Source organism: Hydra vulgaris, chromosome 02 (assembly GCF_038396675.1).
Source record: "Hydra vulgaris chromosome 02, alternate assembly HydraT2T_AEP".
NCBI classification, from domain to species: domain Eukaryota; kingdom Metazoa; phylum Cnidaria; class Hydrozoa; order Anthoathecata; family Hydridae; genus Hydra; species Hydra vulgaris.
In genome coordinates, this window is record NC_088921.1 from 10,241,155 (window position 1) to 10,385,333 (window position 144,179).

At 27.5% G+C, this 144,179-nt stretch overlaps 7 protein-coding genes and 1 long non-coding RNA gene across 11 annotated transcripts; 4 read left to right on the forward strand and 4 right to left on the reverse strand.

Moving 5' to 3' along the window:
• Positions 1 to 7,454: 7,454 nt before the first annotated feature.
• Positions 7,455 to 36,185, reverse strand: LOC136075826 (G-protein-signaling modulator 2-like). The gene is given in 10 exon segments (XM_065789264.1): positions 7,455 to 7,560; positions 8,419 to 8,522; positions 12,498 to 12,549; positions 14,321 to 14,436; positions 19,829 to 19,916; positions 20,560 to 20,702; positions 30,187 to 30,584; positions 32,831 to 32,866; positions 35,953 to 36,009; positions 36,107 to 36,185. Coding segments are annotated over 9 exon segments (1,071 nt in total). The 5' UTR covers positions 35,981 to 36,009; positions 36,107 to 36,185.
• A 6,112-nt stretch (positions 36,186 to 42,297) lies between these two features.
• On the forward strand, positions 42,298 to 44,413 carry LOC136075827 (zinc finger MYM-type protein 1-like). The gene is made up of 3 exons (XM_065789265.1): positions 42,298 to 42,659; positions 42,717 to 43,275; positions 43,424 to 44,413. Exons 1-3 carry the CDS (start codon positions 42,298 to 42,300, stop codon positions 44,411 to 44,413), a joined length of 1,911 nt encoding a protein of 636 aa, XP_065645337.1.
• Positions 44,414 to 46,223: 1,810 nt separating this feature from the next.
• Positions 46,224 to 53,481, forward strand: LOC136076726 (uncharacterized). The gene is made up of 2 exons (XM_065790128.1): positions 46,224 to 46,725; positions 53,040 to 53,481. Exons 1-2 carry the CDS (start codon positions 46,246 to 46,248, stop codon positions 53,214 to 53,216), a joined length of 657 nt encoding a protein of 218 aa, XP_065646200.1. The 5' UTR covers positions 46,224 to 46,245; the 3' UTR covers positions 53,217 to 53,481.
• Positions 47,745 to 52,806, reverse strand: LOC136076724 (uncharacterized). Of its 4 annotated transcripts, XM_065790125.1 has the most exons (9): positions 51,905 to 52,806; positions 51,315 to 51,350; positions 50,921 to 50,944; positions 50,807 to 50,830; positions 50,538 to 50,564; positions 50,429 to 50,452; positions 50,067 to 50,090; positions 48,481 to 48,529; positions 47,745 to 48,230 (listed from the first exon to the last, which is right to left on the reverse strand). In XM_065790125.1, exons 1-9 carry the CDS (start codon positions 51,945 to 51,947, stop codon positions 48,140 to 48,142), a joined length of 342 nt encoding a protein of 113 aa, XP_065646197.1. In that variant the 5' UTR covers positions 51,948 to 52,806; the 3' UTR covers positions 47,745 to 48,139. The 4 variants fall into 4 exon arrangements, with proteins under 4 accessions (XP_065646197.1, XP_065646198.1, XP_065646195.1 ...); XM_065790123.1 differs by lacking the exons at positions 47,745 to 48,230; positions 48,481 to 48,529 and adding an exon at positions 49,464 to 49,798; XM_065790126.1 differs by lacking the exons at positions 50,067 to 50,090; positions 50,429 to 50,452.
• Positions 53,482 to 55,874: 2,393 nt separating the features above from the next.
• On the forward strand, positions 55,875 to 57,857 carry LOC136076725 (uncharacterized). Its single transcript, XM_065790127.1, has 3 exons — positions 55,875 to 56,094; positions 56,230 to 57,474; positions 57,752 to 57,857. Exons 1-2 carry the CDS (start codon positions 56,024 to 56,026, stop codon positions 57,431 to 57,433), a joined length of 1,275 nt encoding a protein of 424 aa, XP_065646199.1. The 5' UTR covers positions 55,875 to 56,023; the 3' UTR covers positions 57,434 to 57,474; positions 57,752 to 57,857.
• A 7,516-nt stretch (positions 57,858 to 65,373) lies between these two features.
• Positions 65,374 to 92,405, reverse strand: LOC136076727 (NACHT, LRR and PYD domains-containing protein 7-like). The gene is made up of 5 exons (XM_065790129.1): positions 92,173 to 92,405; positions 85,196 to 85,503; positions 80,672 to 80,719; positions 69,100 to 70,443; positions 65,374 to 66,112 (listed from the first exon to the last, which is right to left on the reverse strand). Exons 1-5 carry the CDS (start codon positions 92,181 to 92,183, stop codon positions 65,445 to 65,447), a joined length of 2,379 nt encoding a protein of 792 aa, XP_065646201.1. The 5' UTR covers positions 92,184 to 92,405; the 3' UTR covers positions 65,374 to 65,444.
• Positions 92,406 to 99,008: 6,603 nt separating this feature from the next.
• LOC136076379 (uncharacterized) lies at positions 99,009 to 99,282 on the reverse strand. The gene is made up of 2 exons (XR_010636218.1): positions 99,191 to 99,282; positions 99,009 to 99,113 (listed from the first exon to the last, which is right to left on the reverse strand). It is a non-coding gene; the product is annotated as an uncharacterized LOC136076379 (long non-coding RNA).
• Positions 99,283 to 125,160: 25,878 nt separating this feature from the next.
• Positions 125,161 to 127,745, forward strand: LOC136075828 (uncharacterized). Its single transcript, XM_065789266.1, has 6 exons — positions 125,161 to 125,333; positions 125,425 to 125,429; positions 125,573 to 125,794; positions 125,880 to 126,639; positions 126,760 to 127,126; positions 127,356 to 127,745. Exons 1-6 carry the CDS (start codon positions 125,161 to 125,163, stop codon positions 127,743 to 127,745), a joined length of 1,917 nt encoding a protein of 638 aa, XP_065645338.1.
• Positions 127,746 to 144,179: the final 16,434 nt, after the last annotated feature.

Below are 144,179 nucleotides of genomic sequence, written 5' to 3' on the forward strand. Positions count from 1 at the left end.
AACAGAAACAATTGTGCATGGCTTAACAATAACTCCTATTTGAACCAAACCTAAAATTTTTTATTATATGCAACCTAGATCTTTAAAAAATCAAGTTACTAATTCGAATTGTTTGTTACATTTGTGATCATATATCCTAGATATCATATGTCCTAGTCAATAATAATAGCCTTGATAAAAAATTTACCATCTTCCATCAAAATTCAATTCAAAATATAAAAATTCTCAAATATTTTGTTTTAATGTATAAAAGAAAAATTTTTTATGACCCAAAAATTTAGGAAATTTGCTTAAAATTTAATAATGACACACTAAAACAAATTGAAAAGTTTGTTAAACTAAAATGTGCACCAATGAAGAGTTTGATTTAAAAGAGATGCTTTTTAAGTTTTTGATTTTTCTCAACACTATATACAATATATACTCATATATTGTATATAAACCATATATACATACGTATATATACGTGTATATATATATATATACATATATATATATATACACATATATATATATATATATATATATATATATATATATATATATATATATATAATACATATATATATATATATATATATATATATATATATATATATATACACATATATATATATATGTATATATATATATATATATATATATATATATATATATATATATATATATATATATATATACATATATATATATATATGTAGAGTTCTATGGTCAGCTACGCAACGAGCGCAACATGTTTTTAAAAATTTAACTGACTCATTATATTATAATTTTTAATTTTTTTTTACGTTTACACTCAAATTATCCTTTTTTATTATTATTCACAAAAAAAAAAGGATAAGAAGACAATTTGAGTAAAATAGAAATAAAAGACAGCGGTCAGCTACGCAACGCGCAAAAAAGCTTGTTTTTTTAATTTAAAGTTTGAATTGTTTTTTCTCCGAATCTATAATTTATTTTTTTATAAAAACGTTTTTTTCTTCAAAAACAATTATTTCATTGAAGTTATATTTATAAAAAATTTTTAATATAATATTAATTACACGTCAAATAAAAGGTTTTAAAAAAACTATGCGGTCAGCTACGCAACAATCAGCCACGCAACATGCGAATTTTTATTATAATTCAAATTAAAACCCAAAACAAATCTAAAACTATATTTATAGCTTGTATTTAGAAACAATAAAATTTATTTATAAAGTTTATAAAGATAATTTTACATTAAAAGAAACCTGGACCCCGGGGTGGTAAAGGGGGAGGGGGCTTTAGAAGCTTCAGTACTCTCACTTTTTTAAATAATGGGGCTAGGGGGGTAGGTAATACAATTTCCTTTTAAATGTACTCTTGATATTTTTATCTGTTCACAACCTTATTATATAAACGTTTTTAACTCAAAGATGTATATAAATACATTCATTTTACTTGCATTTACTTTGGAACTTTGATCTTCAGAGCTTTAAAAGCATCAAGTATTTGGACAATAATTGAACAACTAAAATAATTTAAAAAGCAACAACTAGAAGTTCTTTAAACGTGTAAGCTGTTATTGTTGATCGAAATGTATTAGGGATAAACTGAATAAACCTTCCGAGCTTAGTTGCGCAAAAAAAGTCACCCTAAGAAAACTTGAAAAGTATGAATAATAAACTTTGCACGCATTTCTTTAATATGTGATAATAAAACTGCTATTGTTCCTTCTTTTTTAACCTTTTCTATTTTGATATACAATTTTGCTTGAGGTTTCTGCCACTGATTCCATGAAACATCTAACTCAAATTGTTCGAACTGAAGTAATAATTTATCAAACATATTACAAACAGTACATTCTTTGCAAACGGCATTGAAGCATTGTTTTGTTGGTTTTTCACAAATAAAGTTTAGAATCAAAGAGTTTCCCGTTTTAATTGTAGTGAATATATCTGAACCCCGCGAAAGTGATTCAAGAGCATAACGCATATTTTCATGTAACATGCAAACGCACACGTTATGAGGAATTGATGATACACATCGAACGTAAATTGGTCTCAACTGACAAAATTTTGACAGGCTTAATTTAATATCTGCATTGTTTAGCTTAAACTCTTCGAAAGCTTCTTTTAGCGTATATAACATGTGTCGAATTTGAACACGCACCTTTTTTTCTCCTATCACTACAGAAGTATAATCTGCTGTTCTTGGGGATATTCGACTTATTTCATTGTCGCAATAAAAATTTTGTATAACCACTAAGTCTTTTTCTCGGAGACTGTTTGTTGATTTAGGAATTGAGTAAGTTAATGGTTGAGTTTCATTGAGTAAACAACACAACAGTTTCTTTTTCTGAACAAGACTTTTGGGAAGAGAGCGATTCAATTTTTTTATATACTTTCCTTGCACATTTGCAAATGATGAGTGATTTGATTCAAGAGATAAAGATGCGTCTTTTTGCCGCAGTCGAAATTTTCTCATTCTTTCTAAACTTTTTAATCTTTCAGCTGCAATTTTTCGAAAATCTTTTTTCCATCTTTGTCTTCGAAGTCTAGCATTTTCTTTAGCTTTGAATTTTTTTTCTTCATGATTTCTACTCATGTAATTCTTTTGATTCATTGCTTTTCTATTTTTTATCTTTATAGCTGTAATAAAAAAAGTAAACATTCAAATAAATGTAAAAATTACTTGAAAACTCTATAAAAACACAATGCTCACCTTTTTTATTTTGATTGGATGCGCAAGCAACTGGTTCCTGCAGTGATTCCATATCTTTATATTGACTATAAAGTCTTTTGGAGTTTTAAATAATTTCTAATTGACTATAAATGTTTTGAAGTTCAAAATAGTTTGGGCAAAACTGTTTGTTGCATTTAAAAAAATTGACAAAATTTGCGACATTTAAATGTTTAGTTTTGGCAGTCAGCTACGCAACAGGAAGTTGAGTGGATTTTTTTTAACTATTTGATGCCAATTTTTTTTAATTATTGCAAAACCTTAATATGGCTAATTAGTTGACGTAAATAATCGACAAGGATTTAAAAAAAAAATTTAAATTGATGAAAAAAGACAACTTTTCCTTCCCAGCGGTCAGCTACGCATCATGATTGTGTAAGAAACTATTTTGCTTATATCGCGCGAAATAACTAAAAATTAAATGTTAGTGCTTTAACATATTAAACCAGCTTTGCAGCCGATCAATTTAAAACTAATTGGAAAAATTTTGGATCACTACATGATTTTAAAAAAATAATGAAAGTTAAACACTTTTTCTTAAATGAAATTATACTTTTTCCGTTTACTTTAAAATCTATAAATAGCTTGTTCAATTTTTTTTTAACATTTAAGACTATATACTTATAGTAATGAAAAAAAAAAAATTCATTATTTTTATTTTTTAAAACGAGATTTGTTTTAATAACCGCGTGGAACTCTACATATATACATATATATATATATATATATATACATATATATATATATATATATATATATATATATATATATATATATATATATATATATATGTATATATATATATATATAAATATATATATATATATATATATATACATATATATATATATATATATATATATATATATATATATATATATATATATATATATATATAAATATATATATATATATATATATATATATATATATATTTAACTTAGAATATATATATATATATAACTTAGAATAAAAATAAAATAAAAGTACTACCGCTATGTTTGATATATAATTTAATAGAGGAAGTGAAACTCTATTATAGAATACCTTAATTGTTTTTTACAGAATGTTTATTACTCATACTATACCAATTAACACAAAAAAGTTAATTGATAAGCTTGATTTTATTTTATTCATAAATTAAGATGCACAATCAAAAAAGTCTTACATCTTGTTAATTGATAGTTAATTAGAAGTTTTTTCCCCATATTTCTCATTAATGGGCCTAAATTAATTGATTTTGTCAAAAAACCTTATATAAATATGACTTACCTGGAATTAGTTAATCATTATTTAATAAATAAACAAAAGTTTATTTATTAAATAATGTTTTTTTTAATAAATAAACAAAAGTTTATTTATTAAATAATGTTTTCGCGTCTTTTTAGTGCAAAAGTTTTGCACTAAAAAAACGCGAAAAATAGGCAAAAGACATATCACTCAAGGTTAATTGTTTTTTCTGAGAAATGCGTTTGGACAATGAAGCAAAACTTTCTTCACACTGGTGGTGCCAGCGAGAAAAAAGGCCGGGTAGACCCTTGTCAACCACCAGAAAGGACGATAGTGCCCTTTTTAGAGCTGTTAGAGCTAATCCAATAATTAGTTACAAAGAATTGACCACAGAATTCAATACAACGCGAAATACATCTATTTCTCAAAGCATAGTCCGCCAAATACTTATCAAATACAAGATTGGAGTCTACTCTGCTTTAAAGAAACCTCTCCTGCGTCCATATGATAAACAAAGGAGACTAAAATGGTGTCGTGAAAGAAGGTATTGGACAATAGAACAATGGAAAAACATTATGTGGAGTGATGAGAGTAGCTTTGAGCTTATCAATCGCAAATCTAACATAACAGTCAAAAGAATGGCTCACAAAAAGTATTACACTAGGTACATGAGACTGACTGTACAAAGTGGAGGAGGCTCGATAGGAATCTGATCATGCTTCAATTACAAAGGTGTTGGTATGTGCCAAACATACACTTGAAGAATAAACTCCAGAATATATGTAGAAGTACTGGAAAACAACCTAATTCCATCAATTGATCTGCTTATGCTCAATGATAAACAATGGAAACTTTAACAAGATGGCGCTACTGCACATACTGCATACTATACAAAGGAGTGGTTCAACGATAATAATATCAAGACAATACTGTGGCCGCCATACTCACCTGATTTGAACCCCATTGAAAACATTTGGGCTTGGTGAATCGGCAAAGGTTCAAATTTCCACACTTGGCCAGCTGAAGGATGTCCTTAAGGAGACCTGGTATAGGGTCCCAGAAGCGATGTGCAAAAATCTTGTTGAGTCTATGCCTAGAAGAGTTCTTAGTTGTATTAAAGCAAAAGGCGGATACACAAAATATTGATTGGTTCATAAATTATGCCTCCTAATGTATCGTGCGTCTAAATTTATGAAAACCACATATATATATATATATATATATATATATATATATATATATATATATATATATATATATATATATATATATATATATATATATATATATATATATATATATATATATATATATATATATATATATATATATATATATATATATATATATATATATATATATGGGGTTATGGGGCTATATATATATATATATATATATATATATATATATATATATATATATATATACATATATATATATATATATATATATATATATATATATATATATATATATATATATATATATATATATATATATATATGGGGTTATGGGGCTATGGGGTTGATTAAAGACTTTTTGAAAAGGTTTTTAAGCGTAAACTTTGGAAAAACTAAAAAATTTTGCTGCAAGATATTTAGGAAATTATAAAAGAACAAAATATTGTTCAATATTTTGTTCTTTTAAATTATTAAAGAACAAAATATTGAACAATATTTTATTCTTTTATAATTTAAAAGAACGAAATATTGAAAATTTCATAAAATTTGCTTTCTTATAGGTTATAACAAAAATTTGTATAAATGTTTATGAATATGTATGTATATTTTGTAATGCAAAGATAACATAGCTACATCAATGACAAAAACAGTGATAAATCAAAAGAAGTACTAAAATACGTAATTTATTCATATGTCAACATTTTAAAATATGTATCATCTTCAGATACAATGTTATAAGAGATATTTTGTTTATGACAATCTTTATCAGAATGTCCTCATTCATACCGAAATTTGCAGAGCCAATTTGATTTGTATCTTTTGTCAAAAAAAAATTGATTAAATGATATCCACATTCAGTTAATGGAGTTTATTAAATTGACAAATTAGGAGTTCTTTCTTGAGAGTCTAGTATGTTTCAACCTTAATATTTGTTATTACCTTTTGACCCTGAATCATAAAGATTTCCCTAACCACTTTCCTCATTATTCAAAATAAGCTCCCAAGAACGACCGATCAGTTTGTGAAGAAATTGTGTTATACTAATCCAGGTAAATTTACAGGTAAATTTATTTTTGTAACAAGTGAAAATTTGTTAAATAGAAATAAATAAAAATCTGTTCAATAGTTTTTATATTGATTCACATAAAATTTTCTTTTTGAGGAAAACACTCAAAGAATTACTGAGAGTACCAGTTCAAACTTTTAAAATGTTGCATGATATTGAACAGGCAATTGTGCAATAATTAAATCCCTATATGAGTTTTTTTGCAATAGTACTCTAGCTATATAATCTATATAGCTATATGTGAGATGTTGCAATTCCTCCTTTTCCTATTGTATTAGGGTAGCTCCATTTTATACCTGTTTATTTAAATCTCATTTTATAATGAAGTGTCTGCTTGATTCAGAAATTTTATCGAAGCACTGAACAGGGACCAATCAAAAACACTAGCTTTTGCATGTACAACAGTCTTTATGAAATGGTTAAATGTACCCAGTAAAGAATGAAAAACCTATAAAAATATCAGTAATTTTTAAATGTAACAATTTTTAATATCAAGTATGTTCACATACTAAAGATATGGAATAATATGAACACTATTACAATATACCAATTTACTTGTATTGGTTTTACATCACAGGTTGAAATTGGTTTTAAGGTTTTTCTGGCCCTTGTTATATAATAGGGGCTTTTTTTATGTAAAGAACCGTCTTTTTGTTCAAATTGGTTATATATTTCATTCATAGTTATAGTGTCTTGATTGATTATAAATCCATTTTGAACTTTTTCAATATTCAAAAACTGATCTTTTGAGGATGTGCCTAGATCACAATATGATCAACTTGTTTCTCCGCGCAGCGGCCTTGTTCCTCAAGGTTCGTGTTTCGGAGTTATAGAGTTGAGAGAGGGTTATAACCACTATTAAGTAGCCTCCTCATCTGTAGTGGCCTTCTCGGCCTTGAGGAGGTGAATAACAAAAAAAAAAAAAAAAAAAAATGTGCACCCCCAACTCCTAAAAAAAGATTTGCTGCTTTCATATCTATCATATATGACTGCACTTTCGTCTTTACATTAAATTGTTTTCCCTCTATTAACTTAAGGAAACCTTTATTTTTAACTCTTTAATATCAGAATTAAAGACAGACAATGATTGAGGAGTTTTTCTTGATTTTTTTCCCATTTGAAGACTCAGCTCTTTGTGATTAAGCATTTTATGACTTTTGCAACCATATTAACAAACCTGTTTCTGTTTCAAGTGAACATGGACAAAACATTGTCAGTATGATATTGCTAGTGTTAACATTATCTTTTTAATTAAATACTTAATGACTTCCACTTCAATCAAGTCCAAACTTTATTTTCATTAGTATATTTTTAATGTTTATATCTAAAAAAATATTTTCCAATATCCTTTGCATCATCAGTTTAATAGCCTGAAATAGACTGAAGTAAACACAAGAATAAAGCTCAAGATAATTCAAAATAATTGGTGTTACTTCAGACTGCTTTCTTCTGAGATGTTTCCGACTAGGCAATATATTAAAACCAGCAGTTGAAAAAGTTTTTTTTTGATTTGTTTATTTATGATTATAGCTATTTAAAAAGTTTTTTAACAAGTTTTCCTACTTTAAAATACTCTTCAATGTGTTTAACATACTCTTCAATGTGTTTACTAGTGCCAACTTAAATAAATTATTTTTTTTGATTAAAAATTAGTTAAACAACACTAAACTTTTACTAAACTTTAGTTGTTTTATTAGATATAATATGTAAAATAAACTACAGTCTAAGAATGTTTTTACATACAATTATCACATTAGCATTATTTATATAGTGACATTTTTTCTTATATATTGCCGAAAATGATTTTTATTTATCATTTTTACCTATTACAACATATCTTTTGCAACGAATTTACGTTATTCAAACTAATATATTTCCTAAACAAATCATGCTTTTGAATTATTTTTTTTTTTTAATTAACTAGAAATTTATTTGGCTTTCAATAACTACTAACTTAAATTTATTTTGGTAACATTGATTTTTGAGCAATGTCCACTGTCTAGCCCACTGTGCCTTGGTGGGTAACATAAATAAATACATATATATATATATATATATATATATATATATATATATATATATATATATATATATATATATATATATATATATATATATATATACATATATATGTGTGTGAGTGTTTGTGAGTGTGTGTGTGTGTGTATATATATAAATATATATATATAAATATATATATATATATATGTGTGTATGTATATATACTATATAACTTACCTCTCATTTAATTCTTGTGCAAATTGCAAATGCAAAAGATGGTATTCAATTGCTAATTCTTATTTTTTCAGGAGTGTGTATGTATTTCCTAAGCTGTAACAACCCTAAAAAAAATTTTCAAATTATTTTAGACTTTTTTCCGTACTATTGAATATCTGACAAAAAGTATTACAAAAAGAATAATTGGCACTACAAAGATATCTATACTTTATATTTACATAATCTTCACTTTTTATTTAAGAAATATCTTATATTACCTTTAACCTATGTTTACCTTACCTTTAAAATCTGAAAAAATGAAACTTCAAACAATAACATTTCACATTTAATATAAAACCAACTCGGGATTTAAAAATTTACCAGTTTGCTTAATGCAATCATGGGAGCCAAGAACAGAAGTATGCAAGCTTGTCAATAAATTACATCTTTTCCAGAACTCTACAATTTTTTTAGACTTTATAGAGATTATTTTTTGACTATTTAAAAATTACTTTAAAATATTTAAACTGTCAAGGACTAAGAAAATATAAAGACTTGAACATTATCTAAACAAAAAAGTAATAATCTTAATATTTCTACTCAACGTAAACTTTAACCTTAATGACAGTAGTTTTCAACTTTACCTCAAAGCAGAAAGATTATACCCATGTTTATTCCAACATTAAACTCAACAAAATCTTTAACATCTTTAGAAATACACCACACCACAAACTTTACAAAAACTTTTACAGTTAAAATTAGCTTTCATTGCTATCAATTCGTTATTCACACAACAATCATATTTTGCGCAGGAAAAACACAAAAATAATAAATACAAAGAAATATATACAAAAGAAAAACAATATATAAATATATAAAAATTACAAGTATACTGTTACTGCATTAACAAACAGTATGCTCCTTAAAAATCCTTATATAATAGTAGAATGAGACTGGTAAAAAAAGTGAGACTGGTAAAAAAAGTGAGACTGGTAAAAAAAATGAGACTGGTAAAAAAAAGTGAGACTGGTAAAAAAAATGAGACTGGTAAAAAAACTTTCAATACTTTATTTTCAACATTCAGACTACATCAACATGCGCAACAACTTTATCAAATATTTGCCTATTTAAACTGTAAATCAAACTTTTAGCTATTTTGTTTGAAAGCTGTCTAAAGAATAATCTAAGCTAAAAAGTTGCTTGAGTCTGGTCAAAGAGGGTGAACTTATAGCTGAAAATGCCACCCAACTTATGTTACATGGAAAACAAGGTAAAAAAATTGCTTTAACTTTTAGGTCTAAGTTCTGCGAATCAAAAAAGCGCGAGAACTTTAGTAAATGCATGTAGTTTTAATTCACATAACAGAAATTTAAAATAAAAATTTGCTTTAGCTAAGCATCATCATTCAAAACTTTAAATGTAAAAATGTAACATTGAATATTCTTTTGCATATATTTTTAAACAAGTAAATTTAAAAACGAATTTTTAAAACCCAATTCTTTTATATGTTATTGAAACACAAATTGTTCAATTTTTTCTGATATAACTGTTTCATTCTATTAACATTCAGCTGTATGTGTTTGTAAAAAAATAAAACAGTTCAGGAAGATGCGGGTCTCGAAACACAGACATTCCATTTACGAAGTCAACGCATTATCCAAATATGCTAAACAAACATATAAGTATGAAAACAATCATTATATTTATTTTTAAAAATATTACTCATTTATCTATATAAAAAACAAACTTAATTAATATTAACTAAAGTAATTGACTTATTACAAAACTAAGTATTGAATATTGTTTTGTCATCAAGCAAGAGTATGTATGCAAAATTTGAAGAAAATCTATCATCAGGAGGTGACTCAAAAACTGATTGAAGATTTGATGCTCACAGTCAAACAAACAGACAGACAGACAAACAAACAAACAAACAAACAAACAGACAACGATGAGTTAATTAAAGCTTTGGTAAAAACTTAAGTTTTCTAATTTTTAATTTTAGAAAAAACTTTATCATGTTTTTGTTAACTTACATTTCATGAAAATTGCAAAAGTTCTTTCGTTATTTTCTTGAAATATGTATTTTATAAAGTATATAATTTGATCAACATTAATTTCACTATGTTAGCTTCATTTTCATGCTAAATTAATTCCAATTATGCAAATAAATTCATGGTTAAAATAAGCTTTTACATCGATACTTTTTCTATCATGCGACAATGAGAAAAACCGTAACTTTAGGAAGCATAAAAATTACTTAGATTAATTCATCAATAATCATTTGCTAAAAGTTGACAAAAAAGATAATAACATGTCTACTTTTTCATTTTCTGCCATGGAATTGCCCATATATATATATATATATATATATATATATATATATATATATATATATATATATATATATATATATATATATATATAAATATATATATACTAGCATGAGTTACCCGGCGTTGCCCGGGCCAATATTTAAACTGGCTTACCTGATATCTGTACACAAAAATGGGCCCAAAAAATGGTCCCCTCTGATCCCGGGGTCAGGGGGCCCATTTTTGGGCCCCCTTGACCCCGGGATCAGAGTTGGGGTACGGGGTCAAAACCCAGCTAAGAACCTTCTCCTCCTCGAGGACTACCCCCATGCCAAATTTCATCGAGATCGGTCGGGCGGTTTGGATTTCTATACAGAACAAACAAACAAACAAACACACACACACATTGCCCTTTATATATATAGAAGAGAAGACAAACAAACAAACACACATTGCCCTTTATATATATAGCTGGAGTTACCCGGCGTTGCCCGGGCCAATATTTAAACTGGCTTACTTGATATCTGTACACAAAAATGGGCCCAAAAATGGGCCTAAAAAATCGGCCCAATAAATGGTCCCCCCTGACCCCGGGGTCAGGGGGGCCAATTTTTGGGCCCCCTTGACCCCAGGGATCGGGGTACGGGGTCAAAACCCAGCTAAGAACCTTCTCCCCCTCGAGGACTACCCACATGCCAAATTTCATCGAGATCGGTCTGGCGGTTTGGATTTCTATAGACAACAAACAAACAAACAAACACACACACACACATTGCCTTTTGTATATATAGAAGATATATATATAGTGTTGTATAGTAATGATTACAGTAATGATTACCTTTTCCAAAGTAATGGAAAGTAATGATTACTTGGTTTGTGGCAAGTAATGGAAAATGTAATCATTACTTATTTTATAAAGTAATGACTAATGGTGATATTTAATTACCCATTACTTTTGTTTTGTCCCCAATTTTTGAAATCCTAACTCTGCTTAATATATTCCTCATGTCATCATCAATAATCTTGATTCAAAGACCATTTGGTTTACATTAACATTGTGATAGCTTAAGCTATATAAAGTATTTAAATATATTTAGTAATTAAATATTATAGCAATGACAGTTTAATTGAGTGGTTGTGATAAAGAAGATGGGTCATGGCATACTAAGAGCGTATTTGCCTCTTTTGAATTTATTTTATCTGCTATGCTTAAAGCAACAGAAAATGTTGTTTATATTATATGGCACAGCTATAGATGCTAGAATAGTATATGTATTACGTATTATAATTCATAATTGTTTTAATTCTTTTATAATTGTCTTAATTATTTTCCATTTTTTTCATTTTTTTTTCTTTCAGCGAATAGTAATGGGAAAGTAAAAATTACATGCCAAAAGTAATGGAGAAGTAATCACTACTGCACCAGTAAAAAGTAATGGAGAAAGTAATCATTAAGAAATCTAAAGTAATGGATACAACACTGTATATATATATATATATATATATATATATATATATATATATATATATATATATATATATATAATTGATTATAAATAATTTATTTATTGCTAATATTATTTTTCTTAACTCAATATAATAAATGTGTGCGCGTGTGTGTGTATATATATATATATATATATATATATATATATATATATATATATATATATATATATATATATATATATATATATATATATATATGTATACACACACACAAAAATATATAAAAACAAGAAAAATCAACAATTTAGTTTTATTACAGCAGCAATAAAAATCAACCTGGGCATGAATAGCTTAGTCTTGAAGTTCAACTGCTAATTCTCTTGTTTTTCTGGAAAAAATATTTTTTTTAGAAAATTGTTTTATTATGTTTTATAAAAAAAAAATTCACTTTATTAGAGAAAATATATTTAAAAATAAATAATACATTTGTTTTTGTTTTGAAAATATTAGAAAAAGCAAATATTAGAACTGACAGAGTCCTCTTACCTTGTAGGTATTTGATGCCCTAAAATGAAATCAAAAACCCATCTTATCTCCATTAAAAAAAAAACGTAGGTCTTTACGCAACATATATAAAGACAACATTAAAGACTCACAAAAAGATTTTCTTTTGTGGAAAAGATTGGGCATAAGAAATCAACGCGTATAAACCAGGCATTAGCAACACTCTGTGACCAGAAAAAAATAGTTGTTTCTAACAATAACTAAACGAATGGAAGACCTGCATCTGCTTGTCTCAGAAGATTGGTTTGACATAATTGTTGTCTTATAAAAAATTTTAAAGTTCAGATGCTTCAGAAAAATTATTTCTTATTTATTATATTATTATTTATTATATATAATTTTTATATTATTATATTATTATCTTAGTTAATAAATAAATCTTTTTAAATAAATTTAATTAGCTATATTATAATAACTTTCAATAAAAGCAAAATGGATACATAAAATTCACTTAAAGAAAGTTTCTATTGTTATGCATGTTTGCTCAGCAATGTCACAGCTATAACTTTATCAACTGAGAGCTGGAAGATGTAAAAAAAAAAAATCCCTGAAACCTGGATGCTGGAAAAAAAGCCTGAAGATGGAAGCTGAAAAAAAAATTAAAGCTGAAAAAAAGAAAAAAAAAAGTATGCAAGCTAGTTGCTGGAAATAAAAATCCTTGAGAGCTGGAAACTAGAAAAAAAAAGGCTTAAGAGCTGGCAGCTAGAAAAAAAATGTCTGAAAGCTGGAAGGTGGGGGGGGGGGGGGGAATAAAAACCAAAAAACAAAGAGCAGGAAAAAAAAAAAGCAGAGAGCTGGAAGCTTGAAAAAAAAATCTCTGAAAACTGGAAGCTGAAAAAAAACAATCTGATAGCTTTAAGCTAAAAAAATAAAACTTGAAGAAAAAACCCTTAAAAGATGAAAGCTGGAAAAAAAAAAGCTAAGAACAAACAAACAAAAAAACAACCTGAAAGCTGGAAGCTAGAAAAAAAAATCCCTAAAAGTTGCAAGGCAAAAAAAACAACCTTAAAACTGGAAGCTGAAAAAAAAAAATCTGGAATGTGGAAAAAAATTTTGAACCTTGGAAAAAAAAACAACCTGAAAGATTGAAGTTGGACAAAAAAAGCCTGAAAGATGGAAGCTGAAAAAAAAAGTCTGAAAGCTGGAAACTAAAAAAAATAAAAAACCTGAGAGCTGGAAACTATTTTTTTTAATTTAAAAAAATTTAAAAAAGCCTAAATTATAAGAAGTTTTATAAACATATAAAAAAAACAACCTGAAAGATGGAAGCTAAAAAGAAAAAAACCTGAAAGATGGAAGCTGAAAAAAAAGCCTGAATGCTGGAAACTAGATAAAAAAATAAAAACTTAGGCCTAAAAAAAAGCCTATAAAAAAAAAAAAAAGCCTGAAAGCTAACAAAGTAATAAACTAACTTTTTAAAAGTGTTGTGGAAAAAAAAAGTTTGCAAAATAAAAGGATCTACAGCTTTTCTTTGGTTAAAGATGATCAAATAAAGTATATATTATAAGACAAATACAAGTAAAAAACAATTGAAATGTTGAAATAAAATTTATACTGTCCTCTGAAAAGTTAAATTTTGTTTAAAATTTTCTTACTTGTAATATTCTACAGCTATTTCAAATTCTCCAAGAAAAACATGAGCATTACCAAGGTTACTAAATGCACGCCTTTCGGCAGCCTTTTCATTAAACTCTCTTGCCACTAGCAGCCTCTAGAGTATAAGTTACTAGCTTTAACACTTACAATCAGATGAGTATTAAAAAAGTATACATGCAATAAAAAACAATAAAAAATGTATATAAAAACATGAAAACAAAGAAAAAAAAATCAGATAGTTATGAAAAATCAAACATTTAAAAAATAATTAAAAAAAAAAACATTAAAGGGATTCCCAATGTCGAAACAAGTTATGTTTATTTTGTAAATAAATAATAGAAAGTAAGTTATGAGTTTTTTAAAATTACCAAAACAATTTATTTATTGAGATATTAACAAAAAACATGTTGTTTTGCCATTATTTCCACTTTTCTACTTTGTTTTATATTTATTTTCATTTAAATATATACTATTTCTTACTAAATAAATTTCTTACCAAATCTCCCCCAAAAATAAATAATAATAAGTATATTCAGTTTTAAAATTTTATTAGCAAAACTTGTTTTTAACAAATATCAGTATAACTTTTAAATTTACATACAGAGGCAATTTTAGAGGAGGGAGGGGGGGAGGGGGAGGGGGAAGAGGGTTTGGTGGATGGGGGAGAGGGGTTTATTTGACACAATTTAGTCAGGTAAATTTTAGTTTTGAGGACCTTTTTTTTCAAGGAACCAGTCTATACTTTTTAAGAATTCTACCCCTCTCCCCTAATTTTATTTGTAGAATATTTATAGTACTAATATTAGTTTTATTTTTACAATAAAATAAATATAAGTTAAACTTTTAAAGCGTTTACTTATCATGTTTTTTATTAAAAAAGTTTGGTTTGTTTTATTTTAGGTTATATATAAAAACATTCTTCTACATAAAAATTAATTGCAAAATGGCAAAATATATTATATTTTTCCATTTTGCAATATTAAAATATATATATATATATACATAAATATTATATATATATATATATATATATATATATATATATAAGCTTATATATATATATATATATATATATATATATATATATATATATATATATATATATATATATATATATATATATATATATACATATACATATATATATATACATATATATATATATATATATATATATATATATATATATATATTTATATATACATATATATATATATATATATATATATATATATATATATATATATATATATATATATATATATATATATATATATATATATATATATATATATATATATCACGACATATTATTGTTATATCACTCAAAAATAATCTTTTAACCACTTATTTGGCTAAAACTTATCTGCTCTTATTTTAGTATTTATTTAATCTTATAATATAATATTCTTTAATATATTGTTTATCCGCTGATTTTCATATTCCATTATCAAAGAACTCTTATGCTGTATTCTCTTAAATTTATTACTCAGCTTTGTTTTAATTTTCACATGCACAATTTTTGTCTTTTATTATTGTTCGGAGATTTTCTTATATCCTTCACTACATGTTAAAATCTTTACATTTTTGTAGGCGATATATATATATTTTTTTCTACTTTCATATATTATTTGATTTTTTGGTTATGAATTTAATTTGCGCGGGTTGTTTCATTTTCTTACACTTAAGATTGGTTAACAAAATTCGAATGAATTATCTATGACAGCATTAAAGTTTTTTGAAGACTCTATTGCATTTTATTTAATTTTAAAAGGGTTTTTAATATGGTATATTTGATTGTTTTTAGTTCATTGGTGCTGGCAGTACCTATGTGGTTTAAATAGTCTTAGGTGAAATTGTATTAGTATTTTTTGTTTGCACACTTTAGTTGTTTCAGTTTTGTTTCTGGCATTTTTATTTGAATTTTAATTTATTGTGCTTTTTACCGGTGGTATGGTAAGCGATTTATTTAATTATTTATATTGTGCAACAATATTATAATAATTTTAATAAAACTTTAAAATAATAATTTTAATAAAATTTTAATTTATTTAAAAAGAGTTATATAATAAGTTTTAATTCATTTTATTAAATCAAATGTTTGGTTTTTTTTTTGTTTTTTTTTAAACATCTTTGCTTCCAACAAGGCTGCAAGCAACCACTAATTAAAGTTGGAAGTTACTGGAAGAGAAAAGATGAAGATTGTAGAGCAAGATAATGATTGATGGACGACTTAAAGGATTGCAAATTGTATGAATCTGGAAAGCAAGATGAAGGAAGCGAATTCCAAAGAACTGATGTTCAAGGAAAAAAACTAGATGAATAAAAGTTTTTGGAACAGAGACAGAAAAAGGATGAGACTTAATTAAATGACAAGTAACACGAGATTGAATTTTAGCAGATGGCACTAGAGACGCTAGCTCTTTAGAGCAGTGCTTATTATAGTATTAGTAGGAAAGAGAAAGAGAAGCAACATTACGACAATGAGATAATGGTTAGAGGTTGGCTGCAAGAGCAGGTCCAACTATGTTTACAATGCGTTTTTGCACCTTGCTTAAAAGAGAAAGGGCATCATTAGAAGATCCGCCCCAGAAATGGCAACAGTATTCCAAAAAAGGCCGGATTTGAGATTTATAAATGTAGAGAATACAATCCGAAGTAAGAAAGTGTTGAGCTCAATAAAGAGATGCAACCTTAGCAGATGCTAATTTTGCAACTGATTTGATGTATGGTTTCCAAGAAAGATCGGAAGTGAGAGTTAATCCTAGGAGATAAAGCGTAGATGACTCATTGAGTACATCACCATTCATTAATATAGGAAGATCTAAATTATTGTGATAACGATTGGCTGAAAAAAATCGAGTTTTACAGTATTAAAGTTCACCAGCCACTGTAGCAGAAGTAAGATCCTTTTCAAGCTCAAATCCCCCCTCCAAGCAATCAGAGAGTGTTGGTTTATTATCACGACAAGAATAAATGGTAATATCATCAGCAAACAATGCCACCTTAGATATGAGAACATCTGGAAGATTGTTAATGTAAATTAAAAAGAGTATAGAGCCAAGGATAGAACCTTGAGAAACCCCTGAGGTTACAGAATAAGAAGAAGAGTGCTGTCCATGGAAAAACTTTTATACTACGATTGGAAAGAAAGGATTCAATAATCTTAAAGATGTTGCCAGATACACAATAAGAAGAAAGCTTATGGAGAAGACCAGCATGCTAAACTTTATCATAAGCTTTAGAAATATCAAGAGCGATAGCCTTAACCTCTCCACCTTTATCTAATGCACGATAAAACCTATTGGTTATTACTGTTAGCTAATCAGCTGTAGAACGACAAGATCGAAATCCATATTGATGGTCAGAAAGTAAGTTATTAAATTCAAGATGAGAAATTAAGTGTTTGTTTATAAAATATTCAAAAACCTTGCTTATGATAGGAAGAAGACAAATGGGACGGTAGTTAGACGGATCAGTTTGCCCTCCAGAACTTTTGAAGATAGGGATAACAAATGCTGCTTTCCAGCAGACTGGAAAACAAGACTCTGATAAGCACTTGTTGAATAGTTTTGAATGTATAGACGACAGCTCCGGAGAACACTTCTGCAAGACAATAACAGATACGTTGTCCGGGCCACAAGCTGTAGAAGAGTCTAGGTGGGAAATCACTTAAGATACAGAAGCTGGAGTGATACGAATGTCAAGCAATGGATCAACCTGTTTGTTGGCAATATCAGGTAGAACGCAACTAGAGGAATCAAGAGATAATATTGATGAAAAGTTTTTAGCAAACAATTCAGTTTTGTCTTAGGTGAGGTGACAATGTCTGAACCATACAAGAGAGGTGGAATTAAAGATTTGCCCTTATTATTAATACTATTAAAGATTCTCCAGAAGTCACGAGAGCCTAATTTTTGAAATGAGATACGAGATTTCATGACCTGAGAATGGCGGGCTTTGGCGTTAGACAAAACCATTTTACAATGGTTTCTAGCAGTAATAAACAGATGTCTGTTTTCTGGAGTATTGTTTTGCTGATAGATATCGAAGTAACGGTTTCGATTGGCAATCGCAGCAGCCAGGGATGCAGAGTCCCAAAAAGGACTCCGGATTTGAAAGTTGCAAAAAGATTACTTTATCCTAGTTTTTGGTATTCAGGAGCTCTAAAAACATAAATAAGTTTATGGACTACTAATAGGAAAAAAATTAAGACTTTTAAGGTTAGAGGAACGATAAATTTTTGAACCCGGAGTCCTTAAGTATAATAGCGGCAAGGACTCAAGGACTGCGGGCTTAAAAACAATAAGTTTCAAGTCATTAAATCAAATGAATTTATTTCTTATAGCAGATCATAAGTCAAAAATCATGTTCAGAGCTTCTGGACACTACAGACTTGGAAAAAGTAGAGATATAAAGCCGGAGTCCTTTTGGGACTCCGCATCCCTGGCAGTAGCACAGTGTAAGGAAAACCATGGAGGAGAGTGAGGCTTGACCTGGACTTGTTGAGAGGGAATAAAAGATTCCATGCCAGCCTGAATCCACGAAGTTATGTAAGAAGCACATTTGTCGACAGGAAGATTTCTACCCAAGGAAGAAAATCACGGAAAGAATTCCAGTCAGCTTTAAGGTAGTTGTAAGAGGTACAATAATAGGGGGATTCAGGTGATGAAGAAGAATGAGATATTAGTTTTAGAGAGATCAAACTGTGATCAGAAGCAACTAAGGGTAAATGTGGAGAAACTGAGCATTGACTAGGATCAGAAACAAGACATAAGTTGAGTAGAGAAGGTAAATGATTCGGGTTGTCTGGAAAGCGAGTTGGAAAGTTGACTATTTTAGTTAGGGATTGAGAAAGGCAAAAGTTGTTGACTTTAATGGCTGCAGAATCACTGACACTAGAGCCAAGCCATTCAGAGTGGTGATCATTAAAGTCACCAACAACAACTATATTAGCTGATGGATAAAGAGAGAGGGCTTGGTCAATATGATCAGAAATAACATCAAAAAGAGTGCATTCTTGAGATGAAGGAGAGCGATATAGAACAAAGAGAAAGGCAGAATAGAGTGAAGTGGTGCTAAACGAAAGCACATGAAAGAATATTCTGTGGATTCAAACCTAGTTTCACAACAAATAGGTAAGTTCTTACAAATGTAAATGCCCAGGCCAAGCATGTGACTATTGGAGTCTTTATGAATTAAAGGAAGATAACTATCAACACAAAGATCACAAGACGAGACAGCTCATATTGTTCTCACAAAGAGCAAGTAGGTCTTGTGAACTTTGCAAGAGATAAGACTCAAAAGAAGAAAAGTTACTTCGAAGACCACGAATATTAGTGAATGATAGGTTTAGATAACTTGGTGATGATGATGGTTTTTTGTGTTTTATGGTTTTTGGTACTTTATTCATTTTTAAATTTGTTGAAGAGCTTGACTCAAAGCAAAGATGGTACTCAGAACACTGTTTAATAGCCTAAGCAATTGCCTCATTACTATTAATAAACCCTAAGCCATAACAAAGGGCTCCAAATGTAGCCTCCACAATCCACATTAAAAGTACAAACAGGGACACCATCCATGCGCAACATGGCACTGTTAATATTTTGATATTTTTCAGCTGTTAATAAAATCAGCCTCTCTGAGAGCTACCACAGAGTTTGGGAAACCTGACTACCAACCGGCCTCAGAACCATAAAACTGAGTTTTAGAACTGTACCCTCATTAGGATATAATAGAATGAGTTGCCTGGTCATAAAAACAGAGACACAAGCAAAACCCATGCATTGAGTCAATAAGATCCAGCATTCAACATCCTAAACTGGAAACAATTTATTAAAAATACATCTGCGCCAGCCTAATAGATGAATAAGGGGTGCAAGGTTGATCAACAGATAAAATCTGTTTACCCCTTAATTATATAATTACCCAGGTTAGTAACTAAATGACAGTTTTAAACATTAAATGAGTCAAGGTATGTAATTACTTTTTAATTCATTTTCTTGTCCTAAAGAAAGAATGAACAAGCAAAAATAACAAAAAAATTAGTTATTTTCTACTGCATTTGAAACTGAAACGTTTTTGTTTTAAACTTTATAGTTAGGTTTCCAAAATAAATTCATATCCAAATCAATACAACCAATATGCAAGTCATGTGACCAGTAAGCCAAATAATAAACATGGTAGACAATTTACATAAAGATCCAATAAAAAAAGTTGTAAAAATAAATATTTTTACTCATAAAACTCTATAGCTCTTTCCAAAGCCTGCTGAACATCTATGGGATAACCTCCAGGATCATGATTTCTGATTCTTTCTAAATGTTTACCTTTTGCATGGTAAATGTTTCCAAAATTATACAATGCTCTACCATCACTAACCTAGAAAATTTAATTTTAGTATACAACAACATAGCAATAACAATATTTCCAAGTGTATTATATGTAATAAAGATAAATACATGTATATACTTTATTACAGATTCATAATATTTGATGAAACAAAGCATAAAATATTTAATGAAGTAAAAAATTAAATATTTAATAAAACAAGATAAAAAACAATTGATGAAAAAAGACACAATATTTAGTCCACAATAATTAGTCCACAAAAATAAACAACAATATCTTATAAAAACAGTTTTTTAAATGTTTAATTTTTGATTATCACTGGAGCAAAAAGTCAGTGTTCACTTTTTACAATAGTAACTTAAGAAAAAAACATTTCTCAAACAAAAATTTTTTTTTTTTAAGTTTAAGGAAAATTTAATCATGACACATGGTTTGTAAACAACATTTAAGAAGATTTAACTAGATATACCAAAGAAAATCTTTTAGATGTATCATGTGGGAAGTATTTTTCTGATGGCTGTGCAAAGCGACTTAAAAACTTTATCAATTTTTCTCATCACATTATAGACTTTGATTTGAATCCTGAATGACTATTTTTTTGCTACCAGCTATGGCAAATCTTGCTGTGATGGTATTTGTGCGACTGTTAAAATAGCAGTTTGTCAAGAAAGTCTAAAACAAGTAACTAATGGGCAGATTTTAGATGTTAATTATAAAATAAACAGAATTGGATGTTAATCTACTCTTTTTGTAAAGCCAAAATAGACAAGTTACTTTTAAAGGAAATTGACCAAACTCGAACACATTTAAAAGAGAAGATATTTAGATGATAGAACAGTTACTGGAACAACAATAATCATCATTTTAATCTTTTTATCTCAAACAAAATAAGTTATAGGAAAAAAAAAAGTGAATACATCAAATTATTCCAAAATAAAAAAATAATAAAGAGATTTTATTTAACATTAAAAACATGAACTATACTTCTTTTTTTTTTTTTTTTGATGAATTTTGATGGATAGGGATTGCTGAAGATGTAAGTGAACTTCATATTAAAGTCAGATTCATGCATCGGCATAAACACTTTTTTTGGCCAATGAGAAATAATAAGTTCTGGGTGCTTTGATGTTATATGTATAATTTCTGCACCCACAACAATATCAGTTCGTATATACAACACATCTGATTTAAATTTAAATAATATAAGCAAAAGGTTACAAAAAATAAATAAATAAAAAAACATTTAAAATAATGTTATTGTAACTTTATTTACATTTTATTTGGTAATTAAGTATTTGTTTTTTTTTCTGTTTTTTTTTTAAATCCTGTGGGCAAAGAAGTTGCACCTCCCTTGGTCCTCTTTATATGTTTAATAACACTATATTGAGGTTTTAATAAAAAAAATGCAAAAAAAGAATACAATGAAGTTGTGAAGCTGTTGGTTAAGCAATCCAGGAAAATCTTTATATATTTGCAGAATCTTTGTGACCTTGGTCTAAATGCTGATCTATTGAATGAAGTAAAATCGCTGGATAAATGGATTCATTTAAATTCATCATTATGATTACTTTTTGGTTCAAAGCTCTTCAAGCAATAAAATGTCAGCGTCTTAATTCTATCAGAAAACACTTTCTTAGGTGATGAGATGAAATTTATAAAGTCGCTTATCAAGAAACTCAACAGACTTGAATGAAATGAAGCACATTTGATTGCCTGCTGCTGATTAAGTTATTGTTTTCAATCAGGCTTTTTTCAAAAGCGGACAATAAAGAGAAAGATCTTTTACAATAAACCAAAAACCACTTTCACAAAAATTAAAAGAAGCAGTTGAAGGTAAATGCATTTAGTACCACTATCAACACTTTAATTCAACAAATAAGGGACAGGTTTGTTTCTATATTGTTTTTTCAAGAATAATAAACATTTTTACAATCAACATTTTTTCCACGAATTTAAGGTGACAGCCTCCATTTTAGATCTTTACAATTTACAATTAGTACAATATTTTATATTACAATTTACTTTGCAATTTACAATTTACTTTACAATTTACAAATTACTTTACAATTTACAAATTACTTTACAATTTACAAATTACTTTACAATTTACAAATTACTTTACAATTTACAAATTACTTTACAATTTACAAACTACTTTACAATTTACAACTTACAATACAATTTTAGATCTTTACAATTTACAAGTCAATAATTTTTAATAAAGTTGGATAAATGAGCTATTTCTTGAGGCTATCAAGAGTAGTGTACTTTTAGAGTCTTGTTTTTGAATTCCTCAAGCAAAAATTTATTTAGGTTCAAAATTTTAGCAAAATCTTTAAAACTTTAATTAGGATAATATATGTCAAAGTTCCTTTGTTGTCTACTCAAATAACCACAAAAATGACGAATAAGCAAAATTTCAATAATGACAACAACAACCCATGTTGTATATTTTACATATTTACATAGTATATTTTTGAGCTAAAATTTTCATAGTTATCATTTATTTAACAAAAGCAAAATTGTTTTTTTCTACCTTATAATTTCAAACCCAGTGGGGGAAGAAATTGCACTTTTCCTGGGCATTGTTCATAAGTCGATGGCCAAATATGTTGTAAAACAGTTGCCAAACAACACTATAGAGCAATTCCACAACCGTCTCACAAAAAATGAAAAAATTAAACAAAGCCAATATACATAATACTATATATCAGTAGAAAGCTCTACTTCTCCTCTTTCAGAAAATATATAGTTTGTTATAGTATGCCGCTATCATAAAAAATTATATGGGCTGAAACAGAAGGTAAAAATGGGCGTTTTTGCGATAATTTAAATCATTTTTAATTGCCAAAGTTCAATTGAACCTATAAAAAATTCAAAAACTGTCTTGTTCATTGCAATCAGGTTTTTAGCTGCACTAATCATTGCTACTTATGATAAAAAAATACTTATTTACAGACGAATTCAGAAAACCATTTATTTTAATCAAATATTATTACCACTATTGTCACGCTATGACCTGTCACGCTGTGACAATTAGGGTACCAACAGTTTTATTTCTAAGGCAACCAATAAAACTTAGGATTTCAAAATTCCAGCACAATGAGAACTCTATCTAGTACATCTAAAAAAATACTAACATGTTTAAAAAAATAATTAGCCCAAGTTATTTTTAGAATCTTTTTATGTCACGCCGTGGCATCACGGTGTGACAATTTATTAACAAAATTTAAAACAACATTTAAAACTGCTAAACTGAAACCACAATTGAGTTTTTATCAACTTTAATTGGCCAGATTATTGTGCAGTTAACTTTTTTTGACGTTTTCTACAAAAACTACGAAATATAGGTATGTTTTGAATAGGCAACATTTGCTCAGTTATCCTTGAGGCTCTCTTTTGGGATACATAGAGCCTCTCTAAAGGATAGTTGTAACTCCATAGAGCCTTGGATGTAATACGTCCATCTCCATAACTATTGTGTTGCTTTTTTTTTTTAATCTTTCAAGGGTTTAACATGCCTCTTACTCATGTTGAACGTCAAAGGAAGTATCGTGAAAGGCAGTTAGAAAAATTTGGCGAAAATGTATTTAAAGAAAAAGATTCAAAAAGGAGAAAAGAAAGACGTTTTGCTAAATCGGAGGCTCAACGAGAAAAAGAAAGGCATTGAAAGAGAAAGAGCAGACAAAAAATAGCAGAATCAAAATCCGTAGCTGTTACATCACCCTCTTATAAATCTGCAAGCACTCTTGGAAAAGCTGTTAAGAGAGTTGAATCAGCACTACCAAAATTACCCAGAAAGATGGCTAAAGTTGTACAAAAACTTTTAATAAAAATGAATGAAACCCCTAGTCCAGAAAAAATACTTAGTGAAAATGTTTTAGATGCTTTAACTGTAAAATTGGTTCTTGATTTTTACCAGCGTGATGATATATCCCGTCATGCACCCGGTAAAAGAGACACCATTGTGGTGAGATTAAAGAACAAGAAAAAAACTGCAAAAACGTCATTTGTATATGAATGTTAATGAAGCTTATGCTTATGTTTTTAAAGGTAATTATCCTGAAGAATCAGTTGGAAAATCAAAGTTTGCTAGTTTATGCCCACCACATGTGCTTTTGTCTAGTTCGATGTCAAGAAACGTTTGTTGTTGTCAATGACATCAAAATATAATTCTTATCCTTGAAGCCCTGCACAAGTTTAATTCAAACTTTCTATTGTATTCACATGAATTTCCTCTTAGCATTGTATGTGATAGTGAAAAAGACATTTGTTATAAAAGTATGTGTACAACATGAAAAGATGCTGTAAAGTTTCATAATCTATATGCTTTGAATAAAATTGACAAGAATAAATGCATTACATGGTACCAATGGGAAAAAGTTGCAGATGGTAATGGAAAAAAATATATTAAAAAGATTTAAAAAAAGGGAAGAGTTGATTATCTTTACAGCACCTTTTCAAAATCTTTACCTTCATTTCTTTGACATTATTTTATTAAACAGAAACAATCAAAGACATGGTGATCTTAAGATCCAACTTCAAAGTAATCCAGACACAGCGATCCTTCAAGTGAATTTTGCTGAAAATTTTTCAACTTTGTGGCAAGATGAAGTGCAGTCAGCACATTGGTACAAGAAGCAAGTTACTGTGTTTACTGCTGTATTTTAGTACCAAAATTCGCTCTCGACATCTGTCATAGTTTCAGATGATTTAAGTATTTTATTTTATTATATTGTATTTGTTCATAATTTATTATCTAACCATATTAAATCAAGTGTTGAAATACTACAGATTTAAACAAACGAGCCGGGTAATCAATTTAAAAATCATTTTATTGCATCAGCAATTCCCTGGTTAAAAGAACAGCATCATTTAAAATTATTCTGGAACTTTTTTACTGCTTCACATGGGAAAGGATTGGTATATGCTATTGGTGGGACCATTAAAAGAATAGCAACGCAAAAAATAATCCAGAGAAAATTTATAATTAACTCATGCCATAACTTTTCATAAAGCTGTTAAAAACGAGACTAATTTCAATGTCTATTTTGTTTCTTGGGAAGATATTATAAATACAATAAAAAAATTTAAAATTGATGAGTTATTTACAAAAGCACTTGCAATACCAGGAATATTTGCAGCAAACCTAATTAACAACAATAATGGGAAAATAGAAATGCGACCCTATTCAAGTGCCAAGTATTTAGTGAAACAACTTACGTCTTCAGATAAAATCACCAAAAACCTTTAAAACGTTGTTTATATAATATGGATGGCAATATAATATGGACGCAATTTGACACTGATATAGTATGGGCATGTTCTGAAGATTACTATGTAAGTACTATTTTTATGAAGATGTAATTATATATTTGTCTAATACCTCTCTACTAAGTTTTAAATTTATTAAAAACAGCCCATTTACCTGGTTTATAATTACCCAAATATACTTGATCACGTTGTGACGTCACATTGCGACGTTTACCACTAGTTAATTAAAGGTGCACCTGTTTGAAATTTAATTTTAAAAATGTAATTTAGCTATAAAACTTGTAAGAGTAATGTCTAAACTTTTTGTTTAATGCCAAGTTAATAATTCAGTTCATCTATATTAGCTGAATCACAGTGTTGATCTAAAAACTTAAAAAACAATGAGAAAATATTGGTCATGCTGTGACGTTTTATACTTTCTTGCATGAATGAGAGGCTAATATATCCACCCAAATTTTTTTTCTTGTTTTTTGTTTTATTATGAGTTAAAGTAAATAGCAAAAAACATTTTTAATTTCAAAAATATAAACAAAATAATATAATAAATATAAACACGTTTAAAGTATCAAGAAAAGTTCATAAAATTATCTTCCAAATGAAATTTTACATTAAGTGTACAATAAACAATTTATGTAAGTTTGACTAAAAACTATTATCCCTAATATCTCAGTGACTTTTCCAAAGCTTAACTCAAATTACTTGATTATACCTTTTTTGCAGAGATCTAAACTACCTGAATTTCCTGATCTGGCATTCTGTAGAATGACCCATTAAAACAATTTTTTTTTATACGGTTGTTATATGTTTGCTATTAAAATAGGTTTAACACTTTGTTTGATGCAGTTACATTTTTTAAAACAAAAAAAAATCTTTTAAAACAAAGACAAAAAAAGTACTGAAAGATGAGCATGAACTATGAAAACATAAGTTTATCAATCTAAACCCGAAAATTTCTACATATACATTATTATTATTTATATATTATATATTATTAGATATATATTATATATTATTTTAATATTAAAATATTAAAAGCTTAAGACAAAAAAAAAGACAGTTGTCACGCTGTGACGGTCGTGGAATTGCTCTATATCAAGGTTTTTAATTAAAAAAAAAATTTTTTTAAAACACTTTATTTACTTCGAAAAAAAATTCAAGTTTTTCAAAATTCTAAAAACCGCATTATTTTTGAGGGCTTACTATGATCAAATATAACAGAGACAACAAGCATCTATTTTTTTTTGGTAAAGATAAAGAATAATTGTAGATTCGTTTGTTTATTTTTTTTTTTTTTAAATAATAAAAATATTTACAATCAACAGTTTCCCCACAAATTTTAGGTGACAGCCTCCATTTTAGCTCCAATAAATAAACGATTTACAAGTCAATATATAATAAAATCAATAATTTTGAATAAAATTCGACAAATGAAGCAATTCTTGAAACTATCAAGAAAAGTGTTTTTGAGTACTATAAGCGTAGTGTTTTTGAATTTTTCAAACAAAAATTTATTTTGGTTCAAAATTTTAGGGAAATCTTTCACACCATTGTCAGGATAATATATATATAAGTTATTTTGTTTTCTCTTCAAATAACCACAACTAACAGTATTTATCTATATATCTCAACAACCCATGTAAATTTTATGCTAAAATTTTAGTATCTGAGATTTTGTTGAAATTTTGTGAGAAATTATTGTATCTTAATCTGAGATGCATAAGCATAAAAAAAAATTTTTTGTGAATAATTTCATATGAAACAAGGTGTCTGACAATGTTCGAAGGTGGATTTCTCTGATTTTTACCTGATTAATCCCTGATATACTACCTGTTTTTCCAGACTTAATTTAAAGTTACCTAAACACAACTTCACCAAAATTAGACTTGAATTCTTTTAGAAAAATTTTATTTCAAAAATATAAACAATAATACATGTTTAAAATATTAATTTTACATTAAGTATACAATTAACAATTTACATAAGTTTGATTAAAAGCTATTACCCCTAATTTCTCAGTGACTTTTCCAAAGCTTAACTCAAATTACTTGATTATACCTTTTTTACAGACATCTAAACTACCTGACTTTTCCCTGATTTCCTGATCTGGCACTCTGTAGAATGACCCATTAAAAAAATTTTTTTAATACGGTTTTTCTATTAAAATAGGTTTAACACTTTGTTTGATGCAGTAACAACGCATTCACAAGTAATTTTTTAAAACAACTATGAAAACTTTGAAAATCAACTATGAAAATCAACCTAAACCCGAGAATTTCTACATATATATTATTTAGCTAAGCACTATAACAATATTCTGAAGTAGGTATGAAGTAGGTAGATATGAGGGCTTCATTATATAGATAGACTTTCTATCTAGGTAGAAAAAGTATAAGAGTGTCATTATATTAACTAAGGATGGCACTACATCAATTAAGAGTTTGGGATGGGGCAACAATTGTTTTTTTTTATCATTCTACATTTTTTCCTTTAAATTTTTTTCTGAAAAAACTGGATTTAAGTCAGAAAAAAAAATTGTCACCATCTAGTCTGTTGTTTTCTAAAAATTCAATTATCTTTAAGAGATTTTTTTTTTAATTTTAAAAAAATTTTGAAGGCAATAAAAATAGATTGCTTACTGTGAATACTATATTTCAAAGTTCAAGCATTAAAGTCAACCTTTGGCAAATTAAAAATTATAATACTGATATAAAAAATTATTTTGTTGAAAAAATTTTATAAATTGATCTGTAAGGAATGCTTGGCTTATATAGGAGAAATGGAGGAAGAGAAAAACTCTGCAATAAAACAATAATTTAAAATTAAAAACAACAAAAAAAAAATTGATTAATTAAAAGTTATTTAAATTAAATTGAATTATTTGTATTTATATACATATTTACCAAATTTTAGCACCTAGCCCTGTTATCAACTTATGCATCTGAAATATGATACAATATGAGAGATAATTATGCGAATAAAATTTTATTTAAAAAAAACTTTGATAAATAATTTGAGAAAAAGAAATTAGTTTAAATAAAAATTTATAAATAATATGAAAGCAAATTTAACCATGAATTCAATAAACTGAAAAAAAAATTACAATAATTTAAATATAACGATGTAATAATTAAATAATAATTAAATGTAACGATGTATGAGTAAATGCATTTTTTTAACTTTTAATAATAATCCAAACAAAATTTTGAATATTATACATTTCTTCAAGTAATTATATTTTTATATTTAAACAATGTTTATTTTTCACAATCAAATTTTTTGTTTGAATACTTATTTCTCTGACTGTACAAGCTGTATATAATATTTGTGTGAGGCTATAAAAAAAAAATTAAAATTACAATCCATAAAAATATCAAAAATATATTAAAAATATATTTATACTAAGTAAGTAGCCGTGGCACAGTGGTTAGAGCTCTGGTTAAGAACACAGAGGTTTCAGGTTAGGCGTCAGCTCTAGCCTAATTAGCGACAGTACTATTGAAAAAATATAATATTTATAATTGCAAACAATATAAGATGAAAAAATTAAAAATATATAATAATGAATTATCACCACAATAATCTAGAATATGTATTTTTAACATAAAACAATATTTTTTGCTTTTTATGATATTAGATGCTACAAATAAAAATATATAATTTTTTATCACAGAAGCTTTTCTTACTGCGCATAATTGATTCTTTTTATAAATAATTCTAATGCATTTAATGTTACTATTTAGAACTATATGCTACTATTTGGTACCTAACATTTTGTTTTTAAAGAAACATAACAAAGTAGTTCAGCCATTACCTTCTTACTTAACTTTGGTTAGATCTGATAATCTGGTTTATTATTGTTATGATTACCATGATGAGGATAAATGACAACAATAAACATAACACAAAAAACTTTGGATAATTAGACCTTGATATTTATGATTATTGAAAATAAAAATTGAAATTAACAAAGATAGAAAAACAAATTTTCATTTATAACATTTTCATAACAAAAATACTGATATTTTATTTTAAGTAGAATTAAAAAAAGGTAGAAAACTAAAAGTTATATCAGATTTTTGTAAAAATTAAAAATAAAAATAGATAATTGTAAAAAAAGTTTTTGTACTGTTTAAATTTTAAAATTGTATAAAGTTGTTTTTTTATTGCAAGAAAATTCATTTTTAGAAATAACCCATAACAATGATGTAAACTTGAATGATGTAAAGAAAATAACACATACTTTATCTTTGAGTTCTCTTGTGGTATCTAAACGTCTTGTACAACATAAAACAGCTTCATCAAACTTTCCCTGTACTTTTAAAGTATTTCTTAAGTTTCCACTGGCTTTTGCTTCACCAACTCCGTCACCTAAAGTCCTTGCTAATGTAAGATCGTGCTTGTGATATTCAAGAGCTTTCTCATATTCTTGTAAATAAAAATATGCATTTCCTAATTGGCTGTAAACAGCACTTAATGTTTTTAGATCTTCAGTGCCAACTTTAATTGCTGCTTCAAAGTACTCAACACCATCTCTGCAGTCCCCATTTTTACAATACTGTTCACCTTGCAGAGCTAATTCAATAAATGACGCATTTGATATATCAATTGTTCTGCGTATAGCTCCATTTGATGCCATATCTTTATCAAAAAGACATAAAAAATATAAATTTTCTGAAAAGATATATTCTTTATTAAAAGTACATTTTATAAATGTTAACTATAACGTTATTTATATAATTACATGTTATATAAAGTTATTATTATATTTATAACTATATATGTATATATATATATATATATACATATATATATATAAATACACTGCATTTATTAATTATACAAATAATTTGTATTAAGTATTTATTAATACTTAATATTTTACAGTTAAAATAAATACATTTTAAGTAACAACCTCTTTAATAAAATAAATTAGGCAATAAAAATTCATAGTTAAACAAATATTTACATTCAGAATACTTTCTTAGAATTAATAAACAGAAATTTTTCTAAATTATTGATGGAATTTTTATTTATAATTAATTATTAAATAAAAAAAACCAAAAGAATGATAAAAAAAGATGTTTCAAAGCTTTTATCAAATTTCTTTTAAAATTTTTCTTTAAAAATTCAAAAAGAAGTTTTTAAAATATTTTTCTTCATGAGTAATAACTTAATTAAATATATTAACAAAGAAACCATTAACATTTAAATATAAACTTTTAAAATCATCTCTAGAATTTAGGGGAAAAAAAGAAAACAACTTCATAATAAACATATTTTTAAAATTGCTACATTTCTTACAATTGTTAATTATGATATCAAATAACAGCTTGAACACTTAGAATTTATACTAAATATTTTAAAAAAACTAAAGTATATATATATATATATATATATATATATATATATATATATATATATATATATATATATATATATATATATATATATATATATATATATGTGTGTGTATATATATATATATATATATATATATATATTTATATATATATATATTTGTATATATATATATATATATTTATATGAGCGATATTAATGAGCGATAGCCATTCCAGACAATTTTTTCAAATTCAAATAAGCATGTATAACTTATATCATTGTATAGAGCTAGACTTGACTTAAAAAATGAGGGATCATTTGGCCTTCAAAGTTAAGTGGATCCAAAGTTATTGAATTTTTTGTAGTGCAAAAATTGATGAGTTTTTGATGAAAGGTAGGGCTTAAGTATGGAAAATTTGCAGTGCAATGGCATTAAAAAAGAGGGTATTTTTGGATCATATTGATTTTTAAATAACTTTTGAACCGTTATTACATTTGACTTGAAATTTTCCATATTGATTCAACAAATATAACTTAATCATATATAAAAAAAAAATTGTCGGGATTGCCCAGAATTGTCTATTTTACAGACTGAAGGATTTAACTTATTTACTTAGTTTTAGCCATATTGACTCTTGAATAATTCTTGAACCATTATTACCTTTGACTTAAAATTTTCCATATTGATTTACCAACTATAAGAAAATAAAATACCAAACTACTTTTATTTAATTCTGTCTGGATTGTCCAAAATCGTCTATTTTACAGACTGTGGGTTTTAACTTATTTAGTTTTGGTGTCATATTGACTTTAGAATAACTTTTGAACCATTATTACATTTGACTTGAAATTTTCCATAGTGATCCAACACATATAAGAAAATAAAATACCACAAAATTTTTTTGTTAATCAGACAAGATTTACCAGAACCATCTATTTGACAGACTGAGAGTTTTCACTTATTTACTTAGTTTTTGGAAATAATATTTGGGGTTATATTATAATTACACCATACAAATATGCATAAAGGAATCATGGAATCCAAATATTACATCGTTTTGAAGTTGTTGTATAATTTACAGACCGATCAGTAAATTACTACAAAAGGGCTGCACATACCAATTTGGCATATCGACTTTGAATATATTTGATATTTTTGAACCATTATTAAATTTGACTAGAAATTTTTTATAATGATCAAATTTTTTTTTTAATCTGACGAGATTATCCAGAATCACCTATTTTACAGACTGATGGTTTTCACTTATTTACTTAGTTTTGGAAAGAAAAATTTAGGGTTATATTATAATTACACCATACAAGTATGCATAAAGAAATCATGGAATCCAAATAGTACTTCATTTTGAAATTATTGTATGATTTACAGACCAGGCAGTAAATTACTGAGTAAAGGTATTGAAATCTGTCAGAATTTTGCAGAATGACCTATTTGCAAGATAGAAGATTTTTCAATAAAGTTAAAATTTAATTTTCAATGAAAATAACTTACAGCTAATGAACTTTCTGATATTTGGTGTACTTACAACAGCAATAGGCAGGTATAACAGCAGATACTCTACCTAAAAATATAAAAAAATTATTATTGGAAACAAAAATACACAATGTGTTTAAAATATTTTTTTAACTCGTTTACAAAAATTTTATAAAGAATTAAATTTTAAAAAGGTATATATATATATATATATATATATATATATATATATATATATATATATATATATATACATATATATATATATATATATATATATATATATATATATATATATATATATATATATATATATATATATATATATATATATATATAATTTTATAAAGAATTAAATTTTAAAAAGGTATATATATATATATATATATATATATATATATATATATATATATATATGTATATATATATATATATATATATATATATATATATATATATATATATATATATATATATATGCAGGTAATTAGTATAATAACATAAAAAATTAAAATAACATAAAAAAATTATTTTATTATTAAAACTTATTTCTTGGCTTTTAGTGAATGATTAGAAATAGCAAGTGTCAGTAACGAAACAATCAAATAATCATTTTTAACAATAGACACCAGCGAGAAGGTAAGCCAAGTTGTCTATCTACACAAAACATCACAACAATAACATCACAATCACAAAACACACAGACCCTGTGACACTAAACGCTCCAAATTCACACTAGTGTCACTAAGTGATGGGTTAACTTTTAACCAAAATCAATGATCATCGTGAAAAGCTCAAAGGTTGCTCTATTTGCAGATGACATAAGAAACATATGGACTTCAATCGTCTTGTTTTAGAGCTGACTTGCTAACTGCTGCGACAGAAAGGTTCTACATAGTATTAGATAAAGGGGGCAAGGCAAATTCCACTGCTCTGGGCATCAAAAACATCTGAAGAACAACAAACAAAATAATTGAACATTTGTGACCAAACGGTATTCAAAGAAAAAATATGACCCTCCTCTTCAATAATACGAAAAAAGAGGTCCTGATGTTAGTTTATTAAAAATTCCCAGAGCTCAAGTTGAAGCATGAAAAATAATGTTGTCAATATCGTGCCTAATTGACTCATGATGGAAATTTGAACCATCAAGATTGAAAACAAATTCTTTAAGGTGATGTTTATGAAAATATGTTGCTCCACCAAGTACAAGTATAATGTTTAAGCGATGATGCAGAAATGAAACCATAAAATTTTTGGAAGACCTTTTATGCAAAAATGCATTCCATTCATCAGCTTTTCCATTCTGCTGATCACCATGTCTATAGGCTGTAAGTTTTGAAAGTTCATACAAAATATCAAAAGTGCGAGAGTTTTGCACATTTTTAAAACCACCATGAATACTACCTTCCTGCTCAACCACTTTTTTCCATTTTATGATTGCTTTTTCTGCATATATTCCTAGATTGTCGATAACGTGTAAGCCACAAAAACATGATGCATTCGAGAATTTTTTCATTTAAAGAAAGCTGATTATAGTTTTCAATAACAAAAGGTAAAATTGCTTTTCTCCAATGTTGAAATTAACTAAAAAAACTTGAATTAACTATAGTGCAATCTGTCATCAAAGATTTGAATAAAAAAATAAGTTTCCTAAGATCATCCTCATAGTTTTCCTTTTCAGGAGAAAATATTTGAGACATCAGTGAATAAATTTTTTAGCTCTCCAAAATAAGATTGTGCCTCTCCCAAGAACATATCTTCTATCCCAAAAATGTAGCTTCCAGATGATATTGTGACTTGAAAACTACCAACCTCCCTAAAATTATACTTTGTGCCATCTGTATGAAGAACATTGTTTGTACTATTCAAAATAGCCTCTCTTACTTAAGCTTTTGATAAAAGGTTCCTTTTGCTAAAAAATTCAGCAGCCAAAGATTTTTTTAGAAGAGTGCCTCATGAAATTCCAGCCGTTTTTTGTAGTACAGTTCTGATAACAGATTCAACATTATTAACAGAAACATTTTTACTTAAAAGGTTGTAATATACCAAGGGAATTTCATCATTATATCTACCTCCTTCAAAAACATCAATTACATTTTTTTCAAAAACGTTAACTCTTTCCTTCAGCTCTTCTATAATACTTTCAAAGTAATTCAAACTCCCCTTTATGATTGAATGATTCATTTCATGAGATGTTTTCAAAACAGCGTTTTAAATTTTTTCTGTTAAATACCATTCCTTTTGTCAATCTGATTGTGAGCACTTTCTAGCCAAATAAATTTCTTTTTCTAACCTTAATTTTACTTGCAACAATTGATTAATCCTACCATCCTTTCTAACGTCTCTTTTGTTGACATTTCTGACATTATATCTTGATAAGATTGCTTGATTTTTTTTTTTTAATATTTTTTTACATTTTCTATTTATTTGTCTATTTTTTAATTTAAGACAATCAATTCTTCGTTTATATTTCTTTATTCTATGGGTAAAATCATAATAAGCAGAATTATTAACCAGATATTCATGTTCTATTACCCCAATAGAAGTTAGGGTAATACAACTTTGAAAAGCAGAAACATCTGGAACAAATTCACAAGAGTTGCTAGAAGTATTGATAGAACAATTATCAGAAGGTAGCAAACAATTAAGTTCAGGAACTTCAAGACAAAAAGAAAGAACAGAGCTTAAATAAGAATTCCTTAAAATAAATGTTTGGCGCGATTTAGTTTTGCAACATAGTCTTTTGATTTTTTAAGACACTAAGCAAGCATTACTCTAGTGATAGGGTATTTACAGTAGATTGTGAAAAATACAGAGAGATTTTGCCATGTCAAATCATGTTTATCTTTTTCTTTGCAAATGCCTAAATAATGGCTATTTGTTAAGACAAAATTTGGATACTTGAGGTAAACAATGCCATCTTCAATATTTAAAAAATCCATAATATTCTTGTAGCTATCAAATGGTTCTTTCGGCAATACTCTGGAAGCTACAATTAAAAGTAAAACTAATTAAAAGTAGGTAAAAATAAAGAACAAAAGAGTAAAATTTAAATTAGAGTAAAATAAGATCAATCAAATTCGGTTTCTATAAATAAAATTTTTAAAATGCAAATTGTGTGAGCTACATTGTCTTTATTTAAAAAATTAACTAGTTTGAAAGTTGACTCACTTTTGTGACTTGTAGATGGAACCACCATTTCGATTTGACTATTGTTAACTTGTAAACCTAAAACAAAAGAATACTAAAACATAGATTATCAGAAATATATTACTTTCAGCAATTAAATTAAATATTCGAGAATAAACTTTATAAAAAAACTGACCTACCCACCAATGTTATTTGGTTTTGGAAATTAGGGTATGGTGCACTGTTGTGAACTGTGGCACAGTCTGGTTACTTGTCTAAAATGAAATTGTAGTATGACATGAACTAATTCATACATACATTGTATCAAAAAATGGAGAAGTATTTCTTAATAAGTAAAAATTGTACGAACACTTGTGAAAATTCTTACATTTTTCCATACTTGCAAACTTTCATTGAAAATTTTTTATTTTTTTGTTTTGAAAAAAATAGTTTAAGAAAAGCCAGTCTGTAATTACAATAGCTAGATTGTAGTCTTTGACCAAACTTTCTTTGATGAAAAATCTAGCAAGAATTCCTTTGAAGTAATTAAATTTTTAATTTCTATTTTATCCAAATTTTAAAAATTTCACTTTCTATTTCATTTTCAGAATAAGAATGTAAATCATTTACTAAATTTGAATAAGTGTTATTCACATGTTATTCAAAAATTTTCAAAACAATATTTTCACAAAAATTTTGATAAATATAAAAAACTTGTTATAAGAATATACACAATTTGCAAATAAAAATCCTATGCATCACATTCACAGAAAAACATAAATAAATACTCGGTCCGAAAAGCGAAAAGGCCACACCTGCCTTTTAGAAAGAAAACATTTTTTAAAAAAGCTTTTTTCCCCAATAAATCGACTCAAAAGTATTCAAATGTTAAGAACTAAAAATTTATGTATAAATTTAAAAAATGTTCCACCTTCCATTCGATTCATCATCCTTTTTTTACCATATACTGAAAGTTTCAATCAAATTGGATGCGTCCGCACACTCATGGAACATCCATAAATGATGTCAGTGTTTTTCCTCAATTTTACGATTTCTCCTCCCCCCTTTGTCAAACTGTCAATTTTTGGACAACCCTCCCGTTATATATGATGTCAGTTTTTGTGCACTCTCACCCCAAAACACAATAAAAATGCTTAAAAACCATTGATTTTTTTTCTGACTTAATTATACATTTATTTAATAGTAGATCTCATCAAATTATATTATATAATAGTCAATATCTCATTAAACAATCAATTAAGCAAATAGTATTATATATCTTTAATATAATCTTCCCATGGGATGTTGAAGTGATCATCGATTGAAACAATAGGTAGTGAATGCTCTCCGCGCTCTAAAAGGATATCGTATTCTTAAGGTACAATCAAATTCGTTGCGCCAACTTCATTTTCATCTAACCATTCATCAGTTTCCGAACTCTTCTGCAAGGCGATTACTGCTTGACGCTTGGCAGAACAGGTTGGACCCTTTTGATTAGAGGGAGTGTTAAAGCAGAAGAATGGATAGAAGCGTACTTTTTCAACATAGTTTGAGAGGCAAAGTAGATATTGCACTTTTTATCGTGTTCTTGAGGTACAATCAAATCATATCTATTTTTATCAATAGATAATCAAATCATATCTATTTTTATCAATAGATATCGTATTCTTGAGGTACAATCAAATTGAGGCAAGAGTAGGCAAAGTAGATATTGCACTTTTTACAGATTCTATCAGCTAGGCTAGGCTGAATTGATGGACAAAACGCAATAACAGGCAAAATTGGAAATCCTTTAGCAGTACGAGGAAGAATAATTTCAATGTTTGATGAGCATAAAGACGGATAATGGAAACAATTCTTTTGCTCTTTCTGAGACATCTACTGCTTTGAGTCCGTCTCTCGTTTGGTTGACAGGGACAGGTGGCGGAAGAAATCTTGCTCTAATTAGAGTAAAGTAAGAGCTTCTAATAGTCCGACAACAAGAACGATTTTCACGTTTCACAATTTGAGTAAAATATTGACTTGTACGAAGATGATCGGCAATCCAACGTTAATCTTGTAATAAAAGGCTTCTTGACTCAAGCTCTGATTTGTCTGGATCAATATACTCTTTAATGGTTGGTTTTCCGTCAATTTGTAGATCAGACCAAATATCAGCCAAAGCCTGTCCAGCAAAACTAAAGTTCTGTTTTTCTTAATTTTCATCTATTGTCCTGCCTGATTTAAAAAGATATGTTGGTTATTATAGGTTAAAAATTGTAATAATATTTTTACAAATTAACTTTTGTCAATGTAATTACCTTGAGAATCAAGATGAGTTCCGTAATGTTTGTGCAGAAGAATCACCCCAGATAATTCTTTACTTAGAGGTGCTATTCGTCGCTCAGCTCTGTTGAATGCACTGCGGCCTGGAGCGTTCGTCTTGATGAAAAGAGCGTCAAGGTTGTTCGTCAAGAAATGATGAATCCCCATTTCAATTACTTTCTAGTATCTGGGATTTTCGTTGGGTCCTCTATCGACGCTAAACACAACAAAAGGCTTAACCATATTAGTTTGAGAATCTCAGGTAATAGAGTTGAATTCTTTGATATCCAAGAGCCGCTGAAAGTCTAATCCATGAGCGAAGGCGGTCGAGGATGCATGTTTTCCTAACCGAACAGCAATGTAGGTAGGTCCAGAATAAGAAACAGCATCTGTTTTTCTGAGACCATCTTTTTTGATTGTAATTCCAGCGTATACAGATGGTATTAGTTGTGTTTGGTAGTCACGACCCAGTCGTGGTCCGGGAGAGTTACCCGGTACTCCAAATGCATCAACAACGGCGCCTGTTTTTTGGCTGCTGTTATTTCAATAGGCACTCAAGCCTTGTTGTCTTGGCTAATGAAACACACTTCATCTGGCCCTAAAATAGAACAAACTTCTTCCACATATTTTATAGTTGAACAGCAAAAGAGTCCGTCAACATGTTTTAAATGAGGTTCATTCTGAGGACTGAACAATCTAACAGGGAGGAGAGACAGTACTACCCCGAAAAAGTTTTAAGACCTTTTATTTTTTTTTTAAGTTATTTTTTCAGTCAATTTTTTCAATATTTGTTTGAAAAATTATTGGGGGGAGGGAGGAGAAATACCGCTGCTGCCTCCCCCTCCCCCGCGGTTGCTACGGGAATGTTGATCCATAAACTATGAAAATTTCTGAAAACAAGTGCTATATGATAAATAAGTGAAGAGTTTCTTTTTTACAAGCGAATTAATTAAGTAAGTAAATTAAAATTTAATTATAAGAATGTTTTAATAATACGAGACAATTTGAGACTTTATTTAGAATAATAACTCTCTCTCGTTTAACTCCGTATACTGGGAGTTAAAAGAGAGAGAAACTATACTAACTACATATAATCTCCCTTATTTCTAAGAAACATTTTCAAAAAATTGAGTTGACCGAAGCCTGTCGGTGAATATAAATTTATAACTAAATTTATATTCATCGATAAATTTCAAATTTGAAGCAATTATAATATCTAAGTCTTCGATTTTGATGAACCTGCAGAGTTTACAGCCACCTCAAATTTAGGGGGGTTCAAACTTTATATATTCGTAATTTTCGAACACTAAGAGATTATTTTTTAAAAAGAGTATGCCCAACTTACATACATTTTTGACCTTTTTTCTTTCTTTTTTTTTTTTTTAAGCATATATTTACGCTCAAGGATGTTGAAAAATAATATAGAACTACACTTTAAAACTAAAAAATAACTTTGAACTCAATCATTTTATATATATATATATAAATATATATATATATAAATATATATATATATATATATATATATATATATATATATATATATATATATATATATATATATATATATATATATATATATATATATATATATATATATATATATATATATATATATATATACGTACATATATCAAAAAATCGCCTAAGTTTGGTCACTTAAGCTTTGAACATTTATTTGTCATGCATAATTGAAAAAATTGTAATTTTTTTTCCCTGAAACTCATAGAAAATTATATTGATAATTGATATTTAGAAAAATAAACAATAAAAACTAGTATTTAATATTTAATTTAAAATGAAAACATCTACTTTGACCGAACTTTCAATACCATCTCAAGTTCGGCCGCTATATAAATAATAATAACGTATCACAAACTTAACGTCACAAAAAACGAAAACTAATTTTTAAATGTTGTTTTATTTTAAAATTATGATATAAATTCAGGTATCACCAATAACTAAGGAGGGTGTCACCCCGGGCTCAAAAAAAAAAAAGCTTTTTAAGGCAACAAAGAAAACAAGAAGGAGCACATAAAAAATGCCTTTTTAAATATAAGTAGTAATATTTTCAATTTTTATTGTAATTAGTCAACAATTTTATTACTTTGGCCGTTATCACATTTGCTACGTCACTGGTTAATAATTTTAAAAATATATTTTTCAATTAATTTAAAAGGTTTGTTTAATTAACAAAAAACACAACTTTGCTTAAAATAAGCTTTGTATGTTTATTGGAAATTCTTGTACGTATCGTTGACCATAGTAGAACAGCAAGATCCACACAACCAATCGTCACAGGATTTGCAACGTATACATATTGTCGTTGAGCTGTAATTTTATCTCCAAAAAAAATGTCAAAAAGTTGATATTTTTTGGTGATAACTCAAAGAACCGTCAGTTAATTTTGAAATTATGAACAAATTTTTTATTTAAATAGAATACTATAGTGTGTATCAATTATTAATTAAAAATGTCAAAATTTACTGGTAAATTTACAGGTAAAGGTACCGGTAAATTTTACATTCGCAACACTCATCAACATTTCACAATATTGCTGCTAATTGTCTCCTTCGTTGTTTATCCGTGAATGACCGAAGTTAGAGTATTTCAAAATTTCACAAATTATAATAAAAAAATTAGTTAATTTTCAAAAATTTACAATTTTTTTATAAATATAATTAACTTGGTGATTCTTAATAATACTAAGATTAAATTTGATCGTTTATTTTAATAATTTGCTTATTTTATATTATAACAGTATACATTTTTTCAAATTATTGTTTAGCTAAAGAATTGATTCAGCAGGTTGCATATAAACATTATACATTAATTATTTTTTTTTATAGATTCATATTGACGAACTAATTACAAATATTATTTGAGAAAAAAAGTTTTTAAAATTTGAGTTTTGCATGCTTCTTTTATATTTTTTCTTAAATGACCGAACCTTTTTACGGTTTTCATATTTTTTCTTAAATGAACCAACCTTTTTACGGTTTACACATGCTGACCGAGCGATTTTACAGTAAATATATATATATATATATATATATATATTATATATATATATATATATATATATATATATATATATATATATATATATATATATATATATATATATATATACATATATATATATATATATATATATATATATATATATATATATATAATTATATATATATATATATATATATATATATATATTTATATTTATATATATATATATATATATATATATACAGTGCCGTCTTAACGCATAGGCTAGGTAGGCTGCAGCCTAGGGCCCCCGATTTTTAGGGGCCCCCAAAATGTGTCTGGATTTTTTTTCAAATTTATATAAATAAAAAATTATATTTCTAAATTTTCTGAAGAAATCATAGTTTGGGGGCCCCTCGGGAATAATTTTTTTCTTGATAATTTTTTTTTTAATTATTTTTAGAAAAGTATCAGTTTTTCAGTTTGGGGGCCCCCTAGGGAATTTTTTTTTTCTTGATAAGCAAAAATGCATGCATGCGTCCGAAAATAAACATAAATTTTCCGATAGGAAGTGTTAAATACAAGCACTTAAAATATCCCATTAGATTGAATTAGAAATTGCTGTGATCAACTTAAAACATCTGTTTTAAAAAAAAGTCATTTAACATGTCTAATCGGACTTATCAAAGTGGTGCTGCAAAGAGGAAAAAAGCCGCTAAAGCAAAAGAAGACATTTCAAAATATCTTCCTTTGACATCATTTCTTTTGGTACAAAAGTCAAAGCCTGTTGTGTCCGAAGATGTATTTCTTTGTCCAACTTCAAATTTCGTAAGCATTGATAGTGCTTTGTTGCCAAATGAAACTCTAGAAATTCAACAGGAACTGGAACCAGAACAGGAGCCAGAACCAGAGCAATAGTCAGAACCAGCACAGGTGCCAGAACCAGTACAGGAGCCAGAACCAGCACAGGAGCCAGAATCAAATCAAATTAAAACTTATCCAAACGCAACAACAAAAACTACTCAAGAAACTGACCCAGCATTGTGGCATCAGTTATCCCAAAAAGCTCAATCATTTTGGATTTCTAATGGCCCGTCCATGTGCCAGAACAATGATGGGAGCTTCAAAAATTCGGAAAGGTTGAGTTGTGGACGAAAAAGGTTCTTATCAAAATCTTGCTTTAGACGTGAACTACACAATGGCGAATTTGTCAATCGTGAATGGCTATTATACTCACCTTCAACAGGTTCTGTTTTTTGCTTTGCTTGTACCTTATTCTCCAGCAAACACTCTAATTTTTCCACAACTGGATTTGATGACTGGAAAAATGCCTTAAAATGTATATCTGGACACGAGAATGGTTCTGAACATCACAAAAATATGCTTACTTACTCCAGTCGGCAGAGAGAAAGTGGCCAGCTTGACTCTGTATTATTAAAACAGTTACATAACGAACAATTGTACTGGCAAAATGTGCTGAAAAGAATTGTTGCAGTTGCAAAGTTCTTGTGATCAAGAGGATTGCCATTTCGTGGAAACAATGAAACCATTGGTTCAGAGCAAAATGGTAATTATTTAGGAACTCTTGAGTTACTTGGCCAGTTTGACCCATTCCTACATGAACACATGAAAAAACATGGAAATTCTGGAAAAGGTAATACTTCATACCTCTCCGCCAATATCTGTGAGGAGTTTATATGCCTAATGGGAAATAAAGTTTTGAGCGAAATAATTTCTGAATTAAAAAAAGCAAAATACTACTCAATCAGCGTTGACTCAACTCCAGACTTGTCACATGTAGATCAATTAACTTTTACAGTTCGATATGTTAAAGACTTGGCACCAGTTGAGCGTTTTTTGCAATTTGTTCCCATTCACGGGCATGGAGCTGAACATTTAGAAACAGTGGTTTTGAATTTTTTACAAGAAAATGAAATTTCAATATCTGACTGTCGTGGGCAGTCATACGATAATGCATCAAATATGGCAGGACAGTACTCAGGCCTACAAAAGAGGATTAAAGACAAAAGTGAATCAGCATTGTTTATTCCTTGTGCTGGACATTCTTTAAATCTGGTTGGCAACAGTGCAGCTGGATGTTGTTTAGAAGCAATTATATTTTTTTGACTTTGTTCAATGCCTCAACAACTTTTTTTCTGCATCAACTCATCGTTGGCAAGTGCTTCTGTCTTTTGTTGGCAAAGGCAAAAAAATTGTCAAACAGCTTTCTGGAACTCGATGGTCAGCACGTGCAGATGCTGTGACTTGTCTGCATGACAGTTATGATGAGATTAAAAAAGCACTTGAATTTTTGATCAAGGACATAAGTCAGTCAAAAGAAACTCAAAATGATGCTCAAAATCTCATCACGAAAATGAACACTTTTGAGATTGTTTTTCTGACAATTTTCTGGAATGATATTCTTTGTCATTTTAATGAAACATCGAAGATTTTACAGAAAGAAAATTTAAACCTGGATGTTGCAGTTCGGATTCTAAAGTCATTGTTGCATTTCATTAAAGATTTGAGGAGTCAATTTGAGAATTACCAGGAAAAAGCCAAAATCTTGCTTCCAAACACTGACTACAGAGATTCTTCAAAAAAAACAAAAAAAAGAAGCCGACGTATGGCCTTCTTTGATGGTGAGGCTGAAGAATTGGAATTTCAGGGAAGTTATAAATTCAAAATTGAAACATACCTTCCTGTTATTGATTCACTAACATCAAATTTAGAAAAAAGAACATCAGCGTATGAGAAGATCAATGACAATTTCGGATTTCTAGTAAACATTCAAACAATTGCCAATGTTGAACTAAAAGACCATTGTTCAAACCTAGCACAAACTTATAAGAAGGACATAAATGAAAATGAACTTTTTTTTGAGTGCCAGCAATTTAAATATTACATTTCAAAAGATGAACATTCATTTACAGAATTTTACTCAACATTAAAAAGAGACCACTTGGAATCAACTTTTCCAAATATTGAAATTTCCCTTAGAATTTTTCTGTCAATGATGGTCTCAAATTGCACTGGCGAGCGATCATTTTCAAAACTAAAACTTATAAAAAATGAACTCCGCTCAACCATGCTGCAAGAAAGATTGAACTGTTTGTCGTTAATGTCAATTGAATCAGATGTTCTTTTAACCAATGATTTTGATGATATTATTAAAGAATTTTCAAGAAAAAAATCACGTAAACGTCACATGTAAATTTTATCATTGCTTTAATAAATGTTTCCTATTTTAGTATTTGATTTAATTTTTTTACTAAGGAAAAAGGGGGCCCCCAAATTAAGTCTAGCCTAGGGCCCCCGATGGCCTTAAGACGGCCCTGATTTCATCTATACAACACCTAGAAAGTTGGTTACTGTTACTTGTTTAATTTGTATATTGTCAATAACAAGATAATGATGGTCTACTTCTTCTAGTACTAAAAGGTCTGTAACTTTTTTTGGAAGAATATAAGTTTTATTTTTTAGATCTCGTACTTAAAGATAATGTACTTATAAATGGACCTGATGAGTTTATTGCACGTGTAAATACATCAAATAAATTTTCTTCTCTTGAGCACTTGTTAGTTATGTAATTATGTTAATTCCTGGATTTTTTTAGGATCCTTCTGCTCTTGGCTAGTCGATTCTCAATCCCAAATTTCTTAACATCAAGAGGTGTATACGTTTTTTTGCTTCAGCGAACATTTGTTTATATCCCTTAATTAAGCGCCAAACCTTTAGTTCAATACGATAGGCAATATGTAGTTAGCATTCAAAAAATCGAACCCAACGATGTAATGGTGACAGGCCATGTACAAGAGCATCTTTTTTTGCATTGAATTTTTTGAGTTATTTTATATCACTCATCTCATTAGGTGTTGCTTCACAAAAAGGACAGCATTGCATAGATGACTTGTCTGTGATGAACGCCATAACTTTCCCATCTATCATACTCAAGATAAATATAAAAAACCACAAAAAAAAATTGCCACTTCGCAAATCCACTCTAACAGGATTCAAAAGTGATATTTCTTTTTCTATATCTTATTGATTTTAAGGTCTCATTTTTTTCTTTTGTAAGCTCCATGTAGATAGGTCGACAGAATCTTATAATTTGAGTGTAAGATTGAGCCACATTAAATTTTTTGTGTTATTGTATAATTTTAGCTGCAATAGCGTTGTCGCTACTGTTATTAAATCTGAATTACTATCATCGACGCAATCCATGCTTTGATGAAACTTAGGGTTTCCAGAAATTTTATCTAGTCCCCAAGGAACTCAATAATATTTCAACCTTTATTGTTCTCTTTCAAATGCTTCAAAATAGTTGCTTTATTTAAATCAACTAATCTTTTGCTTGTGTTCTTCATGAGAGCCTTTATTTCTACTTTGAAAAACTTTTTTGTTGTAGTTATTAAATTTGAATATATTTCATCGCATCTAGTAGTATTTTTTTACGACAGAAATGGGTGGGTTTCTTTCAGTAACAACAAGAAAGAATTAAGCTGTTTCTATCTTTACTAAATCAAAGTCTTATTTTTACAAAAGGTTATTTAAATTTATATTGGTTAACGACCCACAAATTACCCTCAAGAATTGCAGTTTAAAAACCGCTTAACTATTATAAATTAAGAGTTATTATAATCACAAACCACATAGTCGTAATCAAATCTTCTATAGCATTCCGCAATAATTTTACAGAATAGTATTTATAGACCACAGGCCATCGATCTTTATCGTTCAGTTTCGTAGTGCAGTAATGAGCTCTAACCGTTTTACAAATTATTTCGCGTTTTAAGGTATAATAAATTGATATTTAAAATTTCTCAACTTGTAATCGCGCAGTTTTTAAGTTATTGCTCTTTTAAATTTTCAAACTTTAACCTTATCGTGTGTTTCGATTTCTCTGCGCCATATTTTTTTTTGTCGATTTATTGCTTGTGTATTTTACAAAATACAATAAACTCTAAAAAAAACTTTAAAATGATGTTCGACAAATTACACCACAACACAAAATAAATAATTTTTTTTTCATTAACCATAAACAAAATGTCAGCCGAGTGCCACAAACCGTTCTGTATTGTTCATTTAACTGGAAGCAGCGGCGTGTTAAATAAGTTTTCTAAAAAAACGTTTGAAAATTTTTGTATAAAAAGAACTAAATGGCTTTCTCTTGCGGAGGAAGGGAAAACTGTTGCTGAAGTTTCTCTCAATTTTGTTGGGAAAGATGTTTCATTTGAGGATCTTTATGCTACAACAACAGGAAGCACTTGCTCTCCATATTATCATTTAAAATGTTACCAAAAGTTCACTGACAAAGTCCTTATTGCAAGAATAGAAAAAAAAATTTATGAATCTAAAGCTAAAAATAAAAGAAGATCTACTTCGCCAACAACACTTTGCACTAGAGGTAGAAAGTCCACTAGAAAATGCAACAGCTCTAACAGTAATCGTGATAGAAAAAACACTCACATTTTACCCGAAATTTGTTTGGTTTGTGAAAAGGTGGAGAAGTACTTTATGGACAAGGTAAGATTGTCTGATAATATATATATATATATATATATATATATATATATATATATATATATATATATATATATATATATATATATATATATATATATATATATATATATATATATATATATATATATATATATATATATATATATATATATATATATATATATATATATATATATATATATATATATATATATATATATATATATATATATATATATATATATATATATATATATATATATATATATATATATATATATATATATATATATATATATATATATATATATATATATATATATATATATATATATATATATATATATATATATATATATATATATATATATATATATATATATATATATATATATATATATATATATATATATATATATATATATATATATATATATATATATATATATATATATATATATATATATATATATATATATATATATATATATATATATATATATATATATATATATATATATATATATATATATATATATATATATATATATATATATATATATATATATATATATATATATATATATATATATATATATATATATATATATATATATATATATATATATATATATATATATATATATATATATATATATATATATATATATATATATATATATATATATATATATATATATATATATATATATATATATATATATATATATATATATATATATATATATATATATATATATATATATATATATATATATATATATATATATATATATATATATATATATATATATATATATATATATATATATATAGGTACGTGGACTGATTTTTTTAGATTGAGCATATCCTAGAATGTTATATATCATAAGAAAGCCCTTCAGTACAGTATTTTAAAGGTGAAAAAATTGTTAAAAATGAGCAATTTAAACAAAAGTTATGACGTTTTTAGTAGCAAATTTTCGATATATGGATTTATTAAAGAAACTGGTTCCGAAATTTTTTTTTTTTTCACTTAAATTGTTATAACTTTGTCAAATCTTATCCAAAAGCCTATATCTTGGTATCAAAAGATAGATGTAAGAGTAGGCTACAATTTCATATAACTCTCTAGATAAAAAGGGTGTCTAGAGGGCCAGAGGGGGTACCGGAACACCATCATACCTTTAAAAAAATACAAGTTTTTCACACGAAAGAGTGTTTTCCTGATAAAATATGTTATCTTTAAACACAAAAAGTTGTTCTAATTTACTTCCATTCCATTTTCAAATATTAGAGGTCTATTTTAGATTAAAGGGTGGATGTCTTTGTTACGTTTTAACACCCGCCAAGTGAAATGTAACATTCTTATAAATACTTTAACCTAAAAAACACTGAATATAATTTGTGTTAAAAAAATTTAAATTATATTTTCTTACTTTACAGCATATGCAAGTGGTGTATAAATTGACATTAGGGGCGGGACATGTGCCATGTCCGACGCCCCTTCCTGCCCAGCCTTCAACCTAAAAAAAAAGTTTTTTAATTATTTGAAAAAAGGCTATAAATTGAGTTTGGTGGAAAAAGAGAAATAAGTATTTAAATTATTTTAATATGTTAGTTAGGGAAGGGGCGTGTGCCACGCCCAACACCCCTCCCCCCCCCCCCCACCTCTCCCTTCTTATTCAAACTTGAAAAAAATGTCAATAAAAATTTTATAAATGTTTTTAAATTGTGTTTATTTAAAAAGAGAGACATAACTTTACAAATCTTTACCACATTATAATCTTTACCACATTACAAGATGAAAGTTGGAGTATCCACCCTAAAAATAAACCAAAGATAAAACTAATTTTAAAAATAATATTTTTAAAGTACAAAATATAAATTTTTAATTTACAAAATATAATAAATTTATGTCTTGGCTTTTAGTAAATGATATTATTTAAAATTCCAATATAGAAACTAAATAAATCATTTTTAACAATAGACACCACGTGAAGGTAAGCCAGAGCCGTCTATCAAAAATATTATACAGCAAGTTTTGTAGCTTGCAAAAAGAGTACTTGCAGTACTCTTTTTGCAAGCTGTATTGCTGTATTATAGTTTCAGCTAAATTTGCCTAAACAAACAAATAAATATATAATAAACAAATAATATATAACAATTTATTAAAAATTAATAACATTATAAACAATGTAAAAAAATAATGAAATTATATAAACCTAAAAAATCTCAAATAATTTAAAAATCTCATATATACCTTCTATAAACAAGTAACGGTTACCAGAAACTAGTATTTCAACCTCAATAATGCAAATATAATTTTTAGGAACTGTATAACTGTATAAACATAACTGTATAAACATAACTGTATAACTGTATAAACATAAGGTAAACTAATTTAAAATCAAATAACTATTAATAAAGTTTTTATAAACTAATTTAAAATCAAATAACTATTAACAAACAGTTTAAATAAACTAAAGCAAGAATAGTAAATAAGTATGCAAAATACCCTTCAAATTTATCAAGATTTGAAATATTACATATTAAAATTAGCATTGCATTTAACGTGGCCTACGAAGTCCTAAAAAAACCTAATTCTATTGAAAAGTCTACATCTATCTAAAGTTTAAAATTTACAAGTTTTTATACTACAACTTTTGAAATGTTAAAAAGTATTTTATTAGGCCTATTACAATTTGTTTTTAAATTTTTTTGCGTAAAAATTTGAAAAAAATAATCGAAATGCTAATAATTGTAAAATTTGGTAAAAATTGGAAAACAAACTTGCTGATATGAAATATGTATTTTATAAAGAAAAGGAATGGTGGTGTCTAATAATTGTAATAATCACCATGGACCACAAGGCTACCACCATTCCATCTTCTCTGTCTGCTTCCTCTGCTGACACGACCTCTACCATATCCCCTTCTGCTGTGGTTCCCAGCACCCTTGTTAGGAGGATGATAGGGCCATTTAAAGGATTCATTGTCCTTTCCTCCTAAGTTGACCCATCGTTTGAAAGACTTATTGCTAGTAGGTCCAGGATGCTGGGACCTATATAATAGATACTGTTGATACGTTAGCTCTAAATGACAATGATTTGTAAATAGATTAGTTCTTAATAGCATTATGTAAAATTTAAAATAAAACAATTAATTGTGAAAGTGATAGGCTGAATAAATAATATGAACAACGTATTAATCTATGATAGCTTAAAAAAATGTTAATAATAGTAATAACTTCATTCTACTGCACTTTGAGGGATAACACAATACTAATGCATTAAACAGGGTAAATAAGTAGAAACATAAATTCAATAATCATTCAGAAACATTTCTAAATCATAAATTTACCAGCAGAAGGTTGTGCACATGTAACTAAAGATAAAAAAAAGTTTTTATAGAAATTTTCAATTGATAAGAAAAGTGTACATGTTTGCAAATAATATCTTTTAAACTTAGAAATGGTAGTAGATTAGTACTTAATAGCATTATGTAAAATTTAATACAAAAAAATTAATTGTGAAAGTGATAGGCTGAATAAATAATATGAACAACGTATTAATCAATGATAGCTTAAAAAATGTTAATAATAGTAATAACTTCATTCTACTGCACTTTGAGGGATAACACAATACTTATGCATTAAATATTGTAAATAAATAGAAACATAAATTCAATAATCATTCAGAAACATTTCTAAATCATAAATTTACTAGCAGAAGACTGTGCACATGTAACTAAAGATAAAAAAAGTTTTTATAAAAATTTGCAATTGATAAGAAAGGTGTGTACATGTTTGCAAATAATAGTTTATTAACTTACTAGTCGTTGTAGCTGCTGAAGATGTAACTAAAGGTTACCAAAGTTGTAATTAAAAATAAATACTTTAATTGCCAAGATATATATATAAACATATTTAAAAGTAAAAATTTGTAAACATACCACTTATAGCAGATATAGAAGGAACTTGTAAAGAATGTAAAGGTTGAAAATAATTTAATAACAAGAATGTAATTGAAATAAAAAATTTATATTGTAGTCCTCGAAAATATGTACACACATATTAAAATGTAATAATCGGTTAAACTTACCATTTGGTGAAGACGAAGATGTAACTGAAATTCAAAATTTGTAATAAAAAATAGATATTGCAAATAATGACTTTGAAATTGGTCATTAACATATACAAAATTATACAATCTTACCAGTGGTAGGCTGTGTAGATTCGACTAAAATTAAATTAAAAATTGTACACAATATCATTTGAAATTAATTAAAATTAAGTTGCAACAACTATACTAACAAAATGAAAATAAACAATGAAAATATAACTATAAAAAATATAAAGATAATATATTTATAAGCAACATGGTTATAAACTTATTAACAAACAACAAACTTATTAACAAACAACAAACACAGATAAAGATAGTATACAATAAGTAAAAAACATTACCTTATATTTTTTAAGTGTTTCTATATATAGGAAGATATTATAAATGTTTATTAACATTTACTCATTGTTTACTATTTTCTCTTTGTGATTATGTAAATGTTTTTGTAATGAATAAATCCAAAATTTATGTGACTTATACTTACGAAATCTTAAAAAATCTGCAAAAAGATGGGTAGGATCTAAACAAAAAATAAATATTAGACATGCTTGTATAATGATTTAAACACTAATACACAGATAAACTTTATCTGATAAACTTTATCATAAAGAAGTCACAGATAAACCTCATCACAGATAAACTTTATCACAGATAAATTTTATCATAAAGAAGTATATAGTCCATACATTATAAAAGACAATAACAATGATATGTTTTATAATAAAACACATATAAATAAGTATATTACATACTTCATTAGTTTAATCTTAACAAAAAACTTCTTAGTGTTTTTAAAATATTAAATGTTAGTGTTTTTAAAATATTAAAACTTTTGCTACTGAAACATTAATCTTTTTTTATATCATATAATGATATTTGATATTTTATATTTGATAATTGATATTTTATTTGATATTTGATAATTGATATTTTATATCAAACCTTAATTAATTTTTATTTAACATATAATATATGTTAAATAAAAATTAATTAAGGTTTTACATTAATTATTATTTATGGATTTGAAAATAGTCATTAATACTATTATTATGAATAAAAAAAAATTGAACTTACTATCTGTTAGTGCAGCAAGAACATTTTTGTTAATATTGTCCATATTAAATTAAATCTAATAATATAAATCAAAATAATTCAAAATAAGATTTTTATTTGAATCGCCCCTTTATCTGGATTTCGGCCCCACCCGGATTTCGCTTACCAAAAAAACAACAACAACAGAAAAACCGAAATAAGGTACCTAAAGTCCAACACCAGTTAGACTAATTGCTTATAATTATTTTTCGTTGAAATTTGGCATGTTCATAGAAAATGCATGAAGCAAACTATTTTAACAATAAAAAAAGCGGACTCTATAATTCTTCGACTACAAATCCACTTGACAACATTAACCAAATTTTCATGCAAAATTCTCAGCAAAATACTCCATATAAAAGTATGGTAGCGATACATAATAGTTATATAAAAATTAAGCCAAACCTTTCTTCTTTTCAAAAGTTGTCAAGGTTTATGTATGTTTCTAAAGAAAACCACCTCAAAAAACCGTTTGCCTAAGGCTACCTAAAAAAAGTGGTACTCTTGGTATAACACTAATTAAACTAATTGCTTATAATTATTTTTCGCTGAAATTTGGCATGTGCATAGAAAATGCATGAAATAAACTATTTTAATAATAAAAAAAGCGGACTCTACATTTCTTCGACCACAAATTCATAAGAGAACATCAACCTAATATTCAAGAGCAAAATATCACATAAAAAACTTTAGTAACCGTAATAAAAGTCTTTAAAAAATCAAGATTAGCTTTTCTTCTTTCCAAAAAGTACCTATGTGTATATATGTTTCTAGAAAAAAACTCCACAAAACTACGTCTGCCTCACGCTGCCTAAAAAAGAGTTAAAAAAACGAGAACCAAAATTTTAGCATAAAAATCGGTTCCGTAAATCGCGATTTACACGTACCTAATATATATATATATATATATATATATATATATATATATATATATATATATATATATATATATATATATATATATATTTGTGTGTGTGTGCATAATATGTATAACTTAGCAATTCTTTACAGACCAAATATTGCATAGCTACTCATATTGTTTTATTTATTAAATATACTATTATATTATGTATATTTTTGAATTCTCTTTAATTTACTTATTAAAATTTTATATTAGGTGCAACTAAAGCGATCTGTGCAATATCTAACTCTGGCAGAAACAAAAGATGCAGGATTACTTCGTGAAGCTGCAGAGCAAAAAAATGATGAGCGTATACTCTTGCAGATAAAAGACAAAGACTGTGTTGCTGTAGGGGTAAGATACCACAAAATCTGCTACACTTTATACACCTAAGAGGTACGCAATATTCAACGATGTCCAATTTAGATACTTCTAAAAATTATGATATTGCTTTTCAAAAACTTTGTGAAGATATTGTTATGGAAAGAATTATAAACAATAATGAAATTATGACTCTCAAGAGCCTTCTAAAAAAGTTTATTTCTTTTATAAATCAATTTGAAAGTAGTGATATAATAATATACCAATCAACTAGATTAAAGAACAGACTTGTTTCTAAATACCCTAATTTAGTATTTCATAAACCAAGTAATCTGAAAGTGAAATTGTTTATATATCGGACTGTAATGTAGGATTTGCTGCTGAATCTTTTGTTAATAATAGTTCAACTGAAAATACAGATGAAGATGATAGTAATAGTTATGATGACAACACAAAAGAAGTTCCTAAACGAAATATTAGTATAGAATTGGTCCATTTTTACATGGTGGCATTAGAGTTGAGAAAGGTTATTCAAGGAATAGCTGATATCACTGGGATTTGGCCTCCAGTTTCGCATTTGTTTACCATTGAAAATTGTGTTGAAAGTGTTCCAATAGTACTATATAACTTTTTATGTCTTGTTCTTGGTTTTTCTGATGAACCCTATCTTTATAATCAACGTCATTCTATTAAAACACCACTTATGCTTAAAGTTATTTCTATTGCACAAGATCTTTTTTATGCTTCGTCAAAAGGGCGAACCAATACATACAAACATCTTGCACTCGGTATGACAGTCAGACAACTTACTGGATCCAGCAAGCTTATTGACATTTTAAATGGATTTGGTCATTGTGTATCAAGTTCAACTGTCATTCGTCATGAATCTGCGTTAGCAGCGTTAAATATGATGGCTAATACCATTGTTCCATGTAATGTAGCAAAAAAAAAGTTCACAACTCTAGTATATGATAATGCTGATTTTCTTGAAGAAACTCTCTCTGGAAAAGATGTTACTCATGGAATTTGCATTCAGGAAAAATACAATTGCAATTTTGGCAACCCTATCCAAGTTAGCAGAAAATTAAAAACTGTTCCATTGCCAAAACAAGTGGTTCAACCACATCATTTAGGAAAAAAACCATCATTTAGTGTTCCATATGATAGCCAAAGTTATTTTACACAAAATAATCTATTTGATTTGACACCTTCCACAAATGTCAAAGAACAATTGCTTTTTATTAAATATGATCTGGCCTACTGTTTTATCAAGTTGCCAACTATAAGCTCAGAAATTCTACCTTCATGGACAGGTTTAAACACTATAATGTCTGATAAAAATATGCTAACTACTATTGCTTACTTACCAGTTATTGATGCACCTGTAACTGAAATATCAACTATCAATGAAATTTTGAAGCAAGCAATCACAATTGCAAACACGCTTGAGCTAGCACATTAATGTGTTGGTTTTTGATGAAGCTGTCTACTTAAAAATACAGTTAGTTAGGTGGAAGACTGAAGAATACTTAAGTCGTATTGTAGTACGTCTTGGTGATTTCCATATGTTAATGTCATATTGTAGTGGAATCTCAAAAATTTATGCTGATGCAGGAATGCAGGTAATTTTTTTGAAATTTGTATAGATTAACACAACTTTAACTGTAAAAATAATTATTGCATATTATATTGTATATATATTAGGTTGAAACTTATATACTACAGTAACATTAAAGAATTTTTTTGCAATTATAACATTCAAGAATTTTTTTGCAAAATTTGGCATAAACAGTTATTAAAATTTATTAGGATATATTTATTGAATCTGGAATTGTAGCATCTGGTTCCATTAATGGAGTCCTATCAGGGAAACATTACAATCGATCTGTGCGTTGTCATAAAACATTGTATGAAGCACTTCAACGCCTCTGCTTTCAATCATTTTTGGATTCACTGGAGAATGAGGACAATTGTGATATCATTGAATTTTTGTCTGCTATGAGAGAATGTATTGTTAAAGAAAATGATGACTTTTATTATCACAATTATAAGGTATTTTAGTGAAACTTTATTTTTCCTTTTAAGGCTTTTTGAAAAACACTTTAAGATAAAAACAAACAAAAAACTTCTTAAAACTTCTTGCAAAATTTTTTCTAAAATTATAGTATAAAAAATTGTGTATCACTTTATATTTATAGCAGTAAATATTGCATACTATTTCTCATAAAAGGAAAGGGGATATAGTTAAACAAAAATTTGAGTCAACCAAAATGTAATTATTTTTCAGGATTATATTGAGAGCCAGAAGTTTGAGAATCTGTGTCAACGGTACAAAGATTTTGTTGATATACAGTGCCAAGAAAATGCCACATTTAACTTTTGGTATAATTACATAGATATGATACAAATTTTGCTTTTATATATACGAGCTACGCGCACTGGAGATTGGGCGTTACATTTATCAGCTGTTAGATCGATGCTCCCATGGTTTTTCATTACAGATAGAGTTAATTATGCGCGATATGCTACTTCTTACTGGGTGGAAATGAAGAGATTAGCAATAACTCATCCAGGTAGCTTTAATACATTTAGCTTTAAAATAAATATTTGGTAATCTTCCTTTGTTTTAAGAATATGTGTAGTGTATTCATTGATAATGCGAAATGCAACTACATAATTTAAATTTTTTTATATAAATAATAATATAATTTCAATTTCTGAAAATATACTCTAGCTGGGCTTCTCAACGACAGGAACAATATGGATTTTCTAGAGTTGCATGTGACCAGACAATTGAGCAAACTTTTAATAGGGATTCGAAAACACAAGGAGGCATTGTTGGGTTTACTCGAAAACGATCAGCTGTTCATCGTTGGATCATGGCTCAACATCAACGCTGTGCTATATTTAAACAATGTGAAATCATTTCGGGTAGTACATCTCATACACGGTAACTTTATTTTCTTACTTTTTGTTTAATTTTAATAAAATACTCTTTACTATCTCTCTTTACTATCATAGCTTCACATTGTTTACTGTTTTTAGAATAATAGTTAGTAAAAGATTCAATTATTTCATGTTGTAGGCAGAGGAAAGACCTTGGCCTTAGTAGGATCAAAAAGGACGAAAATGCTATTCTTGATGTTCTATCAACAATTAAAACCATGGCAAACCCATTTGATTTAGAAACTAGTGTCCTTCTTCATTTATCTACAGGAGCAGTTGCAACTGTCCCATTGACTACAGATATGAGAAACATGTTGCGTACAGGCGAAGAGAAAGTTGTATCATTTATTAACACCAGAATACTATCAAGTGAACAGGATTTACACTCATCCATTCCTAAATCAAAAATTGTAACATTTTCCAGTATGTTAAAAAAATATTCAGCTAAAACCTTAAATGGAGACTTAGTTACAGTAAAAAACACAAAAGATTTGTTTGCAAAACTAATTCTAATTGCTAAATCCAGAAATGTTGAGATGAGAGAAGTTTTAAAGTATCCTCTTCGTCCATATCCAATGCCTTTTGCTACAACAACTGGTGGTTTAGTAAAAACACAAAAGAGCAAATTAATCTGTTTAATTGAATCTCCAGTTGTTAATGCTATAGTAGATAATGTTGAAAAAGGTAATGCTTTGATGATTGATGCTATGGCTTTACTACAGACATTAAAAATTATCACTCCGACATTTAAAGAGTTGTCTGATTTTCTTCTGTGTACAGTTATTTCTATGGGAAACTCCTTTGGATCATCTCGTATTGATTTTGTCAGCGACAGATATCCAGAAATCAGTATAAAAGATCTTGAACGAGATAAAAGAGCTTCATTGGGAAGCCAGACAATCAAGATTATGAACCCTAACCAAAAAGTTCCAAAGCAGTGGAAAAAATACATGTCTGTTGGAAGCAACAAAGAAGATTTGGTAGACTTTTTATATCAAAGCTGGCAATTGAGTGATCCTAGTTTGTTTTGTGGAATTTCAGTATACATAACACATGGTGAATTTTGTCATCAATTCGTCCCTATATTGAAAACTGTTGTTGTTAACGAAGTAGCTGCTTTGCACTGCAATCACGAGGAAGCAGATACACGCCTTTTAGCTCATGTTGAACACGCCATCACCAACGGGATTAAAAATATCATTATTCAAAGTCCGGATACTGATGTGTTTGTAATAAGCTTAAGTAACACGATTTGTAAAGATAGTTGTCTATTCTTTCTCACTGGAATAGGAAATAAAAAAAAGGATTATCTCAATAAATGCTGTCATACAGCATTGGAATAAAAATTGGTGCCAGGCGTTTATTGGTTTTCATACATTTACAGGTATTTTTTATTAAGTGATTAGTATTTATCAATAGTAGTCAAGTAATCAAGTGATTAGTATTTATTTCAGTTTTCTTATGATTGATTATATATTAGTAGGAAGTTCTTCGTGATTATATTTAGTAGGTTAGTTGTTTAAGTTTGAAACACAATTCTTCAGGTTCGAACCCTTGGGGTCATTTGCCAATTAGATGGATTTTATTTTCTTATTATGCAACAGGATATATGTTATAAAATTTTATGCTATGAATTTCTCTAAAGTATTTAAATTTTTCAGGTTGTGACACAACAAGCTCGTTCATGGGAAAAGGTAAAGGGAAACCCCTTAAGTTCCTCTTTGAGTATACCGAGTTTCTTGAAACATTTTGTCGATTAGGAGATTCCTTCATAATTTCAGAAAGTGTTTTAAGTAGTCTGGAGAAGTTTGTCTGCTATATGTATCAAAAGAATTCTACTTGTAATTCTGTGAACGAAATAAGGTATCAATTGTTTAAATCCGGAATATACGACGAAGAACTGCTCCCACCAACTTTAGATTCTCTTATATGTCATATAAAACGAGTTAACTATCAATCATATATATGGCGAAATGCAACTAAGCCTATTCATAATTTAGACGATTTCCAAAACCATGGCTGGATGGTTAGTGAATCAGGAATCGCCATTGAATGGCTAATGAATCCAGCAGCACCAGACAGTATCCTAAACTTTGTAAAATGTAACTGTACGACAGGTTGTGATACTAAACGCTGTTCCTGCGTAAAATCGGCTTTAAAGTGTTCAGAACTATGTAACTGCTCAAAGTGTGATAACACTGCTTCTGCTGACGATGAAGATGTTTATGATAATGGTTTTGAGGGTTATGATGAGTACGAAGGTGAATTTTTAGAAGATGATCTTTTATAGACCAAATTCATTACTTCTAAGTAATAATTTTTAATTTTTGTATTTACGTATATTTTAAAAGGCTTTTTCGAAAAGAATAAAATTTTAAAATATTGTTCAACTGTCTAAATCGGTTATGAATCGATAAAATCGCTGTTTTTACACGATAATAACACGTTAGTGCGAAACTTTTCTTTAATAATATTTTTTAATTTTTATTTTTCTTAAAACCAATCAAAATTGCTAATCCAATTACTGAAAAAAAAAAAAAAATTAATAGTTAACAGCTAAAATCGATAAAAATCGACAGATCGTTTTAATGGTTTTTTAAATCTCGACATAGAAAAAACTGCGGGTTTTTGAACTGAGAAATTTTTAGTTTATAATCTTAACACCTTAAAACGCTCATTTGCATCAAAATTTTTTAGTGCTCACGACTGCACCACGAAAATTGATTTTATAGCACCTTTTTATGCTTTGGCCTACGGTCTATTAGTTATAATGATGCATTTTGTAATAAACGAATGTATTAAACAAGAACGCATTGCAAAAAATTGCAATAATCGGAGCATGGGAATAAAATACTCTGGTTTACCCCCTAGCCCAAATGCGAGGGCAATGAGTTATTAAAATATTTTAATTTATTATCTTATACTAAATTCAAATTCATCGATAGATTTCAAATTTCTTAAAACTATCTATATATTATATTGTTCATATGTTATGACAATTCTGGATCCAACACTTATTAAAGATGCAAAAAAGAAATATTGTAAAAAAACCTTGCGTCACTAAAAAACAATTATTTCAAAAAAGGGCAAGAAGGTGCGGCATTACATTTTTCATTAAATTTTTCTTGAGCAAATTTAGCATCAACAAATGCTGAGACCACCTAATAAAGAATTGTAAATCAGTTTTCCTGCTCTACTTAAGTTAAAGTATCCTATTATTTTGCAATACTTTTTCATATTTTGGACTTTCACGACGACATTCGTTATACTTTTTTTAACTTAAATTATCTAAAACTAATCTCAATGACTTTCCAATCAATGTATAAATGTCTAAGAAAATATAAAAATTATTTATACATAAATCGGTCGGAACATTACCCACAAAACTCGTCTTGGACGACCTTTTTGACAAAAAAATTTCACTTTGTAACTAAATATCTCGTTATTGATATATTTTAAAAGTTTGATATTTTCACATTTTCATCTTGAATGCCTTAGCAAATGAACTCACCACATAAAAAATCGTAAGAAGTATAAAAAATTTCAATTTTGGCCACACAACGTTCCACTGCGCACTGTGCAGTGGTTTTAATTGCTTTTTAAATAAAAACAAAATATAGTAAAACTTTTTATTATTTTAACAAAAGGGGAGAGTGGGATAATGGCAAACGCGGGGTAACTCCGAGCATGGTAAAAACACCACTAAAGGAAAATAAATTTGACAATTTCTTTTTACCTGCTGAGTGGGAATCCTCAGTTCCAGACGTGAAGTAGTGCAATGAAGCTACAATTGTTATTCACTATAATTTGATTTTAACTTTTTTCAATAATTTTATGCAACTTTTTTCTTGAGTAACATTTTGTTGCAGCTTCTGTGGATATAAAACCACTCCTTTTTGTTGTTGTTGTTGTATAGTATAGTTTTTGTACTAAGTTATTACAATTAGAATTTTATTTGTTATTACACAACGGTGTTTGTGATTGTCCCCCGGTGTGTTCGGAATTACCCCATGTACGTAGGGTAATTCCGAACACCAATGGTTTTAATTTTGTCAAAAATTTTTATTTTATAATAAGATTTATAAAAAGTTGCTTTTGAGGATTTGGTGACTGAATAGTTAAACTAATTGATTAGCAATAAATGTGATCAATTTTGTCTAACTGGTGTCTTTAATTAACAATCCCGCTTAAGTGTTCGTCATTACCCCACTCTCCACTACTGAATATCTTTCTTTAAATTCAAAAAAATTAAATTCAAAAACAATTGTAATTTTATTGTTTAAAGGTTTGAGTAAATAAAATTGAAAAATAAATATTTTTTTTTGTTGTTGCATAAAACAAAGTAGTACTGTTTCAATAAAAAGTGGCTTAAAATTTGAACTTTTATTGATAAGTTTGTTAATAACGAATCATTATATTCGAAAAATTAGTTCTAATTGTCAGATTGGCATTTTTTTTACTTAATGTTAGTTTGTTGAACTTATTTAAAGTGCTCATATTACCAAGTCTGGTCTGGGTTATATAAGCATTTTTGCTACTTTTTTAAAACCTCTGTATTTTTAAGAAAAAAAATCGGGTACCCAAAAATTAATGTAGACAATGAGTAGTGATCCCTAAAATTTGTTTATTCGCTAAAATTTTGGATCCATCATTATCATTTTTTTTTAAATTTCAATTTTCGCTTAAGGTGCTCATAATGCCCTATTCTGTCATAAGCACAGATGTAACGAAAATAGTTTAACAAAAAGTTAACAATATCAACTCTCAAATAATCTCAGATTTCGAAAAACAATTTTAATAACAAAATTTCGACGAAAAGTCTATTGCTATTAAAAAAGTCTGTTTTTAATTCTTTCTGAAAAATCTTCATCTTGTAACTCTAAGTTTACTATGTTTAAGTTGTTCTGTTATTTTATGTGATGTTAGGGGGCATCCATAAAGTACGCACGCAGTAAAATCACTGATTTAGAACCCCCTTACCACTGCATCTTTTTAACCCCCTCTTCCTCTGCGTACTTACGTATTATTAATTAAAAAATAACGTCTTTTTAAACCCGGCGCGAAAGTTTTTTGAAACATTAAAAACAAAAATTTTAATCAATTCCACGTTTCATTAGCCAAATTCATTTGACGCGGTCCGCACACTTATGTTTACGATGTAGGGGAAAATAAGAAAAAAAATGGTAGCTTCTCAGTTTGATAAAAAATTAAAAACAAGTGTTCTACATCCTAATATTTATACTTTTTCTGGCTAGATTTTTAAAATGCTTTAATTGATTTGTTCTTCTGCTTTATGCTTTATAAAAATTTTAAATCAAAAGATTCTAATGGTCTACTCAAAATACTATCGTTTACCAAGATTAAAAAGTGTACAAAAAACCTAAATAAAGTTGTTTAAAACAAGTTTATAAAAAGAGATAAAATACAAACATTTTGTCAGACATTATTATTCAAGTTAAACAATATGGAAAAAGATTAGCTAAAATAAAAATTGAATCAATCATAAAAACAAAGTGATATGCTGAAACAAAAATACAATTCAGCAAAAAGAAAATTATAGTTATAAAAATTATAATAGGAACCCTTCATATATACAAGTTCAAAAATAAAATTTTCAAAATATTTAAATTGCTTTTATCTCGAAAAAATTACAATGGGAACAAACTTTAAGTTTTTTATAAATTTTCTTAATGGTTTTAACATAACAAAACCAAATTGCCAAATTTGGTTTTGTTATATTTAATATAGCGAAAATAGATTGCAAAACTTGATTGATCAATTTTTAACATAGCGAAATTAGCTTGCAAAACTTGATTTCAAGATAATTTCAGTTTTTCATTATCTTCCAACCATGTATTGAATTTTCTGTTTCTTCAACAATGACTAATAAAGTATTATTTGTTAAATTTAAAAACGTTTGATGTATTGGTCTCTAGCAGGTATGATTTAAAAACATTAAGTTTTGTATCTGCACACTCAATCTGTAGCTGGCATTGAAAATAACATTAAGGAAAATTTTCTACTAGTTGTTCATGGCCCAACGCATTCAACACAGCTTTGAGTTTTCTAGTCTAACAAACTTCAATCAGGGTTACATATCTTTATCAAGGCTACAACCATATTTACGGTTCATTAGGTTAATAAAGTATACGCATTTTTCAACTTTTGCTTTGGAAAGAAGTTTTCAAACAATTTACCTTTTCGAATATTTTCAAAATGGCCTAGGCCTGGTGTAGAAACCTAGTTTTATATTTAAAAACAATCCAATATAATATAAAACTTTAAAAGTTTCCCAAAAAAAACCAAGTAAATTAGAAAGTCAACAGCTGTACAGTTGGCAGTCAGCTGTAATTTTATGTTTTCTAAAATCATGCCACTATTTTGTGTTTTGTTCTAAGTTTATTAACCTTAGTAACCGCATGGCTCGTTTTGGAGCCATGCGGTTACTAAGATCAATATTTACAATACCAGTGTCAAAACGCTCTCTATTAATGAGAAATTTGTTATGCTTTTTAAACTGTTACAAGTGCTTTGTACATGAGTATGTTCAGTGTTATTTAAAATGATATTAGTGACACTTTTGGTATTATTTTTAAAAGTGTAATTTTTCTTAAAATATCACTATTATTTGAATCTTCTGTGAGTTTATTGATATAGAGGTCAATGCTTTCAAATTTAGTGTTATCTATGTGAAGTATAATTAAATCAAATAATTAGGTACTAAAACAAATACAATCTGATAAAACAAAGGCAGTTCTTTGTAACTATTTATAATGTAAATGTTGACAGACAGATGGTTTGCGTTTAAATTTCAATTTAATTAGTACAAAATTAACACGTTACAGATAAACAGCCACTTTTATAAAGTGCTATTTCAATTTTAAAACAATTAATGATACATCTTTTTAAAAATAGTTTAGTTCTGGATCTGCTGATATAGCAATTATGTCATCTCTTTTTTTATTATTATTTAAGGACTCTGTTAATTTTAAAAAATGGTTACACTTTGTAACTGTTCTGTGCAAGATAGAGTGAATCTTTTCTTTTATAGTTTTCATTGCAGTTAGTAATTTATCATTATTGTGTTTTAAAAAACACAAAAGTGAAAGTAAGCGAAAGTACACAATCTTACTTGAACTAACAGGACAACTGCAATGTTCTATTTCAGAATTAAATCAATCAAAAAGTAAGACAACTAATCTCAAATAGCGACTATATAATTTTATACTCTTAGATTTAATGATTTAATTTTCACTTCGTAGCATTCTTTATGCTTTTTCAGGAAGTCCTTCCTTTTTATGGTCACAATATCTGTAAATGACATCTCCACTAATTTTCTTATCGTAAAATATCTTGTTTGATGACCATTCAGCTTTAATTTTAGGTATTTTAAGTGAGACTGCAGTGAAAATACAGGTTTGCTATTCAATAACAATATTCAATAGCCTATTAGGCTTTAGTTTAATTTTTAGCTTTAAATAACATAAATACATTTGCGTTTTGTTTCGCAGTTCCTCGAAAGTACCAAATCATTTACAGTACCATTTACGTTTTTAATCATAATGAATTAGGAACTAATAGCAGCAGCAACGGTATTGGTTAGTTTTTTTTTTTAATAACAAATTTTTTTTAATAACAAAGTTTACTTTTTCCCTACATCGAATTAATTTCGAGACCAGGCCTCTGAAATGAATTCGGCTAATAAAACATTCTATTACATAACATAATAATGATTTTTCTCTAACTCGTGAATTTTATTGCTTTCGTTAAAAAAAAAAAATCAAGTTTGAGGAGAAATAGAAAAACAAGCGCCGGTAAACCGCCCCTAGTACGCGCTAGTACGTTTTTGAGTAACCCCACCTCCCCCCATAAACTGTACCATGGAAATTTCATATAAATTCTATTAGAAATAAATACTCAAAAATCTCTTCTATGCTAAATAGAGAGTGACTATTCGTTAATACAAAGTCTTTAAAAAGTATACTTTTTATTTTTATTATGCTATAAATAGTGACCATTTTTTAATACTAAATCTTATATAATATGAATTATATACTTTTTATTTATTAATGGTTGTCTTACCTACTGCAATATTGCTTGAGAAACTACTTATTTCAGTTAACTAAAGAATTCAAAAAAATAAACACTAAACAAAAAATCGTCCCCAGGATTTTATTTGGCGTTTACAAAAAGGTTAATTACGAAACTCTTTTTAGGAAACTTAATGCCCTTAATCTTTATAAACTTAATATACACCAAGTTTTACTATTCATGATTAAAACAAAACATGGTACATCTTTATTTATCTCTTAGAAATATTGTTATAATTTATTTAGTTAAGAAACAGTTTTCTTCAATTAACACGTTTAATTTAATTTTATTACAAAAGAAACTTTTTTAAGATGTTAACATTTTGAAATTTATGTCTATTTATTAATTTACAATTAAGTAAACAACGTTATTTGTAACTTAAATGAAACTTTTATTTCCGAACAAAATAACTTCGAAAAAAAATTCTACAAAACTTTCGAACTTTTTTATTTTGACAACAAAAATCGTTTGAAGAAACAAATGGCGAAATCCTTAAATTTTTAAAATAGTTGTTCATGAACATAAATATATTTAGTAAATCGAAAATTAAAATAATTCAATTTCTTCAATATTATAAAATATATTTAATATTTTATTTAAAAAATATATATTAAACATATTCCACAAAAATGTTAAATATATAAAATATTAAACAAAAGATTTCCACATAACGTTATTAATATTTTCAAATTTTTTAAAACCTCAAAAAAATTTACTCTACGTCTATGTTATTTAAAATTCAATTAATAAAAAAAGAAAACGAAAATAATTCTAGTTTTTATTTATTTATTTATAACTATATATCTTATTATATTCATTTAATAAATATTATAATTAATGTTAATTAAACTAAAATCTTAAACATTGATTTAAGAGGTTGCTGAAAAAATGTAAAAACTTTTTAGTATGTTGCATTACTATAAATATATATTGAAAGAAATAATTATGTTGCATAATAATAATAATAATAATAATAATAATAATAATAATAATAACAACAATAATAATAATAATAACAATAATAATAATAACAATAATAATAATAACAATAATAATATATAAAATAATTGATTATTTTACTATTACTAATATTTAAAAATAAAATTAATTATATTTTATAAATTTAAACTTTTAAACATTAAAAATATAAAACATTAACAAAACAAAATTATTAAAACTAATTCATATATTTTAATTATAAAATAATATATTAAATATTTCATTTATTACTTTATAATTATTGTTTATATTTTATTTAAGATATTAAATATTTTTCTGTGTTAAAAAGTTTTTTAATTCATCGAGGTTATAAAAATGTTTTCCACGGTACTTGATCCACAACTTCTTGACATTCGAACAACGAATCCATTCACAAATCTCTTCAATGAAATCGTTGTATTCGTAATCCTCGTAAAGGTCAAAAGCCTTTTTTGACGACAAATCAAATAAACTAAATTTATATAAACATGTGAATTTGTTTCCTTCACAAAGATCTAATACTTCACAAAGATTAATCCACGGAAGAAAATTTTCTTCAAAATCTTTTTTCGTTATTAAATCACGTAAGGCGTTTATCGACAAAATTTTAATCCTATCTTTTGGTTTCCATCCTTCGAATTTAATTGGACAACGAAACTTGACTTCGCGAACATTTGTTGAACATTGAATTATAAGATTTTTTTCTTCATCACTTAAAATATTTTTATCAATATTTAACAACGATAACTTTCTTCCAGAATTAATGTAATGATTTACGAAATAATTTTCACAAGAAGTTTCGTAAGAAGTTTTTCTATCGTGAATCGAAATCTTCCACCACCGCTTTCCTTCATCGACGATAAATTTTATTTTATCATTAAATGATGATTGACTTTCATAAAAACATTCAATGAATAAATTATCGTAATAAGTTTTTGATTTAAGTAGACGATCTAAAGAAAAATCAAAAATAAAATAACAAATAAAAAAAAGTTAAAATAATAATCGAAATTATGATATTCTACATATTAATACATAAATAAATTAAATTAAAATCAAAGTTAAATATTATTAAATATACAAAATAACTTTATTTTATTATAAATGTAACATGCTTAAAAAAATATAAAACAAATTAATTCATATGAACAAAAAAAAAAGTACTTCGTAATTCATTTCAAACCAACGTAGAAATTAATTTAAATTTACTAAGATAACATCGTTCAGTTGTTTTAATAATACACAAGTAAATCGTTCTTCATTCAAACGCAGATTTTAAATAAAAGTTTGTAAATCGAATTCGTATTAAAAAATTAAATTTAGAAATATAAAATCGAAAATCTCCTTCGACTATCTTTTTTTGAAATATGTGAATAAAACCATAAAAAACTCAAAGAGTGAGAGTTTAAATATTCGATTTCAACGTTGATTTTAAACTCAAAAAAAAAATAAATAAAAATCACAGAGAATTTATGTTTTATAATACAAAATATAATCTGTTTATAACTTGTATATTTTATAATATGAAATATATTATGTGATGAATTTTAATTAGAATAAACAATAAAATTTCACAGAGAAATAAGAAATACTTATAAAAGAAATAAGAACAGGTCACGAAAAACAAAAGATTTTTATAACTTTTTAAAAAATTTTTTAAACAAAAGATTATTAAAACTTATTGCAAAATAATAGTCAAAATCATAGTTAAAAATAATTCCATTGCTACCAGAGTTGTTAAAGCATAGATACCAGGGTTGTTAAAGCATAGGTACCATGGATTGCATCAAATACATTTTATTAAATACGTTAATTCTAGATTCCCAAATAAAAATTCAAATAAAAGTATATATAAGTGGCATTTTCAAACCGAACACAAATATTCATATTTTAGGTTAAAAAAAAATACCAATAACTTTTCAAGGCAAACCAGATAATATGGTAAATAGAAGAATGAAGTGAAAAAATATCACTTAAAAACAAATTTTTAAATCAATTTAATGTTAAAAAATAAAAATAAAAACTAACAACGAATCTATTACTTTCTACCTAAATGTTTTTCGCTAATAAAATGAAAAAATTTTTGTTTTAGAAATATTTAAAAAACAAATATTAAAAGTCGTTAAAATCTTTATTTCACACAATCATTTTATAAATATATTTTTTTACTTTATATATTTGATATTTCTCTGTATTCTTTTTAAGCTAAAGTTACAGACGTTCTCGGCGAAAATTAAACATACGTTGTAAGCAGAAAAAAAAAAAAATTAATTAATTACAGGAATTATATCATTATTCCGGTAAGTAGTATTGGACGATTAAAATTTGGACCAACTGTTAAATAACAAAAAAAAGTGCGAAATCGTGGAAATATATAGTAACTAAATAGATTGAAAAGAAAATCAATTAAAATTACAATCGATTAAAATCTCAAAATGTTTAAAAATCAATACGGCAAGCTTGATTTTGATGTTTATATTTAAATAAATGAGCTTTAAATTAAAATCAATATTACTTCAAAAATGTTTAATTGATATCAAACGTTTAGTTTTCTCGACGATATTATACAGTTCACTCTAATTAAACTAAATCAAAAGATCTGTTTATTCTTAAATTTTATGAAATAATTTAATGTATCAAAAAAAAAAAAATCCTCTATAAAAAAAAATTGTTTCAAGCTATGGTCTTGCAACAATTTGAATTTAGTTTCAAAACAAGATTTTTTAAATTATTAATTAACTACGACAATTAAAACTGAAGTATACTTACAACTTACTAAATTTAAAAAGTTTAGCTATCAGTGTTAATTTCAATAAACGATGGTGACAAAATGATTCCTTAAAACATTTTAAGAAAAAAAACCAAATTGTGAGATTTTAAATATCAAAAACTCGATCATCGAACTTCAAAAAATCTTTCAGAAAATTCGAACAAAATTAATATCAAATTGTAAACAACCGTTTTGCTAATAGTTAAACGTATCGTAACTATCGCAACAATTTTTATAAAATGAGAATCTAGCGAATTGCGAACAATAGAAAATTTTCGAGATTTTTTTGATCACATTTCATAAAATGACTATAAATCAAGTTTAAGGCTTGAAAATGTGATTTTTAATTTAAACTGTGCTAGAGAACCTAAACAAATAAGTTTCTGTATAAAATATTATAGAAAAATAAAATAAAAATGGTAATAAAAAAATAATTGCGGTTTTCGTTTATATTATCTTTCTTTGACATCATTAACATATTAAAGTCACTTGAAGAAAAGTGAAATATGTGAGTTACTAAGTGGACTACTAAAAAAAATAAACTTGTATATTATTATTAGTTTACCAAAGTAATACCTATTAAGAAAAAAAATGAATTAAAAAATAACTCACATAACAGATTAAAAAACATATACTTACCTATAAAAGAAGACTTGAGAAATTAGGTAAAAAAAACAACGCTTGCTACGAACTGCCTTAACTCTGGTTTAAATTTAAAATCGCTAATATTAAAAATGGTTTAATATTATTAATATGCAATCTGTCATCAGATTGATATATATTTTTTTGTTGATAATCTTTGATTATTGTTAACTATAATTACTGATGACAATTTTAGCTTATTTTTAGTTGAGGTAAAAACACTTGTCATAAAGTTAAAAAGCTTAAAAATTTGATAAATAATTCAATATTTATTTTAAATCCATTTTTTGTTTTTCTTTTGTTTTAAAAACAAATTAATTGATTTTAATCAAGTTTTTGTAATAGTATAAAAATAAATAAATATAAATTATATACATGATAACATTATAAAACAAGAAAAAATTTAGAAATGACAGAATTACTCTACTTACCCCCAAAATAATTTGCATTAACAAAAAATATTTTTTTTTAGAGAAATAAGGTAAAAATTTATATATTTTTCATACCTTATTGCATAATAGAACTTACCTAAAATAGAATACAAAAGTTCTTCAGAACCACTTTTTGAAGGATTTAAGTTAACAAGAAACTTTATTAAACTATTTTGGCTTTTATTAGTTAATCCACAAATCATCGATAAACAACTCTCCAGCTTACGATTGGCTATAATCTCTTCAATACTTAAACAATTATATGCATATACAGATGCACAAAACTCCATTATTGTTAAGTGTGCAAATTGATAATAACATTCCAGATTTGTTTCAATCTTTTCTATAAATCCAAAAAGATTACTTTCATTGTTATCAAAATCAATGATAAAAGTTTGAATTTCTTCTTCTGAAAAAACTACTTTATTTTCAACAAACAATTCATATGCAATTTTACAAATATTTAAAATATATTTCTTATTGGAATCGTCTTCAATTATCTTATTCATCAATTTTTTCATTTTTATAATGTGATTTTGAAAAAAGTATAAAAAAATACTTGCATATAAATTTGTCATTGTTAAGAAAGAATTTTTATTTATTTCTTTTGAATTACTAATAATTTTACACATGGAACATAAATAAAATGGAACAGATGCCATGGCTTTTGCAATTGGAGAGCTGTTTAAAGTTTCTTTTACAACATCTTTTTTTTCTTCTCTAACTTTATTTTCTATATAATTGTGTATTCCTATTTGGTTAAACCCCATTATTTGAATGTTTAACTTATCACTATGCTCTATAGATATACTTTGGTATTGATCAATTGCATAAACTCTACCAGCAACTACATATTTGTAGTTTTGAATTTCTATTAAAGCATTAACAATTGGATACTTACAACTTGAACTGGGATTTATTAGCTCATTTAAAAATTTAAACTCATCTAATCCATCAATTATAAACAGTGCAGGATGATTACTAATTTTGAAATCATTTATAATATCTTTGTAGAAAACATTTAGTAATTCATTAAGATTAGAAATATTTGGATATTGATTAAGCCTTCTGCATTCCAAATAAAACACAAGTTTAACATTTTTCCAAATTAAATCATTTGCCCAATCAAGCAAACATTTTCGAAGCAACCATGTTTTTCCAATACCAGCTACTCCAGATATTAATATTACAGACTTTTCTTTCATAAAAATTTCATTATATGGAATAGGTGTATAGTTCATTTGCTTTTCAAGAAAAAATTTTCGTTCAAAATTAAAAACAAAATCCATTTGAGTATTAACTGCATCAACAATACATAGATCAACAAAATTATCCATCAGATCGACATTTGCAGGTACTTTTAACGGTGGTTGTACTTCATTTATTTTCCCATATTTTTCACGATAATAATTTTTCAGTGCTGTGCACATCTCTGATGTATCTAAATATAAACAATTGATCAAAGTCATCATCATCATCACATCTTAAATATTTTAGTATGCACAGGTATAACATTTTTGAATTCAGAAACTATACATTACAAATATTACATTTTAATTCTGAAATTTGAATTTACAATTAATTTGAATTCTTAACCAAGTATTTATTTAGATTTTCGTTTTATTATTTTGAGTAAAGACTTCTTATTACATTTTGCGATGAGTTCTGTTTAAGCAAGAGGCAATAAAAAGGCTGGATAGCCAATGATTGCATTTCTTTTCTGTAGCTGGCATTGAACATAAAACTGAGGGAAATTTTCTACTTGTTGTTCATGCCCCAACACAATCAACACAGCTTTGAGTTTTCTAGTCTAACAAACTTGAATCAGGGTTACATATCTTTATCAGGGCTACAACCATATTTATTGTTCATTAGGTTAATAAAGTATACGCATTTTTCAACTTCAGCTTCAGAAAGAAGTTTTCAAATAATTTACCTTTTTAAATATTTTCTAAATGGCCTAGACCTGGTGTAGAAGCCTGGTTTTATATTTAAAAACAATCCAATATAATATAAAACTTTAAAAGTTTCCCAAAAAAAACCAAGTAAATTAGAAATTCAACAGCTGTACAGTTGGCAGTCAGCTGTAATTTTATAATCATCATTGTCATCATCATCATCAGTTGTAATTTTATTGTCATCATTGTCATCATTGTCATTATCATCATCATCATCATCATCATCATCATCATGATCATCATCATCATCATCATCATCATCATCATCATCATCATCATCATCATCATCATCATCATCATCATCATCATCATCATCATCATCATCATCATCATCATCATCATCATCATCACATCTATATTATATATTATATACATCTATATTATATACAAATATATTAGTATGCACAGGTATCATAGTTTTGAATTCAGAAACAATACATAACAATTTTTACATTTTAATTCTGAAACTTGAATTTACAATTAATTTGAATTCTTAATGAAGTGTTTATTTAGATTTTCATTTTATTATTTTGAGTAAAGACTTCTTATTACATTTTGCAATGAGTTCTGTTTAAGCAAGAAGCAATAAAAAGGCTAGATAGCCAATGATTTTATTTCTTTTAATGTCAAAACACTTCAAAAAAAGCAACATGATAAAAAAATCAATCCAAAACAAAAATCAATACACTTTATTTTACATTGTTATGTCCGAGTGAGTTAGTACATTTTGTGACAATTATTCTAGTAAAATAATTGAGGGAAAAATACTTGTGGTTTTTTGGATTCTTGTTAAAATAATTTTATTTTCCATATACCTCTTATGACTCATTATTACACCAACCATATGTTTGATGGTTGTGATTTTATTATGTGATTATTACACTAACCATTTGTTTGAATGTTGTGATTTTAGAGAATTTTAAAGTTATCCCTGATCATAATCATTATTAAAAAATAATTATCTTCCTTAACACAAAACTTGCTATCAGTATCTGGTGGATTCGAAGGAACTAATAGAAAAAAAAAGTTATTAATTCTAACTAACTTATTAAACATTAATAAAATTATTAATTCTGAAAAACTTCTCATTTAAGTTTATTTATTATTGTAGTTATCTTCTTATCTAACATATTTATTTAAAGGTATAATTAATTTATTTAAAGGAAAGGTTAAGGAATCTCATTTTCAAAGTTGAATATGAGATTTGTTAACTTTAAAAACCAAATATTTCTTTAAAGCACAACTTTTATACAAGTACATATACGCCTTTAGGCCTTTAAACAAGAATGTTTTTAAATTTGTATAACTTTGATGGTAAATTTTTAAAATTAAATTTTAATCTGATCATATTTTGACAAATTGAACATCAATCCAGCAATTTCCAGAAAGTATTGACTAATCAGCTAATGACTGTTAAGTAAATACTAAATGAAGACCAAACTGAAATTGCAAACTGTAGTAACAATAAAATTAGGATGTTCAAATAGGCTCTTAAATCTTTGAAACAATAAGTTTTCTGGTCCTGTAGTCAACTCATTTGTTGTATGTTTTTAAAAATGCACCATTCTTAATTCTGTTATGTGATGCCGGCTTGTTAGTTTTAAAAGATATGCATTTAAATCGTTGGATATCTTTATGATTGAACCATTTTTGATCCGGTATTGCTTGGAGTTGTATCAAAACAAAAACCTCCTACTTTTGATTGCAGTTTATATTCCTTTAATAGGTTCATAATACTTGTATATTGATCTTCACCAGAAGAGGAAGTTAAAGAAGGAACACCTAGTAGGTGCGTCTCACCTTCAATGTTCACAATAATTGCCAGCCTAACAATCTTTAACTTTTTTCCTCCATTGATTTCATAAAGAGTTTTTCCTTGAAAATGTATAACACATGCATTTTTACATCCTCTTTTGTTAAGGTTGACATATTTTCATTTGCTAATTTTATTTTTCTAAAGGCTGTTGATTTACTGCAATGTATATCTGTAACCTCAACACCAGCTTTAGTTAAAATCACACTTGCCATACTTTTTGCAAAACATTTGGTGAAGCATCACTTAAAACTTTCTACAAAATTTCTTATCCTCTGGGTCAAGAATAAACTTTCTTTCTCCTTCCTGATCTTCCTAAAACATCAAGTCTTCGACCTTATCCTTGTCAGACCTTTTTTGTCGGTCCTAATAATTTTCTTCAAATCTGGCATGCCTACCCAAAAAACCTTTTTAAGTAATTCTCAAAGTTTTTCTGATTTGTTAAATCTTTAGGAGAGCCTCTTTTTTCGTTTTTTTTTTTTTTTTAATTAGAATACTGCTTGTCAAGTTTAATAAGATTTTTTAATAGTTGAGTGTCACTAACAAATTCAAACCCAGCTTTTATCCAGGGTTTCTTAACCTAAGCTAAAACACAATTACAATCTAAATTTTCATATCTTTCAAAATTTTTACGAAGCGAGCAAACTGTAACCGAACTGATTTTTTTGGTGGTTTTAGGCAGTATAGATTGCAGGTATGCAAGATGTTGTAGAATATCCATGCCTGTTGGAAGTTGAATATCTAAATGCATACTTGTTTTTGTTCATTATATTTTATTGAGTTAATTTAGATCACTCTCTCTCTCTCTTAAATATATAATATACATTAAATTGTTCGAGTTTCTTACAAACTAGTACTAGTAACTTTAGATTTACCTGCTTTAATAATAAACAATTTCTTTTTTTTATTAGATCTTAACTTAAACTTGTTTTCAAACTTGCACTTTTTGTTTACTTTATACATATTTATCACAAAGTTTAGTATTTATCATTATCATTAATCTAAATAACCAAGAATATATTTGTAAATATTATAAAAGCCATAAAAATACTTATTATATTATTTAGATATTTGCTATATTTTATATAGTTTTATTTCACTTGTTAATAATTTTAATTTTTGTTTCATATCGCTACTTATAAAATTAAAAATATTGTAGTTTTAAGTTAAGAACATATTCTTTTGTTTGGTAATGGTATTAAACGTACATAAAATGAGTAATTCTATTCTTATTTTGAATATATACATTTGCAAACTGTATTATAAATCTAAATAACAAAGTTTGAATTTAATTGTTGAAAAAGGTATAAAAATAACGCCGCACACGTAATAAACGTTTTTTAGCCAATTTAAAATGTCAATTATATTGTTTTTTGAAAAGAAAGAAAAAAATCATACTTATTTAATCAAAAATACAGATATATATCTAAACCCTGAAAAAAAAAATTATTATAAATATTTATGCTCGCCTTGTTCTCAAGACACTTAAAGTAATCCAAAAGTAAAGTAATTTTTGGTCATTTTAAGGCCCTTTTTTTCCCAAACATGTGCTTTGAGGGAAAAGAAAGAGTGGTTCAATGGCGCTGAAATTTTTTGTAAGTAAGTTTAAACATATTTGCTTCAAATCTAGTCAGTTTGGTTTTTCAAATTCTAAAATTTTTTTTTCTGAACACCAATTGACATGTACTAGATTAAATATTTTTACCAGCCACTCGTTAATTATTGTTTAAATTAATTTAACAGATGTTGAAGCCAGATGTTCATTTAAAAGATGTAAAATGAACAAATACAACTATTTTTATCCACATAATAGTAAGTGTAAACAACACAATACAGAGGGCATAATTATTATACATGTGTTTTTTATGATGTTTTTAATTTTTTTGTTGCATTTTTATATTTAAACCTATATTTCAGTTTTGAGATAACATTGACAAAAATGCTTAAGTCATCCCATGGGCCAAGAATCAAGCAATAGTTGGCGGAATGTCTTACATCTGATGAATCTTTCACAGTTACATGAAATGAAATCAAACAAACCCTAAATTAAAAGAGTAATTCTTAAAAAAAAGAAAAGAAATGTACCAATACATTAAATGTCAACAGATCTAAAAACCGACACTTGTAAAAAGTTAAAATCCACACTTTACAATGTTGCTTAGTGTTGGTAAGGACTAAACATCAAAACCTGTAAATGTAAAAATTACCTAGTTGTTTCTGAAATTAAACCAAACACTTAAAAATTTGTAATGAAGAAATCCAACAAAAATTACAGCAATACAGGATTTCGTCATAATAAGTTATTGAGTCATTATTGTGATGTAGAATCTAATTTGACAATTTTCAGAGGAAGAAATTTTAATCATAAATTAACACACTTTTTTATATTAGTAAGTAGGCACTATCAGAACTGAAGCTAATTGATATCTTTCAAAAAATAATATAACATTACATTTTCATTGCAATTTTACTACTATATATTAAAAATGTTTTCTCTATTTTGTTTGTCAATATTTCAATGATAATGTTATCCCTCATGATGAAACTTTAACATTTAAAGCATATAACATAATAATGTCAATTTTACCCATATAGGGGTAACATTAACAGTTGAACCCCAAAAACAAAATTAATTATCTATAAAAAAATATTAGATAACTGATTAAATTCTTCATCAGTTAAAAGCAGCATTATCATTGGTAAACACATAAAAATATTGCATACCAAATTTAGTTTGTCACAGCTAAAAAAAATATACTATAAAGATGTGTCAAAGTCACCCCACTTTACCTTACATCTTAAATTCTTGTATTTCAGTAGAAAACATCTAGCATTAATTATAGAAATTACTTAAAAAAATATTTTTTAATTAAGTTTTAAGTTAAATTTACCATAGAAGCTTGACAGAAGCTTGGTTTTGACTTTTGAAATAAATTATAATTAATAACTTTTATTTGATTTGGATTTAAAGAAACAAGATAAAATATTGATGACATAAAAGATTAAATATGATGTTATAGTTGATATCATTTTGAAAAGAGATCTTTAAGTTCTCTATTTTTGAAATATATGTAGTTTAACATTATAAGTCTTTAAAACATATTTCTTTCTGTCTACAAGTACTGATTTGATTTAAACTGATATTGGTCAGATTAGCTGACCCCAAGTTTAAAACCCAAATTTATTTCCTCATAACAACAAATATAAATTATTAAAAATAATAGTAATCAAAATTACTATTTTTGATTTATTTATTCTTTTAACTTGCATTGTAGCATGATCTACCCTAAAACCATAATCGTTGCAAAAAAAGTTAAAACGAACTAAACCCGTTTGGTCCTTTGATGCCTCGCAGTATTTTATTTTTTTGTACTTAGTAGTTGTAGTGTTTTCAGTAAATTTTTTTTTGTTTTTTTGTTTTGTTAATTCACTTCCCCAAGGCCCAGAAGGCCACTACAGACGAGGAGGCTACTTAAATGTGGTTATAACCCACTCTCAACTCTATAACTTCGAAACACGAAACTTGACGAACAAGGCCGCTGCGCGGAGAAACAAGTTGAGCGCGGTACTACCAGGGACGTGGTGGGGATCGAACTCCGAACCTCTCGCTTATGAAGCGAGCGCTCTACCACTACACCACTACCGCATTGGTTGAGTTGTTTGACTCCTATAAATATTCCGCATAGTTCTCCAAACTTATATACTAATTATAATAATTTATAATTAGTAGGCTGCATTCAACCTCCAATATTGCAATGCAGTATCTCACAACTTCATCTCTTAAATTCGCTGTGTCTTTAAAAACCTTTTTAATAAACTTCTTAAAGGCTTTTAATATAAAAAGTTTTTTTTAAATTGTGAGAAAAATATATATATATATACTTGCTGAATCATATATATACACACACACACATATATACACTACCGCCCATAATTATTTGAATGATCGTACTTTTCAAAATAAGATATCAAAGCTTTACTTATTGTTGGGAGAGAAAATTAAAGCAAAGTCTACCAAAATTATATGTTATCTTCCTATTTATTAGGTTTTCAAAAAAAAAAAATTAGGTCCCATTAGATTAGTTTATAATTTACTTGCTTTTTAATCACCTTTAGCGACAATAACAACATACATATTCGTGAACAAAAACAACTAATCCAATTTGTCAAAGTCAATTGTATGCCACTAAATAATCAGTATTTTCCAAATCTTATGCATCATTAGATGTTAGTTTTTGACATTACTTTTAATTCCTCACATAAAAATCTAATTGGAGAGAGATTTTGTGATTAGGGAGGCTAAATCATTTTATTCAAAATTTGATTGTTTTCGGACTCAGTCAAATATCACATACAATTTTTCGAAAAATATGTTTTAGATTCAAGTCATTTTCTTCTGAATAAATAAATGGCTTTCCATTAACCTATCTTTCTGACAGTTTAGCATGGTTTATTAGGTGTACAAATAAACTATTGTCAGTACTTCCTCTTTTTTTACAATGTCACTAGTAGCATTCCAACCAAAACAGCCTCACACATTAACATTAAATCCACCATGTTTTACAGTTGATAACTCACTCTATTTTATCATACACTCAATGAATTTTTTCTCTAGACAAACAATCTTATATTGAAACCAAAGATTTAAAACTTTGACACGTTGGTCCAATTTTACAATTATTATTGGTCCATTTTTTTTTGTAGTTTTGCCCACTTTAGCATTTTTATTATTCTTTTTATCAAAGCATTTTAATCAAAATACTTTTAAATTATCAAATACCCAGCAAACACTGGATGTATGTATAATGTATGTTCAGTTTACGCCCTGAACATCCTAGATCTTCTTGAAACTAAAATATTTTTTTTGATCAGCGTGAAACATTCATAAGACGTCTGAATTACATTCAGAAGCGAGCCTTATTATAAAGAAACACAGATCAAACAAATATGTAAATTAAAATTAAAATCATGTTTTATTTGTGTCGGTTGGGAACATTTGGTTTTATGGGTAACTTTTCATAGGTATTTTATTTGATGGTGGTTAAATGCGTTTGCCATTTTATATTTAATCTCAAAATAACATTGAAATCTAAATTAAAATAATTTTCATACAGTTGTTTAAAATAGATTAGATTGTATGTTAATAATTTAATTATTATGACACTATTAGACTATTTCTTAAATTTTTCTTAACAATTTAATTTATATTTAGTTTTAATATAAATGAAATATTTAAACTTGAAAAAATTTAGACTATTTTTTTATATAGATAATTATATCAAAAACCGTAGTTACAGTTTTTGATAAAACTATAAATACAGCCTAAATAAACTAAAAACAAAAAAATTTTTACCCAAAATTTGTAAAAAGCTTAAATAAACAATATTGTTTAATAAAAGTACTATTTGTAATCAATAATTTTTACAAATTTTATTGGTATTGCTGCAGTTATTACCAAAATAAATTTTTTTTACATTTTATTATTTTCATAAGAATTTTTTTTTAGTAGAATATACATTAAGAATACTATCTATATTGTCGTTGAATACACAATGACAATATACATTGTTACACATTATATACGTGAAGATATTTGTGTATACAATATACATTGTATAAACAAAGACAAAAATTGTTATATAACTTTTATTGTTATAAAAAACAATAATATTGTCATAGTATATTCAAAGACAATAAAAGATATATATATGGCTTAATAATAAGAATTCAAAAAGAATAACATAAGTCAAATTCTATATTTAAAAAATATAATTTTTCATTTCTTTGGTTGATTGTTATTATATTTAATGAATCATTCTTTTTTATTTTTGGCGGTATTTGTTATATGTTTATACTAATTTAAAACAAAATATCTGCCCCAACCCTAAACTGCAGTTGATGCATCAGTACTCTCATGCATGCATGTTCTATCTATATAATATATATATATATATATATATATATATATATATATATATATATATATATATATATATATATACATATACTATGTGGTCAATTCCACTAAAAACTTTTTTTTTGGTAATAAAATCACCCTCTTTTTGCTGGATTAAAAAGTTTTTATTTTTTAAAGCTTATTTGCTTAGCAAAGTTTGTAAACATATATATATATATATATATATATATATATATATATATATATATATATATATATATATACATATATATATATACATATATATATATACATACATATATATATATATATATATATATATATATATATATATATATATATATATATATATATATATGTATATATATATATATATATATTGATATATATATATATATATATATATTGATATATATAAATAAATTGATATATATATATATATAAATTGATATATATATATATATATATATATATATATATATATATATATATATATATATATATTGATATATATACTCTTGCATTATCATCTTCAAGTTTTTACCATAAAATGTCAGTTTTGCGTTTATTTTTATTTTAAAGACCGAAAAAAATTTTTTTTTTAGTTATTTGATAGACTGCCTGCCCTAACCAAACCCTCAGTCCATGTCACAGCATTCCGTTGCAAGTCAGGCTATTTTTCAGTTAATATACCAGCATTCTGTTGTGAGTCAGGCTATTTGACAGTCAATGTAGCAGCACTGCGTTGCGAGTCAGGCTATAAGATAGTCGATGTAGCAACACTCAGCGCATGTTTAAAAAAAATGTTTTTAAAAAACAAAAACACTATTAATTAAAAAAAGCTTTTTAGTCATTATTATTGTGGTTTTTTAAAAATTGATGAAACTTAATGTACTTCCCCATTAATTTAATTGTTTTAAGTTTTCGCGGACAATAAAATGTATCTTAAATGTCGAGGTAGCAAAATTGTTGTTAAAAGAGACCTTTTTTTCAAAAATATATGAGAAAAAATAAGCTAAATGGAGTGAGCAAACACATGTTATTAAAAATAGATATTCTTATATTAGACTTATATTAATCGATAAATTTAAAATTTTATATTAAAATACTTTAGCGTTCAAAAAATATGACCATAAAAAGTTTAATGCCCCCTTAACTTGAGGAGGTTGAAAATTTTATATGGTCCTTATTTTTGAACGCTGAGAAATTGTAATACGAAACTTAAAATTTCTTGATGAATATAAGTTTAGTTTAAATAATAAAAAAAATATTTCATCAACTTGTATCTCGAAGACCAAAAAAGTACTTTTTAACACAAAATACAATGCAGGTATGTTATAATTTTTAGTTAGTTGACAAAACTATGGCTGAGATCTGGTCTAATGTCTTGATTGAAAAATTTCATCTGATTGCAGATTTTTTCGCACTCAAAAAATCTGAAATCTTTCTTAGTACTTTGAAAACCAAGGATAACTTCAGTTATACTTATCATGTATTTCCTTTTTTTATTATGAATTTTTAACAAGTTTTTTTTTTATATAGATATGTATTTTTAAATCAAATTTTCTCTATATAATTTTTTATATATATATTTATTTTTTTGTTGATGCAACCCCCTCTCTTAAAACTATAGCTCCAAAACACAAACTCAAGTAACTCAAACAAGACCACTGCACAAATAAACATATTAAGCAAAGTATTACTAGTGATATGGCTGGGTCTTGGTCCAAATTTTCAGTTTCAAAAAAATCAGGATAACTTCTGATATTACAAAACTGTAATACAATTTATACTTACAACAAAAAACCACCAAAATAACTAAAATCAGTCACTTTTTTTACCTTTTTACATTTTAAGCTTTACCTTTACTTTTTAAGCAAGCAAGAGAATATTAAAATCTTATGGCATATGTTAAATATATTAAAATCATACAAACTTTGGAATAAACTAAATGCAAAGTAACTGAAAAAAACATAATTACCTTTGTTGGCAGAAAATCTTGAAGTTATTTCTGGTGAACCTGGAGTTTCTAAATGATTTAATTTAAAAGTTTCAAAAAAAAAATATTTTGTGAGCACGAAAGAACACAAAACTTACAAAAGAATAAAAGTAAAAAACAATTTAAGTTCAAAACAATCTTCTATTACAAGCAATTACAATCTTCTATTAAAAGCAATAACAACATTCTATTAAAAGCAATAACAACCTTCTAATACAAGAAATAACAATCTTCTATTACAAGCAATAACAATCTCTTATTACAAGCAATAACAATCTTCTATTACAAGCAATAACAATCTCCTACTACAAGCAATAACAATCTTCTTTTACAAGCAATAACAATCTTCTATTACAAGTATTACATATTACAAGCAATAACATCTTCATTTAAAGAACAATTAAACTTTATTAACAAACTGACTTCAAAAAAGCAACGCTATTTTTGTAACAATATTTTGTAGCACAATGCTAATGACGTAGCGAAACTTTTTCAACAAATCAAAATTTCTTATTTATTTATTAGTAAATAATATTTATGTTACTTTACTCTACACACTTAAATATTTCATTTATAACTTTGATGTTTATAAGATTTGATAAGGTTTTTTAAGGTTATGCTTACTAATATTACATAAAAATAAATTAAGTGATGGCTTTGAATAAAATTGAAACCTACATAACCTAAATGCAAAGGAGGAAACTAAAAGTTCTTGATAAAGACAAAAATGATAAAATCTGATTTTATTTAATGCTACTCTTTTTCAAACGTAAGATACTGTCTCAAAACAACCTGACAAAAATCAATTTAATACCAATATTCAGCATTTGGTAGTGACATAAATCCTGACATTGAGAGTTAAATGTCATTGCCTACAACATGCCTACAACACAATATTTACAACACAATATTCACAATATTAAATGTCATTGTCTACAACACAATATGTACAAAAGTAGATTGTAGCAGATCTAAATTTTTAAAAATAAAAATTAGTGACATAAAACCTAACATTGAGAGTTAAATGTCATTGCCTACAACATGCCTACAACACAATATTTACAACACAATATTCACAATATTAAATGTCATTGTCTACAACACAATATGTACAAAAGTAGATTGTAGCAGATCTAAATTTTTAAAAATAAAAATTCAAAAACCTCCTTGCAATCATTTTTCAATTTTACCTAATACAACCAAGTAAAAGTAAAACTGATCTACCATTAACAAATGAACATTAGGTATCTTTTTTAGAAACAATAATATCAGAAAGAATTGGGTACGAAGTATTAAGTACAAAAAATTTCTGAAAGCATAGGCATCAAAAAACAGAGTAACATGAATAGTATGTTTTTTTTTAATAAAAAATTCATAGTATGTTGTTTTCTTGAGAAGTAAAATGGCCTAGCAACTGTTGGCTTTGTTTTGGCCTTGGCCTTCAAAAAAAATAAATATAGAATTAAAGAATTTAAAGTTTTTATTCATTATTTTTATGTATTTTTGTTTTCGGCTTCATACATATCTACAAGTATGTTTTCTTATTGACTCTGAGCACAACCTTGGTTTATTTTTACATTATGTGGTTTATTTTCACAGTAATCGTTACTTATAGTTTTGTTAATAAGTGGCCTTAACGTTAGGCAAAAACTAAAGTCTTTGGTCTTGAAAATGATTGAGTAGGCCTTGGCGTTGAAACTCCTAATCTTGGCCTTGACCTAAAATCTTGGCTTTGGTATTAGCCTTGCAACATGTGGCCTTGGTCGTGCTACTTTTGGCCTTGTTAACAACTCTGACTCAAGGATGCAAATCAGCATCGGGGAAAAAAACAGTGTCACATTTCAAACCATAAATTCAAAGCATTGTTCTATGAAGTAACTAAAAAGAGAATGGCCAATCATGAAACTTTGTTCAAGGCACTGGAGATTATCTCTCTAATACGTATTGAGTCTGAGAAAAAACTTTCTGTTGCTGAATTATTCGTGGTAAAAATTCGATCCAGAATGAATGAAAACTTACTTTTTATCAATATAAAAATTATCAATTAAATCAGGAAGAATAAAAAATAAGACTAACATACAGATCATTTGAAGATCTGCTCCAGATATGGCAACAGTATTTAATACAAGGATGGATAGGATATATATAGAAATAAAGAATAGAAACCAGAGGAAGAAAGCGGCCATCATGATAAAGAGATACAACCTTAGCAGATGGTTCATAAATATTCATTCATCCATTCATAAATATTTATTCATTCATCCGTTCATAATTATAGGATGATCTAGATTGTTATGAAAAAGATAAGCCAAAAAAAATTTAGTTTAAATTTTATCTGAATTAAAGTTCACCAGCCACTAAGAGCCCTATGGTATAGCAGAAGTGAGATCCTTTTCAAGCTCAAATGCTCCCTTAAAGCAATCAGAGAGTATTGGCTTCTTATCAAGACAAGAATAAATGGTAAAATGTTCAGCATACAATACCACCTTAGATGTAAATTAAAAAAAGTATAGGGCTAAGGATATGGATAAGGGTAAGTTAAAGGAAATGAATAAGTGTGCTGTCTATTGAGAACAACTTTTATACTATAATTGGTACGAAAGGTTTCAATAGCCTTGAAGATGTTACCTGATACACCATAAAAAGAGAGCTTATGGAGAAGACCAGCATGCCAAACTTTATCGAAGACTTTATAAATGTCGAGAGCAATTGCCTTAGCCTCACAACATCTATCTAATGCAGGATAAAACCTATAAGTTATTAGCATTAACAAATCAGCAGAAGAACAAGAAGATCAAAATCCATATTGATGATATTATTTATTAGATTCAAGATGAAGGATTAAATGTTTGTTAATTAAAAACTTAAAAACATTGCTAATGATAGGAAGAAGACTAATGGGAAGGTAGTTGGACGAGTTAGCTCTCAAGAATTTTCAAAAATAAGGAAAACAGACGTCACTTTCCAACAGGCTGAAAAATATGACTCTGATAAGCACTTGTTAAATAGTTTTGAAAGTATAGACAACAGCTCCAATTAACACTTCTGCAAGACTATAGCAAGTACGTTTTATTGACCACAAGCTGTAGAAGAGTCTTTAGATAGAGAAGCTGGATAGAGATACGAATGCCAAGCAATGGATCGACCTGTTTGTTGGCTATATCAGTTAGGAAATGTGATTAGTGGAATCAAAAGATGAGATTGATGAAAAGTTCTAAGCAAATAATTCAGCTTTGTCTTTAGGCAAGATTACAAAATATAAAGCATGCAAGAGAGGTGGAATAACAGATTTGCCTATATTAAAGACATTGTTAAAGATTTTCCAGAAGTCTCAGGAGCATAACATTTGAAATAAAATACGAGATTTTGTGACCTGAGAATAGCGGGCTTCAGCCTTAGACTAATCCTTTTTACATTGGTTTCTAGCAATAGTAAACAGACGTCTGTTTCTAAAGAATTGTTTTCACGTTAAATATGAAAGTAATTGTTACAATTGAAAATTGCAGCAGCGCGATAAGAGGAAAACCATGGAGAAGAGTGAAGATTGACATGGAATTGTCAAGAGGGAATAAAAGATTCCATGCCAGCCTGAATCCAAGAAGTTACATAATAAGCAAATTTATCAGCAGGAACAAAGAAAATCATGGCAAGAGTCCAAGTCAGCTTAAGGGTAGTTGTAAGAGATATGATGATAGGGGAATTCTGCAAAGTCATTAACACTAGAACAAAACCATTCAATGTGATAAGCATTAACGTTACAAAAAACAATGATATTGGCTTAAGAATAAAGAGAAAGGACTCGATTAACTTGATCAGAAATAATATCCAAAATAATACAGTCTTAAAATAAAAGAGAGAGGTATAGAAAATAAGAAAGGTGATAGAGTGAAGTAGTACTAAACAAAGACACATAAAAGAATAGTCTGTAAATTCAAACCTAGTTTTCTAACAAATGGTTGAATTCTTGCAAATATAAATGGCCAGACCAAGCATGTGACTATTTGAGTCTTTACAAATTAAAGGAAAATAACCATCAACAATAAGTTCACAAGATAAAATAGCTGATTCAAATTAGTCTGAACTTTGAAAGAGATAAGACTTAGCAAAGAAAAGTTACTTCATAGACCACAAATATCAGAGAAAGGTTTAGAGAACTTGGTGATGACAATGGTTTTAAACAAAACTATACTTCAGAATATTTTAGGACACATGATCACATTTTAATAATTTACAAAACACTAGTATAACACTGTTGAGATATTAGAAAAGTTTTCAAGAAGTTTAGATAATGCTCGTAAGTCTGTAATATTATAACCAACTTAGTTTAATTTTATTTGAATAGATTTTGCAATTCGACTGTCGTAGAATGAACATAGCATGGAATTAAATAGTCTTTTATAGCATCACTATCATTGAATAAGAGTTTTTACTGTAGAAAATCTAAATATTTTGCACACACAAAAAAATTATCAATTAGTTTATTAATTTTAGTTAAAAAATAATTACTTGTAAATTTGTCAATTTTTCTTAATAAATCTATTCTCTTCATGTTTCTTAAAGCTGTTTTTAACTCCTCAAATGTTGGATTATCACTCGTTTGCATCCATGTAGTTAACATTGAATATGCCTTTTCGTCAGTTTTAGGATTATCTTCATCAATCATACTTAAATAATGTTCTTCAATATTTAACCTACGTCCAAGAGTTTTCCAACTTACTCCAACGCATTCACTAAAACTCAACATGAACTCTTGGCTATAAAGAATGTTTTCACACTTCTTTGCATATGTATTATTTTGCGCCATTTTGATGTTTCTAAAAAAAAAAAATTAATACATACTTATATGTGTATATATATATATATATATATATATATATATATATATATATATATATATATATATATATATATAAATAAATTAATTGCATTGCAGCAACATCTTCTTTATTTTGATTTATAGCATTTATTTGCCATTTTATAAAATTTTTTATTTATTAAATAGTGTTAAAACTTTTATCGAACAATACACTATAGTGGCTGAAGTGGTTAGCTCTATGAATGGAAAATACCAAAAATCTTACTTTGGACTACAAGCAATCTTTTAAAATTTATTTACATTGTAATACGCCTATTGAGAATTTATGTTAAATAATATAATTGCAGTATATTATGGAATCGTAACTTTAGCTTTAATTTGCAAACTTGTGAAATTTCAGATTCTTGAATGCTATACTTAAGTGAGGACTTTGCTTGGTACTGCAATTATTTTAACTGTTGCAAAGACATTAAGGCAATAAAATATTCGTCAAGGAAATGGAAGAAAAATAGCTACAACTTTTTTTTTTCTTTTCTTTTTTTTATTCACCTCCGAGAAGGCCGAGAAGGCCACTACAGATGAGGAGGCTACTTAATAGTGGTTATAACCCTCTCTCAACTCTATAACTCCGAAACACGAACCTTGACGAACAAGGCCGCTGCGCGGAGAAACAAGTTGAGCGCGGTACTACCAGGGACGTGGTGGGGATCGAACTCTGAACCTCTCGCTTATGAAGCGAGCGCTTTACCACTACACCACTACCGCATTTTACTAACTACTAGCACATAAATTTTTTCTTTACTTTTACTTATTAAGGGAAAAACTTCTTAAAATATTCTTAAGTAAAAAAAACTTTTTTATGAAATTTATAGACTTTTTTTTTTATTTATAATCATTTACAAAAAAGGACCTTTTTTAGTTTTATTTAAAACAATTTGAAGCAAAAAAACTCACGATGCGTTGCTCAAATACTAAATGAGGAAATAGGCTTTTAAATAAAGGATTCAACATATTGAACTGATTATTTCACAAGACGTCGAATTTTTGTTTCTATTTCTATATTTAAAAGAAAAATATTAGGTTTCTATATAAAAAAAGTTTTTCGTATTTTTTTCAATTCATCTGGACTAATTTTAGATTATTCCGGAAAACTACATTAGTCTGGATAATTTTTTTCATTAAACCGAAAGTGCCGATATTTATATAATTTTATGAATTAAATCAGAAACACAATTTAATAATAAAATGTCATTGAAAATAATAAAAAAATCTGCTATGATCTGATTCTTCGCTTTTTGGTTTTTTAAAAGTTCCTCAACGTTCTATTCTAATAGATGTTTTTAATTACTTGTAGCTATGAAAATAGCCATTTTTTAACTCATTGCAGAACAGCTCATCAGTTCTTCATTTAGTTCATGGTCTTTCTTTTTCTTTTTATACTTCCTAGAATAGTTAATTTATATCTGGTCTTGAAGATGTGCTATTCATATCAATAAGTAAATCTCGAAACAACTTAATCATTCTGATATCCTAGTTTAAATTTCCCCCTTTCACGATCGGATAATTATAAAATTTGCGAGCAACATTTTCAGTATTGGTTGTGCCACTTCCTTTCCTGACAAAAGAAACCCATATTTTCAATTGTATCTTGAATAAATGCTGGAATTTTTTTTTGCTTTCAATAAATTCTTAACTCTTTTGTGAATATTTTTTCCTTGCTTTACTGCTAAGAGTTTACAAGCAGTATTAAAAACCCACTCCATGCAGCGCATCCATAAATAAAGACTGCAAATTCCAAGTTTTAAAACTTGCTTGCTTAAATTTTTTTATTTTTTTTACCAATAGTTTCAAATTAATCTCCTTAGAATTTGCAAGACAAACACAGCAGAATTGAGATGAAATTCTTTTCTTAAGCATATTGGATACAACAGTGTTTAGTGTTTTAAAAATTAGACTTTACTACTAAAGTACTTTCACCTAGATTAAATTCAATATTGTTCAACACAAAAAATTTAATAAAAATTGAATTTAAAATTTAAAACTCTGCATTAAAAAAAACAAGAAAAAAAACTTAAAAAAAAAAGTTTAAAACACTAAAAGAAGAAATTGTATTAAACAAAAGTAAATTTTCATTTATTTCATTTCATTTAAAACCTAAGTTTGTCAAAGATTGTCAAAGATAAGATTTTTATAGATGATTTCGGTTGAAGTTTTATTAATTCGCTGCAACTATGTTGAGCAGTAGAAATTTTTGTGCATATGTCACAATAGAGATGTTTATGTTGTTAATGTGCTTAGGTAACTAAGTTTGCGTGTATAACACACATTAAAGAGAAAACTTTTTTTTCTTATAGGTTAAGGTTTTTACATTCAAACTTTTTTTCTTCTAAAGATAAATAATGGAGCGAAGCTCCTATTAAGCTCGGAATGGTCTGGAAAAAAATTTAATAAAAACTTAGCAGAAACTTAATAAAGAAAAAAATTAAGGTCATACCCGTTATTTTATGGGTCTACATTTTTACAAATAGAAGTTCTGTAGTATTGAACAAGAATTGTTTACTCAAAACAAAGATTTGACTGATTTTTATTTTCAACCACTTACTAAAAGTTATTGAAATAAAAAGGCTATATAAAAAGACTATATAAAAAATAAGTATAGATATGGTAGGTGTGAAATAGACTTACCATGACCCATATTATAAGGGTCATGTCAAATTCACATATGTTCAAGTCTAATTTTAAAATTTCTTTAAATTTTTTATACCAATTGTAATTAATCAACACATATCAAGCGGGTATTTTAAATATTATTTAGAATAACTGCTTCGGATACTTATATCTGAACCACTAATATATAGCGGTTTGTGAAACAACTACAGAAGAGTATAAAATATTTAAAAGTTAACTATATTATAAATTATTTTTTTATTCATAACTTTAAAAGGTAGACAATATGCATAGTTTTTTTAAGGCCTACTAAAAAATATTAAAGTAAGATATAAGTATAGAAATGGTAGAATTGACTTATACAGACCTGTGTTTTATGGGTCAAGACAGCTAAAATGTGTATATTTCAATATACTTTACATTTTTCTATATTTATATGTACATTTTCGATTAGGAAAATATAAAGAAATACAAACAAGATAAGAATTCTTCTGGATGTAATCAAGTAACAGTGATTATACCTTTCCAAGCTTCTTCATTTTAAGCTTTATATTTCTTTGTAAAGGTGAATGAAAATATGTATACATTTATATACATTTTTTGGTTTTTTGTTTCGCCATCTTAGATAAAAATTTTGCAAGAAAAATTACTACATTGTTTTTCCTCATGAAACATTGCAGCCAACTTGATTTTTTTGGAGAAACAGATATACTTCCTAATTATTTTCTAATTTTACACAATTACATTCTAAATATCACATTTGATAACATTATTTCTGTTTGATTGTATAAAGCGTTTGGTTATATTAGTAGAAACTCTGTGATAAACTTTTGCATAACAAGTGAAATACAAAAAGTTGTATTAGGCTTGCATGTGTTAATTATTTATATAAATGCTATCAGTGCTGTACTCAGCATTAATTTAGGAAATACCATTTATGAAAAAGATTCTTCCCCTTTCCAACCTTCTTTATACAAAGAGTTTTACAATGATAATGCATTCTGTATTGAAAAATTTTAAATTTTGTACTTGTAGAGTGGCACAAACACTTTCTTGGCACTTTTTTCACAGAAAAAACTAAACAAAAACATTTTTGGTTCAAAATGAGTCAGCAAAAAGCAAGATTTCATTCAGAGTCAGATCTGTTTTGGTTGTGTTAATTAAGGCAAAAAAATATCTATATTTGAGGAAAAGTTTATTGATTTATCTGATCAAAGACTATCTGAACTCAGTCTGAGCCTCAAGTCTAAAATCTCATCTGCCTGGAATTTGCTGAAGCTGCATAACTTGTATTTTAAAACAGAAAGATAAAGCAGTCAGTAAAGATTTGGAGACTTTCTTAATAAATGACTGTCATCAAGTTAAAAATAATTAAAAAAGATGACAATTGCTATTGAGCTGTTTGAGCTAAGACTAAAAAAGTACTAAAAGCAGTACTAGAACAACTAAAATCAGTTGTTCACTTAATCTTTCTAAATTTATCTATCTGATGATTATAGATGATAATCTGAGATAATTCCATTATAAAAAAGAAATTCATCCTGCTCAGAATGCTGTCAAAATGTTGGCAACGGTATTTGTTAACCTTGCAACAAAAAAACAACTGCTGAAAACTCCTATGCCTTAATTACATCAATAAATCAAAATACTTCTGACAGAGTTGTTTCTTGTAAGCTAAATATAATATATCTATTATTGGTGATAGCACAAGTATAAAACTTGCAACAGGAGGAAACATTCTTCCTGTTAAAGTATACAGAGACCAGTCACTTAGCATATAAGAAATAAAACAATCAAAAAGTTGACGATAATCTTTTAAATTGTACAGTAATAGGAAAAATACAGCTGATAAGTTAAAATGCTAAAAGAAGAACACCTATGCCAAACACCTATGCTGTTACAGGAGAACAGCTATGCTGAAGTTACAAACAGAAAACATTAATTGAATAGGTTTTATGACGTGATAAAATGTCGACTCAAGAACAGTAAAAATTTTTTTTGAAAAAGATATTGTTAATTGTACTGAACTATCTATGCTGGTAAAAGAAGATACCAGGTCTTTTTAATTCAGTTATATGCAGGGATGAAAAATGGGAGTCCAAAGTCCAGGATTTCCTGTTTTTATCCGGAATTTAGAGTCCTGCCTGTCCTTATAATTTTAGGGAATCCCGGACTTTGGGAATTTTAAATTTTATATCAGCATATAAACCTTTACTAACAAACCGTTATTAGCTTCTACAAGTTTATTAGTTTAAAATTGTTTAGCCAACAGCAACGTAACTTTAAACCAGTGAAAGCTTGAATGTACTAAATTGCGCTGCATATGGCAAGCTCTGCGTCATATAAATTATTCCAAAATTTGAAGTGTGTTTATTACAAACACAGTCTATAGCATGCAGGTTAAGATTTACTAAAAGACTTACATTTATTCTATTCATTTTCTAAGACTTTTTGTTTTTAACTTTTTTTTTTGTACTTTGCTATTTGGTTTAATTTTGTAAAACGTATTCAAAATTTCTTTGTCATAATTAATATTAAATAAAAAAAACAGAACAGTTTTATCAAAATTGTTCGTCAATTTATTCTGAAATGTTTTTTTCCAGGCATTTGATCATGAATCCATACATAAAATTTGTGTAAAAATGGCTTCACAGTTCGGATTTACATTTGACAGAGATAATATGAGAATTCAAGTTTGCAACCTTGCCATAAAGCATCGCAAAGAAAATAAAAATGTCATATATAAACTATGGATCTATTTAAAGGTTGATTCAATTACAAGATATATGTGTCACTACCCTGGTATTAATGCCCTATACTCTAAAGACAATCAATTTATTGTTGTCAATCTTAGCACCATTGATACAAAAGGAAAACAAACTGCAGACCACACTAAAAAGATTATTGAAAAATGTTTAGATAAGTTTGGAATTAATAAAGCTAACATTCTTATTTTTTATTTATCATTCATTTATTTAAATTTGAAAATGATATGTTTATGTATTTCTTCTTTATTTGTTTAAGGTAATAAAATAAAAAAACTATATATTTTTGTTAACTACATACATTAAAAACATAAAAAAACTATATATTTTTGTTAACTACAACATATATATTTTGATCATTTTACTAATAAAAATTATAAAAATTATTTAAAAGTTTTTAATATTCTGAAAGCCAATTCTATGACAAAAAAAAAAAACAAGGCCTTATTTGTAAAATTCTGATAAGTAATTTTTATTTTATATTCTTTTAATTCATCATGATCCTAGTTCGTTATTTTACGTGTAGTCATATAGCTAATTTTACGTGTAGTCGTATAGCTGTTAACTCAGTGGCAAAAGGATTAAGACCACTATAAATGAAAAAACTTGCCACAGGACACGTTTTTTCAAGAGTAGTTTTAGAAGGTAAGATTTTCTAAGAACCAAAACACATCAAATTTGTTTGAAAATTTACATATAGATTAAAAAGAGAGATAAGGAATCTAATGGAATGGGGAAAGCTTTTTAACATTTATACATAATTTCTAAATACTCAGCATTTAAAAACTTTTAAGTTGATTTATTAAAAAAAAAAGTCTTATTAAGCTCTTTACAACCATGTTAACCATATATAAATATATTGACGAAAAAAAAATCCTCTGAAATGACTATCTTCAGAAAGTAGGTAGTAAGAGTTTCCAAAATATGTGTTAGCTGATTTAGCTGATTAGCTTAAAATTAAATAAGAAAAACCAAAATTCATAAATAGAGTTCAACTCTTAAAAATAAAATGCTATTACTATAATTTTTAGAATAAATATTTGAGAGATATCAGGTCGGATAGAGGTTAAAAAAAAAAAAAAAATTCTATTATAAACTTAAAGCTGTTCGATTCAAATAAAAATATTAAATAATATTTTTATTTGAAAATTAATTAAAATATTATATTTAAGATATTATAATAAATATGCATGGCTAAACAATAATAAGCTAAACATTAATAACAATAAACTTACATTCGTATCATACATATAAAACGTTCATTCAACACCCCTTCCTTTTTTTATTTGCGTTAACAGAATGTTTATAACTTTTATTATACGTTCGAGGCAATGGTACATTACTAACTTTTGGTTGCATTTCAAACATGTGGGTGGGTTCACGTTGTTAAGGATGATCCAAAGTAAGATTTTGACTTTATAATAAAACACAGACTACTTAATTTATTATCTATCGATACAAATTCAATAACTTTGTAAGTCTGCGTTTTGTTATTTTTTCAAAATTATATTTTGAATCATCCTAAAGAAGGTTAACCATTCGGGTGCGGCTTTTCCTATTTCACGCAATATTTATACCAGTACATAAATATTGCATACACAATTGCGTATGAATAGTTGCGTATGCGTAAGTTTATAGCTAATCAGCTCTAATCGCGTTTTAAATAGTGTTATTAACATCGACTAAAGTGAAAATAGTGGTTTTGCCGAAACACATGATATTCGGCCCGACGCTCGGGCGAAGCTGCCGAATATTTGATGAAACTTTCCTAGGTTGAGAGTTCCCACCTGGTTAATTGAAGTGTGTACCGTGGGTATACTACAGGGCCGACAACACCGGAAGAGAGGGGGCGCTGGGCATTCCCCTCCCCACTTTTTTTCTAAAGGATCATTTTATTTTTTATCTTTTTTTAAATAAAAATTTAGAGAAAAAGACTTTTTTTTAAAATTGACGACTTTATCCCCCCCTCCCTTTTCGAAGCCTTTGTCGACGGCCTGTACTAACATAAGACGTTAATGAATTATTATGATTACTAGTTTTATTATATAGATTATATATAGATTATAGTATTATATATAGATTACTAGTAGAATTATTATGATTACTAGTTGATTCAGCTCTACTTCGTAAAAAAAGTAAACGTAAATGAAAACGATTAAACTAATCTCTACGAAAAAATGCGTACATATGAAGATGTGAGAAAGAATAACTCTAATTGCAAATGATATTCAATTTGCAATTAGAGTCAATTTTAACAGAACTTGCTTAGAAAATTTTGTTATTTGCAGGTGGTAGTGTACATAGTTATAGGCTATTTTAGGAAGTATAACATCTCTAATTATAACTATTACTTATTTTTTGTTTACTCATAAAGTTTTATCAAATTCATTGCATATTAGCATTATTTTAGCTTTTTCCGGTAATATGTAATAAGACCGTAAGGACTTCCAAAAGCACCTTAATAACTTCTAATTTTCACACAGGGTCGCGTCAAGCTGGCTTTTGGGCCCTGGAGTAAAATTAAGTTTTGAATCTCCAAAATCACAAAAAAGTTTTTTATACAATCATATTGTAAATATGATTATAAAGACTTTGATATATAGCAAGTATTTAAGTATTTTAACAATATTTTCTAGTAAAATGCGTATATAATATATGAAAACATGGAAACTCGAAGAGGATCATAAGATCCTGTCACCGAGAACCGTTTAATAATACAATAATAATAAACCAATTATTTCAAAAAAATATAAAATGAAATGAAATTACCGTTTAAGAAAACATACGTACAAATAAGATAAGGTATCTTAATTATAAAACACCGTTTAACAAAACAATAACAAAAAATATATATATTTTTTAATTACATTTAGATAACACTTATAAAAGAGAAACGAAATCAAAAGAACTCGAATATATTATTTATTGAGAAAATAACTTGTATTAGTTTATTTTTGACAGTACAAAAATTCCAATTTTGATAAAAATCAAAAATTTTTAAAACTATTTGGCTCCAATTTGAAACCAAATTTTGGCTCCAATATTTGGAACCAAAAAATGATAAAATTAAATTGTTCTTATTACTAACTCTTGGAGTACAAAAAACTAACATCAGCCAAAAATTGTTTACTGTTGTTTCTTAGAGAATTACTAAAAAAAGAAATTATATTATTGCTTGCTTACAATGCTATTTACATAATCTTGATGACTTTAAATCGATTCAGAATCACCAGATAATCTTTTAAAACTCCAGAATAAAAATGGAATTGCTGAAATTACTAACCAGTTTATTTCTACATGAAGAAGTAAATTCAGCATCTGTCTAATACCTAACCTAATTGTTATGCGAAACCAATAATTAAAAAAACTAAAGCTGAAGATTTAGCAGAAATGATATCATATATCATTTCTGATATTTTATATCAATTATTCTAAACAAAAAACAAACATTAGCGAAAAATAACATATTTTCTTTCCTCCTTTAAATTTTCGTTTTTATTTTCTCCTTTAAATTTCCTCTTGAATAAGTAGTTTTTCAAAACAAGTTAAAATTTTCGAGTCTTTACTTTTGAGCAGCCGTGGCGCAGTGGTTAGAGTTCTGGCTCAGAACCCAGAGGTCCAAGGTTCGACGCCAGCTCTAGCCCAACAAGCGAATTTGGTACGGAAGGAGGCGTGAACTTCCTGTTAAATGCTCTCCCGCGGTGCTCTGTGAAAAGACTGTAAGGACTTCTGGGAGCACCTAAAATAACTGCAAAAAAAAAAAAAAAAAAAAAAATTTGCACATTAAATGAAGTAGGCGTTTTAATTTAATATGAAAAACTACAGACCCGAAGAAATTAAAAATTTAGTAAATAAATAATTTTTATTAACTAAATTTTTAAGTTAAATTACATTTTTTATAATAATACCAATATTATATATCAACCCATTTATAGTATTAAAAATGTTTTTTTAATTATTATGGTATTTTACTATATATTTTACATATATATTTACAAATGTCACATACTTTTGTGTTTGCTAAATTAGAGCACTTTTTTGATTTATGAATGACTATTTTTCTGAAATTTACATTAATATTTAATATAAAAATTATTTTATTTAAAATTTTTCTTTGATACACATATGAACTCTGTTTAAAAATTTATAACAGATGACAATACCGATACCGTCAAGGATTTCATCCCAAATTTTGGCTAGTAAATCCATAGAATCTTTTAGTTATTGCATTTTACATTTTTTAGTTTTCCAACATGAAAAACATCCAATAACCAATAAGTTCAAATCTGGACTGTTGGCAGGCTATTCTGATACAGGAATCAAACAAGGGAAATTTTCTTTTGAACGGTTTTTGCATTATTTTTGAACGCTAAATTCTGCTGGAAAGTAGATTTTTTTTAAAATTGTTTTTTTTGCCGTTTAATAATATATACAGTTTCGAAGGATATAAATAAAAATAAATATTGGCGGGTGAATAAGAAAAAATAAATAAGATATTATCATTTTCTTAAAACTTAAAAACTTAAATTAAGATTTAAAAATAAAAAAGTAAATAAATTAATATACAATATAGAAATAACATAAATAAATTAGTATACTTCATAGAAATTACGTAAATAAATTAGCAAACGCCATTGAGGTAATACTTTAATTAAGGTGATGAAAAAGAAAAACGTTGATACACTAAGTGACGTAATTTTTTATTTTTTTTATTTTTGAATTATTTTTTAATAATTTATTTAAATAATTTAATTTTACGTAATTTTTGAATTATTTTTTGTATTTGAGATTTAATTTAAAAAAACATTTAAAATCGGATAAATTAAAATCCATAAGTAAGAACACCTGTTTTGATTCATTTTTAAACTCCTCTATACTAGTTTTATGTGTATTTACAATCTTGGCAAACATTATGTAATTTAAAACAAGTTAGTTTTAAATTACATTTTGGGACAACAAAGTGGTTATTTGAAAATTTTGTTGAATATTTATGAACTATTTTGTCAAAATAGGATTGAAATGTTTTAGAAAATAATCCTATATTTGTTTTATACGTGAACATTAAAACTTGGTCTAAGTTGATTTTATATATGTTTTATGTTCCAAGTAAAGGCAGAAGAGGCTCACAAGGTACAGTTCTATCAGCTCCAAAAATTGTTCTGCACGCGTGTTTTTGTTTACAGTACAATTTTTTTAATTTTGTATGGTTTGTACTTACTCATGCAATATTGAAATAAATCAAATAACAATAAATAAAAGAGAAATATATACTTTTTAAAGAAATATTGTTTAAAAATAGTTTAGTTCTATATATCATTGCTAAATTTTTTGATATTTTATTTTCAATACTTTTTATATGTTAACTCCAACGTAAATGTTTATCTAAGATTACGCCTAGAAAGTTTACCGAGTTTTCTCTTTTAATGTTAGTGTTATTGATTATTAGGTTAGGCAATTTGATAGGAATATTTTTTGATTTATTTACTTCGTGGAACAAAATAAATTTGGTTTTATCCACATTTAGAGAAAGTTTATTACTTATAAACCACTCATTAACTTTCGATAATTGTTCTTTTCTTGTTTCAAATATTGTATTAACATCTCTGTGGGAATAAAAAAGATTGAAGTCATCTGCAGAAAGAATACAATTTAATAGGTCTATTGCTAAATTGAAATCATTAATGTACACTAAGAACAACAGTGGTTCTTAAGTAGACTTAACTGGGGAACCCCGCAAATTACGGCAGACGGGAATATTTGTTTTTGTTCATACACTACAAATTGTTTTCTATTGGTAAAATAACTTTTGAACCAAAGTAAATTGTTATTTTTTACTCCATAGTGTTCAGGTTTTTTTACTAGTATATTAAGATTAACGATATCGAAGGCTTTTGATAAATGAAAACTCTTAAGGTAAAGTAGTTGCTACTGAATGCACCTGATAGATGAACCCCAAACATTCTATTAGTATGAGGTTTTACAAAATAGAATATAAAAATAGAACTCCTACTTAAATTCAACTTCTTTATCAATAAATTATTATATAAATTAAAAAATTTAGTGCACGCTTTTTGCCCTTGGAAAATGCACCGAAAAATGTATAACCTTCGATGCATTTCTGAAAGCTCTTACATAACGTGGGATTCAAACTAAATCAACCATTTTGTCAATTAACAGGGCGCTTAAGCAGGAATAACTTTTCATTGGAAAAAGTTGTCAGTGGTGTCGTTTCTTTATCAATTTTCATCTCTTAATACGCTTAAGCCTATTTCTGATTGTCAGACCAGAGATAACAGAGCAACCGGCCCCTCCCCCTTTTTTTTTCAAAGAAAATTCTAGATATAGATGACTTTTTAAAAAATTGATGATTGTGCCCCTCCACTTTGAAACCAGTGTCGTCAGCCCTGAGATAACTATCTTTTTATTAGCTTTCATTCATAAGTTTTTTTTAACCAAATTTCTGATGGATTTGGAATTGGTTTCAAATTATTTTGCAACTGATCTTCCTGATTTAGCTGGATTGCGTCTATAACGAATAAGCTTTATGAATTTTTTGGAACGGACCTCTTTATTTCTCGGGATTTCATCTCCATCCTTAAGACATTTTAAGGTTGCAATATACCATCTTACGAAAAAAACTTTTGTGAAAACATAAACTTTATATAAATAACTGTAAACATTATTTACATATATTAAAAAATTATATTATATTACATATATTTAAAAAACATTTTTATTTTGCACTTTTGTCATTCTTATTTTTACTATAATTTTATTAAATCGAGATTCAAATAACTCTTTGAGAGAGATTCTTCTTTTTAAAATAGACGATGGCGTAGCTACAATAAAAAAAAAAAGTTAAAATTTTAATTTTTCTTTTCCAGTACTCATCTCATTTCATATACTATCTCAAAATACTGGAAATGAGATTGTACTCAATAGTACAATCTCATTTCCAGTACTTTTTAAATAACAAAATTTTAATAAGTCATTTATAAATCCGACATAATATGTCGAATTTATGAGCTAAATAATAAATCCGATATAACATGTCGGGTTTATGAACTAATAGTAAATCCGACATAAAATGACGGATTTATGAACTAATAAAAAGTTAAGCTAAATGATCACCATTTCCGATTGCAACATAAGATTATCATTCTTTTACAAACTCGACGTAAGATATGAATGTTTGCGACGTAAGATATAAATGTTTGCCTGATAAACCTACAAAATTTGTACTTGAAACAGATCGGAAATAAAAATGATCATATAAAAATGATCAATGGAAGCCATCATAAAACTTTATTTCTAATGTTTGTGCCACAGAAACTCATTTGCAAAAAAAGTGCATGACTCAAGAATCAACAAAATTAAAAAATGTTACCAGATTATCTTTAATATTTTAATTTAGCTTTTCACAAAATGTTTATTCAAATAATTTGATTATCGAATATTCAAATACTTTATTTTCAGATTTCCGTATACTAATTCAAGTTCAAATATATGTAATCGGCATTTTCTAACATTAACCTAACTTAATATTTTTAAGTTAGGTTAATGCAATATTGATAAAATGGTATGCTAAATAAAAGAATGAAAACAAGTCTTTAAAAAATATCTATTAAAAACTAAATTTTAGTTTATTTTAGTGTTAAAAATGAAGAGAGAAAAAACAACAAGAAATATCTTGGTTTTAAAGACTTTGGCCACCCTTGCTGTAGATGGTACTTTTAGGTATATAAAAACTTTTTAAATTCATTCCAGTTTGTAGTTGTCAACTTTCTTCTGGGTAAGAGTTTTGAATAAAACTTATTTTTAGATTAAGGGCATGCAAAGTCTAGAGCCAAGCCAATGAGTTTGATAAACATAAAAGTCACCAATAACAACAACATTGGAAAACGAATAAAGAATAAAAAGACTTAATTTGACTAGAAATAACACCAAAATGTGTGTAGAAAAGGTAGTCAAGTGAAGAGTTGCTAAATGAAAGCACGTAAAGGAACAGTTAGAAAATTCAAATCTGATTTCGAAGTAAAAATTTTTTTTACTTTTTCAGCCATATTAATAGTATTATTATTAATATTTGGATATATTGAAGCAACTTACATTGTTTGCTTATTCGACGTGTTCTTGGTAAACTTTCGCATCTACCCTCACTCATCCAAGCTGAAACCTGAAATTTAATATTTTCACTTCAGAATAACATTTCAAAACTAAAAACAAATTTCAAATATAACTAAATGTAGTTACTGTAAATCTATAAACTTTAGTTGGCTGAAGAGCTTGCGCAGTAAAACAGCGATCAATGCCTCTATATATTACCTGGAAATAAATGTTAAACTTAATTCATAGTTGCAGTTCGTTAATTGTTTTGAAACTATATTATTGATTTATATATAAATTTAATTCTAAAACATAAATCAAATAAATAAATATATATTCAAAAAAGTATTAAACAAAAATAATGATATATGGAGGAAAAACATTTGCTAACAAAAGAACAACATTCAATACAAGAGGATATATAAAACAAAGCACATAAAAGTTTTCCAAAAAATAGAAAATCTAAAAAGTTTCAAGAAGATTATTACAGAAAAAAATAATATACTATGTTTTTAGATTTCCTTCAATCAGTAAAGATAACAATAATGTGAAATTATAATAGACTTTAGAAAAAATAAACTAACCTATCTATCACTAACTAGCCTAAATTATAACATTTGTAAAAAAAAAAAAAAAAAAAAGCAAAATTATGAAAATGTGATAATGGTTGGAGGTTGGCTGCAAGAGCAGGTTCAAACATGTTTACAATGCTTGTCTAAAAAAAAAAAAGCATCATTAGAAAATCTGCCCCATGATTTTTTTTATTTGTTCATTCACACCCCCAAGGCCCAGAAGGCCACTACAGACACGGAGGCTACTTAATTGTGGTTATAACCCTCTCTCAACTCTATAACACCAAAACATAAACCTTGACAAACAAGGCCGCTGCGTGGAGAAACCAGTTGAGCACGTTACTACCAGGAATGTGGTGGGGATCGAACTTGGAACCTCTCAGTTAGACTACCGAATTGATAATCATAAGATTCTAATTCAATAACATCTCAGGTCTGCGTTTTAATGAGTTTCCAAAATTATATTTTGAATTATCCTAAAGAACGTTGGGTGGAACACAGGGAAAAGGAACATTTGGGTGCGGCTTTTTCATGCTTTACGCAATATTATGCAACCAGCATTACTATCGCATACGCAATTACGTATGCATAGTTGCGTATTCGTCAGTTCGTCAGCCTGGAATACAAGTGTCGTATACGAAATTGTGTTTTTTTGACTTGTTTTCTTGTTTGTTTTGTTTTTTGCTATTCACCTCCTCAAGGCCGAGAAGCCCACTACAGATGAGGAGGCTACTTAATAGTAGTTATAACCCTTCCTTAACTCTATGACTTCAAAACACGAACCTCGACAAACAAGGTCGCTGCGCGGAGAAACAAGTTGAGCGCGGTACTACCAGGGACGTGGTAACCAATTTATCGGCATTATATTTAGAAACATACAGTTTTTAATCTTCAAGCTTCTTATATAGAAACTAATAAGCTTTTTATACTTCTTTTTTTACATTAATCAATTTTTATTAATATTATTTATTTTCGAATAATTAAAAATAAAATAACTAATTTATCACACATATCTTTTGATTTGTCTGTGAAAAATGATATAAATAAGTTAAACCTTAAAAATAAAAAACAACCATTTCCATTATTGTTCCTTTTTTTAACAATAAAAAAATAAATATATACGTTTATTAAAACATTTTACAAAATGATATATTTAATTGTTCAGACTTTGTGACTTAAAATAAGTATTATAAAATTCAAGATCATCACCAACAAAATATTTTACTATTGACTTAAGGTCATTAATTTTTTTATCTGAGAGCAAAAAACGTGTTGAATCACTTTTTAATGGAGAAAATTCTTTCAGAACTTTAACTATCAGTTTATTCTTTCTCTGAGGGGTACCTTGTGCCAATTTTTTTTTTTAATTAACGGACCAGAGGACGATTTTTTGAATTTAATATGAAAAGGTAGATGTTTTTCATGACACATTAGTTTTACCTTTGCAAAAGGTACTTTATGGAAATAAAGACTTGGAAGCAAGTTTGAAGTTTTTGAAGTCATCTTTGTACATTTGTATGACTTTCAATTCTACTCCAGAAGTTTTTTTAATAGATGACAGTAATTTGAATAAGGTAGGAGGACTGTAAGTTTCAAAATGTCTTAATTTTATCTCAATCACACTATGCACAGTGTCAATATTCTGTACTGAACTATGACCAAGACAGAAGTATAGTGATACTTCTGTTCAATGAGTGATATTCCGCATTCTTTTTGAAAAATTTTTTATTGCCATAGACACAATTGAGTTCTTATTCTGGGTAACACAAGAATCAGACTACAAAATAATTTGATTAGTTGATATATTAGGACACTCTTGAATAATTAACTTTAATAGTTTATACAGACAACTTGCAAGTTCATTTGCACCTCTACCAGCCATAGATTCATTCCAAAGTGCACAATAAGTTTTGTTATTCAATAAACAGTGGGCTGTGAAATTATAACAATTTAATTTTCTTTTATAATAGAATGCAGAAATATTAGCAATTGGAAGGGGAAATACTTTTTCTAAATCAAAAGTTAAAACTGCTGTGGTTTTGTATTCTCCATTTGCAACATTAGCTACGTCACATTTTCTTTCTTGTCTAATTAATAGCTTACTCTCTATGCAGCAGTAATTTTTGATCATCTTCTTTGTTTTTATACTCTTGACATAAATCACACAAATCTTTCTTTGGCTTATGAAATGCCAAATTAAACTCTGTATTAATAAACATCTTTTTTACATTGAACTCTGTGTAAACTTGTGTAAACAACCTGTACATTTTAATTGTACTTAATGACAGCTCTAAATATTTTTTGTTAATATTCTGTCTGCAATAGTGTGAATCAACTGTTGGAAAACTATTTATATGTTCTCTGATCTTATCTAATACTTATTTAGGAGTTTTTCTACAAACCATTTTTCCCTTCTTAGGGGACCTTGGTAGTCAACCTACTTTATTTATCACGTTATTAAAATTATAACGGGTGACAACTAAAAATCCGGAATGAAAAGAAATGTTAATTTTGATGGCATAATTTATTCATAACAATTTGATATGGTTGATATATAATTGATGACAACTAAAAATATACAATAAAATAAATGGTTTTCCACAAAGGATCCTTTATCCGCTACTCTGCGCAACTTTGTTTTAACGTTTGCGCAAGCTGTTTGTACACCAGTTGTGTCCATTTCTCTCAAGGATTTTTAATTCTACGCTTGAGTTGTGAAATATTTCGAGCTTTCCAACCACCCTTGTACACTAAAGAACTTAGTTCTCCAAAACAATCTTCAATTAGTCTACATTGAGGAAGATTGATGGGGTTAACATTCTTCGGTACAAAAGGAATATTTTCGTTTTGGAGGAACTCAGAAGCACTTTTTGCATAGTGTGACGATACTTTATCGGGCCAAAATATGTAATTATCATCTCAATGGTATTTATTAATAAATGGGATTAAAATTTTATTTAAGCATTAGTTTTTGTAAACTTCTTGGTTGACAGCTAGACCACTTTCCTTGAAAAATGGCTCTGAAATTTCTCTGTCGGAGACAACAATATATAACATTACTTTCTTCTCAAATTTGCTTCGCATTTTGAATTTAACATCAGGTGGTGAATCAGAAAAATCGTCTGTGTAATAAATTTTGTTACCAGGCATTTGGGGCTTATTTAAAGTAAAATAACTTTTATCATCCAAAATGAAATTTTTGTTACCAAATTGTCTCACAAGATAACGACAATCTCTTTTTACTTTAGTAATTTGACTTTCGGTGTAGGATGGCGATTTATGCTTTTTCCTTGGTTTAACTTGAAGCTTTTTGAGTGCCCTTCTGATATACTGCTGGGAACACTCAAATATTCTAGCAGCATTGCGCTGGCTAATGCCACCTTTGTTGTTAAATCGAGTTTTTAACTTCTTCAAATTTTTATTGGTCATTATTGTGGGCTTTCGTCCGGATCCTTGCTTTCTTTTAACAGTACCACGTTTTAAAATATCGTAAATTGTACTTTTCGATATACCTTCTTTCATAAAATGTTCTACAGTAAATATTTTGCCAACACTTTTATGGCGTTCATAAAAATGTACAACAAGTTCTCGAAGAAGCTTCTCTTTAGACAATATTTTATGACAACTAAATTGACAATGTAAAATTATTACTTGAATCATACACTACTTGATAATGTAACGAAGTGGCAAAGTTAAACAACTGAATATGACTCGCGCACAGTTTCTTTTTGTCCGGATTTTTTAGTGTCACTTAAGTTCCAGAAATAAGAATGGATTTCAACTGTCTCATTAGTACTAAAAACTTCAAAACATTTTAGTTTACACACTGATAAACAAGCTTCTCCTACTTTTCTCTCTGGTCTCTCTTGACCATTTCTATCTTTGTAGGCCTTGCCACACTGCCTTTGCTTTTTCCTGACATTTATTTTCCACTTGTTAACACTTCTTTGTCTTTTTCTCGTGAGTTTTCTGCAAAATATAATTAAAGTAACAATAAATCAAGAAGAATAAAAAAGAACAAAAATTGTATTGGAAACTATTTATTAAACTGCCTATTAAAAGTAGAAAAGTTAATGTTATTAAAACTATAATTTAGACTATTATAAAAAAACAATGCATAAATACAGTTGATGTAAAAATAAATAAATAAAAGGTAATGATAATAAAAAAAATTTCAAGAATTTATTTTGAATGTAAAAATAATGATCTCTTTAAAACTATTCGAGCACAAGACGTATTGTAATCAAATATTTGTACACAAGTATTTTATATTTACTTTTCATTGTTAGACGAAATGATAGTAGAAGATAAAAATAAATTAGTAGGGTCTTCCACTAAATATCTAGGAGTTTCTTGCTCCATTTGGTGGTTAGGCTCCAATACTATTAAAATCGGATTATCAGCATCAGAAGCCATAAAATACTCCATATTTGTTATAAAATATTCCATATTTGTTACTTATCTTTACAAAAAACGATATATTTATAAATACTGTTTAGTTCTTTTGATTACGAGTAATGATATACTGAACATCTCAATTCAATTCAAAGAAAAAAAAAACAATTCAATATTAAAAAACAAATGTAATGTATTACTTTTTATTTGTTACAAAAAACAAATGTTTAAAAGTAAACAATGGCTATTCAGCGTTGTCACGCCGTGACATTTGACTTTTTTTTTTGGGAAAAACATTAGATTTGAGCGCATTTAAAACTAAAAATTTAAAAGCTAAAGACACTAAAAAATATTCATATACATTACGGTTTCTAAAAACAAAATTATTTAACTTTAATATTTTATAGACTTTTAGGTAAACGCATTAAAAGGTTGCGTCACGACGTGACAAAAATTATCTAGCATTTTCCGTCATTAGAAGAAATGACAGTAGGTAAGCTCTTGTGGATATTTTGAAATATTTTTTGTTATGCCTTGGATACTTAAAAGGTGTTATAATTGTTTCATAAAATTTTTAAAATGTTTTATAAATTTAAATGGAGACACTACATAAATATATCAACGGAGTTTAAGTCACACCGTGACGTCACGTTGTCACCAGTACAAAATTTTTGAATATTAAGATAATATCATCATCAAAAGTTGAAACAAAAGAAACCAATTTATTCGGATTTTTATAAGATTGGTATAACAATAACGTTTAACAAAACAGTTTATTTACAACAATTTCAAAAAAACTCTTGTAAACTTCAGCTACTTTTTTTTATAAAATTTTATCTAGTTAACTAAGTATACATTTCCATCTTATCATTAAACTGTTTTAAGCAATGGGCACTAAATATTCCAGGCGTTTTACAAGCATTATTAATGATGTGTCATCAAAAGCAGTTTTAATTTTTTCAGCAGCAACCATGAAAACGTTTACTTGACTTTCATCTCTGACGGCTTTATAAAATGCTGTTGCGTCATTTATCAGACCTTCTCTTCGAACAATTTTTTGTGTTGCTAATGATTTTATGGTTGCTCCTATACCATCGCATGATCCTTTACCATGAGAGGTTGCAAAGTAATTCCAGCAAGTTTTAATTTTGTGCTTGCTTTTAAGCTATGGAATTGAAGCTACTATATAAAAACTTTTAAATTGACTTCTAGGACCATCAGACCAAACTTGCAAGTATTTTACTTCCTTTCTAATAAGGTTAGTTATTAACAAGTCAATAAGATAAATAACTGAACTTCTTGAATTGTTCAAATCATCAGAAATAATAATAGCAGATTTACAAGAGTCACCATGCCAGCTAACAGCAGTAAATAATGTTACTAATTCTTTGTTTCAATGTGCTGACTGAACTTCATCCTGCCAGAAAATTGAAAAGTTTTCAGCAAAGTTAACTTGTAACAAAACTGAATGATTGCTTTTTAAAACTTTTTTTGGTTTTCATAACTCATTGATTATTTTCCTTTTATGAAATAATGCAAAAAAAATTTAGGGAGCATTTTGCAAACATTGTTATACAAAATTATGGCTTAGTCTTTTTTTATCGCCTTTTCGAGGTACTTGGTTCCATTAAGTTGCGTAACTTTCTCCCAAAGGTACCAGGTAATTTATTTATCGTGGTTTTTTTCATCCAATTGGTATGTTTTGATAAATAACTTTCCGTCCTTACAAGCTTCACAAAGATTATTCCAACAATTATCATTTTTCTCGTCACACACTAAAGTATTTGGTGAAGCATGCGAATAAAGGGGAAATTTTAAATCGATGAAATGTAATGCTTTGAGTGACAAGATAATGTTTTCATGTTTTTGACATGAACAAACATTTCTAGGCATTAAGCTTGATAAAAGTATATGGCCTGGTCTCAAACTAGCAAACTTGGATTTACTGATTGAAAAATCAGTGTGTTCGTTTTATAATATTTGATATGCTTCACTTATATTCATTGTTAAATACCTTTCTTGTATTTTCATTTTTTTTTTTATTACTTCTTAAAACAATCGCATCTCTTACTATAGGTGCCTGACGAGATATACCATCTTGTTCAAAAAAACTAATGACGTATAGCTTCGTTTCATCATTAAGAGCATTAGATCCATGTGTTGGTTGCATATCTGGTAAATCTTTGTTAAACTGAATTGCAAGTTGTTTAAAAACAGTTGCTTTTTTAAGAGGAGAAATTAGAAGAGCACGTATTGCTTTTTTAACAGCTTTACCAAGTGTGCAAGATGATTTGTAAGCAGGAGAGATGTTAGGACAAGATGATTTGTAAGCAGGAGAGATGTTAGAACAAGATGATTTGTAAGTAGGAGAGATGTTAGATGTTATTTGTAAGCAGGAGAGATGTTAGATGTTATTTGTAAGCAGGAGAGATGTTAGATGTTATTTTTAAGCAGGAGAGATGTTAGATGTTATTTGTAAGCAGGAGAGATGTTAGATGTTATTTTTAAGCAGGAGAGATGTTAGATGTTATTTGTAAGCAAGAGAGATGTTTGATGTTATTTTAGATGAAGAAACTCTAATCTTTTTTTTTTCTTGTCCTTCAAACGTGCTAATTCAATAATAGAATTTCGTTTTTCCTTTTTCCGTATCGAGTCTTTTTCCTTTTTAAAATCCGGACCAATTTTTTGCATTTGTAATTCTCTATACTTTCTCTGGCGTTCAGCACGTGTCAGAGGCATTTTCATTACTTTCAACGAAGAAATAAACAATTTGTTTGTGAAAGTTTACTTTTTATAAGAATTGTATAAACAACAAACATTCAGAATAACTTCAGCAATGGCACAACAAAATTTAAGAAAAACTAAATAACAAAAGGTGTTAGTAAAATATGTCTACATATTTACTGGTACACCTACAAGCTTAAAAAATGTCACGCCGTGTCGTCACAACGTTACATAAACTTAAGACACATAACACAAAAACTAAAAATATTTAAATTTAAATATCTATTGATATTTATTGCCCTATTTAGTTACAAGTAATTTATAAATATTTATTTAAAATAAATAAATGTTCTTACGCTAGAATGAAAAATGTTACTATTAATGTCACGGCGTGACATGTCACAGCGTGATAAACTTAAAGAAGACTAAATAGAAATTTTTCAATGAAAGACAATTTAATTATTATAATAAATTTTCAATTTGAAAAACAAGAACCCCATCTATATTTTGCGTGAGACAAATCTACATAGAAATTTAAAAAAGTTTCGAATAAAAAGGTTTCAAAATGATTTACTAGAAAAATAATTTAAATTTGAAGTCTAAAAAATTTTGTTTAAAGTTTAAGCATCGAAAAAATTCTTCGCAAGTTTTACATGTTACATGTTTTTAGAAACTACAAACCTTTAACTTTTGAATGATACATTTAGTTTTTTATTTTCAAGGATTTGAAATTTATATTAAACTTTTTGTGCAACGTGGAATAGCCCACAAGTGAATGAATATACGTAGTTAATCTAAAGTCACGTGAGCAAATAGAACGCTATTATTGGTCTACGCTAAGTACAACAAATGTATCTGGAGTGCCTCGTATGAAAAGTTCATTTACGACAAATGATCTACTGAACTAAATTAGAAAAACATTTAATTGAGCTATCGGATAATTTTTTTCAAAATAAGTCCACAAAAAATAGATAGGTCGCATATATAAGTCATTCTTTTCAAAAATGTCGAACACGACACTTGTATTCGGGGCCGACGAGTTATTCGAATAATTTCGAATGACTTACGCTGTAAGTTAGTCGACTAATTTCGAATATCGACTAGTCGATAGCCGAAATTAGACGAATAAAAAAAAACAAATATTCGATTTAATCGATTTATAGACTTCCATTTATTCGACTAAAAGTCGAATCAGTCGAGTGAAAATAGTGGTTTTGCCAATATACATAATATTAGGCCAGACGCTCGGGCGAAGTTGCCAAGTATTTGATGACACTTTTATATGTTGAGTGTTCCGACCTGGTTCATTGAAGTGTATATTGTGGGTGTACTAGCATAAGATGTTATGTCAAAAATTGGCAGTTTTGACTTAATATTGTAAAACACTCTACAAACTAGCAAAATACAAGTCGAATAGAACATCTTTAAAGATGTTGAAATGTATTTTTATAAGCAGTGAAAAGCTTTTCTCTGGTTGTAAAATTACATTTACCGTTAACTCATAAAACGGGAATTTATTTAGGTTACAAGGTTTTTAATTAAAAAAAAAGTTCTAAATATTTTCTTAAATAAACACTTAACATAATGGTGAATTTAAATGTCAACACCAAATGGAATTTAATGAGATTATAAAAGTTTTATATTAGAAAAAAACTTAAATGATTGGTTTCTCTTAAAAAGGATTTTTGAGTTTACGCTTTTTGCACAACATATTGTCTAGCAAAGAACTTTATACTGTGAGGGTACTCTGGATAAAACTCTAGGTTGCGGACGTTTTTGTTAATTTATAACTTCACTGTGTAACAGCACTTATTGTTTGTTGACTGTTACATCAATATGATTTAACTATAGTTACGTATAAACATGTCATACTATTCAAACCACTCAAAAAAGGTTACAAAATTAACCAGCTCAGGTATATGCATTTCAGAGGTAATTTCAGAAGTTAATTTAGATTGATCTTCATTGCAACCTGAACTTAAAACATTGTTTAACTTTAATGGGAATGTCAATTATACGGTTGCGGTAAAACGATGCAAATCTTTCTCAGTGAAAAACGATGCAAATCCTTCTCAGTGCTGATTGACACCGATAAACCGTCACCGGTGACTAGTAGATGATTCAGATTACTAGTTGATTCAGCTCTACTTCGTAAGAAAAGAAAATGAAAACAATCAAACTAATCTCTACGAAAAAATTGCGCAAATGTGAAAATGTGATAAAGATAAACTCTAACTGCAAATGATGTTAGTTTTTACCTCAAATCGTACTTGCTTAAATTGATCAGCTTACAGCTTGAACCCTTACAAGTGTTGGTCAGCAAACGCAAAGCATTATCCTAACAGAACTTGCTTAGAAAATTTTATTATTTGCAGGAGGTAGTGTGCATAGCGAATGGCTATTTTAGGAAGTATAACATCTCTAATTATAACTATTACTTATTTTTTGTTTATTCATAAAGTTTTATCAAATTCATTGCATATTAGCATTATTTTGGCTTTTTCCGGTGATCTGTAATAAGAACGTAAGGACTGCTAAAAGCACCTTAATAACTACTGATTTTCACACAGGGCCGCGTCAAGCTGACTCGGGGCCCTGGAGTAAAATTAAGTTGTGAAGCTCCAAAATCACAAAAAAGTTTTTTATACAATCATATTGTAAATATGGTTGTAAAGACTTTGATATATAGCAAGTATTTAAGTATTTTAACAATATTTTCTAGTAAAATACGTATATAATATATGAAAACGTGGAAACTCGAAGAGGATCATAAGATCCTGTCACCGAGAACCGTTTAACAATACAATTATAATAAACCAATTATTTCAGAAAAATGTAAAATGAAATGAAATTACTGTTTAAGAAAACATACGTACAAATAAGATAAGGTATCTTAATTATAAAACACCGTTTAACAAAGCAAAAAAAAAATTATATATTTTTTTAATTTCATTTAGATAACACTTATAAAAGAGAAACAAAATCAAAAGAACTCGAATATATTATTTATTGAAAAAATAGCTTGTTTTAGTTTATTTTTGACAGTAGAAAAATTCCAATTTTGATAAAAATCAAAAATTTTCAAAACTATTTGGCTCCAATTTGAAACCAAAGTTTGGCTCCAATATTTGAAACCAAAAAATGATAAAATTAAATTGTTCTTATTACTTACTCTTGGAGTACAAAAAACTAACATCAGCCAAAAATTGTTTACTGTTGTTTCTTAGAGAATTACTAAAAAAAGAAATTATATTATTGCTTGCTTACGATGCTATTTACATAATCGAGATGACTTTAAATCGATTCAGAATCACCAGATAACCTTTTAAAACTCCAAAATAAAAATGGAATTGCTGAAATTACTAACCAGTTTATTTCTACATGAAGAAGTAAATTCAGCATCTGTCTGATACCTAACCGACTTGTTATACGAAACCATTAATTAAAAAAACTAAAGCAAAACAAACATTAGCGAAAAACTAACATATTTTCTTTCCTCCTTTAAATTTTCGTTTTTTTTTTCTCCTTTAATTTTCCTCTTGAGTAAGTAGTTTTTCAAAACAAATTAAAATAAATTTGTACATTAAATGAAGTAGGCGTTTTAATTTAATATGAAAAACTACAGACCCGAAGAAGTTTAAAATTTAGTTAATAAAAATTTTTTATTAACTAAATATTTAATTTAAATTACATTTTTTATAATAATACCAATATTATATCAACCCATTAATAGTATTAAAAAATTTTTTTTTAATTATTATGGTGTTTTACAATATATTTTACATATATAAATATATATGTAAAATATATTGTAAATGTCACTTAGTTTTTGTGTTTGCTAAATTAGAGCACTTTTTTGATTTATGAATGACTATTTTTTTGGAATTTACATTAATATTTAATATAAAAAATTAATTTATTTCAAATTTTTCTCATTTTTCTTTGATACACATATGAACTCTGTTGAAAAATTTATAACAGATGACAATACCGATACCGTCAAGGATTTCATCTCAAATTTTGACTAGTAAATCCTTAGAATCATTTAAGTTATTGCATTTTACATTTTTTAATTTTTCCAACATAAAAAACATCCATTAACCAATAGGTTCAAATCTGGACTGTTGGCGGGCCATGAAACAGGAATGAAACAAGGGAAATTTTTCTTCTGAACGGTTTTTGCATTATTTTTGGACGCTAAATTCTGATGGAAAGTAGAATTTTTTTTTTAATTGTTTTTTTTTGCCGTTTAATAATATATACAGTTTCGAAGCATATAAATAAAAATAAATATTGGCGGGGCAAGAAGAAGACTTATTTAGCCTCATCACCGAGCCCCATTCTCACGTATTTACAAAAACCTTAATATTTAAATATCTATAGTTAACAAACGATTTAGATAACAATTCGTTGTCATTTAAAGAAAATTTTAAAGAATCAAAATTTAAGGAAAGAGTAAGTGAATAAGAAAAAATAAATAAGATATTATCATTTTCTTAAAATTTAAAAACTTAAATTAAGATTTAAAAATAAAAAAGTAAATAAATTAATATACATCATAGAAATAACATAAATAAATTAGTATACTTCATAGAAATAACGTAAATAAATTAGCAAACGCCATAGAGGTAATACCATAATTAAGGTAATGAAAAAAACAAACGTTGTTACACCTAGCGACTTAATTTTTGTATTAATTATTTTTTGCATTTGAGATTTAATTAAAAAAAACATTTAAAATCGAATAAATTAAAATCTATTAGTAAGAATGCCTGTTTTGATGCATTTTTAAACTGCTCTATACTAGTTTTATGTGTATTTACAATCTTGGGAAACATTTTCCACAAGTAAGATCCATGGTAAAGAGTTAAATGTGAAGTTAGTTTTAAATTATATTTTGGGACAACAAAGTTGTTATTAGAAAATTTTGTTGAATACTTATGAACTATTTCGTCAAAAGAGGATTGATGTTTGTTTTATAAATGAACATTAAAACTTGATGCAAAATGATTTTATATATATTTTATGTTTTAAGTAAACGCAGAAGAGGCTCACAAAATACAGTTCTATCAGCTCCAAAAATTGTTCTGCACGCGTGTTTTTGTTTACAGTACAATTTTTTTAATTTTATATGGTTTGTACTCATGCAATATTGCAATAAATAAATAAATAACAATGAATAAAAGAAAAATAAAAACTTTTTAAAGAATTATTGTTTAAAAATGGTTTAGTCCCATATATCATTGCTAAATTTTTTATATTTTATCTTTAATACTTTTTATATCTGAACTCCAACGTAAATGTTCATCTAAGATTACACCTAGAACGTTATCTGAGTTTTCCCTTTTAATGTTAGTGTTATTGATTATTAGGTTAGGCAATTTAATGATAATATTTTTTGATTTATTCACTTTGTGGAACAAAATAAATTTAGTTTTATCCACATTTAGAGAAAGTTTATTACTTATAAACCACTCATTAACTTTCAATAATCGTTCGTTTCTTGTTTCAAATAGTGTATTAATAACTCTGTTGGAATAAAAAAGATTGAAGTCATCTGCAAAAAGAATACAATTTAATAGGTCTATTGCTAAATTTAAATCATTAATGTACACTAAGAACAATAGTGGTCTTTAAGTAGAGCCCTGGGGAACCCCGCAAGCACCGGCAATGTTTGTTTTTGTCCATACACTATAAATTGTTTTCTATTGGTAAAATAACTTTTGAACTAAAGTAAATTGTTATTTCTTACTCCATAGTTTTCAAGTTTTTTTACTAGTATGTTATGATTAACGATATCGAAGGCTTTTGACAGATCAATGAAAACTCCTAAGGTAAAGTAGTTGCGACTAAATGCACTTGATAGATGAACGGCAAACATTCTATTAGTATGAGGTTTTTCAAAATAGAATATAAAAAAAGAACTCCTACACTAGTGGCCATAGGAACGGACACCCTTTCCAAATATATGAAAACTTCACTTTGATGTGTTTTTTAAAAGAAAATAATCATATATATGCGGTTTTCAATATTGATTATTATTTTTGAATGTGTTTAGATTAAAAAAAACTAAAATTTTGATTAAAATTCACAGTTTTAATATAAATTTAAAACAATTTAATGACAAAGTGGCGAAATATGGTAAATTTACGTTTTACACCTTACAAAACATGTTATTAAAAAAATGGCTTATAAAAAAAAAAAAAATTAGTATTTTGTTGGATATCCATAATTTTTTATTACTGCAGCAATCCTACTCGGCATTGAGTCCACTAAATTGCCCAAATCTTCAGTACATATCACGTGAAACCAGGACTTGATTATGGCCTCTATTAGTTGTCGCTTGTTCCCAGGTTTTTCTTTCCTTACAAGTTTTTTCAGTCAAGACCACAATTTTTCTATTGGATTCAAGTCCGGACTGTTTCCAGACCACTTCAAAACGTTTATCTTTTTGGCCTTAAACAAGTTTTTGACAATTTTTGCGGTGTTACATGTAGCACTGTTCTGCTGGAACATACAGGTTTTTGTTTTGCCCTCAAACAAATCATCAATCGATGGGAGTAATTTGGCTTCTTTCTTTTCTTGGTATTTTTTGGCGTTTAAAATACCACCCAAAATGTGGATACGACCACAGCATCTCTGGTCATGCATCCCCACACCATTACACTAATGGGATGCTTCATTGTAACCAATGTGCACTCAGGTAAAAGATACATAATTGATTCCAAAAATGGAAATCTTGTTTTCCTCACTCCTTATAACTCTTGCCTGGTCTTCCTTTGTGCACTCTTTGAGTTCTTTTGCCCAAATCAAACGATACTTTCGTTGCTTTTTGTTTAAATATGGTTTTCTTCTGGGTCTTCTTGCTTTTAAACCATTTTCAAAAAGCCTTCAGCGAATTGTTCTTGAACTAACCGAAACACCGGCGGTCTCTAAATCATTATTAATTTCAGCTGAAGTTGCTCTTCGGTTGTTGCAAGCCTCATTATCATCCTGTCATTGTTGGCAGTTGTCTTCTTAATTTTTCCAATTTTTTTGGATATTTTTGAAGGTATTGGTTGCCTTAAACCTTTCGCACACCTTTCTCACTCTAGATTTTGTTGCTCCATTTCCCAACATTTTGGCGATTTCCATGTACTAATAACGTTTCCACGTAATGTAACAGCTTTGCATCGCATTGTAGGTGACCAATATCCTTTCGACATTGTAAATAAAAGTACAATTTTTAAAAAGACACTAAATCTTCATGAGCACTGTCAACTTTTCATCAGCAATTGTTGAAACTCAACTAAATGACTACAAAACAATCTTGTATTTATAGATTAAAAGATTTATGGATAAAAATGTCAATTAGTAACATAATTAACTATTAGTCATCACAATAAATAGACTAACTTTTATAAAAGCACAAAAATAATGAGACATTCACCTTTTACTAGAGAAACCCATTAGCAGAGCAATGACTCATTTTTGACACCAATTAACAATAATAATCCATAATTATGTTTAAAATTGATATAAACGATTAAAATTTGCGATTTCCTATAAGCTAAATAATAGATGACGTGGTTTAAATATAAAAATAAATAATTAAATCCACCAAATGCATATGTCAACTTTTCTAAGAAAAATGGTAAAAATTGAATTTAAGTACTAGTATACTTAAATTTAACTTCTTTATCAATAAATTATTATATAAATTAAAAAATTTAGTGCGAGTTTTTTTGCCCTTGGGAAATGCACCAAAAAATATAATCTTTGATGCATTTCGGAAAGTTCTTACATAAGGTGGGATTCAAACTAACTCTATAAACTCAATCCTTTTTTCAATTAGCAGGGCGCTTAAGCAGGAATAACTTTTCATTAGAAAAAGTTGTCGGTGGTGCCGTTTCTTTATCAATTTTCATCTCTTAATACGCTTAAACCTATTTCTGATTGTCAGGCCAGCAGATAACAGAGATAACGACACTGGCCCCTCCCCCCCCTCCTTTTATTTTTTTCAAGGAAAATTCTAGATATAGATGACTTTTTGAAAAATTGTCATTTGTGCACCTCCACTTTGAAACCCGTGTCGTCAGCTCTGAGATAACTATCTTTTTATTAGCTTTCATCATTAAGTTTGTTTTAACCAAATTTCTGATAGATTTGGAATTGGTTTTAAATTATTTTGCAACTGATCTTCCTGATTTAGCTAAATTGCGTCTATAACAAATAAGCTTTATGAATATTTTGGAACGAACCTCTTTATTTCTCTGGTTTTTTTGCTGGGATTTCATCTCCATCCTTAAGACATTTTAAGGTTGCAATATTCCATCTTTCGAAAAAAACATAAACTTTATATAAATAACTATGCGGTAAAAAAACTACAAACATTATTCATATATATTCAACATTTATTTTACACTTTTGTCATGGTTATGTTTACTATAATTTTAAGTTTAAATTTTTTAACTTTACAATTTGCATATGGTCACATACTAACATTTAGTTGAATCGCGATTCAAATTACTCTCTGAGAGAGATTCTTCTTTTTAAAATAGACGATGACGTAGATAAAATAATAAAAAAAAAAGTTAAATTTTTAATTTTTCTTATCTCATTTCCAGTACTTTTTTAATAACAAAATTTTAATAAGTCATTAATAAATTTGACATAATATGTCGAATTTATGAGCTACTAATAAAGCCGATATAATATGTCGGGTTTATGAACTAATAGTAAATCCGATATTAAAAGTCGGATTTATGAACTAATAAAAAGTTAAGCTAAATGATCACTATTTCCAATTGCAACATAAGATTATCATTCTTTTACAAACTCGACGTAAGATATGAATGTTTGCGACGTAAGATATGACGTTAGAATGTTTGCCAGAAATTTTGTACTTAGAGTTATTTTGATTAGAAAAAAAAAAAAAACTAAATAACATATTTTCACCTTAGCGGTCGCCCTTAGATTGCGTCATGCTTTAGGGAGGAGGGGACCGAAAGGGAAGGATTAGTGGTTTTGTGACGACTCGTATTTGTTACTAAAGAGTTAAGATGTTGCGACGAGGGGGGAAGGGAGGGGTGAAAAATGGTAAAATAATTGCGTGACGTAATTTATGGACAACCCCTTATTGTATAGCGGCCTAATAAACCTAAAAAATTTGTAATTTAAACAGATCGGAAATAAAACTGATCATATAAAAATGATCAATGGAAGCCATCAAAACTTTATTTCTAATATTTGTGCCACAGAAACTCATTTGCAAAAAAAGTGAACGACTTAAGAATCAACAAAATTAAAAAATGTTACCAGATTATTATCTTTAATAATTTAATTGAACTTTTCACAAAACCTTTATTCAAATAACATGATTATCGAATAGACAAGTACTTTAATTTCAGATTTCCACATACTAATTCAAGTACAAATATATGTAATCGGCATTTTCCAAATACAAATACAAATATTTTTAAATTATTTTAATATTGATAAAATGGTATGCTAAATAGAAGAATTAAAACAAGCCTTTAATAAATATCTATTAAAAACTAAATTTTAGTTTATTTTAGTGTTAAAAATGAAGAGAGAAAAAATAACAAGAAATATCTTGGTTTTTCCCAAATAAAAACTGGTCAACCTTGTTTACGGTGGGAAAAAAACTGTAACAAATACATTTCAATCAAATGCAAATAAAAATATTTGAGAAACTTTTAAATTAAATACAACATGATTACAAATACGCCAATTTAGCCCATAACTACCAAATACAAATACAATTTCAAATAAAAATTTTACTCCAACCCTGATTATAGAAATTCAAAATCACACAAGATTAAAAAACAAACAGACATTATCAAGAACTCTGTCATTTATTTCTCCTAAAAGCATTCTGGAAATTTGGTATATATGTCCAACAACAACTTTGGACTAATCCAAGATCATCTGTATTTTTTTTTAATCTAACAACACCCCTGTCCAATATCATCTGGAAATTCAATGACCCCTAACAACATCTTTAGAAAGAAGTACACCTGGTAAAGAAGTACACCTGGTTTTGACCAAGTCCAATAATATCTAGAAGAATTTCCTCCTGATGTGATTACATTTGAAATTTTTTTTATATAAAACTACATCTGGCTATAATAATGCGTTATTATTTAACAATTTTTTCCAGATGTAACTACATTTGAAAAAAAATCATATATGTAACTACATCTGGTTAAACTAACGCAATATAATTTAATAATTTTATAAAATCATGTTGCTATTTTTAATATAATTTAACAGATGTAGTTATACCTCATTATATATACAGATGTTGAGAGACAGATGTAGCTATACCTCCTTATATATACAGATGTTGAGGGACAGATGTAGTTATACCTCATTATATATACAGATGTTGAAGGAGAGATGTAGTTATACCTCATTATATATACAGATGTTGAGGGAGAGATGTTATTAGACACAGCAAAAACTGATGTTGTCACCCTGAGCTGAAATTTGGCTTAGACAATATTTGTGAAATTATAATTCTTACTATGAACTAGAAAAAAGACAAATATAAGTACGATTGATAATCATATTAACACTTTGATACTTCAAAAATCCACTTTTAAACACTTTTTAAACTCATTCCAGTTTGTAGCTGTCAACTTTCTTCTAGGTAAGAGATTTAAATAAAATTTATTTTTAGATTTTGGGCAAAGTCTAGAGCCAAACCAATGAGTTTGATAAACCTAAAAATCATCAATAACGACAACATTGGAAAACTAATAAATTATAAAAAGATTTGGTTAATTTGACTAGAAATAACACCAAAATGTGTGTGAAAAAGGTAATTAAGTGAAAGGTTGCTAAATGAAAGCATGTAAAGGAACAGTTAGAGAATTCGAATCTGATTTCGAACCAAAATTTTTTTTCACTTTTTCAGCCATATTAATAGTATTATTATTAATATTTGGATATATTGAAGCAACTTACATTGCTTGCTTATTCGACGTGTTCTTGTTAAACTTTCACATCTACCTTTACTCGTCTAAGCTGAAACCTGAAATTTATTATTTTCACTTCAGTATAACATTTCAAAACTAAAATCAAATTTCAAATATAAATAAATGTAGTTACTGTAAATCTATAAACTTTAGTTGGCTGAAGAGCTTGCGCAGTAAAACAGCGGTCAATGCCTCTATATTTTACCTGAAAATAAATGTTAAACTTAATTCATAGCTGCAGTTCGTTAATTGTTTTGAAACTATACTATTTTTTTATATATAAATTTAATTCTAAAGCATAAATCAAATGAATAAATATATATTCAAAAAAGTATTAAACAAAAATAATGATATGAGGAGGAAAAACATTTGCTAACAAAAGAATAACATTCAATACAAGAGGATATATGAAACAGCACATGAAAGTTTTCCAAAAAAATAGAAAATCTAAAAAGTTTCAAGAAGATTATTACAGAAAAAAATAACATCCTATGTTTTTAGATTTCCTTCAATCAGTAAAGAGTGCGATAACAATAATGTGAAAGTATAAAAGACTTTAGAAAAAATAAACTAACCTAAGCTTGAAAATGTTTTTAATAAGGATAAGAAAATAGGCTTCAAGTACACTTAGTGCTCAAAATATATATATATATATATATTTATTTTTGTCAACATCTACGCCTTCAACAAGGCTGCAAGCAACCGCTATAAGAGTTGGAAGTTACTTGAAAAGAAAAGATGAAGTTTAAGCAAGATAATGATTGACAGAAAACTTAAAAGATTGCAAATTGTATGAATCAGGAAAGCAAGATGAAGGAAGCAAATTCCAAAGAACTGATTTTTGAGGAAAAAAACTAAACAAATAAGACTTTTCGGAGCACTTAGGAACAGTCACAAAAAAAGGATGAGACTTAACTGTCTCATCCTTTTCCGTGACTGTAACAAAAGATTAAATTTTAGCAGATGGCACATATGAGACACAACCTCTTTAGTGCAGTGCCCAGGCCACTACAGACAAGGAGGCTATTTAATTGTGGTTATAACCGGCTCTTAACTCTATAAAAATTAAAATGCAAACCTTAACAAACAAGGCCGCTGCGCTGTAAAACAAGTTAAGCGCGGTACTGCCAGGATTGTGATGGGGATCGAACTTAGAACCTCTCGCTTATGAAGCGAGCGCTCTACCACTACCGTATAAACTACACCACTACCATATTTGGCAATAGTATTCCATGCAAGGAAGATTTTAAGATTAAAGACTAGAATCCATAGTAAGAAAGTGTTAAGCACGATAAACTTAGCAGATGCAAATTTTGCAATGAATTTGAAAAACGGTTTCCTAGAAAGGTTGGAAGTGAGAGTTAGTCCTAGAAATTGAAGGGTAGATGACTCATCAAGCACATTACCACTCATATATATAGGAAGATCTAAATTATTGCGATAACGATTGGCTGAAAAATATACAGAATATGAAAAAGAGTGCTGTCCATTGAGGATTACTTTTATACTACAATTAGAATGAAAGGACACAATAATCTTAAAGATGTTACCAGATACACCATAAGAAAAAAGCTTATTGGGAAGACCAGCATGCCAAACTATATCAAAGACTTTAGAAATGTTAAGAACAATAGCCTTAACCTCACCACCTCTATCTAATGCACAATAAAACCTAACGATTATTACTGTTACCAAATCAGCTGTAAAAACGAGAACATCAAAATCTATATTGATGAAAGTAATTTATTTCTATCAGAAAGTAAGTTAATAGATTCAAGATGAGAGATGTAGCGTTTTTTTAATAAGAGATTTAAAAACCTTGCTTATGATAGGAAGAAGACTAATGGGGCGGTTGTTAGACGAGTCAGACCACTCTCCAGAATTTTTGAAAATAGGAATAACAGAATACGAATAACAGCTTTTTAAAAGGCTGGAAAAAAAGACTCTGATAAGCATTTGTAAAATAGTTTTGAAAGTATAGACGACAGCTCTGGAGAACACATCTGCAAGACTATATTAGGTATGTTGTTACTATATAGTAACTATATTAGGTATGTACAAGGTGTAGAAAAGTTTAATCAGGAAATCACTTTTGATACGGAAGCTGGAGTGATATAAATGTCAAGCAATAAATCAACATGTTTGATGGCTATATCAGGTAGAATGCAATTAGTGGAATCAAGAGATGATTTGATGAAAAGTTCTTAGCAAACAATTTAGCTTTATCTTTAGGTGAGGTGACAAAATCTGAACCATACAAGAGAGGTGGAATAACAGATTTGCCCTTGATATTGATACTGTTAAAGATTCTCCAGAAGTCACAAGAGCCTAATTTTTGTGATGAAATACGAGATTTCATGACATGAGAATAGTGGGCTTTGGCGTTAAACAAAACCTTTTTAAAATGGCTTCTAACAATCGTAAACAGATATCTGTTTTCAGAAGAATTGTTTAGCTGATAGATATGGAAGTAACAATTTTGTTTATAATTGCAGCAGCCCATTGTGAGGAAAACTATGGAGAAGAGTGAGGCTTGACCTGGAATCGTTGAGGGGGAATAAAAGAATCCATGCCAGCCTAAACCCAAGAAGTTATGTAAGAAGTGCATTTGTCAGCAGGGAGACGAAAGATTTCTACAAAAGGACTATCACATAAAAAAATCATGGTAATTTAACAAATTAGTTACTTCATATCTAGATATACCTTCCAACCATACTGAACCTTTAAGAAAGTATATGGTGGAAACAGTGGAACACTCTTATTTTAGCGCAAGACTCTTATTGAGGTCTCTACAATCAGCCTCTTTTTTACTGACCTTTTATTGAATCCATATATGCAATGAATCCTTCTTTTCTAGTTTCTTACTCCTGATTCAATTCTCTGCTTCTGCTTCCTAATTTAATTCTTTGGTTCAACTCAATCTTGTGTTACTAGCTTTTTCTGTTAAAAAAAATTTTAAATTGTTTTTACCACAAGCATCAGTGCTTTGAAAATCACACATGTCTTCATGTTTTCCTGACTTATATAATTTACAGTCTTCTATCAACAGTTTTTAACTTACAGTCTTCTATCAACAGTTTTTAATTTACAGCCTTCTACCAACAGTTTTTAATTTACAGTCTTCTATCAACAGTTTTTAATTTACAGCCTTCTACCAACAGTTTTTATTTACAGTTTTTTATGAATAGTTTTTAATTTACAGTCTTCTATCAACAGTTTTTAACTTACAGTCTTCTATCAACAGTTTTTAATTTACAGACTTCTATCAACAGTTTTTAATTTACAGTCTTTTAATTTTCAGGTCTATCGACAGTTTTCATTTCTTTAACTTTCTTTACTGCTTTTGGTTATATAATTAACTTCTAAGAATAATATGGCTTTTTGTTGGGAGCAAAAGAAAAAACGACAACAATAAGAAGGAATGTAAATAGTGACAAAATCACAAAGAAACATGCATAAGCAAAGAGTCTAGTAACAATAAAGTTCCTCGCATGATTAGCAAAAAACTTTAAAGGCTTAAAGTTGTTCTTCTTAAACAAGTTTTTATTTCATAACAAACAAGTTTTCAGTAAACGTTAATAAAGTTATTTGTTGAGATTAATTTTTTTCTTCTCCCCAAGTTTTCTGAAGGGTCACTACTCCTGAGGTAGCTGTTTATTTATTTAAAAGAAAAACAATAAAATTGTAATTTAATTGCCACTCTTAAGCTTTTATCTTTTTTGCCCTGTCTGTCTGTGCCCTATGTCTTTATAGGGTATCAACAAGTAGCTTGTGCTACTTGTGCCTGGGCCTTACACCATGCCTAGTGCCTATATCCTGCTTTCAAGATGGGGAAATGCATTTCAAAAAATTTAAATTATACTTAATGTATTTTGTTTAATGTATAAAATAATTATAACAAAAAATACCAAGAGTATTGTTGTTGCTGTAAAATAAGCTGCTAATCCTTTGCACTCATTGGTTAGAGCACGTATATAAACAAAATGGCTGCTTATGTTATACATCTTAACAAATTACTTTATATAAGGTGAGGAATTTTTTTTTTTTTTTTAGTTAAAAACTAATGTTAAAATGATCAATAAACAGTCACAATTCAGAAGCAAAAATTTAAAATAATTAAATTAGGCAATTATTTTATTAATTTGTAGTTAATTTATTATTATTAACTAAAAAAAATTGTTGCAATATCTCAATACCTCAAAATTGTAATGAGTTAAAGATTGTAGATATGTCATTATAAATTTTGGTCTTTAAAAATATACTTGTTGGTTTCCCTTAAAAAAAAAAAAAAATTAAAACCAAAAAATCAATCAGAATCAGAGGCAATTAGGATTTAGGAGATGGAAGTATCAAAATCAGAGGTAATCAGGAGATAGGGGTATCAGAATCAGAGGTAATCAGGAATCAGGATATAGAAGTATCAGAATCAAATGTAATCAGGAGATGGAGGTATCAGAATCAAAGGTAATCCGGAATCAGAAGAAGGTATCAGAATCAGGGGCAATCAGAAATCAAGAAATGGAGATATCAAAATCAGAGGTAATCAGGAGAAAAATAAAAAGTACAAAAAAGTGATGCAATAATAGTAGATGTAACTTTAGCAGCTTTGTAGTTGATTGAAAATTTTTTACATGGTTTTGACAAGTGGTCAGTAGTGGAGTTTTCATTCATCAAAATAAAAACATCAAAAATTTTGCAATAGTTACAAGCAGTAAAAAAATTTTGTTTATATTAAAATTCATCAGTCATTGCAAACACACAGAAGAGAGATTACATTTAAGATCATCTATTATAAACAATCAAAAACCTTTTATATACTGGAGTATAAAATTGACTTATCAGCAAATAAATATATTTTAAAGAAAGATTTTTTGAGAAAAACAAAATGAGTTTTATGCATCTATTAAAATATTATGAATTACAAAACAGCATATAAAACTTTTCACGTCATAAATTTAAAACAACTAAACAACATATAAAACTTTTCATGTCATAAATTTAAAACAACTAAATAACATATAATATATTGGCACTTATGATGTTAATAAATTAACATCATAAGTGCCATTCTTAAATGTGTTTCTATTTTTTAATGATTTGATTTTCAGAAAAGAGTTTTGCAATGTGTTAAGAAATGAAAAATGTGTAAATCAAGGATAAAATATTGAGAATTTTTACATTATATTTATTAAATATCTTTTTTCAGACTTATTTTAAATGTTTAAAATACAAAATGTGAATCTGGGACACCATTAAAAAGAAGTACACATAATATTGTATCTAGACATTAATGTGGAAGATATGCCGGACAGCCTCGTGTTCTACCTGTTAGTGACCTCCCACCATATAAATAGATAATTCAATATGGTTATATATTATATATAACCATACTGAACTACATAATATATTTTAACTAAGAAAATTGATTCTCTTGTCATTTTAAAACCTTAAAAAAATGTACCACTTAAAAAGAAGAAACATCTAAGAAATAACATATTGGAAATTTCAAAAAGTATTTTCACACTAAAGCTTCAAAAACATAAAATTAGTGTTTCTTGGTTAGAAAAAAACATTTTAAAACTATTTGATACATCTGCGTGCAGTATACCATCTTACCTTCCTTGTTTAAATTATGATGACAGGTTTGAAGCTAATAATACACATACAAAAATCTAGAATTTATAAACAAGTATGATCATAAAAAATTGTCACCGAACTCACTACAAATTTTACAGAAGTTTCTGTCAAGTTTTAATTCTTTAACGATGTCATTAAATTTTGTTATATATTACCCTTTCGAAATGTTTGTTGCAAGGGTTGTTCTAATAAGTACTATGTTTGTCTCAGTGAAGAAAGCAAACAATGTTTCGTTTTTTTTGTGTGTTATTATATTTTAGTTTTATGTTTGTTAATAATTGAAAGACTTTCTCTTAAATTTAGTTAAATTCTTCCCTAAAATTAAGTTCCAGTTTCAGAAAAAGATTATAAAAAGTAAGGGCCGTTTTGAAACTAGAATACTTTGAAACATCCAAAAAGATGAGAAAGAGAAAGCAAAAGTTGCAAGAAAAATAGCTAATGCAAAAATTAGAATAACTGGCCATTTGGATAATTTTTATATTAGTCAAGCTGAAGAAAAAAAAAAAATTATTTAATTATGTCGTCAAATTTTATTATAAATTACACTTTATAAAAGTGCGTTGCAAGGGTTGTTCTAATAAGGGGCAAAGGGGTTAAACTTTAAGGGGTAAACAGGTTCTATCTGTTGAGAAGCCTTGCACCCCTTCTTCATCTTTTAGACTGGCATTGATGTATTTATAATGTATTGTTTCCAGTTAAGGATGTTGAATGCTAGATCTTTTTGACTCAATGCATGGGTTTTGTTTGTGTCTCTGTTTTTATCACAAGTCAACTCATTCTATTATCTCCTAAAAAGAATACTACTCTATAACTCAGTTTTACGGTTCTGACGCTGGCTGGTAGTCAGGTTTCCCAAACTCTGTGGTAGCTCTCAATGAGGTTGATTCCTTCAACAGCTGTAAAATAGAAGAGTACTCTCAATGAGGTTGATTCCATCAACAGCTGTAAAATAGAAGAGTACTAACAGTGCCATGTTGAGCATAGATGGTGTCTCTGTTCATACTTTTAGTGTGAATTGTAAAGGCCATATTTGTTACAGCTTAGGGTTTGTTAATAGTCAGTTGAAATCAGTGGAAAGCTCTGTAAAGCTTTTATCAGAGCCATTAATGAAAGTTTGTAAGTCAAATTAAGAGACAGCTTCATTCTTACTAAAAACCAGTGCAGAGGAGAAAATAAGTAAAACACTTATTTTATTTTTCAATAAAATTGAAAAATGAAATAAGTGTATATTGAAAAAGGATTACTTGATAATTTTTTTTTTTAAATGTTAATTTAAAAAAACCAAAAAAACGTTTTACATATTCATATAAAATTATTGTGAAAGGCAGGGAAGGGCTGAGTAGGCTGCAGCACAGGGGCTTCCACAATTTTATGATATTTAAATTAGAATACAGAAAAAATATTTTATTTATATTTACACATATTTAACTAAATAATATTGAACTTTTTTTGGACATTTAAAATTTTTTATTTGACTAACTAATAATAGATGTATTTACATTTATTGGCAATGAATGGTCTCTAAAAATAAAGATAAGATAGTTTATGCCATCCGCGATCGGTGTGCACCGTCGATTGTAATAATATTAGTAAATGTGATTCTAAATATACACATGTGGGTTTTCAGAAATATAAAATACACATTACAGACTATCTGTCTGTAGATAAATTATCGTTATTTGTTCGTTGCACTTATTGCATGTCAGACGTCAGTTAACAACAGTTGCATACACAATAGACAATAGTTACAGACTTTATTTGTTTCTTAAATTATAAGTTAACCAGTGAATAGTGTTAAAATTTAAAAATGGAAGAAGATCGTCGTAAATTAAAGCGAGTTTATATGAGTGGTGCAGATAAACGAAAATTGGCAAAAGAAAAAGATAAAAAAAATACGGAAATAATTTCAAAAACTAGGCGAATGACAGAGTTTTTCATAAAACAGCCCAACACAACTTCTTCTTCTGAGGTTAGTTCAAAGTTTTACTATAGAAAGAATAAATATTACTTTAAATAATATATATTTTTTATTTTTTATATTTAATAGTATGTAATAATAAAATATATGCAGGTTAGGTAGTTTAAATAATAAATATTACAATTAATATTTTTTTCATGTATACATACTATACTATACTTATCTCTTCAAATTTACCTTTCCTAATTAAAATTGTTTAAAATTGAAAAAAATTATACGTATATTGGCCACTTAAATTTAGATATAGGATTATGGCCTGAAAATATGACAGGATTAATAGATTATTGGGCAAAAGTAGGAAGTTCAAATTTACAAAATTGTAATGAAGAATTATTTATACAAAAATCAAAATATTGGTTTGATGTGAAGTTTACTCGTAAATGTAATAAATCATTGTTTGAGCGAAAAACTGCTAACGGAGAAATAATTAAGCGTTCATGGTTATGTTTTTCACCATTCAATGGTAGCATTTTTTGTTTTGTTTGTAAATTAATGTCCAAAACACGCATTCAATTTACTCATGATTGTTTCTGTGACTGGATTTGCAGATAATCGATTAATAAGTCATGAAACTTCCAAAGATCATTTAAATTCTGTGATAAATTTAGCCATTCATTTAAAAGAATTAGGCCGTATTAACAATATAATCAAGAGACTCGTAAGTGTTATAACATTTATATGTGAACGAGGTTTAGCATTAAGTGGTAAAAATGAAATTGTCGGTTCGTCTAAAAATGGTAACTATCTTGGAATTCTAGAGCTATTAGCTGAGTATGATAATTTTCTTAAACAGCATATTGAAAATCATGCAAATCGTGGAAGTGGGCACACTAACTATTTATCTTCTACTATCTGTGAAGAATTAATAGAAATAATGGGAAATAATGTTTTGAATGAAATAATTTCTTGTATAAAATTATCTAAATATTTTTCAATTTCATTAGATTCAACACCTGATGAAGGTCATATAGATCAATTAACATTAGTTTTTAGATATACTGAAAAAGATACACCAGTGGAAAGATTTTTGGTATTTATGCCAAACCAAGGCCATAAAGCTCAAGATATGTATGATGGTTTAATAAACTTTTTAAATAAATATGACTTAAACATAAAAAATTGTAGAGGCCAATCGTATGATAATGCTTCTGAAATGAGTGGGAAATATAATGGTCTCCAATCAAAAATTCTGAAAAATAATAAACTAGCTTCCTGGATTCCATGTGCTACACATTCCCTAAATTTGGTAGGAAAAGCAGCAGCCGAGTGCTGTACTGGTGCTGTTGAATTTTTTGACTTTTTAGAGCAGTTATATGTATTTTTTTCGGCTGGTTAACTTTAACTACTGGTTAAAGCTCTAAGTTTAGAAAATACCAAAACCCGTATCCATGTACCACAACGAGTTAATACTACATGCTGGTCATGTAGATCTGATGCAACAAAAGCACTTATACTAGGCTATAAACAATTTAAACGTACTCTAATTCAAATAGCTGATGACTTTGAACAAACAACAAAAACGCGTTGCGATGCAAATCGTTTATACAACAAATTGTGCATACTTGAAACTGGAATTTACACGGTTTTTTGGAATAATATCCTTGAAAGAGTAGATAAAACTTATAAATTACTGCACGATGCGACATTAGACCTTAATACTGCAAAATCTGCTATTAAGTCTTTAAAGAATTTTGTTCAAGCTAAACGTGATAACTTTGATCAATATGAAAAACAAGGAGTAGAAATTTCGGAAACAACAGATTATTTGAAGCACCCTAAACGGCAAAAAATATCAGTTTAAATCCAATAGATTTTTATGTAACACCCGAGGTAGATTCAACTTCTTTTCAAAAATTCAAAATTCAAAATTTTTACCTGTAATTGATACGTTTATTTCTAACTTGGATAAATGATTGTTTGCTTATGAATTGGTATACCAACAATTTGACTTTCTTCGAAAAATAGAACAACTAAGTAACCAAGAAATTGAAAATGAAGCAATTAAACTTGTTAAAATTTACCAGGATGATATTGATGAACACTTAGGAAATGAACTTATTCAATTTAAAGAATTTTATAAACATTTTAAAGATGAAAGCAGTGAATTTCACAATATTAGTCAAGAACATTTAATGTATAAAACATTAATTAATAAAGAAGTAAAAGATTGTTTTCCTAATGTTGAAATAGTTCTTCGTATTTATCTTGTTATTATGATTACAAGCAGCAGTAGTGAAAGATCATTCTCTAATTTAAAGCACATAAAAAATAGATTGCGTACTTCTATGGACGGAGACAGGCTCAATCAACTAGCGATAATGAGCTCTGAGTCTGATATTTTAAAAAAACTAGATTTTCAAAACGTTATTCATAACTTTGTACAAATAAAATTAAGAAAAGTTCCCGACATTTAATTTTAATTACTTGACATTATTATTTTTATTATTTTTATTTATTATTTTTCATTTAATTACTTACACTGAATATTATGATAATATTACTTAATATACTAGTTACAGTAACTAGTATATTAAGTAATAATATTGAGTATAACTAGTAACTAGTTATACTCGATTTGATTGTTTTTATAATTATTTATTATTAAATAGTAGTTAATTGTTACTAGTGTTACTACTACTAAACATAATAATAAATATTATTCAATAAGTAAAAAAATATATTTCCTTATTTATATATAAGGGGTCCCCACAGTATATTCTGCCCAGGGGCCACCACACACCTAAATCCGCCCCTGGTGAAAGGGTTTATAAAAGTTAAAAAAGTTCCAAGATCATATTCAAATGAAATTCCGTGACCAGTAGCAACCGTGATTCTATAATTTTTAAAAAATTCTTTTCGAATGTTGTTAAAAACTAGAAATTAGCCTACGTGATTTTCATAAATAGATTGAAAAGCAAATTTTCAACCAATTACTCAGTGGCATATAAAATTTTTAAAATTCCTGAAGAACATTATGACCTCTCTAACTGTTGTACAATCAGTCTTCTATCTGTCATTAGCAAGGTCTTTGAGATATTATTCAACAAATTTATAACATCCTATCTTGAGTCAAATAACTTTTTGTCAGACAATACAATTTTGGATCTTCTGCCTCTATTGCTGACTTGCTAACTGCTGTGATTGGAAGATTCTATTGTGCAATAGATGGAAGCAGCAAGGCAAAGCAATAGCCCATTGCTCTTAATATATCTAAAGCTTTCAATAAAGTTTAGCATGCAGGTCTTCTTCACAAGCTTGCTTCATATGGTGTATCTGGGAAAGATTTAAAAATTATCAAATCATTTTTTTCTATTCGTTTTATTAAAGTAATCCTTGTTTTATTAAAGTAATCCTTGATTCAGCAAAATCTTTTTACTGTGTCAGTCCCAGTATGCTCTAAAAACTTTTATTTGTCTTGTTTTTTCCTGCACTTTAACCCTTTGGAACTCTCTCCCATCTTCATGTTTTTCTGACTCATACAACCTTCAACCTTTTAAGTCTTCTGTCAATCTGCTTGTTATATAACTCTATTATTTTTTCAGTTTCAAGTAACATTTCAGTTTCAACTTTTAAAGTCTTCTGCCAACTCTTTCCTTGCTATATAAATCTATATTTTTTTAGCTATATTTTTAGTAGCTCCCAACTTAATAGTGATTGTTTGCAGCCTTGTTGGAAGTTATAGGTGTTGTTTGAGACGTTTGTTGGCGATGGCTCTGTCTATTCTAACTGCTGCCTAGTTACTATTATTATTAATTACTAAACTATTATCAGTAAAATACTTCTTAAATCTCATCTTGAGTCTAAAAATTTAATTCTGAAATTAAACTTAAACCTGAATTACATTTATTTACTATTTAATTATTTGCTATCTGAATTGAGAAATAAATGAATAGTTTTAATCTTCTTGTTTTACTGCTGACTCATTGTAACCATAGTAATAAAAAGATAAAAAGATTAGGTATAAGACAGCGAGATAAGACATTGATATATTGAGGCAAGGGTTTTGCCTCTTGGTTGCTCTCTAAATGTGGTTGATTGATATCTTGATATGATTCTTTTGATATTTATCATATATCTTGATGCTGGTTTTTGATGCTGGTTTTCTCAATAAACTTTCTTTATAAGATGCATCTCAGAAAAATTTCAAAATTATTGAATCATTCTTTTCTAACCACAGTATTTAAGTTGTTTTATAAAAATTTGAAATAAATAAGTGTGAGAGAAACAACACACTTATTCATTTCAAATTTTATTCATTTATTCATTGAGATTTTCTTCATGATGTTTCATTTCCTTCATGATGTTACACGATGTTTCATTTATTCATTGAGATTTCCTTCATGATTCCTTTATGAAATCATCATGAAGATCTCTTTTCTGTGCCAGATAGGAGCAGTTACTGAAAAAAAAATATTTTAATTTTACTTCTATATTGACTCACTTACTCAGTCACTCTTTTTTTCATTCACACTTTTTTTAATAAGTTAGACACTCTTTTTGAGTTTTTTACTTAATATCTTCTCTAAATTTCTTTTATTTTTGTTAACTGACCTTTCATGAAAATGTTCAATCAACTTTTCAATTCAATTCAAAAAACTGAACTCTCATGGAAACATTCAATCATTGCAAAGTTAGTCTCTACTATAGCTCATCATTTACCTTGCTTGTCATTTTCTTACTTCTGATTCCATTCTCTACATCTATCAATCTTTTATTCATCCTTGTGTGGAACCCTGTTGTCATATTTAGGCAAGAGCTTCTAATAATGTCCTTTCTTTTATAAACAAGGTCTAAAAACACATTGAAAATAAAGTTGGAAAACTCTAGATGCCAAGCATTTCTCTAGATGCAGAGTTTTTGTCCATTGTTGAAAGGTTGCATTTCTTCCTCAATCGTACTAATACTACTATTATAGCTGCTCAAGCACCTAGTTTTTCTTTTGCTTAATACTTATCAAGGCAAAATATATATAAATAAAAATATACAAACAAAGTATAACAAAAAAATTAATACTTATAACACAAAATCATGGAAAATATTGATTTTACTTTATTTAGCTTTAATATTTATATTATTATTTATATTTATCAAAAGAAAGCATAAAAAGAGAGTAATGCCATTATACCTTTAACAGAGAGTTCATACCCTATAATTACACCATTTTTTTCCAAAGGTTCATCCCAGCTAAGTTTCAATTTTGACGTCGTAGAAAAAAGAACACAAAATTTTGTAGGAGCACTGGGCACTAAAATTAATTATTAATATTATAAAAAGACTTTTTAAATGTTTTCAAGAAAAAGTTAATTGTGTTTCTAAACACCACTAAAAAAAAGTTAACTGTGTTTCTAAACACCACTAAAAAAAAGTTAACAGTGTTTCTAAACACCACTAAAAAAAAGTTAACTGTGTTTCTAGACACCACTAAAAAAAAGTTAATTTTGTTTCTAAACACCACTAAAAAAAAGTTAACTGTGTTTCTAGACACCACTAAAAAAAAGTTAACTGTGTTTCTAAACACCACTAAAAAAAAGTTAATTGTGTTTCTAAACACCACTAAAAAAAAGTTAACTGTGTTTCTAGACACCACTAAAAAAAAGTTAACTGTGTTTCTAAACACCACTAATAAACTTAAAACAAAAATGTATAGAGATGTATGTACATACTGTTTACATTTCAAACATTAAAAAAATTTGAAAAAAAACTATTTATTAAAAAAAGTTTAACTAAAAAAGAGTTAACTGTCCTTCTAAACATAACTAATAACTTTAAAAATTAAAAGTTAACTGTGTTTTTAAATACAACTAATAAACTTAAAAAAAAAAGAGGGTAACTGCGTTTCTAAACACAACTAAAAAAAAGTTTCTAAACACAACTAATAAAGTTAAAAGAAAAATACAAACAGATGTATGCACATACTATTTGCATTTCAAACATTAAAAAAATTTGAAAAAAAAAACTTTCACCAACTCTGCTAAGAGATTGTGTATAAATTACATGACTTTAAACTTAAAAAAACAAGAAAGATCAAAAGTTTTCCCTCGCAGAGTCTTAAGTTAAATTAAAAAAATCAAAACACCACATCAAGTTTAATGAAAATTGCAGCATAAAAGTGCTTTACATCTATTCTAAATTTCACAAGTATTCTAAATTATATAGCACATAGTTAAAGAATATATATATATATATATATATATATATATATATATATATATATATATATATATATATATATATATATATATATATATATATATATATATATATATACACAGTAAAATTGCCTAAGTTCGGTCACTTAAGCTTAGAACATTTATTTATCACGCATCAATAAAAAACTTTAATTTTTTTTCATGAAACATAGAGAAAGTTATATTGATAATTGATATTGTAAAAATAAAAAAAATGTAAAATAAAAACTAGTACTCAATATTTAATTTAAAATGAAAACATCTATATTGACCGAACTTTCATTACCATCTCATAAGTTGGGCCGCTATATAAATACTAATGACGTACCACAAACTTAACGCCACAAACAATGAAAACTATTTTTTAAATGTTGTTTTATTGTAAAATTAAGATATAAATTCAGGTAATACCAGTAATAAACTGAGGAGGGCATTAAAAAAAGGCTTAAAAAAAGAAGTCTTTTGGGGCACCAAAGAAAACAAAAGGAAGCACATAAATAAAAGGCCTTTTTAAATATGTGTAGTAGTTTTTTTAATTTTTATTGCAATTAGCCAACTATTTTATTACTTTGGTCATTATCACATACGCTACGCCATTGGTTAATAAAATTAAAAATATATTTTTCAACTTAGTTAAAAAGGTTTTCTCAATTAACAAAAAAAAAAAAACTACTTTGCTTTAAATGAGCTTTGTACGTTTATTGGCAATTCTTCTACATATCGTTGACCATAGTAGAACAGCAAGTTCCACACAACTAATTGTCACAGGATTTGCAAAGTATCAATCCTATCAATTGTCGTTAAGCTGTAATTTTATCTCCAAAAAAAAAGTCACAAGCTTGATAATTTTTAGAACTCAAAGAATCGTCAGTTAGTTTTTAAATTATGAACAAATTTTTATTCAAATAAAATACCATGGTGTGTATCCATTATAAAACTGTCAAAATTTACTGGTAAATTTACAGGTAAAGTTACAGGTAAAGTTACAGGTAAATTTTACATTCGCAACACTTATCAACATTTCACAATATTACTGCTCATTGTCTTCTTCGTTGTTTATCCATGAATGACCGAAGTTAGAGTATTTCAAAATTTCACTATTTTTATAAAAAAAGTAGTTAATTTTCAAAAATTAACAATTTTTTTTTTGTAAATATAATTAATTTTGTGATTCTTAATAATACTAAGATTAAATACAATCATTTATTTTAATAATTAAATTATTTTAGATTTTCACAGTAAGCATTTTTTCAAATTAATGTTTTGCTATATAATTATTTCAGCAGGTTGCATGGAAACATTATTTTTTTATAGATTCATATTTACGAACTAATTAAAATTATTATTTGATAAAAAAATTTTTGTAAAATTTGAGTATGGCATGCTTTTTTTATATTTTTCCTTAAATTGATCGAAATTACATGGTGGCCATACTTAGGCAATTTTACGGTATATATATATTTTTTTATTCAATTATTATTCTGATTCACTCCAACAAAGCTGCAAGCAATTACTATTAAGTTAAGAGTTGGGTAACTCCTTGTCAATTGAGCCAGAAAATTTCAAAAATGTCACCATACATCTCAGATTTTGCTGAATTTTATACAGTTGAGAGTACTTAGTAAAACAAGAAATTCTTGAAAATTTTAGTTTCTAGCTCCAAGAGGATCTTGAAATATGATCATTTTACTTTCAACTGATCTTGGCCAGGCCCCTCTTGTCCTCTCAGAATTGAGACCTTTGGTCCCACTTTTTTGTAGCGGAATCTTGCAATACATTTTCCACTACCTTTCAGACTAGCTAGAGCTATGAAAATTTCTGTATTTTTTTAGTGTCAATAAACAAGCATTTTAAAATTAAAAAAGAGCCCAAGAAACTAGGGGAGGGGGCTGGGGGCATGTGCCCCACTTTTTTGAGCAGAATCTTGAGATGGATTTTTCACTATCTTCCAGACAAGCTGCAGCTCTGAAACTTTCAGCATTTGTGTAGTCCTGATGAACATGCGTTAAAATTGTTTCAGGTTAGACGACCAGATGGTCCATGGGGCTGGGGCACCTGGGACCATGCCCCACTTTTTTTCTCCAAAAAAAATTTTTTTTTTTTAAACACATAAATGTGTCAAAATTTAAGATAACTTTGAAAATATTATATTCAAAAATTGTTATTGCTTTATACTTGTTCCGTTTTACTTCATTATTTACAAAAAAAAGAAAGTCAAGATAATGTTAAGATTAGCTTAGATGCATCGACGGTCAAAGTATAAAAACGTCCATTTGTTGTTACAGGTGCATCAATTATACAAGTTATGTTGGTAATTTGCACCCAACACTCATCTACTCTAGATGGCCAGAAAAGTTTATTATAAGGACCGTGCGGGTGCATGAGCGTTACCATAACATCTTGCTCTATATTATCAATTTTATTGATCATACCAATCCAATCAAACGCATCATATTTACACATAATGAATTCACCCAATTTCAAGGCATCAATGTTAATTTGCTGATCATTTTGAGAACTTTGAATTCCAGAAAAAGAAAAATGCCTGTTATATGAACATCTTCACTTGTTTGTTTAAAGCTAATAGTATCTATAGATTCTGGTTTAAATTGATGATAGCTCCTAGTTCCAGGAATTGTTCTACTTAGCTCAAAACGTGTTTTCAAAGTGGTGCGCAATTCTGTCAGTCTTTTTCAATCTTGAAAAAAATAATCCCTTTAATATTTTTAGTACAGTAGTCAAACATTTTGTTACAATTCAATATCTGGTCATTTATGGGCCTTTGTAGACGTGCATTTGTAGTTAATCGTTTTACAGTGCCACCAATACCATCACATAGTGACTTACCATGGCTTGTAGCAAGAAATGTCCACTCTGCATCAATGTCAAAATCATTTTTATGGAGACAGATATTGTAAAGGTTTTTGTGATTTTTATACTGTGCAGCACAACCATCAGAAAAAAAAAGAATCTTTGAAATTTTAGGATGATATTCTTTTAAATAGTTAACTATTTGTGTTTGAACTTCATACACAAAACCAGTGTCATGCTCATTATCTTCTGACATGAAGCAAAACGATTTTTCTTCATGTCAAAACAAAAAATTGGAGACAATAGTTTTAAAGTTATCTTAAATAAGTTTTAAAAAAAAAAAAAATTTTTTTTGAGAAAAAAAGTGGGGCATGGTCCCAGGTGCCCCAGCCCCATGGACTATCTGGTCATCTGACCTGAAACAATTTTAACGCATGTTCATCAGGACTACACAAATGCTGAAAGTTTCAGAGCTGCAGCTTGTCTGGAAGATAGTGAAAAATTCATCTCAAGATTCTGCTCAAAAAAGTGGGGCACGTGCCTCCAGCCCTCTCCCCTAGTTTCTTGGGCTCTTTTTTAATTTTAAAATGCTTGTTTATTGACACTAAAAAAATACAGAAATTTTCATAGCTTTAGCTAGTCTGAAAGGTAGTGGAAAATGTATTGCAAGATTCCGCTACAAAAAAGTGGGGCCTGTGCCCCCTTATCCATATATGGAAATCATATACTTGCAGATCAAAATTCTTATGTTTTCTGAAAGATCATAAAATTTAGAATAATGTGTAAAATATTTTTTTTTGATATCATCAAGGCCACGTGGGTTTCTTGAGCATCAAAATCAGGTATATAAAAAATTGCCTAAATTGATTTAAATTGATAATTACAGGTACTTAAAAATATTTTTTTATATTTTTGATTATTTCATTGGATTCTTCAACCCTGGAAATAGTCAGGTACAAATATTTAAGTCAAAATATCAAATATTTTTAAAGCTATGTGACTTGGAACCTTTATACAAAGGTCTCAGTTCTGAGAGGACAAGAGGGGCCTGGCCAAGATCAGTTGAAAGTAAAATGATCATATTTCAGGATCTTCTTGGAGCTAGAAGCTAAAATTTTCAAGAATTTCTTGTTTTACTAAGTAATCTCAACTGTATAAAATTCAGCAAAATCTGAGATGTATGGTGACATGGCCTGGCTCAATTGACATGGAATTACTCAGTTCCTAGAAAGAAAAAAAAAAAGTTATATAGCAAGGAAAGTATTGACAGAAGAATTGAAAAGTTGTAGGTTGTATGAGTTAGGAAAACATGAAAATGGGAGAGAGTTCCAAAGTGTTGAAGTGTGAGGGGAAAAACTAGAGAAAATGTTTTTAGAGCACGCAGAGACAGATACAGTAAACGAATGAAAAAGCATTTTTGGAATTTCTTTTGCATTTTCTAGAAGTAAAAAAGCATCATTAGAAATATCAGCCCAAACATGACAACAGTATTCCAAACAGGGATAAATAAGAGATTTGTAGAGAATGGGACCAGGAGTAAGAAAATAGCAAGCACAATAAAGAGAAGCAACCTTAGCCAATGTTAATTTAGCAATTGATTGTATACATGCAATTAATTGTTTCCATGAAAGGTCAGTAGTAAGTGATAATCCAAGAAGACTTAAGAAGAGGACTCAGTAAGAAAGTTGCCATTCATAAATATAAGAATGTCAATAGTTGTTTGTAGTAAATAACTGAGTTTTGTTAGAGTTAAAGTTCACAAGCCACTGCAAGCCCTAATCTGTTACATGAGTGATATCTGTAAAAAAAATGAGATCTGTTACAGAAGTGAGATCTGTAGCAAAAATGAGATCTCTAACAGATGGGTGATCTGCTACAGTAGTGAGATCATATTCAGGTAAATAAACTATACTAGTAGTTTAAATGAAATTGAACTCAATAAACTTAACTTGAACAAAAAATAATTTTCTATTTGTTGAATATTTATAAATAACTACATACACGCAATTATATAAAAATATATTTTGTACATATTTACATATTTACAAAATATATGTAATAATAAACAAAAAATAAATGTATAGATAATATACTATTCTTTTTTTATTTATAAATATATAAACAAAAATAATAAAATAGTTCTTTTCTTTTTTTTTATATAAAACGTGTACTTTTTTTTAAATTATTTTTATAATTACCAAAACAAAAAGTTAAAAAGGTGTATATTTACTCTATTCTTTCATAAATTTATTAATTTATAAAAGAACAAGTAGTAAGAAAATGGCCCAATAAAGAAATATATGTTGCAGTAGATCGACACTTTTTATCATATCATCAAAAAAATATTAGTGCTTTACAAATTTGGGTGTGGTAGGGTTTTGGCTACTTGTAGTGAATCCTTTTTTACTGCAGTATGGAATAGGCGTAAGTCGCGGGGTAAAGCATAAGTGGCGATGATGTTTGTCTGACGGGATAAACTAGTTACAAGTGCTGATCCTCATCGAAACGCCAGTAATAATAGACGCGACTCTGAGGAGATGTTTATTACTTAATCACTACACAAATTATGTTTACACATTGGCATTAATGTTTTTTTTTTTTTTTTTTTTTTTTTTTTTTTTTTTTTCCCATTCTGAGGCCTTTCATTGTTGTATGCGTACTTTTTATTTTTTTTAATGTATTTTTTGTTTTATTTATTTTTTGTTTGGTGATATATTTTTTTGTTTATCTTAATTCATATTAGTATTTATATAACATTTTATTTTTTTATTATTATTATTGACAGTACTGTTTAGGTGCATTGTCTGTCTTATTTATATTTTAAATATTCCTCTATTAATCTTTATTTTTGTCTTGACAACTGTCAAAATATGCTTTGTTTGAAAAATAATTCTCCTCTATTCTAATGTACTTCATTTCTTCCCTCAGGCGTTCACTGCTCGTGTGTGACCATTCGGCGAATTTTATATATGTCAGAATTATATAAAAAGTTTATAAATAATTTATAAAAGAACAAGTAGTAAGAAAATGGCCCAATAAAGAAAGGCATAAACTTTGAAAAGCAATCAAAGCAAATATTAATTTTGCATTAAAATTATTGCTATATCATTAACATTATAGTTAACATAGTTATTTGTAACCATAGTTACCACCAGCAAAAAGAAGATTATAAGGAAGATTGTTATTAGAACAACATCAACAATAACAACAACAATAACAACAACAACAATAACAACAACAAAAACAATAACAACAACAACAATAACAATAACACAAAAATAAAACAACTTCTGGAGAAATAACACAGGAACCTTCTGGTACCCCGAAAATTACTGGAAATGAAGGAGAGCTTTGTTGGTCAAAGACAATTTTAATACTGAAGTTGGAATTTAGTATTTCAATAACTATAAAAAGATAATTGAGATAATTGATAATAGATAATTAAGATAATTGATAAAAGATAATTGAGATAACTGAGATAATTGATAATAGATAATTGAGATAATTGAGCATAATAGATTTAGTCTAAAGTCTTTAATAAATAAAGAACACGTTTTAATCTCTACACTTCCTTTCAATGTGCAATAGATTAAAAAATAACAATAATAATAACAAACGTACAATCTTTTTGTTGCAACACTTAACAGTAAAATAAAAAAACTGAAATTGATTGTCAGACAGTAAGTTGTTATGTCCAAGATCTAGTTGTTATGAACAATATCAAAAAAGTTTGCTTACTTTTATAGCTAATCAATCATTTTATTATTTTAATCAAAGATTAAAAGTAACTCTAAGTAAAGCTATTTTATATATATATATATATATATATATATATATATATATATATATATATATATATATATATAAAAGTTATATATATATATATATTTATATAAGAGCGATTTTTTTTAAACTAGCAGCTTTCGACTTGTTTTGTTGATGCATGTTTTTTTGGGTTGCTTTGTCATGGTTTCAAAATTACGTTAATTCAGACATTTTTTTTTCGCTATCATTGATTATTAAATTATTGTAATGATTTTGGGTTGCATAAGTTGCTCATTTTTCTTACACTTTTTATTGGTTAACATAATTTGAATAAGGTATCAATGACAACGTTAGAATTTATTAAAGACTCTATTGTTGTTTTGTTGATTTTTTTTTTTTTTAATTTAATAAGGTATACTGCTTTCTGATTGTCTAAGGTTTATTTATACTAAAAGTACCTATTTGGTTTTATATGTCTTAAAAAGAAAGTTATTAGTGTTTTTGTGTTTCTATTAGTATTCTAATTTATTGTGTTTTCATGTTTTCTTTTTGTGGTATGGTAAATGATTTATTTAGTTATTTTTAATTATATTGTAGATCTATACTTTTAATATCATATCATCAAAAAAATAAAGGCGCTTTACAAATTTGAGGTTAACTGGGTTTTGGCTACTTGTAGTAAGTCCTTTTTTACTGCAGTATGGAAAAGGTGTAAGTCGCAGGGTAAAGCAAAAGTGGCGATAACATTTGTCTGACGGGATAAACTAGTTATTAGTGCTGATCCTCATTGAAACGCCAGTAATAATAGACATGACTCTGAGGAGATTTTTATTACTTAATCACTACACAAATTATATTTACACATTACATTAATATTTTTTTCCATTCTGAGGCCTTACATTGTGGTATGCATACATTGTGGTCATACTTTTTATTTTGTATATTATTTTTGCTTTTATAAGTTTTTGTTATTTTTTGTTGTATATCTTTGTTTATTTTAGGTGTTTATAAAAAAAATTTATAAATCAAAGTAATAGACATATTGATCCACCCAATTTAGAGAATCTTTAAAATAATGAGAACTTGCTAAATCTGGCCAAAATAAATAGTCTTTAAGATACTTGTGAATGAATGGAAGAAATCGTTTTCTAAATATTCATCAATATAGATCAATGAATTAATTGCTACAGCCTAGGAAGTGCGAAACGATGGCTCAAGCATACCACGGTCAGATATGGCTATGCAAAACAAAAGTGTTTTTTATCATCGATGACCAGAAGCAATTTTGTGTTGTATCTTTGCCTTTAATTGTTGTTCTATAGTGTATTTTGAAGTCTTTTCACGTTTTCTATATTTAATGTTCATTTTTTTAATTGACAACCTATTGCCTATTGATTGACACTGTATTTAAAACTTATTTTTCTCTAACTGACCCCTTTTCGATTGTTGACAAGTCTCGTTAAAACCCCTTTTTGATTTGTTGATAAGTGCTTTTTATCAGAAAAGGATTGAACAGTTTCAAGTTTTTTTAGGTTATCATATATTGTACTTCGAGCAAATCCTTTCTTTTTAAAATGATTTATGATTTCTTTTTTTTTTTATTTTAGGTTTATTTACAAAAAAACATTTCGAGTTGCTTTCAAAACAATTCTTGTTCAGCTGAATTAACCTTATTTTAGATAATTGTGTTTCAAATAATAAAGTTTATATTTTATGTTAGCGTTTATGCGTAGGCATAAAACCACAAAAACAAATTATTATGCTCAAATAATTAAATTCAGATTTGTCCGATAATTTCCGAATCACCCATTAAAATTTATTAGAATTATTATTAGTAAGTAATAAAAGTATATGAGTTTAATTATAATTAATTTAATTATAAGTTTAAATTAAAAAAAGTTCTTTTAAGAATAATAAAGTAATAAGATCTAAGAGGTAATAAGATCTGAACCATGTGTCAGAGACTTTGTTTAGGACTTTATTTACGACTTAAAGGTTTGACTATTAAGAGAAGATTATAAATAAATTAAATTATATAAAAGATTCTTTAAAAGTTTCTAAAATAATAAAACTTCTTTTATTTAATCTGAGAATATTTAAATATAAATATATATATATATATATATATATATATATATATATATATATATATATATATATATATATATGTATATATATATATATATATATATATATATATATATATAGAGTATATATATAGATATATATAAATATACATATATATATATATATATATATAAAAATATATATATATATATATATATATATATATATATATATATATATATATATATATATATATATATATATATATATATAGGGGAGAGGGGGGCAAGTTGATATAGGGGCAAATTGATACAAAGCTAATAAAACAGCTATTACACTAATTGCGCAAATAAGATTTGGTATGGGAAATAGCTTTTTAGTTCCGTAACGTCCGATGTAAAAAGATTTCCGTTCATTTCAAAATTGATTAAGCTGGGAAGCATTTTGTAAATCGAGCAACTATCAAAAAAAACTGACAACGTGTTTTGTAAGAGATTTTACAAAAAAGGTAAGTACATTAGGCTCATCAACCCTTCTATAACTTTAACAAAACATTGCTAAATGATATTGTCTATGTCATTTGTTTGTTTGTTGCTTCTGTTAAAATTTAACTCGAATTTAATGCAACGTGGCCTAAAGGGGCACGTTGATACAGACCACTTGGGGCAAATTGATACAATGTATCATCTTACCCTTTTGGTAAAGCATTTGAATATGGTCGACATATTTTTGTTTATGTATTTGCATTAATGCAATTAAATTGTTTGGTGTAGACTTTTTTTCTCTCGCAGAATTAATATAGGTAAATAGGCCTAACAAAACATTGTTAGGCTTTTGGCCTTATTATTATTAATACCACCATTTAAAACTTTTGCAATCCAATCTTTTGGATTGCAATCTGACTAAGTTGTTCCATTCTTATATGTCATGTTTCTAAAGAAACGCGCCCAAATTTCAAAATCAACCAATGAAAATTATAACAGAGTTTAAGTTGCTGTTTTTGTATATTTGTAAACACTTTAAAAGTTCGTAGTGTAATTATATTGGTATTAAATATAAATTTGGTATAAAATTGGTATTAAATATAAATTACCAGAGAAAGTAAACATTTTAAATTTTTTATAATTTCAGATGGTGCGAACATATAAAAGAAAAACTACTTTTGGGGCTTCATTGGAAGTCCTTAAACTCGCTGCTGAGGAAGTCATTTCAAAAAAGCAAAGTCTCAGAACTGTCGCCTTGACCCATGGCTTAGATAAAATGACATTATTTTGTTTCTGCAAAAACGCCAAGGAAGAAGTTTCCACATCTGGTTATTCCAAACACAAACTATTTGTTACTGCTGCAGAGGAGCAAGAACTTGTTAATTATCTGCTAGGCGCAGCGAAAATGTTTTTTGGTCTTTCGCCAAAAGAAACAAGAAAGCTTGCATATCAGTATGCTAAGAGTCTACATAAAGTAATTCCTTGCTCCTGGCATGCCATTCAATCTGCAGGAGTAGACTGGTTTAAAGGGCTCATGAAAAGACATGAAAATGTCCTGTCTATCAGAATGCCCAAGTTCACTTCTTTAAGTAGAATGACAAGTTTTAACAGGACAAATGTTGATTTGTTTTACAACAATTTAGAGACCTTGTACACTCGTTTCCATTTCGAACCACACAACATTTGGAATGTGGATGAGACTAGACTAACCAGTTCAGAAACCATCAAAAATAGTAGCTTTAAAAGGCATCAAACAAGTGGGAGCTGTAACAAGTGCAGAGAGGGGTAAACTAGTAACCTTGTGCTGTGGAGTCAATGCCTTGGGACATGCATGCCCTCCAATGCTCATATTTCCTAGGGTAAGGTATATTGAACGAATGGTAGATGGAGGTCCCCCCGGCTCTGTTGGAGCATATCATATTTCTGGCTGGATGACAAAGGATAATTTTTTTCTATTTTTGAAACATTTTGTGAAACATTGTAAACCAACAGTTGAACTATGAATTAGAGCAAACGTGTCCTACATAAATAATGGTAAATGTTAAATGGTTAATTCCAATTTAAATACAAAGTTTAATTTAAAAAAATCATTCTAGTTTTAAAAGTTAAAGCACAGCTATATTTAAAATAAATGTTAGAATAAGCAAAAATCTCAAAAAGAACGCGTGTTTAAGTACCTTTCAAATGATTTTTTAAATTAGTTATTAAAGTGCTCCAAAAAGTCCGAACGGTTTCATTTTATTTTTTTAGAACTCCTTTCCTTCTTATCAATAATGTGTATATAGTCTGAGCCGGCTTTGAACCACCAGTTCTGAAGCCAGACCTCTAACTACTACCATACTAGGATAACTTTATAACATTGCACCATACTAAGATAAATCGTATGGTGTAGTGCTATAATCCAAGTTTACTTTTACTGTTTTTTGAGAAGTTGTAAAAGCACGTTTTGTAATTTAAAAGTACAAAAACAAAAAATTCAATATTTAAGAGTTAGGGCTGCTCCGTAAGTAAACATCGGCTAATCTAGGTATTCTGGTTTAAATAAAAGTTTTGTTTTTTCTTTATACTAGTTTTAAGAGTTTAAGCAGCTATATTTGGACTCAATCCTAAATTTAGTAAAAATTTCCGAATGCATAGACGTTTAAGTTGCTTAGTTACCACCTGGCGTGGTAACATTTACAATCTTTTACCACCATCCGTAAGCAGCCTATACAACGTCTAAATGATTTCACAAGTTAGTATAATGTTTAACGAGCGTATTACCCAGTGAAAAAGCGCACATGGGATACGTGTGGATTTTTCCATATGTAACCCATGTGGGGATTATTATTTTGTCCCATGTGGGTTTCACATGGTAAATCCCACATGGATTCCATATGGTAAATCCCATATGGGATACGCGTGGATTTTTACCATATGTAATCCATATGGGGATTATTATTTTGTCCCATGTGGGTTTCATATGGTAAATCCCACATGGGTTTAATGTGGTAAATCCTACATGGGATATAGGTGGAAAATACTACATGTTATTGATCTTAAATGCCACATATTTTAATCCAGATGGTATAAAAGTAGTCAATACTAGACAAATGAAAGTCCGAATGCTTCTATGATTTAATTTAAAAATTACTTAAATAGTAATTTAAAATTAATCATCGAAGCTTTCAGAGAGGCTTAACTTAATCTGGTATTTGCTACTTTATCCCGTTTGGTATTCAAAACGTGTAGCATTTTGATCTTTTACATGTGATGTTTTCCACCTATAACCTATGTGGGATTTATCTTAAACTATTATGACGAAATTTTATAAAATTAAAAAACGTGTTGCAAAATGAATTTATTTTAAAATAAATGCTATTAATCAATACATCCAAAATGAATATTAAAAATATTATTTTTTCTTTGCGATTTACACACCGTTTTTTGTCGGTTGAATTAATTAAATCGCTTCGGCTTGTATAATACCAAGGCTTTTAGTATCTTCTAACTTTCTTCAAACATTTTCTAAAAAAAAAAATATAAATATAAATATATATTATACATATATACATATATATATATACATATATACATATATATATATATACATATATATATACATATATATATATATATACATACATACATATATATATATATATATATATATATATATATATATATATATATATATATATATATATATATATATATATATATATATATATATATATGTATGTATGTATATATATATATATGTATATATATATGTATATATATATATGTATATATGTATATATATGTATATATATATATATATATTTATATTTATATTTTTTTTTTTTGAGAATGCTTGAAGAAAGTTAGAAGATACTAAAAGCCTTGGTATTATACAAGCCGAAGCGATTTAATTAATTCAACCGACAAAAAACGGTGTGTAAATCGCAAAAGAAAAAATAATATTTTTAATATTCATTTTGGATGTATTGATTAATAGCATTTATTTTAAAATAAATTCATTTTGCAACACGTTTTTTAATTTTATAAAATT

Excerpts from the sequence above, each read along its gene's own strand:
- LOC136075827 (XM_065789265.1), top strand. The coding sequence starts at position 42,298 with ATGTGCCAGAACAATGATGGGAGCTTCAAAAATTCGGAAAGGTTGAGT. Across the intron at positions 42,660-42,716 it reads CAGTTACATAACGAACAATT|AGGATTGCCATTTCGTGGAA; the intron begins GTACTGGCAAAA and ends CTTGTGATCAAG. Across the intron at positions 43,276-43,423 it reads CTGGACATTCTTTAAATCTG|CTTTCTGGAACTCGATGGTC; the intron begins GTTGGCAACAGT and ends ATTGTCAAACAG.
- LOC136076726 (XM_065790128.1), top strand. The coding sequence starts at position 46,246 with ATGTCAGCCGAGTGCCACAAACCGTTCTGTATTGTTCATTTAACTGGA. Across the intron at positions 46,726-53,039 it reads AGAAGTACTTTATGGACAAG|GTGCAACTAAAGCGATCTGT; the intron begins GTAAGATTGTCT and ends ATTTTATATTAG.
- LOC136076724 (XM_065790123.1), bottom strand. The coding sequence starts at position 51,947 with ATGGACAATATTAACAAAAATGTTCTTGCTGCACTAACAGATA. Across the intron at positions 50,565-50,806 it reads ATCTTCGTCTTCACCAAATG|TTACATCTTCAGCAGCTACA; the intron begins GTAAGTTTAACC and ends GGTAACCTTTAG. Across the intron at positions 50,453-50,537 it reads TTCAGCAGCTACAACGACTA|TTACATGTGCACAGTCTTCT; the intron begins GTAAGTTAATAA and ends TTTTATCTTTAG.
- LOC136076725 (XM_065790127.1), top strand. The coding sequence starts at position 56,024 with ATGGCTCAACATCAACGCTGTGCTATATTTAAACAATGTGAAATCATT. Across the intron at positions 56,095-56,229 it reads GGTAGTACATCTCATACACG|GCAGAGGAAAGACCTTGGCC; the intron begins GTAACTTTATTT and ends TTCATGTTGTAG.
- LOC136076727 (XM_065790129.1), bottom strand. Across the intron at positions 70,444-80,671 it reads AAGATTTTCTGCCAACAAAG|ATACATCAGAGATGTGCACA; the intron begins GTAATTATGTTT and ends GTTTATATTTAG. Across the intron at positions 66,113-69,099 it reads ACTTTTGTATTCTATTTTAG|ATCGTCTACTTAAATCAAAA; the intron begins GTAAGTTCTATT and ends ATTTTTCTTTAG.
- LOC136075828 (XM_065789266.1), top strand. The coding sequence starts at position 125,161 with ATGGAAGAAGATCGTCGTAAATTAAAGCGAGTTTATATGAGTGGTGCA. Across the intron at positions 125,795-125,879 it reads ATGTTTTTCACCATTCAATG|ATAATCGATTAATAAGTCAT; the intron begins GTAGCATTTTTT and ends CTGGATTTGCAG. Across the intron at positions 126,640-126,759 it reads TTTTTTGACTTTTTAGAGCA|ATCTGATGCAACAAAAGCAC; the intron begins GTTATATGTATT and ends CTGGTCATGTAG.